At 40.1% G+C, this 144179-nt stretch overlaps 1 long non-coding RNA gene across 1 annotated transcript; it reads right to left on the reverse strand.

Annotated features, from left to right (window-relative positions):
- Positions 1-23308: 23308 nt before the first annotated feature.
- On the reverse strand, positions 23309-87332 carry LOC104005986 (uncharacterized). Its single transcript, XR_008547441.2, has 7 exons — positions 87193-87332; positions 66069-66120; positions 62032-62199; positions 39622-39716; positions 38549-38742; positions 37005-37116; positions 23309-23433 (listed from the first exon to the last, which is right to left on the reverse strand). It is a non-coding gene; the product is annotated as an uncharacterized LOC104005986 (long non-coding RNA).
- Between the last annotated feature and the right edge of the window lie 56847 nt (positions 87333-144179).

Here is a 144179-nt window from a genome sequence, read left to right on the forward strand (position 1 = left end):
GCGAGAGGAAACATATTTTAAAATGACAGATCTAAGAAGCAAGCCCTCGGTACTCTAAATGAATATGTTATTTCAAGGATGGAAATGACTCCTGGAATACCCTGTAATCCAACGTTCTCAATAAATCTCATGTAATAAATTCTCCCCAGGTCCGAAGATCTGGTCTGGGGCAAGCCCGTGCCTCCCGGAGCCATATTGAAGAGAGAACTGAAACACATACTACAAGAGGGAAGCAGACAAGTGTGCCTTTGACAGCGTCTCCAAGATCATATCACCGAAGCAAGCATGATCTTAAAGGAGGGGAGAAGAATGGCCAATTTCATAAGCGGTTCGCCTCAGACCATTGGATGGTAAAGAGGGACTCTGCCATTTTATGCAAATATTCTGGTTCCCTGGGCCTCAGAAAGGTTGGAAGCCGGGTGGGAAGGTTTTCCACTCTGAATGGCTTTCGATGTAATAATACTTAATACTCCTTTTTGAAACAGTTTCCTCTTTTTCTGAATATTTTCATGGGACTGTAACCCATTTGTATATAAAATTGGTTGAAAGTGACATGTTGAAAAGTCCGACAAACACTACAGTACGCTCTGTTTTCAAGGAATATAAAATTGGGCTCTGTCTGACACCTTGAGTGCGCTTGTGAAAACAGAATGTCACATCTCAAAGTGTTATTCCTGATAGTTTTAAAAAAATAAAATAAAATAAACAGACCTCTCCAGGCAAACCGCCTCTTTGTATTCCAATTTCCATGGAAACGCTGGCAATTGTACTTTTTGTGGCATGGTCTTTTTCACTTGGTAAAAGTCTGGTTTAGGCAGCTTGCTTGGGGACACTTAGAATTCAGGAAACACTCTTTATCAAGCCAGCAAGGGATATTTTGATAGATCCTAGAGATAACTCCTATGCTATAGGCCTAGGTAAAGAAAAAAGGCACGTAGTTATTGTACAGGTTGGAGGAAGTGGACTTCAGTTTGTCCTTAGCAACACTGTTATAATTATCCATTTTATTCAATATCCCTACTCTGAAAATTCCTGGATCTAAATGACAAAATATATATTATTTCAAATCCTCCTTACAGAGTAATTCTCAATAATACATGCAAATACTCTCTTCTCCATGAGGTAGAGTTTAGTTCCCCTCCCCTTGAGTGTGGCTGGACTTAGTGACTCAGTTCCAAGGAATGGAATATGGAAAGAGATAAGTTGTAACTTTATAGTGGAGAAAACCAGCAGGCACCTCCTTAATCAAGTGGTGAATGTTACTGTCACCAGCGATAAGTTATTTTGACCTCATGTACTTCTTGACATCATATGACATGATATGACATGATATGATTAGAAGGGCACTTCACCTCTGTAGAATTCTCCCTCCCAATCACAAAAGCCCAATCTAATCATGTAAAAAAAATAGACAAACCCCAATTGAGGAGCATTCTGCAAAACACTTGACCATTTATCTTCAAAACTGTCATGATCATGAAAAAGCAAGGAAGGTGAGAGACTGCCATAGACCAGAGGCGATTAAGGAGACTTAATGACTAAATAAATTTATTTCCTAGATTTGATTCTGTAATATGAAAAAAGACACTATGGAAAAACTAGTTCACTCCAAATGAAATCTATACTTTGGTGAATAGTATAATATAATGTAAATATAATCATATATTATATTCATGTAGATATTATATGTGTATATTTTAGTGAATAGAATAGTATAATATAACTCATGTATATTTTACTATAATATATTCACTAAACTATAGACTTTATTTGGAGCTTATAATTACTATATCTTATAGTAATTATATTACTATATCAGTCTTGAGAAATGGACCACGCTAACATGCTAGAGATAGAGAAAAATGGGTGAGAAGTATATGGGCATACTCTATATTATTTTTGTAACTTTTCTATAAAATATTCTAAGAGTTAAGTTTATTTTAAACCTCTCAAGGTTGAAGAGAAAATGGCCAAACAAGAAATAGAGAAAGTGCCATCCTTTTGTGTAATGAAGTGGATTCTTGTTGAGATGACAACACCGACACGGAGTAAGAAAAGCAGAGATAAAGATAAAGGCAGAGACAGTACAGCCAGATACAAAGGTCTAAATCCTAAAGAAAAATGTGGATTGAAGAATTCAAATCCTTAGACAGATTGTTTCCCATTGCCCAGGACATGAGCCCTTTAACTATGATTGACACAATAATACTCAAGGAAGCTTTGTAAAAATGTAGATTCCTTGGCCTCATCTTCTTGATTCTAAATTAGTAGGTATGAGGTAAGATCCAGCCATCCACACTTTATGCAGATTTCATTGCCTTTCTATGGTGAAGTACACAGACTCTGATGAAATAGAGTCTCTTTCCATTCCCTTTGAATTTGGGCTTCTCATAGGCTATGACTGATAGCCTGTGGCAGAAGTGACCTACATAACCACAATGGTGAACTTTATGTTAACCATTGCCCCACAGGGTGCCCAGACATTTGGTCAAATGTTATTCTGGGTGTGCCACGAAGGAGTTTTTGGATGAGACTGACATTTGAATCAGTAGACTGAGTAAACCAGATTATTCTTCCTAATGTGGGCTGGTCTCATCCAATCCATTGAAGGCCTGAATTAAACAAAAAGACTGATTGATCTTCTCATGCGAGGGAATTTCTCATCCCTGACTCCTTGAGCTGGGACATTGGTTTTATTCTGCCTTGGAACTTTAACTGAAACATTAGCCCTTCCCTGGTGTCCAGCCTGTTGGCCTTCGGACTGGAAAGATACCAGTGGTTCTCTTGGTTCTCCAGCCTACAGGTCTTGGGACTTATCAGCCTCTGTAATCACATGAGCAAATTCTTTCTAATAAATTTCTTTATATGTATACACACACACATACACATGCACACACACACACACACACACACACACACACACACACACACACACTCTATTGGTTCTGCTTCTCTGGAGAGCCAGACTAATACAGTAACATGCAAGTCTAAGCACTAAGAGACTTACAACATTTTTGTTTATGTATTTGGAAGGCTCCTTTTTTTTAATCCCACCACCACTATGTGAGAAAGCCAAAGCAATTTCACAGAGAGGCCCATATGATGAAGACCAGGCACATCAGCTGAACTCACAGCCAACAGCCAGCCCAGCTGCCAGTGACAGAATGAGCCATCCTGCAGGTTCCAGCTCTGGATTAGCTTTTCTGGATGTCTTTGACTCTAAGCAATATCACGTGAAACAGAAGAACTGCCCAGCTGAGCCCAATTAATTCACAGAATCTTCAAAAATATTAGGCTGGTTCATAAGTATTGCAGTTTTTGCAATTGAAAGTCATGGCAAAACCTGCAATTACTTTTGCACCAACCTAATAATACATAATAAATGTGTTATCACAGAGATCAATCTGGATTTACTCCTGGAAGGATTTGATAAGGAGGCATAGATGGAGAAGACAGTCACAGGGTGACAACAAGCACAGACACATGTGGCTGGGTGGCATCAGGTGGCTGGAGAATCTTTCAGAACGACTGTTTAATTTCTTTGGGTTTGTAAAGTATTAGATTTTGTTATAGAGATTATACCAATGATGTAAAAATATAAGGAAAAGAAGAAAACAGAGCTTGTCAGAACTAAATGACCTATGAATGATTTTTTCTAAACACAAGACGGCTTTCTTCTTTAACAGGCATTTCACCACCAACTTTTAATAATTTGCTTTTTCTTCCCACTGCTGTTGGTGATCCTGTTAAATGTATTGGGAGAAGCGTATTGTCTAATTAATTCTTTGTTTAGCCCCTGTTAATGTGAGGAGCTGGGTATATTGGAGAGCAATATCAACTCTTTATTAAGGATATCAAAACTTTGCAATTGTATTGAAAATCTTTTCCCACTCTCATTTGCATTTTAATTTGGCATATGTTTTTGACATGTAGAAATTTTCAGTGTGTTGGTAAATTAGCATATTCTTTTACATTTGCAATTCCTCCCATTCTTTGTTGGGTTTTGTTTTGTTTGCTTAGAAAGGTAGTATGCATCTAGAAGTTTGAGAATTACCTGCATTTCTTTCGAGTGTTTTCATGGTATTATAAATTGATGAATACTTGGTCCATGTGGAATTTACTGTGATGGATGACTGCTTTGGAAGTCCCAATTTTCATCCCAGAAATACTGTCTCTTTGGTCTTTTATTATTATTATTATTATTATTATTATTATTATACTTTAAGTTCCAGGATACATGTGCAGAATGAGCAGGTTTGTTACATAGGTATACACATGCCATGGTGGTTTGCTGCACCCATCAACCCTTCATCTACATTAGTTATTTCTCCTAATGCCATACCTCCCCTACCTGTCCCCCCACCTCAGCAGGCCCCAGTATGTGATGTTGCCCTCCCTTTGTCCATGTGTTCTCGTTGTTCAACTCCCACTTATGAGTGAGAACATGCATTGTTTGGTTTTCTGTTCCTGTATTAGTTGGCTGAGAATGATAGTTTCCAGCTTCATCCATGTCCCTGCAAAGGACATGAACTCATCCTTTTTTATCGCTGCATAGTATTCCATAGTGTATATATACCACATTTTCTTTATCCAGTCTATCATTGATGGGCATGTGGGTTGGTTCCAAGTCTTTGCTATTGTGAACGGTGCTGCAATAAACATATGTGTGCATGTGTCCTTATAGTAGAATGATTTATAACCCTTTGGGTATATACCCAGTAATGGGATTGCTGGGTCAAATGGTATTTCTGGTTCTAGATCCTTGAGGAATCACCAGAGTCTTCCACAGTGGTTGAACTAATTTACACTCCCACCAACAGTGTAAAAGCATTCTAATTTGTCCACATCCTCTCCAACATCTGCTGTTTCCTGACTTTTTAATGATCGCCATTCTAACTGGTGTGAGACGGTATCTCATTGTGGTTTTGATTTGCATTTCTCTAATGACCAGTGATGATGAGCATTTTTTCATATGTTTGTTGGCCACATAAATGTCTTCTTTTGAGAAGTGTCTGTTCATATCCTTTGCCCACCTTTATTGGGGTTGTTTGTTTTTTTCTTGTAAATTTGTTTAAGTTCCTTGTAGATCCTGGATATTAGCCATTTGTCAGATGGATAGATTGCAAAAATTTTCTCCCATTTGGTGATGCAGTGAGCCTGCACCCTCAACCTCCTGCGCTCAAGGATCCTCCCACCTCAGCCTCTCAAGTAGCTGGGACTATGCCATGTTAATTTTTTCTATTTTTGGTAAAGAAAGTTCACCATGTTGCCCAGGCTGGTCTTGGATCCCTGTACTCAAGGGTTACACCAGCCTCAGCTTCTCAAAGTGCTGGGATTACAGGCATGAGCTACCATGCCCGGCATACTTTTTAAAAGTTAGTATCAACTAAAGCAAATGTTTGAAAACTCAAGTACTCAAAAAAGAAAACTATGAAAAGGACCTCATATCTACCACTTACTAACTGTGATCTTGGACAAGGTCTTAACTTTCCTGAGCCTCAGTTTCCTCTTCTGCACGGTAATAACATCTGTCTTGAAAGGTTGTTATGAGCATTGAACATAAGTCATGTAGAGAACTAATTGCAGAGCCTCAAATGCCAGCTTTATGTATTTAAAGGTATAGATGCTTTCCTCCTTCTTGCTAGTTTTGAGGTGTATACAAACTTACACATTTCCACTTACTGTGTTATATGCCACATATTTGTTTCTTGTCTATCTTCTCTTCTACATTGACATCCTTAATGTCTGGGCCTGTGGCTTTATTTCTATATCCCTTGTTCTCATTATGGCACCCACAATACAGCAGGTCCTCAAATAATTTCTGTTGATTTGAATAAATGTCTTTAAAGTATCAAAGAAAGATATCAATGAGTGCAAGACCATATCATCTGAACTAAATGCAACCTTTCAAGCTTTGAAGTAATCAGTGAAGATGCAAAAGGCACGATCTATAGATTTGACTAGGTGAAGGTTAAAAATTTTTATTGTAATATAAAAAAGTATTAATATGGGAATGTTCATGGACTTCCCCACGGCTGCCAAAGAGACTGTGGGCAATTGTGTTTTGATTTCGTCCTCTCCTCTCTACCTCCTCCTAAGAAGTAATGGGCTCAGCTTTGTTTGCTCCAAGGCTTTAAGGTACAAAATGAGTAAGTGGATAGAGAAGAATGAGACCAGAGGGCGAGGAGTAAGGGAGACATGAGGATAATCTGCAGAGTAAAAACTGAGGACAGGTTGGCAGGAGAAAGGGTTATCTTCAAACATATTCAAGAGTAGAGAGAAGAGTATAATGGATCCCCCATGGATCCATCACTAACTACATTTATCTACATTGTATGGATATTATTTTATGTAATTCCCACCACCACTCCTTTCGTGGCTGGAGCATGTAAAAGCAAATTTCAGAAATCATGTCATTCTACCTGCAAATATTTGAGTGTTCATCTCTACTGATAAGGATATAATATAATCTCCATGTTATCATACCTAATAAAATTAACAAGTCTTTATATTGAGTGACTCACAGCCCCTATTCAAAGTTTTCTATCATTTCTAAAATGGGAAGAAAGACACTTTGGTGAGAGAGGGGAATTTTTGGATAATGAAGTCTTTGAGTAGTGTAGGGCATGAGAAAACTTGAAAGATGTAAAAAGAAAATAGGAAACATGTTGTGAACATTAGGAACAGGATCCCCTTTAACTTTTCTAGAGACGTGCATAAGGTTTGGGAGTCTTCTTAATTAATGTTGGGCATTGTAGTGTGCCTCAAGAATAACCTAGTCAGGCATGAATTCTACAGGACCACAAGTCAGTATAATATAAGGGAATTAAAAGACAAACCACTAATTGCCAAAAATGTTTTTAATGAAATACAGCAAAGGGTAATTAAGCATTACAGAGAAAAAAATAAGTCATTTAGATTCATAAGAAAAAAATATCAAAGTCTGTAGTGAGATGAATGGTGCCCCTTCCCCAAAAAAAGCATGCCCTAACCCAAATCCCTGAAACCTATAAATATTACCACATGTGGAAAAGAGGTCTTTGAAGATGTAATTTGAGATCCTGAGATGAGAAGATTATCCTGGATTTCCAGGTGGGCTCTTATCAGACGACAAGTATCCTTGTAAACTAGATCGACAACAGAGAAGGCACACAGAGGAGAAGGCAATGTGAAAATACAGCAGAGGGGTGTAGCCAGGAGCTAAGGAACGCCAACAGCTCCAGAAGCAGGAAAAGCAAGCAACTGATTATTTCCTAGAGTCTCCAGAGGAAATACAGTCCTGTGGAGACCTTGATTTCAGACTTCTGGGTTCCAGAAGAGTGAGAGAATGAAGTTATGTTGTTTTGAGCACCAAGTTTGTGATAATTTTTTAATGTGGCCACAGGAAACTAATGGAAACTGAGAGAAACACAGGCAAGATAGAGGTAGGAGGAAAAGACAGAGTGCAATCACTGCCTTCCATTGGAGAAATGGAAGATATTCAGAAGCTTCTGGAAGGTTGAGTTCCTGGTAGGAAGTAGAGGGAAAGGGAATAATCTAGATGGTAGCAAGAGCTCATGGCATAGGAAGTCTTCAGGGCCACATGCAGCAGTTTGAACTTAGCCTGAGGACAACTACTAGCCTTTGAAGAGTCTATGTCAGAAGATACACAAGGAGTGGTATAGAAAGATGCCTGATGAAGAAAAATAAAGTATTTTTTATTTTTAAATTCATTGCATTATTTATTTTGAAAGAAGTTCTCACACTATCACCCCAGCTGGAGTACAGTGGTGCAGCCTCAGACTCCTAGGCTCAAGCAATCCTCCTGCCTCAGTTTCCCAAGTAGCTGGGATTGCAGGCACATGCCACTACACCTGCCTAATTTTTCATTTATGGATTTATTTGTTTGTTTATTTCTTTCTTTATTGTAGAGATAGGGTCTCATCATGTTGCCCAGGCGGATCTCGAATTCCTGGACTCAAGCCATCCTCCCACCTCAGCCTCTCAAAGTGCTGGGATTACAGGCATAAGAGACCACGCTCAGTCTAAGCAAAGGAAATTATAAATGAAAACTAAGAGAGTTCATCTTCCCTTGGAATTAAAGATGCTTATTGAGCCTTCTACTAAGTAAGAGGCTTACAGACTAATGAGGAAGACAGACATTAATGAAATAATCATATGGATGAATACACAGTTATAGACTGAAATGAATACCCTGAAAGAGAGGAATTCACTGGGCTAGGTGCGGTGGCTCACACCTGTAATCCCAGCACTTTGGGAGGCTGAGGTGGGCAGATCACCTAAGGTCAGGTGTTCAAGACCAACCTGGCCAACATGGAGAAACTCCATATCTACTAAAAATAGAAAAAGTAGATGGACGTGGTGGTGGGTGCCTGTAATCCCAGCTACTCAGGAGGTCGAGGCAGGAGGATCACTTGAACCCAGGAGGCGGAGGTTGCAGTGAGCTGAGATCATGCCACTGTACTCCAGCCTGGGTGACAGAGTGAGACTCTGTCTCAAAAAAAAAGAAAAAAAAAGAGAGAGGAATTCATTGCTGCCAGCATCCTACCTTCCCTGAACCAAGGAGGTGGGAAGGGCTTCCCGGAGGAGTTAGAGTTGAGCTGAGCTACCAGGCCTTTCATAGTGTGTCAAGATGTGAGAACCACACCTCATTTTTTCTTTTTAACCAATAATGAAGGAGGAGGTAGTGGAAGGACCGCTATACATTTAAAGAAAAATGCTTATAAAACTAGATTTTAAATACCACTCTTGGCCACTTCTATTTAGCAAGTTACACTCAGGTGCCATTGTTATTAAATGGTACCATACCTTTCTATAACTTGGGAAATTCAAGGTTTAAGTTCCATGAGAAACTTTATTTTCCAACTATCAACTAGTTAGTGCCAGACCTGCCATCATAGCAACATTGAAAGTCTGGTCACCATTCAATGAATTTGACCCTGAAGACAAGTGAAATAGGAAACACCTCCCATCCTGAAATAATCTGGCCCGGCTACTCTCATGATCTGAAGTATCAGGTAATTTTCCATGTTAATTTGGACTGAAAATACAAAGGAAAAGTTCAAACAGGGACACGGTGTCTCTCTGGCCTAGCCCTTCAGGGATGGTTGCCTTAACCATACATTTTTTATTGTCCAGTTAAGTTTTCAGTAATTCAGTTGATGGGACTTTCAGACCTGCCCATGGACTGTGACTCATTCCACTGTCAAATTAACAGCTCTTTTGGAAAATGTGTTTTCATGACTTGGCCAAAAATTTCCACGGCTTAATTTCATCTTTTTCTTCCCAGAGAAACTCTTTGAACAAGTCCAATTATTGTACACTTCAGAAGAATCTTTATTTCCAGCCTCAGCAAATGCCTGACCAACCCATCACTTTCATTCAACTTTGATCAGCACAATTCCCTGGGGCTTTCACTTTCTCTTCTCGTCTGCTTATCGACTCTTCTTCCAGTGCTAAAAGTCGATTTGCAGCATCTGGAAACACCCAATTCATGAAATTAAAAGTCATTTGGCAAAATGAAAAGACACACAGAAGGGCAGTCCAGAATGCCTGGATCCTCTCTGAGCCTCTAAGAACAGCAAGACTTTACCGAATTGTCTTTTCTCTTGCCTTCTTCATTTATCAAACAATAAAGTTGGACTAAATGACTTTATGATAACTTTTACCTATAAACTGAAGAGCTGATTTTGTTTAGGTTAGTGTGAAATCATATAAAAGTTGGTCCACAAAGTTCAAGCTACAGGCATGGAGCGATGTAGGGTTGTCTGAGAACACGGAGATGCAGAGTCCCAATCACCAGATAAGAAAGATGCAGGTGCAGCACATTAGTCAACTAATGCATTATTTTCTTCAATAATGCAGCATAGCAAGACAGCCAAAATGTAAGTGGTTACCACTAATAAACATGTATTCTCATGCTCAGGGGTCCACAGGTCAGCTGGGGCAACCCTCCTCCAGGCCACAGGTAAGATTCAGGCCCACACCACATGTCTCTCAGTCTCCTGGGGCATGCTCTTTTCAGGGTGATCACTGGAAATGAAAGCCAAGCCAGTTTATACAAGCACACTTAGGTCTCTGCTCATTTTCCATCCTCTGACATTCAGCTGGCCAAAATATGCCACATGACCAAGTTCAGCATCAAAAGGGCTAAGAAGTATATTCTATTCATGATGGGAAGGGAAGAAAAGTGGCTACTGCTGAACAATCAGCTTGTAGCTCTCCTACCATTGCCTCCCATTCTTTTTTGACATGGTTTCACACCCCACAGACACACACACACACAAACACACACACATTTAGTTGACTTAAAGATATATACACATATGTATATACACACACATTTTGTTGACTTAAAGATCAAATAAGACCAATTTATGGAATGCACATTTTTGGAGGGAAAAATTATTTGAGAGGTAATTCACCTAACTCACAATTTTCATTAGAGCAAGAACAAGTGAACTTACTGCTGTGGATAATCATGTAATAAAAGTTAAAATTTGATCATCACTGACTATGTGCCAAGCATTATTCCAGGTTCTTTTCATTTATTATAGAATTTAATAGAATTATTCAAATACCTCAACTTGACATTTTACCACATATAGAATACCCTACGTAGAATTAATCCTTAAAAAAATCTTTCCAATTTACACCATTTAAAAATACTGGCCTAAAAACATTTCATTATTATTTAACCAATTTAATCAGTGCTCATTAAATATCTCCCATGCTCAGTTTCCCCAACAAATCCTAAGATCAAGTATTATCATCCACAGGATAGAATTCAGAGCAGTAAAGACTATAAAGGATTAAGTGACAGCTTACAAGGTAAAGGAGCAGGAATATGAACCCAGATGATAAACCTGGTACACTGACCTCATTGTATCATGTGTCCTTCGATAGCATTGAAACTATGCTTAATAGGTGCTTGATTAAAGTGTATGGAAAAACAAAAGATAGAAGGAAAAAATAGGAGGGAAGGGAAGGAAGTGGGAGGGAGGAGTTGATAACTTTCCACAACAGAAAAACTACACATGCTTGGAACACGTCCATAGAATACAAGGCACTATGAAGCTATAAATCAAGGAAAACAAAATTTTATTTTCACAGAGTTGAATGATCAATTGGTAGATTCATTCATTTCTTAAACAAACAGTGCTACATCTCAACACAAGTCCCCAGGTGGTAGGAGAATAGCCTCTGCCTGCCCCCTACCTGAGGAATTCAACACGGGAGGTGTCAGGGATACTAACACCCACAGCTGTCTTAGAGGCTTATCAGGCTCATCATTTTGTACAGATGGCTCGGACCTCTTTCTCAAGTATGGCACTAAAGTTTCTACGCAATTTGATTCTAATCTACTTTCTATCTACATCCCCTTGCCATCCCCTACAGTCCCTCGGCATTCAGCTTCTCACCACTCCTTTTTTTTTTTTTTTTTTTTTTTTTAGACAGGGTCTGGCTCTATTGTCCAGGCTGGAGTCTGTAGTGCAATGGTGCAGTCTCAGCTCACTGCATCCTCTTCCTCCTGGGCTCAAGCTATCCTCCCATCACAGCCTCCTGGATAGCTGGGATTATAGGTGCATGCCATCACATCTCACTCGTTTTTTGTATTTTTAGTAGAGATGGGGTTTCACCATGTTGCCCAAGCTGGTCTCAAACTCCTGGACTCAAGCAATCCACCCCCCTCAACCTCCCAAAGTGCTGGAATTACAGACATTAGCCACTGTGCCCAGCCCTCACCAGTCCTTGAATGCATGCCTCTCCTAGTTCTGTGTCTTTGCACCTGCTGTTTCCTCTGACTGGAATTCATCCTCTTCTCTCATCTCCATCCTTCAATGTCCAAACTAATTATTTTCTCTTCTTTGGCCACTTCCTCAGATTTCCCCAGGAGATTTAGTTCTTCCTCCCCAGTGCCCCCAGGTGTGATGGTTAGTTTCATGTGTCACCTCAACTGGGTTAACAGGTACCCAGGTAGCTGCTAAAAGATTATTTTGGGGTGTGTCTGTGAGGTTGCTTCTGGAAAAGATCAGCATGAATCATTGGATTTACTAAAGAAGATCTGCCCTGAGCAATGTGTGTGGGCATCGTCTGATCTGTTGAGAGCAGGTTAGAACAGAAAGGCAGCAAGTGGATAAATTTGCTTCCTCTTCTTGAGCTGGGACATCCACTTTCTCCTGTCCTCAGACTTCACAGCTCCTGGTTCTTGGACCTTCAGATGCCAGAACTTACATCAGCACCTCCCTATCCTCTCCTCTGCCCCACTCTTGGTTCTCAGGCCTTCCGACTTAAACTCAGTGACACCACTGGCTTTCCCGGGTCTCCAGCTTGCAAATGGCAGATCATGGAACTTCTCAGCCTTCATAATCATGTCAGCCAATTCCCATAATAAATACACACAGAGAGAGAGAGAGAGAAGAGAGAGAGAGAGAGAGATTGACTGCAACAGGTATCACAGGTCACAGGATCAACAATCTACCTGGCTGTTCCCTCTGCTGAACGTTGAATTCCTCAAAAGCTGGAAATATCCTAAGTACCTTTGTTAACATCTTGTTGTACTTAGCCTAAAACCTAGCAGATTAGACCATGTTGCCTTCTTACTACACAACTTTAATCATTTATTCTCTCTAGTGGCAATTGGCGGAGAGAAGCCATGTACCAAAGGAGAAAGGTGTTGTGCTTTTTTACACCCAGAGGTGGAGCCAGGCAACCATGAGGACTTTGCCTTGTTTGCCTGGCTTATTCCTACGCTTTCTTCAAGACTCACCTTCTTCCGTAAAGCCTTCCCCAAACCCTGCCCATGAGGTCAGGACCACGAGGGTCCACTCGCAGGAACATGTGCTTGAAGACGGGAACCAGAGGTCAGGTTCAGCTGGCTGTTACTCTGAAGTGAATAGGCTGAAACTTAGCCAGGAGGGGAGCAAGAATCTCAATCCAGGAAATATAAGAATGCATATAACCAAAGAATCAATGAGCAGCTGCCAGGTTAAAAGTTAAGCATCAAGAGAATGGAATAAGAATTTTAGTACAAGATGAACAGGCAACCTACAGAATGGGAGAAAATTTTTGCAATCTACTCATCTGACAAAGAGCTAATATCCAGAATCTACAAAGAACTCAAACAAATTTACAAGAAAAAAACAAACAACCCCATCAAAAAGTGGGCGAAGGATATGAACAGACACTTCTCAAAAGAAGACATTTATGCAGCCAAAAGACACATGAAAAAATGCTCATCATCACTGGCCATCAGAGAAATGCAAATCAAAACCACAATGAGATACCATCTCACACCAGTTAGAGTGGCGATCATTAAAAAGTCAGGAAACAACAGGTGCTGGAGAGGATATGGAGAAATAGGAACACTTTTACACTGTTGGTGGGACTGTAAACTAGCTCAACCATTGTGGAAGTCGGTGTGGCGATTCCTCAGGGATTTAGAACTAGAAATACCATTTGACCCAGCCATCCCATTACTGGGTATATACCCAAAGGATTATAAATCATGCTGCTAGAAAGACACATGCACACGTATGTTTATTGTGGCACTATTCACAATAGCAAAGACTTGGAACCAACCCAAATGTCCAACGATAGACTGGATTAAGAAAATGTGGCACATATACACCATGGAATACCATGCAGCCATAAAAAATGATGAATTCATGTCCTTTGTAGGGACATGGATGAAGCTGGAAACCATCATTCTCAGCAAACTATCACAAGGACAAAAAACCAAACACCGCATGTTCTCACTCATAGGTGGGAATTGAACAATGAGAACACATGAACACAGGAAGGGGAACATCACACACCAGGGCCCGTTGTGGGGTGGGGCGAGGAGGAAGGGATAGCATTAGGAGATATACCTAATGTTAAATGACGAGTTAATGGGTGTAGCACACCAACATGGCACATGTATACATATGTAACAAACCTGCACATTGTGCACATGTACCCTAAAACTTAAAGTATAATAAAAAAAATTTAAATGTAAAGAATTTTAGTACAAGATAGGAGAGCTCAGACAACTCAAGAAATGTTATCTTTTTTTATGTGATTCCTTGAAGATACCAGAGCTAACTACTTCCTTCCCTCTCTGATTATGGTAACTGAGTTAACCTTTATTAGAGCACTTATCTCAATACCCCACACTATTTATGCATCTGCCACTCCCATTAGTTTATCAGTTACTTGAAAGCAACAATTCCATTCTGTCACTTTCTCCTCTGGCATCCAAAATAGTGGGTAGGCCTTCAGGGAAGAAATAGAAGAAGAAAAAGAAAAAGGAGGAGATCAGTTTAGGGAGTGAGGGCAGGGAATAGAATGGAAGGTGCTTCTCAAAGTAAACTTGGCTAAAGAATTCTTGATTTCCACCACCCTCCAGCCATAAACTAGTTCTGCTTCTAGTGTTCTCCATATTTGCCAAGGGTAGCACTGACTACCTTGCTCTACTGACCAAAACCTAGGCATGATCTCTTGTTCTTCTCTTTCTCTCACCCCTCACATTCGATTCATCAGCATAGTTATTGACCTCCAAAGTAGAACGCAAGTCTAGGCCCTTCCCACTATCATCAGCACTTCCTCCTACACAAATCCCTTCTTGACTCCAGCAGCAGTCTCCTAATTGGCCTTCCTGCTTTCTCTCTAGGCTTCCTACAGAAGCTGAAGTGGTATTTTTTAAGTCAGAATATATTATCTTCCTGCTCAAAATCCTCCAAAGGTGTCTCATAAGCCTTAGTCAAAATCAAAGTTCTTATAGGATCCTGTGTGATCTAAGCCTGCAACTCCTCTGATCTCTTCCCCTCCCCCGACCTGGAACACTCTGTTCTAGCCCCACTGCCCTTCAGTATATTCCTGTGCATGGCACACTTATTTCCAGCTTGAGGGCTTTGAACTTAATAACCCCTCTGTCTTTGCATGGCTGTCTCCCTCATACAAAGTGTCAGCTTCTCAGAGAGGGCTTCCCTGATGTCTCTAGTGAAAGTAGACACACACACATACACACACACACATATATGCACATACACATTCACACATGCACTAACACGCTCACACACATACACACATATGTAAACACATACATACCCGACAAATACACACATGCACACTCACACACATATGCACATACATACATCAACCATATACACACATATATACACTCTTACAGAGACACACACACACACACACACACACACGCACAGAGATTTAAACCATTATAAACATAAAGTTGATAGTCAGTTACACAATTCCAGGCTGTTTCCTACTAAACATTTGATATTTCATTTGTCTTCCAAAATTACATTATTTACTGTAATTTCTCAAGTTCCATGTCTTGGCAGTAAGCTTTGACTTACTCTAAGAGCTAGGATAACAATAGGAATAAAGGTCATTTTTCACGTTTTCAGAGTAGTCTGGAGAATTGTGTTGTAAGCTCAGTGTTGAGATTGTATTTAGTTCTGTGGTCTCTCGCAGAAATTAGAGCAGGATACTCACTTTGACAGCCTGGATCTTACAACAGCCGAGAAACGAAGGCTTGAATTGAGGCACCAGAGAATTAACTGTGCGATTCTTATAAACATTACAGGTCTTCTGGATCCTATGAATTGCCTCCATTTAAACTCAAAAGCCCCATGACATGGTTCCAGGGGCCTGTAAATCCTGTGATACCAGCCATAATAACTCCCCTGGCAAGAACTAAGCTTCACTTCCCGTGGCCTATAAAGGACCTTGCCCGACCTTTAATATCAATCAGAGCTAACATGTGCCTGTGAGAGAAGCCCAGGCCTGGAGCCCAGAGAACCACAGCTTTGACTGGCAGCCTGGCACATGCCACAGGCTCTCCCTCCCCAGGGTGGAAATCCCTGCACGCCTCCCTTGCCCCAACCCCAGGGAGGAAATATGACTACCTACACCACAGGGTTATGTGAGAAGTAAGGGGTCTCAGCACACATTGATGGAAAATTCTCTCATGCCAAGCACTGTACAGAGCATGATGTGGCCCTGATGTTGAGGGGTGCCGAGACCAGTGGGAAAGGCAAACCTCAAATAGATCATTTTAATATTTGGTGGGTATGTAAATTATATGATAAGTAAGGGACCTGGCATATGGAAGGGGCTTAGTAAATGTTCATCTTCCCTAGAGATTCATGGGCTCATGGAACTTATTCAATGTGAGGGTGACCACAGGAACCAGTACAACCTGGACACAGCCAATTTAGAGCGAATGTCCTGGAATGATCATTAACAATGCCCTCTTTCACCATCATAAGTACACCAGATAAGACAGCAAACTATATGGTCACCTCAGCCAACATGCTCATCTTTGCAGAAGGGGAAATTACAGTCCATAGGGGAGAAGTGACAGGTCACATCTGATCCCCACACCTGGCTCCCTTCATCATTTTTATAATCCTGAAAAAATTATGGAATCCATAGCTTCCTCTGCTGTCAGCTTTCACCCCGGCCTGGGTTTCTTCCTAGGTCCACTGTCTGTGTGGGATTCTGATAATCAGAAACACTTTCCCATATTCCCTGAAATAACCTGAATCACTGATAATGACATATGCATATGCATGTGACAGTCTATGTCAGTAAACTTACAGAACTTTGGTGAAATTCATTACTTACATAGATTTCGAGCAACCTTTGTACCCACACAGACTAAGAATTTGGAATCATTTGGATGTTAGTAAATAGCAAAATGGACATTTTCAGCACAAATGTGAATTCCACTTTCTTTATCATGAGAAGTTCAGCATCACTAAGATGTTACAATTCAGTAGAGATGGGCAGGTTTGTCTTCATAGCAAAGCTTGAAGTAAGGCAAGAAGGGACAGAAGGAGTGGAAAAAGAAGCAAGTTATCTCAATTAATCCTTGGTAACACTGCAGGGTAGGTATTCTCACTTCCACCTTTCTAGATAAGGAACCAGAGGCTTCCCCAAATTTACCCAGCATGACAATCCTTTGATGGGTCAACGTTTCTAGGCTATGGTTCCTGGTTATTCCATAAAACACCTATCTAGGTGTTACTGTGAAATTATTTTGTGGATGCGACTAGTTCCTGTTTCAGTTGCCTTTGAGTAAAGATTGTCCTAAATAGCCAGGGTAGGCCTAATTCCATCAGTTGAAAGGCCTCAAGAGCAGAGCTGAGGCTTCCCAGGCAAAGAAGAAATTCTGCTTGTGGACTGCAGTTTCAGCTCCTGCCTGCAAGGTGCCTCTGCCCTTCATTACAGCCTGCCTTATGGATTTCAGATCTGCCTAGCATCTCCCACAATCAGATAAGTAAATTCCTTACAGTAAATTATCTTAATCTTCTACCAGTTCCACTTCTCCAGTTGAACTGTGAATAGAAAAACAAGCTAGGACTTAGTACAACCAGAATTCATGCTCAGGTCCCTAAAAACCACATTCTAATTCCCTAAAGTGATTCTTTATCCCTTTGAGGCGTTTCTCTCAATGCGGGGAGTGGTTCACAGTTTAATAACAATCTCATACTTGTGTCAACCACTTAAAAACCATGGCTGTTTGCTCATATGGATCAACTGTGTGCAAAAAGACAGAGCTTAGATGGGGAATAGGTAAAAAGAAAACGAAGGGCCGGTCGCGGTCGCTCACCCCTGTAATCATAGCACTTTGGGAGGCCAAGGCGGCTAGATCACAAGATCAGGAGATCGAGACCGTCCTGGCTAACACGGTGAAACCCCGTTTCTACTAAAGTATACAAAAAATTAGCTGGGCATGGTGGCGGGCACCTGTAGTCCCAGCTACTTGGGAGGCTGAGGCAGGAGAATGGGTGAACCTGGGAGGTGGAGCTTGCAGTCAGCCAAGATCGTGCCACTACACTCCAGCCTGGGTGACAGAGGGAGACTCCGTCTCAAAAAAAAAAAAACTGAAAGAAAAAGGAGAACAAGGATGAAGAGGAAAGAAGAAGAATATAGATTAATATTTATTAGGTATTTATCACATATCAGATCTTAAGAATTTTCGCACTCTTTATGTAATTTACTAAGGATGATAGATTACTGTTCAAAGATATTCACTCCTTCCCTGAAGCATAAATGGAAGTATACAATCATTCCTCACCATCTAGGGGAGATTAGTTCTAGCCACTTCCGCTCCCAGGATACCAAAATCTGTAGACGCTCAGGTCCCATAGTCTACCCTGCAGAACCCATGGGTATGAGCAGTCAACCTTCTGTTGTATCTTCACATCCCTCAAATACCATATTTTCTATTCGGATTTGGTTGAAGCTGCTGATACAAAGGGCTGACTGTACTTTCGCACCTTGACTTTGGACTTAGACTTGTGACTTTCTATTGATAAACAGGATGTTAGCAGATGTGACACAAGCAGGGGCTTAAAAATGTGCTTAAGGGCTGGGCGTGGTGGCTCACGCCTGTAATCCCAGCACTTTGGGAGGCCAAGGTGGGTGGATCACGAGATCAGGAGATCGAGACCATCCTGGCTAACACATAAAAAACACTAAAAATTACAGAAAAGTAGCTGGGTGTGGTGGCAGGCACCTGTAGTCCCAGCTACTTGGGAGGCTGAGGCAGGAGTATGGCGTGAACCCAGGAGGCGGAGCTTACAGTGAGCAGAGATCGCGCCACTGCACTCTAGCCTGGGGGACAGAGCGAGACTCTGTCTCAAAAAAAAAAAATGTGCTTAAGCAATATGTGCTTTCACATGCTTTTAACATCACAATGAAAAAAAATACAATGTGGCTGTCCTACTGATCCAAGGAGGTTGAAAGATACATGCAACAGACCTTACCTCAACCTGTAGCTTATCTGCAAGTAGCCAAACCAATCTAGCTCAGCCAACCTTCAGTCGACCTGCAGACATGCAAGTTAAATAAATGCTGATTTTTGTATGAGAGTTTATGTTGCTAGTTATGTAGCAATCGTTGACGATACACTGAAATAATAAGATAATAATTACTTCCCATTAGAGCTACATGAAGAGCTGAAGAGTATGCAAAAGGTGAATTCAGAAACTAACCATAAAACTGGGTAGGCAGATCACAGAGTCTAGTAGGTAGAAGCAATGATTCCAAACCTCCTTTTCAGAAAACTATGGTCTCCTTAGGATCACAGGAGAAATGGAGAGATAAAGTCATCTCAAGTCATATACACAGAGCCTTATTTGCTACAGGGCTCTACCTAGAGAAGGGAAAAGTCTGTTCTGTACACACAGATTCTCAACACTTGCAGTTTGCACAAAAGCTTATTAATTTCCAGTACCCTCCCTTGCTTCTGTACTATTTTAAAACAGTTTATACCATATTGATTTAAAAAGGATGTATGGAGTAGCTAAAACCCCAAGTCAGTATATTTAAATCCAAAACCAATGTGGTTCCAAAGGAACTGCTGCAGAGGTGAAGGGGGCCTCAGCTGGCTTTACCCCACAGATCTCCATCCTAGAGTCAACCAGAACAACTCCAGTCTTTATTGTTTTATACTCTGGGATTCCACATAACATTTCATTAGAACAGGAGTGACTGCCAGGCTTTCCAGCCCTGCCACAAACATGACAGCTGTAGTCTCTAAAACATAGGACTAAAACTAAACTCATCGTTTTGCCCCTCCCAAACACTGCTCAACATTCTTAATTCCCCTTTAGAGATTCTCATCACCTTTCATCCACAGATGAGTAAGCCACCAACCTGGGAGCTACCTTTATCCTCACTTTATCATTCCCATCTCATCTGTCTCCTAAATGAATGACCAATATGTGCCTCTCTCTCTACTCGGACTGTCACCATCCTTGGTCTCACTGCCATTGCTTACCTGGGAGGCTCAACAGTCTTCTAACTTTGGCATCTCTATCTCTCACTTACACTCTCAGTAATGGACAGGCTCTCAGATGGCCCCCAATGATTCCCACCTCCTGGTGACATCGCCTCTCCTTGTGTAAGCTCAACTCCTTGAGTGACTTGCTTCTAACCAATAGAGTATAGCAAATGTGATGGAGTACTGCTTCCATGAATAGGGTACACGAGATTCTGACTTTTGTCTTACTGATATACTCTCCTCCTTGCTGGTTTTGATAAAACAAACTGCAGTGTCTGAGCTGCCCTATGGAGAGGCCCACGTGGCAAGAAACTGAGAGTGGCTTTCAGCTGAAAGCCAAAAGGGAACTAAGGTCTGAAATCCAATAATCTACGAAGAATTGAATCCCAACAACCACTACACAAGCCAGGAAGTGGGTTTTCGGTTCTTCCCCACTTGAGCTTTCCCTTTGATTGCTGCCTCATGAGAAACTCTGAGGACTTAGCTAAGTCATTCCTGGATTCCTGATCCATAGAAACTGTCAGCTAATGCATGTATGTTGTTTTAAACCACTGAAGGGTTTAAATTAATTTGTTACACAGCGACAGGTGACTCATACACCCCTCCAATGCACACGATGGCACAGTCAGAGTGATGGCTCTAAACACAAATCTGACCATCCCCTTCCTCTTACTCTAACCCTTCCTTCAATGTCACAGGAAGCAAAAAAGTGGCATTCACTGAGTGCCTACCTTGTGTTGGCCTCTTCATGTGCTATCTCATTTCATCTACACAGCAACCCAGCAAAGCCAGGATTATTAATTCTCTTCAACAGAATTTTTTTTTAACTAGAGAATTAAGTAACTTGTTCAAAACTACAGAGCTAGGAAATGACTAAGCCATAACTATGGCCAAAATTACCTAGCTTCAAAACTCTTTCTGCCACACCAACCTTTCACAAAACCCAAAACACCCTATTGTAGCGTCAGGGAGATGCTAAAGTCAGGCAAACCGGGGCAGATGAACCTTAAGGCCTAGGAGAAGAGGAAGTTCAGCGAAATGAGGAAAAGAGAGAAATCAGAATGTTTCTGCACAATGTCTGACTTGGGAGAGTTTTATTGATCTCCTTGGAAAAATTGAAGTTCAGCAAAAATAGGTTTGCTCGTTATAAATCCCAGGGCTCTGGACTTCGGTGGGCTTTGTGAGAGATGTTTAAAATTAAAAGATAAAATTCCAGAGTCAAAATTTTATGAGTAACTTAGAATAGGGCTACATTGCCCCAGGACAACTGCCTGAAAGAGCTCCTCTTATTGCAGAAAACACAAGCCCGGGCCCTTATTATAGCCCATCTCAGCTTTAAGAATCTCCTTGCAGCAAAAGTACACACTCCTCTTAAGTCGCCATTCAACACACACTCAGGCAAAAACTTAAACCTCCTAGCAGTATCCCATTAACCTCACAAATCCCCTTCATACCAGAAGCTGTGTCAGTCTTTAAAACCCAAAAGGGCAGAGGGGAAAAGCTCACAGAATCCTTACAAGGATGTTGAGGTGTTACAGGCGTGTTCATGGAAGGAGCCTTTGATAAATTGAGCGTGAGCCTCTAAGAGAGAGAAGAGCCAAGAAGTCAGCCTCTTCCTCCCCTCAGATTTATGAATCTTCCAGCTAGAGGCAAAAGCATCACTCTGTCAAGATCAAAGCTCAGAGGGGTGAGAAGACCAGATATTCTCCTGGGATGGGAGTATGTCTGTTTTATGTAATATACATGGTCTGTGTTCTAGAAAGCACATTGCATAGGAAACCCATTTTAATAGTCCCCATAAAATAAATACTTCCTTTGCATTAAGAATACAAAAAGATGGATATGCTCCTTGCTTGGAATGTATGAAGCAAAGGTTAAAAGTTCCACTGTGTTTTCTGCTCACGGAAAATAACTTTTGATCCATCAGCCCAGAATCCAGATTTTTCTTGGAAGAACCAAACATGAGACTGAGAGCATTTGCAATACTTGGGCTGGCACAAGCTGTTGCCTTAAAGTACCTATTGTGTAAGAGTGTTTATAGTCATTGAAGTCAAAGTGGCTGCAAAGACTGACTTAAAAGATAATAACTACACTAGAGAGCCTTAATAGATTGCAGAACTCTGCACATTCTGGAAGACTGTGTGTTCTGGAAGATTCTCTACATAAACACCACATGATTCACAAACTCATTGATATTCCCTCTTTAATATTTGCTATTTGGTGTGATGGTCATTAAAGAAAAGCTGTTCGGCAGTGCATGATTATGGAAAAAGAACAAAGGCTGAGAGAAACTAAATTCCCCACTTTAAGAAAAGAAATCCAGAAAATAAAATGAAAATATCAAAGAGCTTGTGTCCCATGATACACATTTCAGCCAAACGCAGACATGTGCAACAAACAGCTCAGCCTTGTCTGAGTAACACCTCATTCCTCAACATTTGCAGAATTTGCAAAGGCTGACTGAGGACAAAAAGGATCATGGATTCAGAAGCTAAAGCACTGAACTAGGCATCAGATGGCATTGCTTCTGACCTGGATCCAACCCTTCTTATTCATCTGTAAAATGGGAACAATACTAATTGTATTGTCCAAATTACCTATTTATCCATCTAGTCATTCATTTCTTTCAATCATTTTAACATATAAGACATTGGGTACAAAGATCAATGCACTATGGGCCCTGCCCCCAGGGGGTTCTCAGTCAAGGATGGGGGGTGATATATGTACATGGAAAATAATATTCTTGTTGAGAATGGTAAGTGTCATATTACATAACCAATCTAATGAAATAGTATCACCAGCTGCCAACATTTTAGAATCAAATTTGTAACCCTCTCTCTCACAAAAGCACAGGATATTATGGCATATCTTTTCTGTACCAACACCATTTCTGGTACCATCTCCTTTTCTGACTTTTATTTTCCTTTTGCCTAAATTTTCCAATTCATTTTAAGTTTATTCTCTCTAGAAATATTGTCTAATCTTTGCAAATCCTTTCTTGAACAATGAAGGTTGTAAATAAAGGGATATATGGATGTCTTTAAAAAGCCGTGATAAATATGCACTTGACTGATGGATACCGTAGGCTCGGCTCAGTGGCTCATGTGCCTATAATCCTAGTGCTTTGGGAGGACAAGGCTGGAGGATTTCTTGGAAGCCAGGAGTTTGAGCCCATCATGAGCTATGATAGCACCACTGTACTCCAACCTGAATGACAGAGTGAGACCCTGTCTCTAAATACACACACACACACACACACACACACACACACACACAGAGAGAGAGAGAGTTTTGTGATTGTGATGATGATTATTGGGATGCAAAATATTTTTACTCATATCAACATGAAATGTAAATTTATATAAATATATTCTCATAAAATATATAATAACAGTGGTTCCAAGCTAAAATAAATGATCTATATATGGCCAGAGTTTGGTAAACTGACAGCACTCATTGGCCATCCAGCTCAGCACAGCAGCTGGGCATCAGACTCTCCTTGTAACTGACCTCAATGTTCATAAGGTGAACCTGCTTCTCTGGAAACCTGTGTCTCCTCAGTACAGAATCCCAGACCCAGTCTCCAGGCTCTGACCTCCTCTGTTCTTAGACAAGAACCCGACAGAATCTTCTCCCTGAGCAAGAGGCAAGAGATAAGAGAACAAGTAAACACACACACCCTCAACGACTGAGGGGCAAGCAAACCTCGGGCTGGTCCCTGAACCTCAACTCCCATCCTCCTTGCTCTCCTTCTCTGTTACTTATCTTCAAAGTCCAGTCCAAATGCCACCTCCATGAAGCCCTCCTTCCCCAAGCCTAAGCAAAATAGTCTGCTATCTTCTCCCTGCTCCCAGCCTCTATTACAAAATCACTGCATTTTCTTTGCAGTTAGTTCTCCCTCTGACTAGCGTTGTCCGCCAAGCAGGGACTTCACAGAACCCATTTTAGTAACCCCTGGAAACACTTCCCCCAGCAAAGAGCATGTTGTCCAGAACTTGCCCAGTGAATGTTGATTAAATTACTTCTTTTCAGTTTTCCTTTATTTTCCCCCTAACTATTTGGATAGCAAATTACAACACTAAATCTCTAAGAAAGGAATCCTCAAGTATTATTTGCCAGGCCAATAGGCAGGAACATGGTGGTGGCTTCAGATGAAAGTGAGAACAATGGCTACAAGGGACGACATTTCATTTCTAGCATGGTGAAGAGGAAATAGCACTGGGTGGCATCCAATGGGTCTGAGTTCAAATCCTGAGTCTTTAATTCAGAATCTGTGTCTCCACCCATTCAGGCTGCTATAACAAAATACCATAAACAACAGAAAATTGTTTCTCACGGCTGAGGAGGCTGGGAAGTTCAAGACCCAGGTGGCAGCAGGGGAGATTCAGGGTCCGATAAGGGCCTATTCCTCGTAGAAGATGCCTTCTCACTGTGTCCTCACATGGCAGAAGGGGCAGGGGAGCTCTCTATGGTCTCTCCTCTAAGGGCACTAATTCCGCGCAGGAAATCTCTACTCACATGATTCACCTCCCAAAAGTGCCCCTTCCTTGTGGGTTGGGATTTCAACATATGAATTTTGAAGGGACACAAATATTCAGACCATGGCCCCTTGTAAGTAAGCAAATAAGTCTTTGAACCTTTTTAACTTTGTTTTACCATCTGTAAAACTAGGACTCTTAGGCCCAACTCCAGGATTGTAAAGAGGATTCAATGAGAGGGCATATAAAGGAGCCTGCCCAGGCCTAGAGCACAGTAGTCATTCAATAAATGTGGCTTCCTTCCGACCCTCAAATGAGGAAGCCAAACTAATCCCATCCTCCTATAAAGGAGGGAAAAATATGTATGAAGAAAGAATTGTGCAATGTCAGGAAAGAGAGGGCGCATTTGTACAAAGACCCACTCCTGCTCATGTAGGTATAACTGAATAATTCATGTTTGCACCCAAAGCAATTAAATGGCCAAGTCCCACAGACATCCATCTATGCCTTAGACATGGGAATTTATATTAAATTTTTAGTATGCTTAGGATACATAATTCTAAAACTAAATAAGATTGAGCCAATGATGAAAAGCATACCATTTTTTAAAAGTCAAGTTTTGAATGTTTTTCTTAACAGAGCATTAGTGTGCCTCTCTTATACATGGCACTTAAACCATCTGCTCTATTTTTTCTTAAAGACATAACGAAAAGAAGTCCAATCGTAATTGGCAGTAAGAAAAATTGCATTCCTCCTGCCCTTTGCTCAGGCATACAGCCATCGAAGTGTTATGCCATAAAATTTAATTTTTGAGTTTTGAATGATTTACAGTGGAACAGAACTTATAAATCAGAACAGTAACCATTACTATGAATAGAGATGTATGTTTTTCTAAATGTCTAAATGAAATACTTTGAAACACACTAAAAGACCGGCACAGTTCCCCAAAGGCTGCCATAATTGAAGTTAATCATGCTTATTTGGACAGAAGGACCCTTACTGACACCTACGCACCTCCCCCTTCTTAAAATGAAGTGATCAAATCGTCATCATCTTTTCTTATGAAAGTAGTTAATCATGGCAATATATCAAACTCTTGCAGCTCAGGTTCTAGCCTTGTCTGCTAAGTTTGCAAATCTTTTCTCATATCTTTGAATGTGTCTTTAATCAGATGCAATTCTTAAAATAGTTAGAATACCTAGAGCATCATCACGTGAAAGCCAATAAAGATTTTCTTCTTTTCTTTTACATCCCAATAGCCAATCCAGTAGCAAGTCCTCTACATTTTGCCACTTCCGTCCACCTCTCAATTTCTCATCCCTTCGTCTCTCACTCTGACGACTGTAACTGCCCCTAACTGCCTTCCTGCCTCCGTTGTGGGAAGAGAGTGGGAGTGGGCTGTGCAAAACATGAATTTCATTGTGGTATTCCCTTTCTTTAACTTCTCCAATGGCTCCCCATTGCACTTAGAATCAAAGCCTACCTTCTCACCTGTGGCTTACAGGGTCCTACATGAGCCTGGCCTCACGGCCCTTATCTCTTTCCAGTCTCTCCTTTTGATTCTCCTATTCTGCAAACATACCACTTTGTACACACCTCATGACCCCAAATTTGTGAAAAATTCTAGATGGACAGATAGAGACAGACGGATTTATATAGGAAGGATAAAGACCATTAATATCCTTTATCTCTGGCAGATGGGGGTATAGGTAATTTTATTTTCTTCTTTATACTTGACTGTTTTACAAAATTTTGAAAATGAACATGTATTAGTTCAGAGGTTTCATGCAGAAAGGACTTCAGACATATTCTAGGAGACTACAAAGAGCAGAACTAGGACTTTTAGGTGCAAGCTCACAAAGGACATTAAGATTTGTGTCTTTAAGTTCCATAGAACAGGGATGGTCAAGTTTTAGTTATCTGCAGGTCTTTCACAGTGACTGGCCAATCAAAACATCTGTTGAGTAGCTATGCTCTGATTCCTTTCCCCTGAAATGTGAACAAAGGGCACTTGGAGCCAGCATGAAGCAATGCAGATAAAGCACAGCTGCTGAAAACAGCAGTCAGAATTAGAGAGAGACTCTGAAATGGGTTAGCAAGCATCTGATAATATTAACAAACACCGTACTTGAATGTTTTCCTCTTTCCAACCAGATTGTAAACTCTATAAAGGCAGGGATCATAACTATGCATCTTATTTGTTCAACAAATATTTACTATCTACTACATACAAACATTGTTTTAGGTGTTGAGAATACAGCAGTGAAGACTCAGCCTTTGCCCCATGGAATTGCATTCTAATGGGCAGAAAAAGTAAGTAAACAAATTGCTAATGGTACTAGAGAGTGATAAATGACACCAGAGAATCAAAAATAGAGGAATGCAAAAGATGGAGCAGCTCATTTAGGTAGGATGACGAGAAACACTTCTAGAAAGCGTCTACACTAGACCCGAGGCATAAATGATAAGAAGGAGCCAGTGGCAAGACATTGCAGTAAAGAGGCTTCCAGGCAGGGGGATGGCTGGGGTCAAAGCTGTGACAAATGCAATGCTAGTGTGATGAGCTCAGGAGGCAGAGCATGAGCAGCACTGCTAGGAGATGAGATCAGTGATATATGGGAATGGGGCAGATTATGAAAGGTCTTACTCATTGTGGTAAGGAGTTTGTTTGTTGTTTTTTCCCAAGTGCAAGGAAGAGCCATTGGGTAATTTGAAGCACAGGAGTAAAATGCCCCCATCTAGCTTTTGGAAAACCCACTCTGGCCGCTGTGTGGGGAGTGGATTAGTGGACATAGGAGTTAGGAGGCTATCACTAAAATGATGAGGTATTGGGCTATGACGGTAGCTTTGGAGAAGAAAGAAAGGAATGGCTTCTAGGCTGGAGGTGGCACTGACAGGATCAGAAATGGAGTAGGTGTGGAAATATTGAGAATAAGGAAAAACAAGGAGCAAGCCTGACTTCTAGGTTTGGAGTTTATTGACAGGTAGGTCCCCAGCACCCAGTTCAGGTTCTGACACAATGAGCACTTGGTGATGATTGAGTGAGTGAATTAATCAATGCATGGATACATAATAGAACGATCATGAGAGGCAAAGCATAGAGCAGTTCTATGTGTATGGGGTGGGCAAGGGAAGCAGCAATCATGTTCCTCACTTCCTGAGTCCTTGTCAGGCATTTTGCAGGAGGACAGCACTGGGGAGGACAGGGCTTGAGAGCTGGTAGAGTTCACTGAGCCATGGAGTCAGACAGACCTGTGTTTAAGACCTAGCTCTGACATTCACTCACCATTTTCCCTTGTATTCCTTTTTTAGCATCGCTGTGCCTCAGTCTACTTATCTGTAAAATGGGGATAATTATATCAACCTCATAATCCACCCTTTGCTGCATTTGGCTTGTGTGACCATGGGCAAGCCACCTAAGCACTCTAAGCTTCAATTTCCTGATCTGTAAGATGAAGCACTGCTACTTCTGTCACAAGACAGTTGGAAAATTAAAAAAAAAAAAATTAAAAAACAGATGAGTAAAAAAAATGCTTTGTCATCCTTCAGGACAACATGGACTCCAGCACAGCTCTTCTGCCAAGATCTGAGTCAGCAAAACCAGGTAAGAGGAGAAGTGTCCTTCTGTGACCAAACCAACCTCCATGCTTGCTTGAAGCCACAATCCCTTTTCACAAAGCCCCACGTTGCCATTATTTCTGGCTGTCAGGGTTCCAACAGGGGCAGAGCCATGTTCCACAGATGTCTGTCAGAATGTGAAGAGCAAAGGTTTAAAAATGTCAGAAAGGAGAGGTCTGAGAGCCCCATGGAGTCCTCAGTGCAGCCTGCATGAAGAGCATTGCATTATGGGTACTCCAGGACTAATTGAGGATGACAGGTTGGATAAATGTATTTATAGCTGCAAAACCCAGAGCTTTCTGGCTTGCGCCCTGTCCTGCTCTAATTGCCCCACACCTGAGGCCCACTGGGCAGGCAGGCAGGCGGGTGGGGAAGGGAGGCACCAGAGAGCTTCAAGGGCCAGAGGACCAGATATAAATCCCATCCAGACTTCCTTTCCTAAACCCAGGAAATACCAGTCAATTTATGTCTCATCATCTTAACCCTGCAGGTCTGGTTAATGGTTTGACCCATGTATTCTTTCCTTTTCCAAAATCTTGTCCCATTCCCTCTTAACTTGATTTACTCTACTTACTCCAGCTGCTGACTTTGGCAGGTTCTCCAGCTCTCAACCGACCACTGCATGCAGGCATCATCCTGAATGCCTTCCACTGCAGCAATGGTGCAATTGCTCTCACTACAAGCTCAAGAAAGTGCCCACTCTCATAACTTGAGCTGGAAAAACACCTTCCCCCAGCCCCACCCCTTTTCACTTTCAACACCCAGGCACACTTTGGGGCGCAGCATGAAAGGCCAGGCTAAAAGGGACTTGTATTTTTACACCATATTTGACTTAGCTGTTTTATCTGGACGTGAACCTGAGCAGGGAAAGGAGGGGGGCAGAGAGGGGCTTTATGAACTCAAAACCAAAATAGACCATTTAAGCAGGACTTGAGTGAAGTCACCGAATGTGCTGTGGAAAATACTTTCAAGGCATTTTATAAATTTTGCACCCAAAAAGCTGCCTCGGCCAAATTGGACTAACAGCTTTCAGATACTCAAATCCTCCATTTTTCCGTGATTTTTCTTATGGCTTAGGAACTTAAGAAAACAATGAGAACGTGTCCTGAAATGTTACACGTTACATGAGCACATCATGCAAGCTCACTTTCCTACAAATGAGCCACAAAAATTACAGGCTGTCAAAAGTGACCTTCTCAGAGTTCTCCCTCCTTCTTCACCCTCATCTTCTCTTCCTTCTCACTGTTACCATTGACATTAATTAACCATACCACGAATGGCTTCAGCCTCCTGGGTTCCGGGTCTAAACGTGCTTCTCCAGCGGCCCCACTGATAAACCTAGCTACCAATTTCAGTTCCTTGGTGGTTGCCCTGAGAAATCTACTCAAAAACACAAAAATGTCATGAATTTGATAGATTTCACCAAATTTGCTGTGTCCATGCATCCTGTCTCATCTCTCACATCCCCTTGATGAAGGACAATGCCACTGGGCAATGGCCCCTGCTTCTCACATATATGTCCTCTCTGCAGCTCTTTGGCCTCCTCCTGAGAGAGGCCCCTGCCCCTCCTCGGCCCTTCATTTCAGTTCTAGCCACCCAAGTCCTCCCCCCATCATAAGGCCTGGCTCGCTGCCACCTCCCCCAAGACTGTCCCATCTCTGACTCTCTCCTGAGCATTTCATCTGCTTCCTTGCTGCCAAATGCAGCTCTTTCTATCTTGGCTAAGACAGCTGGTTTGTTCCAGGTGAGTGTCCTCGCTCTGGGACTTGTTAGCTACATGATCTTAAGCAAATATCTTAAATTTCCCAAGCCTCAGTTCCCTCCACTGCAAAATACAAATAGCATGTATCTCATAGAGTGGTATAAAAAATAAACATAAAACCTGCTGGGCGCAGTGGCTTGCATCTGTAATCCCAGTGCTTAGGGAGGCTGAGGCAGGTGGATCATTTGAGCTCAGGAGTGTGAGACCAGCCTGGGCAACATGGTGAAACCCTGTTTCTACAAAAATCCAAAAATTAGCCAGGCATGGTGGCACACATCTGTAGTCCCTGCTACTTAGGGGGCTGAGGCAGAAGGATCACCTGAGCCCAGGAGGTTGAGGCTGCAGTGAGCCAAGACTGTGCCACTGCACTCCAGCCTTGTCAACAGAGTGAAACTCTGTCTCAAAAAAAAAAAAAAAACAAATTTAACAAAAATTTATGTGAGGCTCTTCACACAGTGACTAGTGCATCCTAAGTTTCAGTAAGTATAAGCTGTTGGTTTATTTATAGACTAGTCATGTACATACTTGTGTCTAATCATATCTTCTTTACTATATCATAAGCTTCTTAAAATCAAGGTTAATATACAGTCTGCCTTTGTATCTCTCACTACTCTCACTAGAAATGACTGGCATATATATGCCAAGTACAGTGCTTACCACTTTAGGCAAGTGTCCCTCAATATCCATGGGGGATTGGTCTTAGTACCTCCCATGGATACAAAAATCCACAGATGCTCAAGTCCTCTACATAAAATGATATAGTATTTTCATATAACCTAAGCACATCCTCCTATATACTTTAAATCATCTCTTGAATATTTATAACACATAATACAGTGCAAATGCTATGCAAATAGTTGTTACACAATATTGTTTAGAGAATAATGACAAGAAAAAAAACTCTGCCATTGTTCAGTACAGGCTCAATTTTTAAATATTTTCAATCTGTGGTGGGTTGAATCCATGGACATAAAACCCACAGATACAGAGGGCCAACTGTATATGTTTGTGACAGTCAGTTTTACGTGCCAACTAGGCTAGGCCAAAGCACCCAAATGGTCAATCAAACATTAAGTGAGGTGTTGTTGCTAATGTGTTTTGTACATATGATTAATCTCTATAATCAGTTGCCTTTAAGTAACGATTATCCTAAAAATAAATCTGGGTGGGCCTGATTCAGTTGGTGGGAAGGTCTTAAGAGCAGAGCTGAGATTTCCTGGAAAAACAATTCTACCTTTGGACTGGAGTGTCATCCCTGATAGCCACACTGGATTTCAGACTTGGCTAGCCAGCCCCCACAATGACCGTAAGGCATTTTTTTGCAAGAAATCTTTTTCTCTCAACATATAGATGTGTGTGTTTATACGTATATACATACATATGTAGTGTCTGTGTGTGATATATAATATATATGTCTATATACACATCTCCTACTGGTTATGTTCCTCTAGTGGAACCCTGACTGATATAGCATTAATACACTATTTTTGTGTCAGTATCAGTAGCAGTGTGTGAAGGTTAATTTTATGTGTCAGTTTGGTTGGGTTGCAATATCCAAGTATGTGATCAAACATTATTCTGGATGTTTCTGAGAGGGCATTTTCAGGTTAAATTAACATTTAAATCAGTAGACTTTGAGTAAAGCAGACTGCCTCTATTCTGTTGGTGGGCCTCAATCAATCAGTTGGAGTCCTAAGTAGAAGAGAAGACAGATCTGCCTCTAATAAGAGGACTATTGTCAGCAGATGGCCTTCAGACATGAACTGCATATTAGCTATTCCCTCACTCTCAACTCTGCTGACCTTCCATGAAGAGTTTGGACTTCCCAGTCTCCATAATTGTGTGAGCCAATTTCTTAAATATTTTTCTCTCTATATACACAACTCTCTCTATATATTTTTTTCTCTATATATATGCTGTGGATTCTGCTTCTCTGGAGAACCCTGACTAATACACAGTATTTGAATGGGTCTTGCTATTGGAATTGCTATTGGCAATTCTATTGCTATCGGTATCTGCATCAGTATTAGTACAAGTATTAGCGCTGGTGTCAGTATAAGTATCAGCTTAGTATTAGTATTTGCATTATTAGGATTAGGACTGACATCCTAGTTTATAATCAAAACTAGCTAGTGTCAGAGAGAAATGTCTTTGAAACCTGAATTCTAATCATGATCTGTGAAGTAACCAAAGGCCTTCCCATTTCCCCATCCTGTCTCCCAAGCCCAGGGGTTAACACCTGGAAGGCATTCAATAAATGCTTACCCAGCCAAAGTTGAACAAACTGGATGATGTGCAACATCCAATTTCCTTGTAGTACGGAAAATTTAAGGAGACAGACACTTCAGGGACTCTCCTTTAAACTGAGCATTTTCATGAGTCCAAGAAAAGTCCCTTAAAATAGCTTCCACTGGAGCAAAGAGAAGTCCATGAAGCCAGAACACATTATAGATGAGAGTCATCACACATGTGTGCTATAGGTCAAGTATTAAAAGGATAAATGCTCTATGCAGGAAACATCTGAAATACTTGTGTTATGAATGGGCTTCCCAGTAGGTAGATGATAGTTACCAGCCTCAAGTATGGCTGTTTTCACCCATCAACAATAAATGGCCACAGGAGACCCTGCCTGTGTAACAGGGAGAGAGATACCCCATTCATCTGAAGTCTCCTTTTCCCGGTTTGGGGTCCTTTGAGTCAGAAACTTTCCTCTTGTGTCAACAATGCTTAGGTGAATGTTTAATTTAATATACACCATCTGAGGACCCAAGAGAAAACACTGGGATGTTTTTTTCATGAAATAACCATATCCCAACTATCAAATTAAATTGAAAATGCAATGTACACACAAATAAACCATGTCATGGTTGATGTTAGCACTGGTCATTAACAAATATATGTTTCTCCTAGATGGAGGGAAAGTAAGAAAGGAGAAAACAATGGACCTGAAGTACATTTTACACATAGGCACTTGGTGAAGTGCCTTCATGCAATTACGTGATTTTCTTCTTCTCTCACCTCAAAATGGGCCAGGCTATTCCAAGCCCTGCCATTGTTCAGATATCATTCCTCTACCAAGAATACCATTCTCCTCAGCCCCTTTTCTTTATCTAGAGGACACACATTTTTGGGGAATCAGGCTGTAATCTTCGGCCATGGCTGGTATTCAACATCATGTGAGATTAGAGTTGCAAGATTTAGCAAATAAAAGTGCAAATTTGAATTTCAGAAAACAATAAATATTTTCAGCATACATTCCATGAAACACTTGAAGCAAATTCATTTTAAAAATCATTTGCTCCTTCTCTGAAGTGCAAATTTTACTGGTCCTTCTGCATTTCACCTGACAACACTATCAGAAATACCTTACCTTTGGAACTCTAAGGTACCCGTACCAACTTTGAGCTCCTGTTAACACTCAACATCTGTGGGGCAGAATATTTATTGAGATGATTAGCGTTTTGTTGCTGCTGCTTAAAATATTCAGAAAGAATGAAGTCTTTTTGGGTTTTGGTCTTTGCACTTTTCCCTCTCTCTCCAAGGTCAGCTAAACATCGCATCCCCTAACCTCAGGGGCCACACTTAATTCAGAAGGTTCTTGCAGGTGCTGAGTTCCCTTCTGGTTTTTGCAAAAGTCTTCACTTTAGACAGGGCAGCCAACTCTCCAGGATGGTGGGGGAAAGAGAGCAGGGGTCCTTTGAAGGGGACAGAGGAGGAAGTGGCTCAGTACTAGAAAGAAATTATTGGAAAAGCTTCCTAAGTGGTCTCCCTGCTGCCGCTCTTGCCCTGTATACCATGACCCATATTTTAAAATGGAAATCGAATCACATCACACCTCAGTGCAGAACCCTTCTGTGGCTTCCACCTCCCACCAAATAAAAGGTGGGGTTTGATCTGCCCCGGGGCCCTCATCTCACTCCCAGCCAGGCCCCTCGCTCTTCCCAGGCACACCTGCCGGCCGCTTCAGCCCCTTGGCTTCTGCAGGTCCCTTTCCCTCTGCCTAAAAGTCTCTGCTTCCAGACAGCCCCCAGTTGACTTTATCACCTGCTCTCTGCATTTGAGCAAAATGTGAGGCCCACCCTGACTTCCTCCTAACACCCTCATCCCTCTTCCCTACTTTGCTTCTCTGTATCATCAAACTTTCAAATTTTGATACAATTCACTTATTTGTTTTATTTATTATCTGTCTCTCTGACTTCTTGCCACTGAGCATCATCAGGGTGGGAATTTCTATTTTTCCCCCTTCTCTATCCTCAACCTGAAAGGTGGTGCCTGGCTTACAGTAGGCACTCAACAAAGATTGGGGGAAGGAACAGAGGGAGGAACAGAGTGAAGGAGCAGGGAAGAACACTGAGATCTGAAGAGTAATGGGAATGTAAAGCCCCCTCTTTTGCAGTCCTAAGGGAGGTTTCAGGACCTTTGAGGGATCTAGTCTCTGGACCCAAGGGTATTCAGGACTGAGCTCATTCCTATGCCTAAGTGGGGCACTGAGCCAGTAATGTCTCCAGGAGTTCAGGGACCATGCAACCCATTAGGGATAATCATGACATCAAGTAGGTCTCTCAAAACTATGCCTTCCAGAGATGAAATTCCAGGGAAGAGAAAGCAGAGGCCCAATAATCAGAGTAACATTGAATTTCCTCAGTGAACCTGAATTTCCCACCAGTATGTGAGATGGGAGGTTGAAGTCAGATTAAGACTGATTTAGCGAAGTTAAAAATATGACATTCCTTACAAAACCAATTAGTAAAATTTGTAGCAGCTATATTATGTACTTGTCAAAAATACAGTGACCATGTAAACAGTAAAAAATAGTCTTGTCCTGGTGACCCACTTGCTAGTAGAGTGACTCTGGGCAAGTCACCTCTCTAAACATAAAGTATCTCATCTATAAAATCAGTCAGGGTGTGCTACGTTATGCTGCAGTAACAAATCATCCCCAGATCTCCATGTCCTGAAATATCAATGGGGGTGTTCCTTGATCATACTGATGTCCACCATGGCTCAGCTCAGGAGCTCTGTTCCTCGCATCAACAGGAGCTCAGGCTGGTAGGGCTCGTAAATTTCTGGTGGCTGTGCCAAAGGGAACATGAGTTCTAGAAGGCCTCTAGGTGGCAATCAAGTGCCCCACTGCCACTTTGGCTCATAGTTCATGGCCAGAACTAGTCACAAAGCCCCACCCACCAATACGGGGATCAGGAAGTGCCATGATACCATGTTCCAAAGGAGAAAAAGCCAGGATATATTTGGAAACACATTCCATAGAGTAGGCATGAGGGTAAAATGGGACAATGCATATACTGCATTTTGCAGTGCCTGATACATAAAATGTACACAATAATTGAAAACTGTGAGTAGATATTATCGGATTCTGAGAGTTTTGAGGGTCAGGCTGAGATAAGACTCATCCTGTGCCCAATGCCTTAGCTCCTAATACCTCCTAATAGGCATTCCTTTAATAAATGTCATTAATTGAATTCACTAAACACTTGCTATATTTCAGACAATAGATATTCCTTGCCCTCAAAGTTGTCATGGGGGAAAGGAGCATTAACATACATAATTCCTGCATAGCTACACTCCTGTGCCTAACCAAGCCTACATCACCAGTATTTACTAACATCTTCTATGTTTTAGGAAAGTGCTCTTCTAGACCTTTCACTTCTAGATACAGAAGTGAAAACAATAGAGTCCCTGCCCTCAGTGAACTTACATTCTAAGGAAAGATGAGGAGGCAGACTGTGAAAACTTACACAAACATCTTGGATATTCCAGTACTGAGCCAAGCAGAGGAACCAGAACATGGAGACAACCAGAGACTGCAATGACATGTCTGTGTTTAAGAATCATACACACCACGGAATACTATGCAGCCATAAAAAAGAATGAGTTCATGTCCTTTGCAGGGACATGAATAAGCTGGAACCCATCATTCTCAGCAAACTAACACAGGAACAGAAAAGCAAACACTGCATGTTCTCACTCATAAGTGGGAGTTGAACAATGAGAACATGTGGACACAGGGAGGGGAACATCACACACTGGGACCTATCATGGGGTTGGAGGCAAGGGGAGGGAGAGCATTAGGACAAATACCTAATACATGCAGGTCTTAAATCTTAGATGATGGGTTGATAGGTGGAGCAAACCACCATGGCACATGTATACCTATATAACAAACCTGCATATTCAGCACATGTATCCCAGAACTTAAAGTAAAATTAAAATTAAAATTAAATAAAACACAGGTTTCAAATGAAAAAAAAGAATCAGAAGCAAAGTTGGTTTGACTAAATCCTAGTGTACAAGGAGGAGATTGAGGATGGAGGAATCAGAGACAGGCGTGGTCTTGTAGGCCAAGTAAGGAATTGAAATTTCATTTGAACTTTAGCAGAGAGCAAGTGCAGAGTGGGTGGTGTACAACTTCAGAAACAATTAGCAGTGCATTAGCCAAGGTAAGTTTGAGATGCCTATAAAAATTCAAACAAAGCCATTAATTGGATAAATACCAAATCTACATTCCAAAGGAGAATTAAGATCAGATATACAAAGCAAAGAGACCTTAACATATAAAGTCAGAATAAAATGTCTTTTCAGAGAACCTTGACTGGCCTTCCTGGAGCACATACTGGCCAAAAAACTCAATGTTGCTTACTTCAAATAATTAAAAAGTTTTTGCAGTTGAGAAGAGTTCTCTTGGACATGTCACTGCCAAATCACTCTATTGTTCCAAATAGTACATGCAGAATTTATGAGCAGAAACTTGAAAGATGATGAACATGGTCTACCATAAAGATACATGATTTTCAAAAAAGAGAAATTCAGCAATCTGAAGATGAACTGTATCAGTGAGGATAGGCTAGGTTCTTCTGTGATAACAAGCAACATCCAAATATTAGTGGTTTAAAGCAGCAGACATTTGGCTGGGCGCGGTGGCTCACACCTGTAATTGCAGCACTTCGGAAGGCCAAGGCGGGCAGATCACAAGGTCAGGAGTTCGAGACCAGCATGACCAACATGGTGAAACCGGCCTCTACTAAAAACACAAAAATTAGCCGGGCGTAATGGTGCTTGCCTGTAATCCCAGCTACTCGGGAGGCTGAGGAAGGTGGAGGTTGCAGTGAGCTGAGATTGAGCCACTGCACTCCAGCCTAAGCGATAGAGCGAGACTCTGTCTCAAAAAAAAAAAAAAAGTGGCAGAGATCTATTTTTTTTTATCACACTACATGTCCATCAAGGTCAGCAGAGGGCTCTGCTAATCAGAGTTCACCCTGGGGACCAGGTTAATGAGGCAGCCACAGCCTCAAAGGTAGCCAGCTGCAAGGAAGGGAGCTCAGGAGAGTCTTACCTAGCAATTGAATATTCCAGCCCAGAAGAAATACAATCCCTTCCCATTTCCTTGCATTTCTGTCTCTTGCTTCTCTTGCCACCGTGGTTTTACTGTATGTAACCATCAAAACCTTAAGGATTGGGGGAGAAATTTTTCATTAATATATAATTTATGATATCATTTAATTCTTACAACAAATCTACCAGCTAGTTGTTATCCTTCCCATTTTGCAGAGGTGGAAATGGAGGCATACAGACATTCAGTAGCATGCCAGAGCTTCCCTCAACTAGTAGAAAGAGCAGCCAACATTTCAGGCCAGGCACAAATCCAAAGCCATTCTTATTTTTTCCACAACACCACACTGCCATTTATGACCGCCTACTCTCCCTTTAAAATGAGTTAGCATTTTCACTCTGGCCAAGCCAAAAAAACAAGAGAGAGAGAGAGGGAACATTTTGTTTGAATACTATATTTGAATTAGAGAGAAAGAATAAATGTAGCAAATGTTGAATTGGCTTGATTTTCTTTGGTTGTCTTTGTCTGCTGTGAAGGATGGAGAAAAGAAGGCGCATAAAACACAGGACAGATAAGAGACCTCTGATATCTCTGAGGAAGCCTGTGCTTATTTTCAAAGATTCTGTTGGGATTCAGACATGTGTAGGCCAGCCCAGTCTGAAACTCATGTTTCATGGAGTTGATTCCTTATGAACCATAAAAGTTTTCACTTGTCCCCAGTGTTATTTGTAGAAATATGTATCAGAGAGATTAGAAAATGATTATATATTCTTTTTACAAATGACCCCAATAAGCAGTCTGTTCTTTTTCTCCATTAGGGCAGCGTATTGGGTTATGTTTCAAGTTCCTGCCAGTTGGGACTGCCTTCATGCAAAGCTTTGCACAACTTTAGCTTTCAGCTGAAACACAGAAGGATCCATGTTGGTTCAGGAATCTGACTTAAACTTTTTATAAATTCCGTGTATTGAGTTCAGTTTGTCATATTTATTTATGAACCATTTTCTGACACCTTGTTACAATTAATCTACACCCCTAATTACAACTTGAATCCTGAGAGAGAAGTCTAAACCATTTGGCCTGAGATGCCTGTGGCATACTCTGCTCTTTAATAAAGAAGCTCCATTTCTCAAGGCTCAGAGATGCCAAATTCCAAAACAAATGCCCCCAATTAGGGAAAATCTCCAGCGAAAAAAGGAGAGAATGTGGAAAAGACATCATAAAGCTATAGCTCATAAACAGTTTAAACTACTTCTCTTTTATTTCCCAGCCCTACAAGCAGGCCTTTTTAATTCCCATTTACACATCAATAAAGCCAGGCTAAAAAATGAATGGTCCTGGATTGGAGCCCTCACCAAAGGCAACTATCTCCTGTTCTGAGAAATACCTATCAGGTCTTTGAGCAGAGAGAATTTGTCTGTACAATATGAGGAGCAGCCCATAACTTTCCAAAAGTGGTGCTAAACTGAGATCAAATCTGGACTACAGGTGAGTTATCCCATATTATAGAGGAAAGGAACTTTAGATACTATCACATCTCAGCTTCTTACCTTAACAAAAGGGGAAACTGAGGCCCAGAGAAGTGAAACGATATGCTCCCGCCCTTGCTTGTAACAAAGCTAGGCCTGAATCCAAGCGATCCACTTTTAGGAAAGAGCTTCAGGTGGAGGGTTAGTTCCCAGCCGTGACTGATTAACTTGAGACTTTGACTAGTTCCCAACTCTCCGAGCCTAGGTGTCCTCATCTATAAGATGGAGATAGTAACATTTACTCCATAAAACTCGTAGGGACATGAGAGATTTTTTTCCCTAGTGCACCCTTCATATTTCTGACATTCTAGTTACATGCAAGTGTAATATAGGTGTTACCGATAGTTTCCTTATGAGACTTTCTGCCTCACTAGACTGAGACAGTCTTAGAGAAGGTCTATTTCTTTCCTATTTGGGTCCCTGCCTCCGGCACAGGGCGTGTATTAGGTAGTCAAACAGCTGAATACATCTATCAATTAAATGACATATGCAAATTGCCCAGGACAGTGTCTGATAATTAGAAGTTACTTTATATAACTTCCCAGTTTTTCTTCTATTCTAATTTAAGACGCCCTGCTCTTTGCACTACATTAATCTGTCCCAGGTGCCCAGGTATAAAATTTCATATGTATAATTGACCAAAGGCTCTTAACAGTGTTGAGAATAAATTTACATGTAGGTTACAATTAAATAAGCATTTAAAGTAGATAGATCTAGCATAGTCTTTAATTTAGTCACATTTAATCAAAATAGTTCAATCTAACTTACATGTTTTTTAATTAAGTAACATGTATTTTTATCTTAACAACAATTAATGACCATCGTCAACCTCACACTGATCCCCACTATGGGCTCTTTCCTGCCACAGCTCTCCCTGTCTGGGAGTTCATCTCTGCCTCTCCTTCACTTGCCCTCCAACACCACCTGAATGATTCCAGTGAAGCTGGCCACCTAAGTGACATCCTCCAGCTCAGATGGGCTTTCTCTGAATTTCTATTGGGATCTTAGTTTATGCCCCCACAATCTCCCATGTCTTTGTACATTTGTTAAGCATTTCTTTGACATCCACTTAAATGGTATTACATCGGTCTCACCTATCAAATTAGCTGCTAGGTTTCTCCAGGCCAAGAAAGTTTTCTCCTTCCCCTTTTCAGACGCTCTAGGCTCAGAGTAGCAAAGAAGTTCCGTTCTGTAAAACAAGTCTGATCAATCGGTAGGGGCTGTATAGAGCTCCAGAATGCAAGAATCCAGGCTTAACAAAAAAGTGCAGTGATTGATTAGCAATGTCTGATACAGAAACAGGACTAGAGAGCAGTGAAATTGTCTTGACTCATATTAAATGATAATTAGCCTAGAACTGAATGCATAGCTTGTAAATCAATAATAAACATAGGCTTATGATAGCCTCCAAGTCTAGGAGACATTCCCCAAAGACACACACACACACATACACACGCACACATGTACACATACACACACACAGAGTGGCTTCAGAATTTGTTCATCCTACAAAAGGATAATCCAGAATTTAAGTTATCTATTTTAAAGATCAAGAAACTGAAATAGAGAACCCCTACATTGATAGGCAAAAAACATTCAGATGGAATAGAGGTAAAGAATATAACTCAATCATTGTCATTGTCCCTTAGCAACCAAGTTTGAAGCCAAATGTAAAAGAGGGAAGAGGGTATCTAGCGGAATCAGTAGTAACTGGTCTTTATGTAGTTAACTGTGTAAAATAAAAATGGGAGTTTAAAAAACCATGAGGCTTTATTTTCTTCAGAGCAACATGGCAAGAATATCAATTGGGAGAACCAAGCCCCTCAGAGCTTCTCATCTTACCACGCCAGTATTCTAACAGATTTCCCTCTTCATCCCCACCATGAATGCCTTGGTCAGCTTCCCACCAAAAGCAAAACAAAAGAAAAACTAGGCAGGAAGAAAAAAAGTGCATGGCTGTTCAAGTAGAAATTTAAGCTGCTGTGAGTGTGTGCTAAGTGACTGATCACAGTGATGGGGCACCATCAGTCGGAGCTGGCAATGCATTCTGGCTCCATCCTGGACCAAGGGGAGAGCAGGCGCTTTATGCATCCAGCCTAAGTCACGGGGTGCTTCACTCTGCGGGTGAGACTTTCGGTCTCCCGGCCTCCTGAAAATGAAGTGCTCACTCTCAGGGGAGCCTCCAGACCTGCCTTGCCTGTAACTATATACACACACATTTCATTCCTGGCGTTACTGGTGCAACACTTTATGCTTGAATGTGAGTAGTTGAAATGTGTACCACTAGCTTTTAGATAAATTATTTCCTAAAAAAATAATAACTCAAAAGAAAAAAATATCCTAAAAGAAGGCACTTCTAAATATTCCTCAATTCTGTTTTTCCTCCTTAGGATAAAGGGAATTAACTCTAGCTATCCTAAAAGGGGTTTAGCCAAGATGCCCAGCAATAGATTAATTAAAATCAATCGGGTCGGGCATGGTGGCTCATGCCTGTAATCCCAGCGCTTTGGGAGGACGAGGCGGGCAGATCACCTGAGGTCAGGAGTTCCAGACCAGCCTGGCCAACATGGTGAAATCCCGTCTCTACTAAAAATACAAAAAATTAGCCAGGCATGGTGGCACACACCTGTAGTCCCAGCTATTTGTGAGGCTGAGGCACGAGAATCGCTTGAATACAGAGGTGAAGGTTGCAGTGAGCCTAGATCACGGCACTGTGCTCCAGCCTGGGCAACAGAGCAAGACTCTGTCTCAAAAAAAAAAAAAAAATCAATCATAGCTACCATTTTTTGGTCACAGACCCAGACGATTTGTCAATAAATTTTAAATTTTTTTAATTCAAGCTTCATAGCAATCCCATGAGATGATTCTTATCACACCCATTTTACAGATCAGGAAATAGAAACAGAGACGAGTGACTCGTCCAAGGTCACACACTAGGGCCATACTAGGGTAAGGAAAGCAAGGCAGCCGAGTGCAAAATTAAAGGATACATGCACCCTCAGTGTTGTGCAACGGTGTCACCTGAGTGTGACCACCTTAAAATGTATATCCTACAAGTCCTCCTTGCCTCACCCTAGTGCTGTCCACATAACACAGTAGTGGCAGAGTTGGGATCCAAACTAAGGTCCGTCTGGTTCTAAAGCACTTGCTGACATCACCCCTCCTCTTGTAGGAACAAACAACTCTACCAATGATACTTGAATCCATAAGATAAGTCTCCACACCAGCACCCTTGAGACCTAAGACCACTGAAGGGGCTGCTTTAGTAACATGAACCCACCAGACTAGCAAGGGGGGGTTTGGCAGGTTCACATCTTCACACATGTACACATGTACACATATGCACATCAACTTCACAAAAAGCCCTCCCCTGCTATAAGAGCACCAGGCATCAATGATGTCAGAGATCACAGGGTAACCCAATATTTTAAAAGGAAAAACCATTTTTGTAACTGTTCCCAATATGAACAGGTGACTAAAAGAAATCTGCTCTACTTTTAGCCTAAGTTATTGATCAAATTGTTCCCAGAGAATATAGTACACATTTTATGTCAATGTAGAAATCAAAAACAAAGTTATGATTCAATACTATGCCCAACTCCCTGGCCTCAGCTCTACCCTGCTCCTGGCTTAAGCCATAAAACTTCTAATTGGTCATTAGAATAAAACATGTTTGTTTGGAACAGTAAGGTTGACTGCCATGAATCTCAACATCATTTCTGTGGACCAGAGAAGGAAGAATAGCTTAGGCTTTTGCCTGCTAGAAAGCACTCCTCTCTGACCCGTTAGGAGTAGGGAGTTGGTTGGGGGAGAGGATGTGTGGGAATTCTACAATGTCTGAGTTTGTCAAAATTACTCCAATTATGAGAGATATTACCCAAAATGGTTCTTTTCCCTTGCCAGCCACAATTTCCCATTGTAATTTTCATTTTCCTCTGAAAAGCATTTTTACCAAAAATAAAATGATATATTTATTCTGAAAATGGGTATCAGCCAGATGTTGAATGTGATGCAGGCCTATTGGTCCTAATTGAGTTACCCTAATCCACATCTGTCAGAGCCACTGACCCCTGAAGACGGTAAAGACAGGGGCGAAGAAGGCAAACAGGGATGTGAGGAAAAACAAAGCTTTGATATACCACACGTTGGTGACATGCCAAACTTATAGCCTAGCAAAACTGACAGAAGAGCGGCCCTTAAATTTCTAACGCTGTTTGTTTCTTAGCTCAGCCTAAGAATACAATGAAATCATAATATTTCAGTTAAGGGTTCCATCATAAGTATTGTATTTCCATCCTCTGCAGCAAAAGAACAGAGAACAGTGGAACTTGCACAGTAGAGAGGGTGACATTTTATCATTTTAATTCTTAAAGATTTATTTGAGCCCCAAAGCTCCTGAGCATAACCTGGGCATTGGTTAGAAATGCAGTCTTCTGGTCTCTACTCCAGACCAACTGAATCAGAGACTGAATTTTACCAAGATTCCCAGGTGGGTCATGTACATGTTAAGTCTGGGAAGTGTCATGTTAACTCTAAGATCAGGGATGAAAAGGGAAGACATAATAAAAATAATAATAATCAGCCTACTGAAAATTATTATTTTCATAAATTTATTAAAGAGTTGTATCTGAATTGGTATCATCAGAACTGATAAGCTCTCAATAACAAAAACCCCTTGCCCTTTGCCTCAGACCATGAGCTCCTTACAGGCGGTGAAGGCATCTGTTTCATTTTGTACCCCTAGTTTCTAAGCCAAAGCACCTAGCACCCAGCACACAGCCAGTGCCAGATAAATATTTATTGAATAAAGAAGGAATGAATGAATTAATTGCATACTTTTCAATCACTGAGCACTTATTCAACAAATATTTATGAAGCACCAACAAACTGAAATATTGTGTTAGGTATGAGGAACACAAAAGTGAATCCTAAGCTTAATTTTATACTTTATATAATACACAGAAAGCACAGGCTTTGGGTTATACACAGTAAGAGGTGCATCCTACCCTTGTTACCACATCAACTCCTATAGTTCTGTTTCATTATCTACAGAATGGAAGAAAATACTCCTTAGGGCCTTTGTGAAAAGTAAGATGATGTAGATAAAATGGTAAGTGTGTGCTTATCATGTGATATAAGCCCCCAAAATAGTAGCTATTCTCACTGATACCATGTGTTCCTCAAAAAACATTTTTAATCTTTTATCCCTTTGCAAAAATAGATATGAGTCAAAGCGATCTACAAATTCAATGCAATCACTATCAAAATCCCAATGACACTTTTTACAGAAATAAAAAGAAAAATTCTAAAATTTGTGTGGAAACACAAAGACCCTAAATAGCCAAAGCAATCTTGAGGAGAAAAAAAAAAAAAGCTGGAAGCCTCACACCACCCGATCTCAAAGTCTACTATAAAGCTGTAGTGAACAAAGCAGCATCTTAATGGCATAAAAACAAGACATATAGCTCAACAGAACAGAATTGAGAGCCCAGAAATAAATTTATACCTTTATGGTCAACTTATTTTTGACAAAGATGCGAAGAACAAACAATGGGAAAAGGACAGTCTCTTCAATAAATAATATTGGGAAAACTGGATATTCACATGTAAAAGAATACAAGTGGACCCTTATCTTACCCCATATATAAAAATTAAATCAAAATGAATTAAAGAGTTGAATATAAGACTTGAAACTGTAAAACTACTTATAAAATAGTAAAAAAAACCCCGACATCAGTCATAACAAAGATTTTTTTAGCTATAACCCCAAAAGTACAGGTAACAAAAGCAAAAATAGACAAATGAAATTGCATAAAACTAAAAACTTCTTCACAGCAAAGGAAATAATCAATGAAGTGAAGAGATAGCTTAGAAAATGGAAGAAAATATTTGCAAAGCATACATCGGAACAAGGGGTTAATACTCAATATATTTAAAGAATGCAAACAACTCAATAGCAAGAAAACAACCCAATTAAAAAGTGGGCAAACATTCTAGCCCCACAGGAGACAGCGAATCTGCTCACACACCCCACACATTGCTACTACAAGCAGTATGTATGAAAGCCATTGCACAAAGATTCTCTATAACCAAGACACATATACAGAGTCTTTGCCACTGAAAGTACCTAGAGCTGAAACTAGATGACAATAAACTATAAGTCACATCCTCAGGGGAAAAAAAAATTTTAAACACCCAATAAAATCAAAAATAAATTTAAGAATAATTACAAGAAATAGTCTACCCACATAAGAAGAAACCAGAAAAAGTAATTCTGGCAATATGAAAAAATGCGGTTCTATAGCATCCCCAAAAGATCACATTAACTCTCCAGCAGTGGATCCAAACCAAATGAAATCTTTGAAATACCAGAGAAATAATTCAAAAGGTTGATCATTAAGTTACTCAAGGTAATACAAGAGAAAGGTAAAAGCCAATATAAAGAAATTTTTTAAAATTCAGGATATGAATGAAAACTTTTCTAAACAGATAGACATTTTCAATAAAAACCATCAGGGGAAGGGGCCCAGATGGCCGACTAGAAACAGTTGGAGTCGGAGGCTCCCACCAAGAAGAATGAAAATGGCAAGTGAATTCTGCACTGGCAACTAAGGTATCCAGGTTCTCTCATTGAGATGGACTAGGTGGTTGGTGCGACCCATGGAGAGAGAGGAAAATCAAAGGTGGTGCCATGGCCCACCCAGGAGCCACATGGGGCAAGGGGAGCTCCCACCCCCAGCCAAGGGAGGTGGTGAGTGATTATGCTACCTCACCCAGGAAACCATGCTTTTTCCACGGGTCTGTGCAACATACGGATCAGGAGATCTCCCTCATGGGGCCATGCCACAAGGGCCTTGGGATCCAAGCACAGAGCTGTGCAGATTCTTGGTGGCCACTCAGCTGGAGGCTGCCTAAGACTACTGATTTCCTGAGGGAGGGGCGGCTGCCATCACTGCCGCTGTCTGCTACCTAAGGTAACTGAGCTCCCCAGGGAAGAGTCAGCGGCCATCACCATGGCTCCCTTCAGCCTAAGACAACTGAGCTCCCAGAGGGGAGGGGCAGCAGTCATTAAGGCAGTTCCAGTCTGCTGACTTTCCCCTGCCAGTGCCAGGGAGACTCAACGGTTTGGAGTCAGGAGGAATACCCCAAGCGCACCACAACAGCTGTGGCAGATCATGGCCAGACTGCCTCTTTAGGCTGGACCCTGACCTATCCCTTTTCACCAGGCTGGGCCTCCCTGCAGGATTTTCAGCAACTCCAGCCAGGGGTTTAGGGACAGAATTCTGATCTCCCTGGGACTGAGCCCCTGGGGAGAGGGGCAGCCGTGGTATCCACAGATCAGCAAACTTAGTCTTTCCTCCTGCTGGCTCTGAGGACTCCAGGCAGTCCAGACAAGTGGGATTCCCACCAGCGCAGCACACCCGCTCTGCCAGGAGGTAGCTGGAATGCTTCGTTAAGCAGGTCCCAGATCCCGTGCCTCCTGACTGGGTGAGACCCCTCAACAGGGGTCACCAAACACCTTATACAGTAGAGTTCCTGCTGGCATTAGTTGGTGCCTGTGATGGTTGATACTGAGTGTCAACTTGATTGGATTGAAGGATGCAAAGTATTGATCCTGAGTGTGTTTGTGAGGGCCTTGCCAAAGGAGATAAACATTTGAGTCAGTGGGCTGGGGAAGGCAGACCCACCCTTAATCCTGTGGGCACCATTTAATCAGCTGCCAGCAAATATAAAGCAGGCAGAAAAAATGTGAAAAGGCGAGACTGGCCAAGCCTCCCAGCCTACATCTTTCTCCCATGCTGGATGCTCCCTGACCTCGAACATCAGACTCCAAGTTCTTCAGTTTTGAGACTCAGACTGGCTCCCCTTTCTCCTCAGGCTTGCAGACAGCCTATTGTGGGACTTTGTGATTGTGTAAGTAAATACTTAATAAGCTCCTGTCTATCTATCTATCTATCTATACACACACAATACATATAGATAGATAGATATAGATATATATCCTATTAGTTCTGTCTCTTAGAGAACGCTGACTAATACAGATTTTGCTACCAGGAGTAGGGTGTTTGTTGCTTGATATGATTAGACCCCGAAATGCTAAGGACTCTACTTCTAATAGTATGGAGAACACTGGTAGTCCTTGTTGTGAACTGTTTAGAGAGTTATGCAAAATAAATTAATTTGACATTCTTGATTCACTGCTCATGAGAGGCAGAGTTTAGTGACTCTATACATAACACCTTTGGCCATATGTGGAGAACCAAGGAACATAATGAAGCTGGTTGGTTGCTCCTAAGTTCAGTGGACAAAACAATGAAAGAAAATGAAGAACTCACAGATTCTGTCTCCCGGCTTCAGAAGCAGATACTGAGCCTCAAATCTGCTAAGATTGCCCTGAGTGAGAGTCTTATCTCCTATAGGCAAAGAGCTGAAATTGTGGAAAAACAGACACAAGCTCTTATCATGCAAGTGGCTGACCTGCAATGAAAGATGCATGCACAGCCTCACCAGGTGTATATTGTTAAAGTGAGGGCATTGGTTGCAAAAGAATGGGACCCTGCAACTTGGAATGGGGACATGGGCGAGGACCCTGATGAAGCTGGGGTCACTGAGTTTGTAAACTCTGATGAATCTTTTTTGCCAGAAGGAGCAGCCCAATCCAGGCAGGACTACAAATGGTCCAGACCCCTCAGGAATGGATGTTTGGGTCACTCCACCAGGAAAAAAACCACAACCTGCTGAGGAGCTTGCTGAAGGCAAAGGGAATACAGAATGGGCAGTAGAAGAAGGCAGTCATCAATAGCAACTATGACCATGTGACCAGCTGCAGAAATGAGGACTATATATATCATGAATATTTCCTCCTTCTTTTATTAAAAACATGTTTGTGCATGTACACACTTGTCCTAAGAAAATATCTTCATTTTATTTCCTCTTCCTTTATCATGTGACATAAGTTTATTGACTTCATATAGGTATTTAAGTATTGTTAACGTTCTGTAACAGTATTTGGGTTAGGGATTGCTGCAGTTCCGGTTGCACGAAGGATAGTTGTATCATGTTAGGCATAATTATGACCTTATTATTGTCTTTATTTGAAGATTATGTATGATCACAGGAGATGTGTATGGGTTCAAGTTGACAAGGGGTGGACTTGTGATGGTTAATACCGAGTGTCAACTTGATTGGATTGAAGGATGCAAAGTATTGATCCTGGGTGTGTCTGTGAGGGTGTAGCCAAAGGAGATTAACATTTGAGTCAGTGGGCTGGGGAAGGCAGACCCACCCTTAATCAGTCACCAGCAAATATAACACAGGTAGAAAAAATGTGGTAAGGTGAGATTGGCCTAGCCTCCTAGCCTACATCTTTCTCCTGTGCTGGATGCTTCCTGCCCTCAAACGTAAGATTCTAAGTACTTCAGTTTTGAGATTTGGAGTGGTCCTCCTTGCTCCTCAAGCTTGCAGACAGCCTATTGTGGGAACTTATGATCGTCTAAGTTAATTACATATATATATATATATACACACACATACATATATATATATACACACACACACATACATATATATATATATCTCCTATTGGTTCAGTCCTGTTAGAGAACCCTGACGAATACAGTGCCCCTCTGGGATGGAGATCCTAGAGGAAAGAGCAGGCAGCCATCTTTGCTGTTCTGCAGCCTCCACTGGTGACACCTCCAGGTGCAGGAGGGACCCAGGTGAGGGTGAATAGGATCTGAAGTGCACCCCCAGCAAACCACAGCAGCCCTGCGGGAAAGGGGCCTGACTGTTAAAAGAAAAGCAAGCAAATGGAAAGCAACAACAACAGCATCAACAAATAAGTCCCCACAAAAAAACCATCCCAAGGTCAGCAGCCTTAAACATTGAAGCTAGATAAACTCATGAAGATGAAAGAGAATCAATGAAAAAAACACCAAAAACTAAAAAAGCCAGAGTGCCTCTTCTCCTCCAAATGATTGCAACACCTCTCCAGCAAGGGCACAAAACTGCACAGAGGCTGAGATAGATGAATTGACAAAAGTAGCCTGCAGAAAGTGAGTAATAATGAAATCTGCAGAGCTAAAGGAGCATGTTCTCACCCAATGCAAAGAAGCTAAGAACAACGGTGAAACATTACAAGAGCTGTTATCCAGAATAGCCAGTTTAGAAAGGAACATAAATGACCTGATGGAGCTGAAAAACATAACACAAGAACTTTACAATGCAACCACAAGTATCAATAGCTGAATAGACCAAGCACAGGAAAGAATTTCAGAGCTTGGAGATTATCTGGCTAAAATAAGACAGGTACACAAGATTAGAGAAAAATAAATAAAAAGGAATGAACAAAATTTCTGATAAGTATGGGATTATGTAAAAAGACTGAACCTATGACTGATTGGGGTACCTGAAAGAGACTTGAAGAATGGAACCAAGTTGGAAAACATAATTCAGGATATCAACCAGGAGAGCTTTCCCAACCTAGCAAGACAGGCCAGCATTCAAATTGAAAAAGGTAAGATACTCCCTGAGAAGATCAACCCCAAGACACATAATCATCAGATTTCCCAAGGTCAAAATGAAGGAAAAAATGTTAAGCGCTACCAGAGAGAAAGGCAAGGTAACCTCAAAAGGAAGTCCATCAGGCTAACAGTGGACCTATCAGTGGAAAACCTACAAGCCAGAGGAGATTGAGGACCAATATTCAACATTGTTATAGAAAGTAATTTCCAACCCAGAATTTTATATCCAACCAAACTAAGCTTCAAGAGTGAAAGAGAAATAAAATCCTTTTCAGACAAGCAAATGCTGAAGGAATTCATCACCACCAGGTCTGCCTTACAAGAGCTTTTGAAGGAAGTACAAAAAATAGAAAGGAAAAACTGGTACCAGCCACGGCAAAAACACACTGAAGTACAAAGAGCAATGACACTATAAAGAAACTGCATCAACTAATGCACAAAATAACCAGCTGGCATCATGATGACAGGATCAAATTCACACATAACAATATTAATCTTAAATGTAAAGGGGCTAAATGCTCCAATTAAAAGACACAGAATCACAAGCTGGATCAAGTCAGGACCCATCCATGTGCTATATTCAAGAGACCCATCTCTCGTCCAAAGATCACAGGCTCAAAATAAAGGGACAGAGGAAAATTTACCAAACAAATGGAAAGCATAAAAAAGCAGGGGTTGCAATCCTAGTTTCTGACAAAACAGTCTTTAAACCAACAAAGATAAAAAAAGACAAAGAAAGGCATTACATAATGGTAAAGGGATCAATTCAACAAGAAGAGCTAACTATCTTAAATATATATGCACCCATCACAGGAGCACCCAGATTCATAAAACAAGTTCTTAGAGACCTACAAAGAAAGGTAGACTCCCACACAATAACAGTGGGAGACTTTAACATTCTACTGTCACTATTAGACAGATCATTGAGACAGAAAATTAACACGGATATTCAAAACTTGGACTCAGCTCTGGATCAAGTGGACATGATAGATATCTACAGAACTCTCCACCCCAAATCAACAGAATATACATTATTCTTGTCATCACATGGCACTTACTCTAAAACTGATCACATAATTGGAAGTAAAACACTCCTCAGCAAATGCAAAAGAACTGAAATCATAACAAACAGCCTTTCAGACCACAGTGCAATCATATTAGAACTCAAGATTAAGAAACCCACTCAAAACCATACAACTACATGGAAATTGAACAACCTGCTCCTGAATGACTCCTGGGTAAATAGTGAAATTAAGGCAGAAATCAAGAAGTTCTTTGAAACCAGTGAGAACAAAGACACAACGGACCAGAATCTCTGGGACACAGCTAAAGCAGTGTTAAGAGGGAAATTTATAGCACTAAATGTCCACATCAAAAGTGAGAAAGATTTTAAATCAACACCCTAACATCACAACTAAAAGAACTAGAGAATGAGAAGCAAACAAACCCCAAAGCTAGCAGAAGTCAAGAAATTACTAAGATCAGAGTGGAACTGAAGGAGAGAGTGACACACACACACAAAAAGAACTTCAAAAATCAGTGAATCCAGGAACTGTTTTTTTGAAAAAAAATAATAAAATTAAATAAAATAGACTAGCTAGACCAATAAGTGAGAAAAAATAGAAGAATCAAACAGACACAATTAAAAATGATAAAGAAGATATCACCATCATCTCCACAGAAATACAAACAGCCATCAGACAATAGTATAAACACATCTATGCAAATAAACTAGAAAATATAGAAGAAATATATAAATTCCTGGACACATACACCCTGCCAAGACCAAATCAGCAAGAAATTAAATCTCTTAATAGACCAATAAAATGTTCTGAAATTGAGGCAGTAATGAGTAGCCTACCAGACAAAAAACAAAAATAAAAACAGAAAAAAACACCAGGAACAGACAGATTTACATCTGAATTATACTAGAAATACAAAAAGGAGCTGGTATCATTTCTTCTGAAACAATTCCAAACAATTGAAATGGAGGGACTCCTCCATAACTTATTTTATGAGGTCAGCATCATGCATCATCCTGATACCAAAACCTGGCAGAAATACAACAATAGAGGAAAACTTCAGGCCAATATCCCTGATGAACATCGATGTAAAAATCCTCAATAAAATACTGGCAAACCGAATGCAGCAGCACATCAAAAAGCTTGTCCGCCATGACCAAGTTGGCTTCATCCCCAGGATGCAAGCCTGGTTCAACATACACTAATCAATAAATGTATCTTATCACATAAACAGAAATAAAGACAGAAACCATATTACTATCTCAATAGATTCAGAAAAGCTTTTGATAAAATTCAACATCCCTTCATGTTAAAAACTCTCTATAAACAAGGTATTGATGGAACATACTTTAAAATAATAAGAGCCATTTATGACAAATCCACAGCCAATATTATACTGAATGGGCAAATACTGGAAGTGTTCCCCTTGAAAACTGGGCAAAACAAGGATGGCCTCTCTCAGCATTCCTATTAAACATAGTGTTGGAAATTCTCACCAGGGCAATCAGGCAAGAAAAAGAAATAAAGGTATTCAAATAGGAAGAGAGGAAGTCAAACTGTCTCTGTTTGCAGATCACATAATCCTATATCTAGAAAACCCCATTGCCTCAGCCCCAAAGTTTCTTAAGCTGATAAGCAACTTCAGCAAAGTCTCAGGATACAAAATCAATGTGCAAAAATCACAAGCTTTCCTATATACCAACAATAGACAAGTAGAGATCCAAATCATGAATGAACTCCCATTCACAATTGTTACAAAGAGAATAAAATACCTAAGAATACAGATTAAAAGGGAAATGAAGACCTCTTCAAGGAGAATCTAAACCACTGCTCAAGGAACTCAGAGAGGACATAAACAAATGGAAAAACATTGCATGCTCATGGATAGAAAGAATCAATATCATGATAATTGGTGGTAAGGGCCATTTTCTGTAAAGTAACTTATAGATTCAATGCTATTCCCACTAAAAAACCATTGACATTCCTCACAGAGGAAAAAAACTACTTTAAAATTCATAAGGAAACAAAAAAGAGCTTGTATAGTCAAGACAATCCTAAGCAAAAAGAACAAAACTAAAGACATCACATTACCCGACTTCAAACTCTACTACAAGGCTACAGTGACAAAAACGGTATGGTAATGATACAAAAACAGACACATAGACCAATGGAACAGAGCAGAGATCTCAGAAATAAGACCACATCTATGAGTTTGTTCTCATGCTGCTATAAAGAAATGCCTGAGAGTGGGTAGTTTATAAAGGAAATAGATTTAATTGACTTACAGTTCCTTAGGGCTGGGGAGGCCTCAGGAAATTTACAATCATGACAGAAGGAGAAGCAAACATGTTCTTCTTCATGTGGTGGCATGAAGAAGAAGAATCACAGCCAAGTGGAGGGGGAAGCCCCTAATAAAACCATCAGATCTTGTGAGAACTTACTCATTGTCACAAGAATAGCATGGTAGAAACTGCCCTCATGATTCAATTACCCCCCAAAGGGGCCTCCCATGACACGTGGGCATTAGGGGAACTACAATTCAAGATGCAATTTGGGTGGGGACACAGCCCAACTATTTCATTCTGCCCCTGCCCCCTACCAAAACTCAGGTCCTCACATTTTAAAACACAATCGTGCCCTTTCAAAAGTACCCCAAAGTCTTAACTCTATCTAGCATTAACTCAAAAGTCCAAGTCCAAAGTCTCATCTGAGACAAGGCAAGTCCCTTTCCTCTACTAGTCTGTAAAATCAAAAGCAAGTTAGTTACTTCCTAGACACAATGGGAGTACAGGCATTGGGTAAATACACCCATTTCAAATGGAAGAAATTGGCCAATACAAAAGGACTACAGGCCCCATGCAAGTCGTAAGAGGAAGGAGTGCTAAGAAGAAGGTTTATAGCACTAAATATCTATATCAAAAACCATAGAAGTTCAGAAAGTGGCAACCTCATGTCACACCTCAGGGAACTAGGGAAACAAGAACACACTAAACCCAAAGCTAGCAGAAGAAAAGAAATAACAAAGATGAAAGAAGAACCTCATTTGGTCGAAACCAAAAAAATTGAAACAAAAAAATACAAAAGTTCAATGAAACAAAACGTTGGTTCTTTGAAAAGATAAGCAAATCTATAGAACACTAGCTAGATTAACCAAGAAGATAGTTTAACTCAAGCTCAATTAGAAATGAAAACAGGAGGCCAGGCATGGTAGCTCACGCCTGTAGTCCCAGCATTTTGGGAGGCTGAGGCAGGCAGATCACTTAAGCTCAGGAGTTCAAGACCAGCCTGGGAAACATGGCGAAACCCCATCTAAAAATTAGCCAGGCATGGTGGCATGTGCCTGTATTCCCAGCTACTGAAGCAGGAGGAGCGCTTGAGTCCAGGAGGCAGAGGTGGCAGTGAGGCAAGATCATGCCACTATACTCCAGCCTGGGTGGCAGAGTGAGACAAAGAAAGAGAGAGAGAGAGAGAAAGGTAGGGAGGGAGGGAAGAAAGAAAGAAAAAGAAAGAAAGAAAGAAAGAAAGAAAGAAAGAAAGAAAGAAAGAAAGAAAGAAAGAGAGAGAAAGAAGAAAATGGAGCTATTACAACTGACATCACAAATACAAAAGATCACTTGAGACTCTTATGATCACCTCTATGCACACAAACTAGGAAACCTAGAGTAAATGGATAAATTCTTGGATACACACAACACGTCCCCCCCGACCCACCAGCTTGAATTAGGAAGAAATAGAAATTCTGAACAGATTAATAACAAGCAGTGAGATTGAATTAGTAATTTAAAAAAACTGCCAACACAACAATAACAACAAAAAAACCAGGACCAGACTGATTCACAGCTGAATTCTACCAGACAGTCAAAGAAAAATTGATACCAATACTACGGAAATAATTCTGTAAGACTGAGAAGAAGAGAATCCTTTTTAACTCATTCTGTGAAGCCAGTATCACCCAAATACAAAAGCCAGGAAAGGACATTAAAAAAACAAAACTACAGACCGATATACCTAATGAATACAGATGCAAAAAATCCTCAACAAAATACTAGGAAACCAAATCCAATAGCACATCAAGAAGATAATTCACTATGATCAAATGGGTTTTACCTCAGGGATGCAGGGACAGTTCAACATATGCAAATCAACAAATGTGATTCATTACATAAACAGAATTAAAAACAAAAACCATATGATTACCTCAATAGATGCAAAAAAAGCATTCAATAAAATCCAGCATCCCTTTATAATAAAAATAAACTTAGCATAGATGACATACCTCAAAATAATACCTCAATAAACTAAGCATAGATGACATACCTCAAAATAATAAAAGCCATATATGACAAACCCACAGCCCACATCATACTCAATAGGCAAAAGTTGAAACTATTTACCCTAAAAACTGGAACAAGACATGGATGCCCACTTTCAACATTTCTATTCAACATATTAGTTTGGTGCAAAAGTAATTGCGGTTTCTGCCATTACTTTTAATGGCAACCTAAAATAGTACTGAAAGTCCTAGTCAGAGCAGTCAGGCCAGAGAAAGTAAGGACATCTGAATTGGAAAAGAGGACGTCAAACCATCTCTGTTTGCTGATGATATTATCTTATATCTAAAAAATCCTAAAGATTCCTCCAAAAGACTCCCTAATCTGATAAATGAATTCAGTAAAGTCTCAGATTACAAAATTAATGTACAGAAATCAATACCATTGCTATACATCAACAATGACCAAGCTAAGAGTCAAATCAAGAGCTCAATCCCTTTTACAATTGCACCAAAAAATTAAATACACTTAACCAAGGAGGAGAAAGATATCTACAAGGAGAACTACGACACACTGCTGAAAGAAATCATAGATGACACAGACAAATGAAAATACTTTCCATGCTCATGGATTGGAAGAATCAATATCATGACAATGACCATACTTCCCATAGCAATCTACAGATTTGATGCAATTTCTATCAAAATGTTAACATCATTTTTTACAGAATTAGAAAAACACTGCTGAAATTCATATAGAACAAAAAAAGAGCCTGAATAGCCAAAGCAATCCTAAGCTGAAAGAACAAATCTGGAAGCATCACATTACCTGACTTCAAATTATACTACAAGGCTATAGTTACCAAAACAGCATGATACTGGTATAAAAGTAGATATATACACCAATGGAACAGAATCGAAAACCCAGAAATAAAGCCAAATACTTACAACCAACTGATCTTCAACAAAGCATACAAAATAAATGCAGAAATGGACACCGTATTCAATAAATGGTCCTGGGAAAAGTGGATGGCCACATGTAAAAGAATGAAACTGAATCTCTGTCTATCACCATACTCAAAAATTAAGTTAGATTAAAGACTTAAATCTAAGACCTGAAACTATAAAAATTCTACAAGAAATCCTAAGAAAAACTCTTTTAGACATTGGCCTAGGCAAATAATTTATGCCTAAGGCCCCAAATGCAAATATAACAAAAACAAAAATAAATAAATGGGATCTAATTAAATTAAAAAGCTCTGCTCAGCAAAAGAAATAAGCATCAAAGTAAACAGACAAGCTACAGAATGGAAGAAAATATTTGCAAATTATGCATCTGACGAAGGACTAATATCTAGAATCTAAAAAGGAACTCAAACAAATCAGCAAAAAAAAAAAAATAACAATCCCATTAAAAGGTGGACAAATGACATGAATAGACATTTCTCAAATGAAGATACCCAAATGGCTAACAAATAAGAAAACAAAAGCTCAACATCACTAATCACCAGGGAAATGCAAATTAAAACCACAATAATATACCACCTTACCCCAGCCAGAATGGCTATTTCTAAAAAGTCAAAAAGAAAACAATAGATGTTGGTGGGAACATGGTGAAAAGGGAATGCGTAATACACAGTTAGTGGGAACGTAAATTAGTACAACCTGTATGAAAAACAGTATGGAGATATCTCAAAGAACTGAAAGTAGATCTACCATTTGATGCAGCGATCCCACTACTGGGTATCTACCCAAAGAAAAAGAAGTTACTATACCAAAAAGATAACTGCATGCATATGTTTATCACAGCATAATTCACAGTTGCAAAGATATGGAATCAAGTTAAGCGCCCATCAATCAGTAAGTGGATAAAGAAAATGTAGTATATATACATCATAGAATACTATTCAGCCATAAAAAAGAAAGGAATCATGTCTTTTGCATCACCTTGGATGGAACTGGAGACCCTTATTCTAAGTGAAGTATCTCAGGAATGAAAAACCAAATACCACATATTGTTACTTATAAGTGGGAACTGAGCTGTGGGTACACAAAGGCATACAGAGTTGTATAATGAACACTGGAGACTCAGAAAAGGGGAGGCCAGGAGGAGGGTGAGGTATGAAAAACTACCTATTGGGTACAAGGTACACCACTTGGATGATGAGTATGCTAAAATCCCATGGCGCACCACTATACAAGTCATCCATGTAACCAAAAACCACTTGTACTCTAACATCTATTAAGTTGAAAACTTAAAATAATTTTAAAATAAAACAAAATGAAAAAGTAAATAAAAAGTGTGTGAAGCACTGGAATGTCTGTTTAAGTATAGAAATGTCTATTTCTCAAGAGAAGACATATAAATGTTCAACAAGTATATGAAAAAATGTTCAACATCATTAATCATTAGGGAAACGCAAATTAAAAGTGCAACGAGATGTCACTTCATGCCCCTTAGAATGGCTTTTATCACAAAGGAAAAAGGTGTTGGTAAGAATGTGATGATAAAAGATCCCTTGTTCATTGTTAATGGGTGTAAGTACAGCCATTATGGAAACAGTATAGAGGTTTCTCAAAAAAATGAAAAACAGAACTACCATATGATTCACCAGTCCTACTTCTGAAGGAAATAAAATCAGTATGTCAAAAAGATAGCTATACACACTCCTATGTTCATTGCAACACTATTCACAATACATAAGATGTGAACAAAACTTAAGTGTCCATCAGTGGATAAATGGATAAAGCATATGTGGTATATAAACACAATGGAATACTATTCAGCCTAAGAAAAGAAGGAAGTCTTGTCATTTGCCACAAAATGAATGAACCTGCAGGACATTACATTAAGTGAAATAAGACAGGCACAGAAAGGCAAATATTGTATGACCTCACTTACACGTGAACTCTAAAAAAGGTCAACTTACAGAAGCAGAGCATAGACTGATTGTCACCAGAAGCTGGGAAAGAGGGCAAATAGATGCCGGTCACAGGGTACAAAGTTTCAGTTAGACAGGATGAGTAAGTTCTGGAGATCTATTGTACAGGATGGTGACTACAGATAATAAATAACGTAGAGTGTATTTGGAAATTGCCGAGAGTGTAGACTATAAATATTCTCACCACGCACAAAAAAAGATAAGTATGGGAGGTGATGGATATTTTAATTAATTTCACTTAATCGTCCCACAATGTGTGTGTGTGTGTAAACATCACATTGTACCCCAAAATATATATGATTTTTAATTGTTCATTATTAATAAATAAAAGTCCATATACTTCACAAATCAATTCTCTTTTTAAGATAAAGTCAGTTTCATAGTGTTCCACCTTTAAGAGAATAACCTTTGGAATTTTAAGGGAAATGGACAGAGTTATCAAATGTCACCCAAAGATCATGGCTTGAAAGTAGCACAGAAGCATGGGGAAACCCAAAGTTAGACTAAGTGTGGAGAGCAGAGCATCTCTCATCTGCTGGTGGTGGAGTTTCCTGACACATGGCTAGAGCAACAGATCAAGTCACCCTTCCATAGATCTGCCACCTCCCAGAGAAATACAACTTCCATCAATTTACGTAATCACGATGGGAGGAGGGAAATCTTTTCCAACAAGTTTTGGGTGTAACTCTGCAAATGGATGTCACAACACATGAAATGGGAAACTGTTAAATTACTGCTGTTAGCTCTGATACCTTCTCTCTACAGCTTCCTCACCAAGACCAAGCCAAAATAACTTAGCCCTAGCAGATCAAGAAAAACAGCCAGCACGAAATAGCCTCAGCCCTTCCCTAGCACAACCTTCAAATATTCATGTGCTAGACCCTGGATGCTTCTAACTACCCCACACAGCCAGGCATTTCTCTGCCTTATGAACATTCGCTGTTTCCAGGGCTCCCTTGAAACACATTCCAGGAAGTATACCCCATAGATGCCCTGATGTTGTGTTTTTCAATCAATGTTCAAACAAACCAAGACATTTTTGTGCACTAGTTACGAGTGTGCTCTCTGGAGTCATACTGGCTGTACCTCATCAGCTATGTTACCTTAGAAAAACGATTTAGCAGGCCGGGCACGGTGGCTCACGCCTGTAATCCCAAAGCACTTTGGGAGGCCAAGGCGGGCAGATCACGAGGTCAGGAGATTGAGACCATCCTGGCCAACACGGTGAAATTCCGTCTCTACTAAAAATACAAAAAAAATTAGCCGGGCATGGTGGCGGGCGCCTGTAGTCCCTGCTACTCGGGAGGCTGAGGCAGGAGAATGGCGTGAACCCGGGAGGTGGAGCTTGCAGTGAGCCGAGATCACGCCGCTGCACTCCAGCCTGGGCGACAGAGCAAGACTCCATCTCAAAAAAAAAAAAAAGAAAGAAAAATGATTTAACATCTCTGTGTCTCAGTTTGACCATGAGTAAAATAAGGATAATAGGAGCATCTAATAATAGCATAATTTTCACAGAAAATTTAAAAATGTGACACATACAAATATAGATTGCACAGATGTCAAAGCTCTAACTCATTAAGTAGGAAACCAACAGGGTAAAAGTAGTTCAAAGAGCATTTGAAGAACTGACATTTTATAGACACTAGAATATCAGAATAAGATTGTTAGATTAGATACAAAACTGGTTAATATCATATAGGAAACATGTTCCTAAGCTTTGGAGTTATCTTTTCCACTAGACAGAAAACATTTACATCTCTATCAGACAAAAACTTACACATTGATGAATAATTTAAAGAGTCTGGGCCCTATTTAGTCAATAGTAAGTGACATACAGGTACACACCCTACAGTTGCACTGTCAAATACGGTAACCACTAACCTCATGTAGCTGTTTAAATTAAAATGTAAGTTAAATAGAAATAGATAAAACTGAAAATTCAGTTTCTCAGTCACTGTAGCCACATTTTATGTGCTCAGTAGCCAGCTGTGACTAGTGGCTTCTGTATTGGAGAGGATAGAATGGAGCATTTCGGCCATAGCTTAATGTTCTAGTGGACAGCACTGGCCCTAGAGAGTTCTCAAGTGAATGTACTAGCTTTCTGTTGGTGCTGAAACAAGTTACTGTAAACAGCAGCTTTAGAAACAAACAAACAAACAAAAAATCGCAAATTCATTATCTCACAGCTCTGTAGGCCAGAAATCCAGGTCCGCTCAATTAGTTTCTCTGCTTCAGATTTTCTAAGGCCAAAACCAAGGTGTCAGCCAGTTGAGCTCTATCTAATCAGGAGGTTCTAGGAAGAAAGCACTTGTAGGCTCCATGATATTTAGTTGTAGGACTGTGTTTCCGGTTTCTCTACTGGCTTTCAGCCAGGTGGCCTTACTCTTAGAGGCTGTTTGCATTTTTTTCTCCTGCTTTCTATGTGCCCCTCTCCAACAACACAGCTCAGGTCCCTCCCACACTTCGAATCTCTGACTTCCCCTTCTGCTCTTGATGCACACCAGCTGAAGAAAGTTCTTTGCCTTTAAAGGGTCAATTGATCAGATTGTGTCCACATTGATAGCCCAAGATATTCTCCCTATCTTAAATTCTATCAGCTTTATTACATATGCAAAGTCCTTTTTACCTGTAACACAACAATTCACAGGAACCAGGAATTAGAGTGTGGACATATTTGGAGAGCTATTATTCTGCTTGTCACAGCAGTCTCATCTGACAATGTTGAGTGTGACTTTAAAAGAACGTGCAACCCTCTTTTCGCCTTATTTCTAAGGGTTGGCTAATTTTTTTTTTCATAACTTCCTAGGGGTATTGTGAAGACTAAATGCATTAACCCATATAACACGATTAGAATAAGTCTTGGTGTTGTATGATCATTAACCTTTCTGTATCTACAAGCTGTTAGGTTGGAATAGTAATGGTTTATTCAGTATGAGGTTGTTGTGAGATTTAAAATGTTAATATATTAAGAACATATTACAGTGTTCTACCCATAAAAATGGCTCAGAATTCCTTTGGTCTTGGTAAAGAACCAAAAGTGGCATGCTGGCAAACAGTGTTCCTGCCTGCTAGAGGGTAGAAGAAAGAATTTCCAATACTTCTCTCCGCCCACCCTCTGGTGTCCTATATTCTAGTCACACTACAGGGATGATACTACAGTCTGAACGTTTGTGGCATCAAAATTCATGCGTTGAAGCCCTAACCCCCAATGACTACATTTGGAGACAGGGCCTAACTTAAAGTAGTTAAGGTTAAACAGGATCATAAGAGTAAGGCCCTGATCCAATAGGATTAATGTCTTTATAAGAAAGGAATGAGACACCAGAGTTCACGGTTTCCTTCTCCTCAAGCACTGAGGAAAGGTCATGTGAGGACACAGTGAGAAGGTGGCTGTCTGCAAGTCAGGAAAAGAGCTCTCACCAGCAACCAAATTGGCCAGCACCAAGATCAAGATCTTGGACTTCCCAACCTCCAGAAAGGTGACAAATAAATTTCTGTTGTTTAGTCTACCCACTCTATGGTACTTTGTCATGGCAACACAGGCTGAATAAAACCAAACCCACAAAGCCTCAACGAGGATGACTCAGAGTGAACGCTACCCTCCCTCAATGAGCTGTTGCTCTCCAGTGAAATGTCTTATGCTCCCTCCCATAGAACACGAGGAAAATGGGAATCTGCTCCACTGCAGGCCAGAGAGGACAGAGGGAATAAAGACGAGCAGAATAATGCCTTGTGTATTTCTTCCCATGGAAGCCAAAATCCGCCATTACAGGTTTACAGTCATCTTCTTTGTATATAGCCTTTTGAGGTTAACATAAGGGGCAAAGGGCAGATTTTTATTGGCATAGTGTTAAAACCTAAGCTGAAGCCATCTTTTAATCTTGATTTTGGCCTTGTCTGTGAAGCCTTTCCATCTTTAGTGTGCCTGAAACACCCCACTGGGACTTCCAGCCACTGCAACTCTCTCACTTCATTGTACTCATTTTTGTTGCAGATGCAAATCAAAAGACATGAATCCATGTATGCAATAAATGTGCCTTTCTCTTGTAGAATTCTATGTAGTTTTTATTCAAAGCCCCTATTCACACCATGAGGCTCATATCAGTCAATATAGGATTCCTTACCTCTCTGTGCCTGGTATCTTAAGCACAACTTGAGTTTCACATTGAACCAAGGCTATACAGACTACGTAAGGCTGGGAGGGTAGCAGGATAGGTGGCCTTTGACTGCCACCTAACCACACCTCCTCAGCTGGCATGTTCAGCAACCAGGTTCATTCTCAGTAGTTTTTCCTGCAGGACCCCCCTTAGCCATCAGTAGTTCCTCCTAAGAGTGACTTTCGTGTAAGTCTGTGCTATCCTGAGCACATAGAATCAGTTTACAATTCCTCAGCCACACTGGCTCTAGGTCTCTTCAGAGTTATCTGAGACCCATCTTCCGGGGAACCCCTTGTAGCTGGTTTTACTTGACTCATGAACCGTTTTCTGGAAACAGTCTCCAAGCACAAGTATATCCATGCACACAGCCCTCAACACCCCTTGCTTCTTCTCCTTAGAATGTAGTCAGCCAAGCCCTGCTTTCCTGGCCCAGAAAGGTGAGTGCTCCAAGACTGGTCACATGGATAATCACTTAAAACTAATTCCTCAATTGTGTCAGAGAGATAGCCCCCAAACATCTGGTTCAGATAATCCTCCCCTCACCCCAGCCTGAAACGTTCCACCGAATGTTGCAAAGAAAAAAATACAACCTGTGCAGCATTGCAACTGGTTGGTGACCCAACTCTGCAGGCTGACACCTGGGAACAAATCCACACCGGGAAGGAAGATCTGATTTCAGTGTGTTCATTTCCATGATTCAGGAATAAACTCTTCTCTCACCTCCTGTATCCCCATAACCTTGAGAGAAGAATGTCACCCTGAAAACAGACATAAACCTTAAGGGATGCTGCCACCAGGGAGGCTGCCCCAGGGCTTTGTAATATGAGCACTTAACATCTTTCAAGTGATCTCTCCAAGGCACCTGGCTCCATTTATTTATTCTTGTGTTTCAAACCTTTATTGGGACTCCCAGTGCATGCCAGGCTAGACCCAGAGTGACAAAGAGTAAGCATTTCAGAGAAAATCTAAAAGAGCACTTACTACAACCTCCTGTTGTTACAGATTCATCCTGAGGGGGGAGGTTACGCACCCACAGCCATAAATTACTTAAGTAGCATAGCTAGGACTAGAAGAACCTAGTGTTGCTGACCATTCACATCCATGGGGAAACTAAGGCCTGAGGTTTGCAAGTACAGCTGACTGAGAGGTCAGCTTAGATGTACAGACTTTCTCTCTATCCTCTTCAAAAGCACCATTAGCTTCCAGGACAAAGCAAAAAAAAATGTCAATTTTATTTTGTTCTGGGTGTTTTTGTAAGAAGGGCTTCTGAAAGCCATAAAAACTCCCTTAGTGCCAGAAAAGAGATCTTTGTTATTAATCTGTTTGCTAGTCAACTGATCTTAAGATTTTCCAGAAGCTCCAGGGTATCTACTATGTTGAGATTTATCCAAGACTTATTGGCAGTTGTCACTTGACTTCTTTCATCAAGAAGGCTTCTGCCCATGAAGAGTTGCTTAGAAAGAACCTCAACATTAGGGGTGTTGTGCCCCTTGCATTCATTTTAATTCTCTGGGTTTACTCCAAACTCTATTACAGTTAATCATACACATGTCTATTTCCTCTTGTGGATAGAGAGTGCTGTCCCTTCATCATTGTCCTGCTTCACTCCCACACCCCTCTTTTCACATACCACTGCAACTACTTTCTATCTGATCTCTTGGTTTCCAACCACCACCAGTTATCAAAATGATCTTTGTAAAATGCAAAGCAACTCAAGTCTTCACCCCACTCCATCCCTACTTAAGTGCTCCTCATGATTTCCTACGGCCAGAATTAATTCTGAAGAATTTAATTGGGAAGACCCTCCATTATCTTGCACCAAGCAGATCTAACCAGCTTTATCTTCTAATAATTCCTACCTCCTCCTCCTAACCCTGTGGATCAGTAAGACTAAACACCACACCATTCTCCAAAACCACCACCCTTTTTTGTATTATCATACCATGCCACATGGCCAGAAAGTCTTCCTTCCACACCATCACATAAAAATCTCCAAATCAACCTTCACTCAGTTTGACTGTCATCATGTTAGTTAACTATTTCTCACTGCCCTTGGAAAGTGACTTACTTCCTCTATTCCTGTGATACTGTACCCATTTATCCACCATATTGCACATTGTTGGCTAAAGCAAACTGAGGGTTCTCAAAGAGTAGGAACTAGGTGTTGTTCATTAGTCATTACTTAGGTTCTTGATAAAATTCTTTTAATAAGTCAATGGCAAGACTTGCACCATTAATCTTTCTATTCCTAATTCTTAACATAGTACCATGGCATACAGTAAACACTCAAATTACATCTAAAACACAAAAGAAAGAGAGAGGAAGGAAGGAAGACAGAAAAGAAAATGGGAAGGGAGGGGAGGGGAGGGGAGGGAAGGGAAGGGAATTGAAGGGAAGGGAAGGGAAGGGAAGGGAAGGGAAGGGAAGGGAAGGGAAGGGAAGGGAAAAGAAAGGAAAGGAAAGGAGAGAAGCCTGTTACCCAAGCTCACCTCTGAGTTCTTCCCTTCATTTCCACTCTCTGCCTGGGTCAGTAACACTACTTGTTCTTTGTGCAATTCCTTAACTTTGGGGTTCTCTGGATGAAGATGCTGAAGGCATATTTGTAGTACATGGCAAAAAATTTTCCTATATTCTCCCATTAAGAGCATCAGTAAATTAGATTAGTGGTTTTGACATTTTTCTGCCTGCTTGTTGACCTAATCCTCTAAATAGAGCCTCTATATTCCTTTCTCATGGCCCATCTCAGTGTTTATAAGGTGGTAGAAGTTGTGGGACTTACCTGTCGCTGGGCCAAGGTCAGAAAGAGCAAAGCACAGCTTTATTAGACCTTGGAAAAGTTCCCAATAGGAGGCTCCTTCTCACATACATAGGTTGTAACTGGTAAAATATCCTGTAGCAGCTTCTAACTCCACTGAAAAGGCAGACCACGGCCAGTAACCCTCACCTAATATATCAATGTAAATCTTATTTCTATCACCTTTTATTCCTTACTCCTTTCTGTGCCCAAGCTGTATGAGGTCACTAGGAAATTGTTTGAGTTTCCTTCCCCCAGGATGGAAGAACTCACTTCACATTGCTTTTTTTTTTTTTTTTTTTTTTTTTTTTTTGCTACTTAGATTCACTACCAGGTGGGGATTAAAAGTTTTATGTCAATGTTATGGCAGTATCGGAGGCTTCTAGAACCTGAGGTACCTTAAGAAGTTATTTGTCTGGGTTTCTCATTACAGTGGAGGACACAGAGGGTGTACAAGAGAATAAGTCCTCTGTTGTCATTAAGCAGAAGTAAACTGGCTAAAGAAGTACTCTGAAAACTGCTCCCCACATGGTTTTCCTCACTCTGGCACCAGAATCTTAACTGAAATAGACAGTTCTGTTCAAGCAGCTCAGGTGTCTCTAAAGAGCAATGCCTGGAGGGGTCTTAAACTCAGGATTTTATAATAACAGTTAATTTTAAAAGATTGACTTCCATGCTTTACGTTGAAAACTAGCTACAATTCTCTCCATTGACAATCTAAGCTTGTATCCATTAAAAAAACAATCAATTTTAGTTCTTCCTTGCTAAGAAATGTTAGAAAGTTTCTAGCTGGACAGAGTAAAAAAGACTCCCAGCTCTGGTCCACTCTGGATTTTTTGTCTTCCTCCAGGCTATGTTAATCCTCTTAGGGCCTCACATTGTTCTCTTCTCTCGCGATCTGCCACTTCCTTTCCTGAGTCAAGGTCATATTTTCAGCTTCAGCTTGTGCTTTTCTCTAAGCTTTTTTGCTGTGGTAATAAAAGGCTAGTTTTATATTTGACAACTTTTTGTAAAATGGTCAACTGAGGGAGGTCTAACATACAAATGGATTTGCTCCATTGGCTGGAAGCAGGGTGACTTGATATTTCCTGTATAATGTTAATAAGCATTTGCCTTGTGTGGAGCAAGTCAGAATTTTTCCTATTTAACTATTTCATGCCTCTGCTCCCTGGGCTACATTAGCAGGGAGGAATGAGTCCTTGGGGAGCGGTTAGTACAATAGGTCTTCATTTCTAATATAGCTTGACCAGTTGCAATAAGGCTCCAGAAAAAAATTTGCCTAAATTAAAAGAATGATTTCTCCTGGACAGAGATCTAAATCCCAGTCTAATGAGGCTGAGTTCCTTTGAAGAACATTTAATCTGGGTAAGGATATTAACTCCTTACACAAAAGACACTCAGCTAAATAGTTTACAATATTATTTCATTTAATTCTCACAACATCACAATGAGATAGACATTATTATTATTACAAATAAAGATTCTAAGGCTTAAAGAGATTAAGCTGTGCAATACTACACATATGTTAAGTGGCAGAATTAATTCCCTATACACATGTGGTTCTACAGGGAAAACTTAGCATTTAACCATTGTACAAAAATTGTGAGGCACCCATAGGCATGGATAGTGCTGAATCTCTATATTGCAATGGAAAACAAACCTATGCTTTAAATGCAAGTCAGGGTATTTAGAACACACTGGCAGTTTCTGGACTGCCAGTTTAGGTGCCGTCCTCTTAGAACTGGCTAGTAATCTCTTAAATACTTCCAAATTTGATATCTCTGAGCTATTTATCTTCAGTCTTTCAAAGTCTCAACACTTTTGCAAGCTTACCTCTTGATGAGGGTAGAGATGAAAGTAGAATGTGTTAGACACCAGGGTTTATCTGTAAAGGGGAAGGAGAGGTTACGACTTGGGTGATTAAGTGGGGGTAGGGGGTGTATCCTGATGAAAGAAAATCGTGTCAGAAAACTCAGCTGGATGTCTTCAAGATCTGAAGACACAAACATGTGAACCACTTTGCCTTTTACAAATTCCTTTTGCTTAAACCCATCTTGGCTTCCTATTTTCTACTCTCTAATTATTCTCAGTCCCAACTCATTACACTTTTCATACGGGATTCCATACTTCAGACTTATTTTATTCTGATTTTTTCTGGGCAGTGTTCCGTGTATGCCTATTAAATCTAGTTGAATTTTAGCATTGATGAAGTAGTTTAGTCCCATACTGATCTTCTTCCCAATTGTCCTATTCAAATTGAGGCATTGAAGTCTCCAACTATTATTATTGATTTGCCTGTATCTTCCTTCAATTTTGTCAGTTTTTGTTTCATGTGTTGTGGGACACTGTTTTCAGGTTGATTTTAGTTATATGTTTATAAGCATTATATCTTATGGTAAATTAACATTTTTATTAATATATAATGCCATTATTTGTATTTTGTAACAGGTTTTTACTTAAAGCCTTTTTGTCTGTTATTAATGTAGTCACTCAGCACTCTTGGTTACTGTTTGGATGGTATAAATTTTTAAATTATTTTACTTTCAACCTATATGCTTCTTTGAATTTAAACGTGTCTTTTGTAGACACCATATATTTAGATAATTTTTATCCATTCTGAGGATCCCTGCCTTTTAAATGAAGTATTTAATACATTTACATTTAATGTATTTACTGATAAGGTGTGATTTATGTATGCCATTTTGCTATTTGTTTTCCATTTCCTATGTCTTTTTTGTTTCTCTATCCTTAAATCATTGCATTCTTTTGTGTTAAGTAGGTATTTTTTTAGTCTGCTATTTTAATCCCCTTGTTTCTTTCACTTTTTTTTTTTTTAAGTCCTGTATTAGTGTTGCTCTGGTCATTACAGTATTGTATTTTAACTTATAACAGTCTAGCTCAGATTAATATCAACCTAATTTCAATAGTATATAAAACTTTGTTCCCTCATCCCTCCTTTGTGCAGTTATTGTCACACAAATTGCCTTTATGTGTTGTACCACCATCAACATAGATTTATAATTATTGCTTTATACAATTGTCTTATAAATTATACAGAAGAAAAAATTTGCAAACAAAAAAATACATTTATACTGTCTTTTATATTTACCTATTTAGTTACCTTTACTGATGTTATTTCTTTATGCAGATTTGAGTTACTCTCTAGTGTCATTTATTTTGGCCTACAGCATTCCTTTAGTATTTGTTGTACAACAGGTCTGCTAGTGACACATTTTTTCAGTTTCTGTTTATCTTGTAATGTCTTAATTTCACCTTCAATTTTGGAGGATAGTTGTACTGGACACAGAATTCTTGGCTCACAGTATTATCTCTCATCACTTTGAATAAACATTCAATTAACTTCCAGAATCAGTTTCTGATGAGAATTTAGCCATTAATCCTACTGAGGGCCCCTTGTACGTGGCCATTCACTTTTCTCTTGCTGCTTTTAAGAGTCTTTGTCTTTGATTGTGATGTGCCTAAGCGTGAATCTCTTCAAGTTTACACTACTTGGAGTTCATTGAGCTTCTTGGGTGTCTACATTAATATATTTTTATCATATTTGGAAACTTTTCAACCATTATTTCTTCAAATATCCAATCCACCCATTCTCCTTTCCCTTTTTCTCTCTCCTCCCCTTTCCTCTCCTCTACTCCCCTTTTTCTGCTGACACTTCTCATCCTTTTTCCTTTCTTTCTTTTTCTTTCTTCTTTTCCTCCTTCTCCTCCTCCTGTTTCTTCTTTTTCTTCTTTTTTCTTCTTCTTCTTTCTTCTTCTTCTCCCTCTTTCTCCATCTTCTTTCTCCTTCTACTTCTCATTCTTCTTCTTCTTCTCCTCCTCCCTCTCCTCCTCCTTCTCCTCCCTCTCCTCCTTCTCCTCCTTCTTCTTCTTCCTCTCTCTCTCCCCCTCTCTCCCCATCCTCCTCTTTGAAGACTCCTATTATGTGTATATTGGTATGCTTGATGGTATGCCACAGGTCTATCCAGCTCCTTTCATTTTTTGTTGCTGTGTTCCCTTTCTGTTTCTCAGACCAGATAATTTCAATTACTTGCATTCAACTTGGTATATTCTTTCTCCCACCTGTTCAAGTGCCCCCATGGTGACTTTTTATTTCAGTTATTGCACTTTTCAACTCCATGTTTTTGGTTTGGCTGCTTTTTATCATTTTTATCTTTACTGATATTTTCAATTTGTTGAAAACTCATTCTTCAGCTCTCCTTTATTTCTTTAGACATGTTTTCCTTTAGCTCTTTGAATATACTTTAAATAGCTGATTTAAAGTCTTCATCTAGCAAGTCCAACATTTGAGCTTCCTCAAAGACAGTTTCTAGTGACTGCTTTTTCCTGTGTAAGAGTCATACTTTCTCGTTTCTGTGCATATCTCATAATTTCTGTCAAAACTGAACATTTTAGGTAATATGGCAATTCTGGATTCTACCCCCTGCCCCCCAACCAGGGTTTGTTGCTTTTACTGTTTGTTGTTATTGCTGTTGTTTATTTAGTAATTTTTTGAACTAGTGCTGTAAAATCTGCATTCTTTTACATGTATCAACACAGAAGTCTCTGCTTTGTTAACATAGTTGTCAATTGGACAGAGATGTCCTTAAGTGCCTGGAATCAATAAGCCCCCAAGTCTTTGACAAATGGCTCTACGTGCATATTGAACATGCCTTCAACATTTAGCTAGACAGTTAACTACTCTGCTTTAATTTTCAGTTTCCCCTAAGTGAAGCCTCAAAGTGAGACACTGGTGAGAGCTTAGAGCCTTCTCAAGCATTCCCTGAACGTTCATACATACCACAGCATGCACATGGCCTTCTAGATTCTCAGGAATGTGTCAAAGTTCTTCAGAGCCCTTTATGGACATCAATTTCAAGCATTTCCTGTTAAGCTATTATTTGCCCCAACTATTATTCACTACCACAGGCAGCCATAATCTAAACAAATGCTCTTAATTGTTTTCAATAAATGACCCCAAGAAAAAAGCTATTCATACTAGATGATCTCTGAATCAGTTAAATAAGACTACTTTGAGAATGGGGTCTTCCAGGGAACCACCAGGCAGGTAAAAAAAAAATAACAAATTCTCCAGAAATAGGATTTTGAAAGAGTTCCAACCCTCTTTTGCCCCCTCTAGTGGCAACCAAGTCTCGAGTTTTTACTGTGGTCATAGTCTGTTGGTTTTCAAGGTTACCATGGAGCTGGAAATGAAGGGATGAGAATAGGAAAAATTAATACTGCACTGTTCATATCAGGTTTTTATACCAAAATTCAGCTGCTTTTCTTAAATGTTCCCTGAATTTTCCCCAAATCTTTTATTAATGTCTACAGTTTTTTAAAAAAGTTAATTCTGAAAATTGTTGCCCTTGTTCTTATTGCTTTTATGGAGGAGAGGACTTTCAGAGGCCTTTATTCTACCACTTTCACTGACACCCAAACCAGACTTATTTTATGTCAGTGTTTCTTTGCTCTGTCTGACCCACTTAACCTTCTGGCTGCTCTTTATACTCTTTTTTATTCCAATTTCTTCATTGCCCACTTTCGATCAAGACTTGTTTTTCCTATCTCAAATTTTTCAAATATTTTTTGCTTCTACTGCTGTTGGCCTTAAGTAGGGGTTTTATCATCTGTTACCCAGATAACTTCAACAGTGTCCAAACAGGTCCCTTTGCAGCATGTCTTATTCTGTTCTAATCCATTCACCAACCCAGACACATTGATCATTTTGAAACATAAAACTGACTTCATCTTTTCTTATGTAAGTCCTTCCATAGATTCACATTATCTCCAGAATAAAGCCCAATCCTGGTCATGGCAGAGTATACAAGGCCTGCTTGATTTGGCCCTAAATCTCCTCTCCGCCCTTGCAAATCTTAGCCCAGCCATACAAATACGTGCAATTCCATATCAATTCTGCATAGTCTCATTAGTATTCTTGTCCCTTCTTCTCTTAGTGAATCAATCAATTAATTAATTTGGTACATATTTTCTAAGCATTTACTATGTGTCAGGCCCTATGCAAGGCACAAGATAAAAGAAAGTGAATAAGACCAACAAGGTTCTTCTTCCTGTGGATTTTATATACAGAGATGGAGACAAGTAAATAGATAAACAAACTGAATAATTACAGAATGCTGTAACTGCAATGCAGAGTAAATGGAATGATAGAAACAGGAGAAACTTGTTTATTAATCAGTGGGAAAAGAAAATTTCTCTCTAAAGAAGAAACATCTGAACTGAGACCTAAAGGATGAAAAGGAACCAATAAAGCAAAGACTCCCATGACAAAAGCCTGAGACCAAAATTAAAATCAAAGTGGGACAAAGGCAGAGACTAAACGAAAGGCAGATAAAAATAAAAGTAGAGAAAAGTTGTCCCAGAAACCCCCACACATTCCAATGAACACATACACACACACACATGCACACACACGCACACGCACACACACACATGCACACACTCCCACACATGCCACACTTAACTTAGATTCCTCAAGTGAGTAACTGCTGGATGCACCAGCTGACAGATGGGAAATCCTTGCACAGAGCTATGACAAGGGGAAGTCTGTGGGGAAAGGTGCTGTTATTTAGCTAGCCCACCCCTGCTGAGTGAGTCCAAAGTTTCCCTTGGATTCATTCCCACCTGAACTTCCACCCTCATGAGCTAAAAAGGCCTTTTACATGCATGTTTTACACAAAGAAAGAGATGAGGATTAAGTAGCAGCTGCTTAGGTTTGGGTGTAGAGAAGAAACACAGACACATATATGCTTGGTTGTAAAATGATTATATTTTGAAACGAAACTTAAAACCTTCCAGCTATGCTTCTCAGAGTTGTGATCCAGCTAAGGAGTGTTGGGTAAGCAAAGCCCTTTATGGGAGATGGCAAGAGGAGTGAGAACGTGTTCCACAAAGAGAAGTGTTGATGGAGGAGGTGATAGACTCTTGCCACTGACTGAGTATCCAGCCCTTAGAAGCAGATCCTGCTGACGTTGGGGATTTCTTGTAGAAGTAGAACCATGGCCTAATGGTCCTGAGTAAATTCTTCCTGGTTCCAGTACATTCTTCCTCCATTCATTTAACAAATAACTACTGAGTGCCTACAATGTGCCAACCCTTGATCTAGGTCCAAAGATACATCTGTGAACAAGTACAGATCCCTTGTTGAATTACATTCTAGTGAGGGGAAAGACAGATGGCAGGTAAATAAATGGGTAACATAGAGAATGTGTTGGATGTTAATAAGCACTATGGAGAAAAGCTAAAGCAGGATAGCGAATTAAGAAGTGCTGAGGGGTTCTGCTTTTAGGCCATATGGTATAACAGGAACCAGATTTACCCTTCCATTTAAAATAACTAAAAATCTGGGTGGGGGGAAGTATATGAAACAATGGTTTTCAAGTCACTGGTGACAAATGGCAGTGATCCCTGAGTGACAGAAAACAAATTAAGTGAGGTTACTGCTTGGAGAGTCTCTAGACTGGGGTGCAGAGAGAAAGAACACAGACAGAGCTGATTTGAGAATGTGATGCTGAGAGTTTGGAGAGACCAAGGCCACTAAAGTTTTTAGGAAAGAGTATCAGAAAGAACAGAACTGTCCAGAGAGAAAATTCTGAAGATCTTCAAAGGATGTATGTTGAGAATTTAGCAGAGTACTGATCACCACATGCATGTGAGGAAACTATCCAAGGCAGGAGGAAGAATGACCTTGAAGTAAAATGTGCCTGGTGTACTCCAGAAGCCTAATACAGCTGTAGTGATCAAGGAGAGAATAGGAAACACAAAATCAGAGAGGTATTGGGGAGCAACTCAGGTGGGGACTTATAAGCCATTGGAAAAACCTTGGCTTTTGCAAGTGAGACAGGGATGATGGGAGGATATTAAGCACGGGAGTGGCATAATCTGACTTATGTTTTAATTTAAAATAGTCGCTCTGGATACTGAGTGGAAAATAGATTTTCAGGGTAAGGGCAAAAGCAATGGAGCACTGTGGAGGCTACTGTTACAATACAGGCAGGAGGTGATGGTTCCCAGGACCATGATGGAATAGTGGAGGTGTTGAGAATATATCGGATCCTGGACGTATTTTTGAAGAACCAACAGGATTCATTAACAAATTTATTCCAGAAAGCGAGACTGCCTTAATATTAGGAAATATTTCCAATAGACTTGCCTTCCATTTTATTCCTTTCTGTCTACACAATAGAACTCACAAGCTAACTTATGCCTTTCTTCAAAGAACACTATCTATTCTCTTCTATGTTTTCTTTTCATGGGACCAGAGTGTAAAGATCTGACACATGGGCTGGGTGTTGAGTACAATAAAAATAGAAAGAACAGTTGCCTGCTTTAGCAGGCAAAATCAACTTAGGAAAAGTTGGTGTTTACTATGGCCCACCCTTACCCTCCAGGGTTCTTTAAATTATAATATGATCTTCTTTGTAATTATCCCTTGTGCATATTTTCTTCTTAGAAACTTCATTAGGAAGAGTGGAAATAACTTGAGATAAGACTCTGGTATTCCCAGTTCCTCAAACCAATTTCCAGCTAATGTTGCTCCAGATTCATACGTTATCTGTAACAACATGTTGTTTATATATAATTGATCACCTCAATAAATTAATAGAAAAAAACATTTATTTCAACAAATGTTTAAACATTATGTGATAAAATTTTAAATTCATTGTTTATCTTAAATCTTAATTAAAGAGAATAGAATATTCCTTAACAAGATAAATGGTATTGATCTTAAAATTAATTAACAGAATCATCCCCAATTGTGGTACCTCAGATAAATTCCTATTAAAGTCAAGGATAAGACAAGAACAATGAGTACTTCTACTTTTATTTATCATTCTTATGGAACTTTTAAACAATACCATACACTGCGATAAAGAAATAACTCTTACAAATGTTAAAAATAGAGGACAGAGATATATTTATTTGCAAAATATATTATAGCATACCTGTAAAGCACAAAAGTAATTGAATGAAAAAGTGTTGAACTAATAGGATAGTTCAATAATATGACCAATTTTGAAAAACATATTTTTAAATAATTTTTCTATATAACAAAAATAATATATTATAAAATATAATATAAAAATCCCTTTGGCAATAACAAAAAGATTTTAAATTCCTATGAATAGACCTAAAAATAAATGTGCTGGGGTCATATTATGAGCACTTATATGCTGCTTATAAAATTTATCCTATAGTTGATAAAACACAATGTGTAAAGTTAACACTTTGATCATGGAGGAATCAGAGGAAAAGTGACAGTATTAGAGGATGGCAGGCCAGCTGAGGGTCCACTGGTATATTTTAGGCAAGACATGCTAAGGCTCTGAACAGAGTGACAATAGGTAAGGTGAAGAGGAGAAAAATTGACCAACATTTAGTAGCTAGAACTGACAGCAGGTGGTAAGCAATTAAATGAGAAGTGAAGGGAGTAGTTCAGGGCAGTTTCTAGCCTTCTAGAAGTCATTGACTGAGACAGGAAACACAGGGAGAGGAGTAGGACCTAGGGAGGAAGAAAAGATGACTCTTTATTGAGATGTGCTGGATTCTAGGTGCTATGAGATATCAAAATGAAAGTCCAAGTACCTTTGATGTTTGATTCTAGATGTAGAATAGAATTTGTTTTCATTCATTCCATTTATTAAATGATTATTTATTGGGATTTTAGCCAGAAATGTAAACTTAATAGTCATCAGCCTAAAGAGTTTCAAGAATAGAGGTGATTATGGAGGAAGAATGGATACAATGAGAAGAGAAAATGGGGCAAAGGACAGATCTCTAAGACTCACTAACGTTTAACATCAAGCAGAAAAGAAGGAGCCATACAGGAATATAAGAAGGAGTGACCCAAGAGATAAAATGGAAACTCAGGTTAACATAGTGCCACTGAAACTAGAGATGAGAAGGAAGGGGTGATTAATTGTACCTAACTGTAGGGAGTGGTTAAGAAATATGGGATTTTAAAAGAGCTCACTGTATTTCAAAATCAGGAAAATATTGGTGACTTTTATTTAAATACTTGTAAGGATAAATAAGAAAAAAATAAAAGAGATAAAAAGATGAAGAAAGCAAAAGAAAAAAATTGAGGTATGTCTATGAAAATGAAACGAAGTTATAAGACTGAAACCAAGTGCAGTAACAGTCAAGGGAGTTTTTAGTATGAGAATCATTGTCTCATGGTAGTTTTATGGGAATCCTTGTTCAAAGATCAAGGGTGATTCCATTCTATTTACCATGCTTCCAATCAATTAATAAATATTTCTAAACTAAGGTAGCAAATAAATAATTTAGAACTCATAAAGGGAGACATAAGTGATATAGAATTAATTAAAAGAAAGTTCCCTTTATTTTCCATTTAAGATAATGTTATGTAATATCCCATAGTTGCCCACAATGGTTTCTCAGCCCTAGGTTAACATGCCCTGTTTTTATGATTTGAACTGTAAGTAACAGAAAATCCCAATTCTACTTGCTAAAATAAGGAATATTTTTATGATCTTACATATAAAGAAAATCCAAAGGTGGAAGAATTGTAGGGTTGGTTAATCCAAACAATTAAAAATATCATAAAGTTCTAGTGAAGCAAGAAACCTGGTTTTGGGGATGAGTGAGGCTGTGGCTCCCTAGTGCTCCTTATGCCTGCAAGAGTAATTTCATTCACAGTGGGCATTTAAGCAAGCTCACTGGGTTCTAGCACCCAAGCCATGTATTCCAACAGCTTGGCCAAGAATAAAGATGATATTTGACCCCTTTCCACCTGATTCCTGCCTCTGCATCTCAAATTGGTGTAACTCGGTCAGGGAAGAAAAATGCTATTTGTTGAGCCTTTTCAAATTCCACCACCAGCAATGAATATGTGACAAAAAGAAACTCTGACAAAATAACTGAGGCTTTGCTTTCCTGGATCAGTGGCATCCATTGCCCCAGGAGATAATCAAAGTCATGAATGGAATTTCTAAATAAGTTGTTATTAACTCATAATATAGAAAATGGCCTATAAAGCCAAGACTTTCAAATGCAAGACCAAATCTTGAGAGAAAACTTCTATTTTAACTCCAATAGCTTAGGTTTGAATATCAAGAGCCAGGCCTTTAAATAATTCTATTCATAAAGTTAATACTGTCAATTAGTGTTTTTTAAACCACAGGTTGCAATCCATTGGTGAGTTGTAAAATCAATGTAGTAGGTTGCAAATAGATTTTTCAAATGAGGGACAAGAATAGAATAAAACACCAGGGTCTGTTATACATAATGATCATTATGCTTCTTGATTTTTTTTTTTTACTTTAAGTGTGGTGTGTGTGTGTGTGTGTGTGTGTGTGTGTGTGTGTACTGAGCCTTAATGTAAAATATATTACTTACTGTGAGCTGTGTCAAGGACTTGAAAAGCACTGCCACTAAAATTAATTTGGGAAAACTTTGAAGAAAAGCCTGATTGTCCAGGCTCTCAATAGATAAATGAAAGAATGCATCAAACAAGAGGTGACCAAAGTCATGAAATAATTGAAAAAATGGAAGAATAGCAGGAAAGATGCAGCCTCAGGCTAAGCCTGAGATAGACATTTGGGAGAAAGGAGAGTATTCCCAGGAAGAGGAGCAGCAGATATAAAGATTTGAGCTTCTATAACAAAATGTCCTAGATAGGATGGCTTATAAAGAGCAGAAATGTATTGCTTACATTTCAGGAGGCTGGGAAGTCCAAGAACAAGGCACAGTAAGATTCAATGTCTGCAAGGGCCTCCTTTCTGCTTTACAGATGACACCATTTAGCCATGTCCTCACGTGGTAGAAGAGGTGAGGCAGCTCTCTGGAGTACATTTTAAAAGAGCACTTATCCCATTTATGATGGCTCTTTCATCATGACCTAATCATCTTCCAAAGTTCCCACCTTCTAATACCGTAAGCTCAGGAGTTAGGATTCACATATGAATTTGAAGGAACACAAATATTCAGGCTAGAGCAATGGAAAAATATAATGTATACACAGAAGTTAAAGAATAAGTCCATCTAGCTGGAGCCAAGTTGGACTGAATGATGGAGAACTGAGGTGATCAAATTGGAAGTTCATATAGTAAGTAGGCTTTTGATGGCCAATAGGGAATCATGGAATATGTTTGAGCTGGCAGATAACATGGAGATAACAGGATGGCCTGGAGGGAAAAAAAAGCTGGAGGCAAGAATTTTTAGAAGTCTGGCAAATAGCCATGCCCAAGGAAATAGATAAGATTTGCGGCAGGGACCAAATAACAAATATGATGTGTCCTAGGATGAAAGCCTTGAAAGTTCTTGGAAATTGAAATAATTTCTAAGAATAAAAGCCTCCATCTCTTGGGCATTGCAAATAAATCCACTTATTAGTATTGCTAAAATAATTAGCTAGTTCTGTTAATATCATAAATAAGTATTTTATGCCTCTCAATGTGCTTTTGCATCCATTAGTCATTTGATTTTCATAATCACCTTAAGAGGCAGCAAGGTGATATACTAATATCTCCATTTTAAAGACGGAGAAACTGTAGTCTAAAGGGGTTATCCAGCTTCCCAAGGTCACACAGTTAATGACAGGATTAGATTCACCAGATCTTCTCACTCTGAGGCCAGGATTCTCCCACTCGACAATAGGTGACACCTCCCACGTTGTCATTCTCTAATAATGACCCATCAACTTGTTGACTAAAATTATTCCAAAAATTGAATTGGCTCAATATTTCAGGAAGAAAGCCTATTCAAAAGGTCACTGTGGCTTGGTGTAAGTTTATTTAATAAATATTTTTCTTGTTTGGAGGTTTTAATTTTAAGTATGTGGTCTACTCTTTTTGTATGATTATTTGCTCAAAAAAATTTTTAGTCAGCAACACACCTCATAAAAATTTAATATGTTTCAGAGCTCTTTTTACTGTTTAAAAAAGCACAAATCAGGCATTCTTGCATTTTGAATGTGGCGCCCCTGTAATTGGGCCCTCTCTAAGGAAGGCCCTTCCAAACGCTGTAGGGGAATTGCTCTTTTAAAATAGAAACAACACTCAAATGAAGGGTTGTCCGAGATGATTCCTCTGCTCACACTACAGGTCTCAATACCAACCACTCCGATGTGTCCTGGCTTTCCTGGTCACCTGTATATTTTTTTCTTCAACTTGAAAAGACCTGCTGTCAAGTGTGTTTTTGGCTTTCAGGGCAGTAGAGCAAGATGATGACTCAAGTAGGATGGCCCTGGGTTCGAATCCCAGCTCTGGCTCTCACTAGACATGTAACTGTGAGCAGGTTAACTCATGTCCCTGAGTATCACTTTCTCAGCTCTACCACAAAGTGGTTACATTTCATGTCAGAGTTATTACCTGAGTTTAAGATAGCAAACTTGCAACCACTGAACCTGAAGTGGCTCCTCATTGAATATTTATTACCTAAGAGCCAGTGACAAGATTTACCAATAGAACACTCACTAGGTTCATAACGGAGAATTAGTGCTTTCACCTCTCAGACTGCTCCTTTACCAGTCCCAAAGAGTTATGCACATGGGCTCTGACCTGGTCAGATTCTACAACCAAATGCTTTAAGCAATGAGCTGGTAAAGTTTATTTGAAGTTGGAGAGCAACAGTCCTGACTTCTTTATTTCATTCCATCAAAAAATATTTTTTGGGCACTTACTATTGTTCTGGGCATTGAGGATACAGAGATTAAAGAACATGGGCAATGTTCTCACTCTCCTGAAGCTTATGTTCCATTAGGGAATACAGGCAATAGGTATGCAAGCCAGTAGACAAGACGGAATATGAGATAGCGATAGGTACACTGCAGAACATTAAAATAGAGTGGCATGATAAAGTACTGGAGTCTACTTTAGATAGGGTGGTCAAAGAAGGCCGTTCTAAGGAAGTGACATTAAATCTGGAAATCAGGTGATAAGAGGGTTCTGGCCCAGGTAAAAATCAAGGGAAAGAGCAACCCAGGCAGAGGGAACAGCTCATTCAAAGGGCCTAAAATGGAAATCAGCTTGGAGTTCTCATGGGTCAGAAAGAGCACCAGTGTGGGTGCATGAAAGTGTAGCTGGAATCTCAGGGAGAGAAGGGGATAATAGAGGATGCATGTAAGGAAGGAAGAAATCAGCTTATGCAGTACCTTGTAAGGCATAGGAAAGACGTGGGATTTTGTTCTAAGAGGAATTGAGTTATTTATACGATATTAAACGGAGAAGCACAATGACTTGTTTTCTCAACGTTCACTAAGTATGCATTTTGGAAGGCAAGGACAGTACCAGCACATCTCTTGGAGGGTAGTACAGAGGTCCAAATGGGAGAAAATGGTGATTAGACTATGAAGGTCACAGTGGCAATGGAGAGAACTGGATACATTCAGAAATTATTTAGGAAGCTGAGTTGACAAGATCTGGGAGGTAAATGTGATAAAAGAGAAACTAAGGCTAACCCTAGAATGTGGGTTTGACCAAGTGGTTGAATTGTGGTGCTGAAGAGGAAAATAGGGAAGGAATGAATAGAGGAAAGGAGAGAGGAAGAGACTTAAATGTTCTCTGTTGGCTTTATTATGAGACTGAATCTCAGAATAGTTGGGACTAAATTTATATATTCAGGATCGGTCCTCTTTGTATCCCCAGGACAGAGCCTAGGGCAACACATGGCCCAGGTATTTCAGTATGTGTATTCATGTGATGGAGAAAAAAAGAGCATTACTTGAAATTCTGAGTCTGTTGCTTTATCCACAGCCTTTTAATTTCTTGGAACTTCAATTTCCTCTCTTGTAAAATTGGGACAGGAAGACTTACCTTGCCTAGCCCATGGAATACTGTATGAAAATTAGATAAGTATGTAAGCATTGTGAAACTATAAGCCACTTAGCAAACACAGTTTTGTGAAAGGGATTCATATGATTCCATGTCAGAACGTAAGCATCACAAGGATAGGGACTCAGTCTACTTTGCTCATTATCTCCAGCACGTATAATGGAGGTTCTCAATAAATAAATGTTAAGTGAATGAATTAATGAATTATAGTAGATCCTATGAAACACAAGACTGGAGGTTGTGAGCACCAAACAGCCCTATAACATTATGGTATAATTAGTTTGCTACACATCTGCCTTCTCCAGAGCCCAGGAACCAACTTCATTCATCTCAAAGTCTCACTATTAAGTCCAATACACAGTAGCTGTGTGAATAACTAATGAATTGAATTCTCTGCCAACTAGATGAAGAGCCACCAGCAGTTAACTAACAAGTACAGTGCCTCACCAGACAGGTGCATTGGTCAATGCCCTTGGACACCTCCTGCTTCTTGAGATCGGCAGCCTCAAAACAAAAATACCCCATCACTTAAGTCTGACTTGTTCACGAATATGTATCTGTGCTTGGGCATAGTTTGTCCTCAAAAAAATATTCTTTGGCCGGGCACAGTGGCTCATGCCTGTAATCCCAGCACTTTGGGAGGCCGAGACCAGATCACCTGAGGTCTGGATTTTGAGACCAGCATGGCTAACATGGTGAAAACCCGTTTCTACTAAAAATACAAATATATATATATATTTGTTGCACAAATGAGCAAATAAATTCGTGAGTGCATATTAAAAACACACATGGAGAGATTATGAAGCAGGAATTATACATTTTTAAAGATAAACAGTATTCTTAAGGAAAGATTTTTAAGTTTGAAGTAGGCCACATCTAGCTATGCTGCCCAGATTCTCATTGGAGCAGAGGGCCTAAAAATTATCTGCACTTTGAGTGGCATAATGTGTGTGAAAGGGGATTGATATGGTTTGGCTGTGTCTCCACACAAATCTCAACTTGCATTGTAGCTACCATAATTCCCACGTGTTGTAGGAGTGACCTGGTGGGAGATAATTGAATCATGGGTGTGATTTCCCCCATACTGTTCTCATGGTAGTGAAATAAGTCTCACGAGATCAGATGGTTTTATAAGGGGAAACCCTTTTCACTTGGATCTCATTCTCTCTCTTGTCTGCTGCCATGTAAGATGTGCTTTTCACATTCTGCCATGATTGTGAGGCCTCCCCAGTCATGTGGAACTGTGAGTTCATTAAATCTCTTTTTCTTTATAAATTACCCAGTCTCAGGTATGTCTTTATCAGCAGCATGAGAACAGACTAATGCAGGGATGAAAAATGCAAAGCATCAAATACAGGTGTAACCTAGAGGTTGAAGTCAGGTCATACTCTCTCTAACCACTATCCCCAGTCCCTCCTAACTTGGCACTTCAGGAATTCACCCTCCAAAACTGAAGTTCTTTAACTCAGCACATAGCATGATGAGGAAATAATGGGCCATGCTCCAGGGCCCCAAGATAGTCTACTTGGCTGGAGCTCAATGCATTTCTAAACATTTTCTCATCTTAATATGGGGAACTTTCTCTTAAGAGTCATAATAGTCCTAAAATTATATTGGAAAATCCCTTACCCCTTAGAAATACATATTGGAATATTTAGGAATGAAATCTCACAACAACTATACTTCAAAATAATTTAGCAGGGGAAAAAAATGAATGTAGAAAATTGAGCATTACTGCTAATCTAGATGAGGAAAACATAGGTGCTTATTATGCTATTTCGAGTTTTCCATATGTTTGAAAATTGTCATGCTAAAATTGAAAATATCATAAAATGGCATACTGATCTGGGAAGATTATTGAGAGGATTAAATGAGATACTTATCACAGGCTCATAGTAGGCGTTCATTAATATTATTATTTTTAAAATTTTAATTAATATTTATTTCTGGTAATTATGTATTATTTTATATTAATATTAATGCCACAACTCATGAGCTTACACATGGGCACACACTCAGCACCTTCTCCTTTCAAAATGTACAGAAACTCTTCCTTTTGGACAACATGATAAATCATGTAACTTAATCCTGTTTCAAAAGATTGTATGTAGATCCCCTTGGGCACAAGGCCTGATGGCATCGATGATACTAGTTCATACATGTAGTCTATTATTCATTTCTTTCTGGAAAGATGGATAAGGCAGAGATGACAGTTGTACCTTTGAGGTTAAGGAGATGTGGGTGCATCCCTTACTTCCACACATACTCATAGCATGAGCTTCAAAAACATACTGGTTTCATGGAGCATTAGTGTTTTCAGCAACACAACAGGATAATTATGCTATCCAAGGAACTGCCCTGGAGGTTATGTAAGAGCTCATGCACAAACAGGCTAATATGTTCCACACATAGTAGGTGTGAATGATGTTAACTGCCTCTCATTCCCCCTTAGAGACTCAAAGAATGAGCAAAGACCTTTTGGGGGTAGCTTCTTAGAAAGTTTGGCACCGAGTAATTACTGTATCCATCAATCCTTGGTTAGCTTCAACGATTTGCGCCTTAATCCTTTAAGGAGAAAATGGGAAATGACAAGAAAAGTTTATTGAAACAAGCCACTTTTAGACATGTCCTGGAAGCAAAAGTAATTCAAAAGAAAACCAATATTTAGCATGATGGGCAGGACAAGTCTTGGGGTCCTCATTTTATGGTCAAAGAAACTGAGTCATCAACTGGCCAGAAAGTGGGAAAGTAAGGCTGAACCCTAGGCAGTGGGAGTAGATCCAAAAGCACTCTGCGTTTTCCAGACACAGGAAGAACAGGCAGGACAAAAGAAGAGTGTATCTTTTTCTCATTCCTTCAGCATAGAAGTGGCAAAGCCACATCAAGGAAAAGCATTCCAACCATGCAGTTGCAAACAGGGATGACATTGTGAATGCATGGAGCAGCTGATTAATTGGGACAGGAGATCAAATATCAACAGTCCTTTGAAGATTTGGAGCAGAGCAGTGAGGCCTCCCTGGGATTTGGAAGCTCTGAAGCAGGCTGGCAATAAATAAGACCCAGGCCTCAGGACTGGAGCTCCCAGAGATGCCCCTTCTCTAAGAGGGAAAGTTGATTTTTTTATTGCTGGCCTATGGGGTAGAAGATTCCCACATATAGCCCCAGGAGATGGAGGTGGGGAGAATGTATTTCTGGGAGGCTCAAGTCACATTCCAGCTCTGCTTTCTGCAGAGGAAAGATGTTTCTGACAGGTGTGTGTTCCTGCTGCCCCACTGTGTGTGCTGAGCCCAGCGAGGCTCCCAGGCACCACAGGTGAGCCTTCTACTAGACTATCAGAAAGAGTCAACAATGAGCCAAAGACATATCCTTAGCTGCAAAACCTAGAGGTGAGTGCAGAGAAGCAAGCACAGAACTTCCAGCCCCCATGTCAGACCCTCAGAGAGGCACCCACACATTTCTTTATTCACCCATCCTTGCAGCAAATACCCACTGAGCATTACTGCCTGACAGATACCAGGCTAGGTGCCGAGGGATTTGAACACTGCAGCTGATCCTCACTCAGTCATTCGTTCATTCCCTCATTCATTCATTCTGCAGGCATTACTGAGCACTGCTCCACACTACATTCTGAAGTTGCAACAATCAGCAAGACAGATCTTATTCCTGACCTCATAGCTTGACAGTCTAATGACTCTCTGGGGCATGCTGGAGGTCAATGGACCTCAACTTAAAGCCCTTGAACAAGTAGCTTGGCCTCTTACAACCTGTGTTTCTTAACCTATAAAATGGGCATTATCCTACCTCCTTACTTATAAAATAGGCATTATCCTACCACAAGGATTCTGTGAGGTTCAGAAATAAAAGACATGAATGCATGGGATAAGCCCCAATCCAAGACTCACAGGTTGGTGATGACTGTTCTTGGGGCATGGGGAAAGGCTTGTAAATTCCCCCTGAGCTATTTACTTACAGACAAAGAAGGCACCAAAAAGCTGTATCAAGTTACATACTCATAAATGCCGGATGGGGAATTTCATAAAGAGACCACTGTGCATGCAGTGACTGATTGAGTGTAGAAGACGGTTGGGGCCAGGCAGAAATAATTTCCAATTACATTTGAACAGCATTTGGGGGTTTACAAAGATGTTTTTGTAAACTGTAGAGCACCTCAACAAGAGTTGGCCTTGCTCAGCTGTGATTCTCTCAGGGGCAGAAGCTGCTTACCTGGTTTGCCCACTCTGGACACAACAAACAACTCCAGCAGTCAGTGAAGATCTTTCTACCTGATAGGAGTTGCTAAGAGTAAATAAATCCAGGCCAGGCGCGGTGGCTCACGCTTGTAATCCCAGCACTTTGGGAGGCCGAGGCAGGTGGATCACGAGGTCAGGAGATCGAGACCAGCCTGGCTAACATGGTGAAACCCCGTCTCTACTGAAAATACAAAAAAATTAGCCGGGCGTGGTGACGGGTGCCTGTAGTCCCAGCTACTTGGGAGGCTGAGGCAGGAGAATGATGTGAATCCAGGAGGCAGAGTTGCAGTGAGCCGAGATGACGCCACTGCACTCTAGCCTGGCTGACAGAGCGAGACTCCGTCTCAAAAAAAAAAAAGAGTAAATAAATCCATGGAAAACAGAACTCTATACAGGTCTCTACACATGTGATATAAAACAATGTCTACACTACAAAAATGCATGAGTTCTTGGACTTTTTCATGCCACCATGCTGTTAAAAACAAAACACATGCCCATGAGTAATAATCCTTTGCATGTAGTAATTTTCAGCTAGTTGAGATAAGGGAAAAGAAGGTAGGGAGAGGGATGACACAGGGGGGAAATTCACTAGAATCTCTCAGGATTGGGGAAGCAGAAGTCACTTGATAAAGTCTTCCTGGAAGTTACAACACTTACCCCCCACCACTACAGCAATTTGGGAATCATTGCAGGACAGAGGAGGTTTGACATTAGCCCTGCCTCTCTGATCAGAGCCTGTTCAGTGCCTGCACCTTTTTGCTGCCCTAATACTACAGTCTCAAGTCCTCTCAATGTCCCATGATAATCTGTTTTTAACCCAGTCTGCATAGGAACAGACATTTGATGTAGAAACAGACCCTGGGACTCAAGTGCCTAATTGATGAGAATTTTATCTCTTTGTCTGAAATTGCATAGTTTTTTTGTTTGTTTGTTTGTTTTGGGTTTTTTAAGATGTGTTTTTATGGTACTTACTGTTGCTTTCCTAATATAATAGCTATAGCATAGCTCCTTACAAGGATAAAACTCAGGGACACCCTCCATCCTCCAGTAGACACTCTGCAAAGATGCCTGCTGTGGTTATCTGTAACTTGAGGGCGACGTCTCACTATTCATCTCTGTGGTGCAGTAGTAGGAGGCATAATATGGATTGCCTGGTTTTCAGCACTAGCAGAAAATTCCACCCAACTGTACGTACATCAACAATTCTGTATTATTTCCAGTACCGAAAAAAAGAGAGATAAAGACATGTTTGTTCCCTGCCTGAGGCAGGCTGTGGCTTTCTTGTTGACCTTTTGCCCACTCATGTGTGAATCATTTTTACCCCACTCATGTACCCATCCATAGCTGATACCACAACAGAATCTCAAGAAAACACTGTCATGACCAAGAGAGATAGAGCCATACCAGTTAAAAAGAAACAAAATTGAACTAATCCTTCCATGTCATCTAGTTCCAAGCATACTAAGCGCCTGTAGTCAATACTTAGCTTCTGTCAGAAAGCCTCCCTGACCCTCAGTGTCTTCATCTTTATATAACCCAGATGCTCACTGTCTCTTCATCCATACATGCTGTTTCTGCTTTGACTTTGGCAAAAACTTGATGAAGACATCGACTTCTGTGCCAGACTCCACAAGAAATTCAGTCACAGCTGGAAGTTCATGGCTTTGCAAAGATCTTATCCAAAGACTGGTAGAGCCCTGGGAAGGAGGTCAGATCATGCAAACATTCCACTAAAGAACCCGTACTCTCCAAGGGTTACTTTAAGGGTTATCTCTCTCAGCTTTTCCCCTCCTCCATGCAGCCTCAGTGGCCTCTCTCCACACCTAGGCACCTGCCTCCCACAACACTTTTCACCTGGAGAAGACAGTAACCTGTTCCATTTGTCCTCAGAGCATGTCTTCCTCAGCCAACCTTCCCAGGACTTACTTCAATGTTTCCAAACAAAGACAGTCCATCCTAGAAGGGGGAGTTGTGGATACAAGTCTTTCCTCTACCACAAGAAGAATGGAAAGAGTAATAACATATTCCTCCCCATCCTAGGTTGTAACGGAGGACTATATGAGGGGGGGTATAAACAGATAAACAGTACTTGTAAAATGTAAAGTAGCAATCAAATATAAAATATTATAGGCTGGATGCAGTGGCTCACGCCTGTAATCCCAGCACTTTGGGAGGCCGAGGCGGGTGGATCCCGAGGTCAGGAAATCAAGACCATCCTGGCTAACATGGTGAAACCCTGTCTCTACTAAAAATACAAAAATTAGCAGGGCGTGGTGGTGGATGCCTGTAGTCCCACCTACTCGGGAGGCTGAGGCAGGAGAATGGTGTGAACCCAGGAGGCTGAGCTTGCAGTGAGTTGAGATTGTGCCACTGCACTCCAGCCTGGGCGACAGAGCGAGAATCCGTCTCAAAAATAAATAAATAAATAAATAAATAAAATAAAATATTATGATGGTGGTAGTAGCTGTAATGTAACATTAGGGATAGAAGGACCAGTCCACTGTTTTTCACACATTTTTGGCCGCAATGAACAGTAAGAAATCTATTCTGCCACTTGTATACACTACACGCAAACATACACGCATACACACACAGCTGAAACAGGTTTCACAAAGCAATCCCTACCTTGCTATGTGTAGTCGACTTTAATTTTTTACTCTAGCACCTTCACAACCGGCCGATGAGTCACACGCCTTGCTTAGAAGAAAACTGATAGAGTCCCACTCTCTTTCCTTTTTTTTTTTTTTTTTTTTTAAACTGAGTCTCGCTCTGTTGCCAGGCTGGAGTGCAGTGGCGTGATCTCAGCTCGCGGCAATCTCTGCCTCCTGGGTTCAAGCGATTCTCCTGCCTCAGTCTCCCAAGTAGATGGGACTACAGGCGCACACCACCACTCCCAGCTAATTTTTGTATTTTTTAGTAGAGACAGGGTTTCACCACGTTGGCCAGGCTGGTCTTGAACTCCTGACCTCATGATCCACCCGCCTCAGCCTCCCAAAGTGCTAGGATTACAGGTGTGAGCCACTGCGCCCAGCCCCCACTCTCATTCTTTAAAGATGGAGAAGTTGCAGTTTGTACATTTTTTTTAATGAACATTTACTGACAATCCACTCATAGACACACTGTGCTGAACTTGGGGAATGAAAAGATAATTGCTGCCCTTGAGGACATCATAGTCTAGTAAGAGTGAAGAGGCAAATCTGGATAACAACCTGCTCAAGTTTATACTATTCCAGGGAAAGAACTAAAATTAACACTAATACTACCCATCTTTTTAAATTACATGTATACAGTTTTTAAAAATAGCAAAACTCTTCTTTTAATTGTATTCTTACTATTTTTTATTTTTAATTAACAAATAAAAACTTGGATATATTTATGGTATACAACTTGATGTTTTGATGTATGTATACAATGTGGAATGATTTATCAATTGAATTAACATCTCCATCACCTCATGTACTTAACCGTTTTTATGATGAAAACATTTTAAATCCACTCTCCTAGCAATTTTCAATTGTACAATACATGATTATTAACTATAGTCACTATGCTGTAAAATAGATCTGCAGTCTAACTGAAACTTCCTACACTTTGGCCAACATCTCCCCACAGTTGAGGGAAAAAAAAAAACAAAAAACATTTTCATAAATGTTCACGACTTTTGCTCTGTGAACATAAATCTGCTAGAGGTGGAAGATAAACCTCAGTAGCATAAGACAGAATGTTTGGACTTCAGGAGCCAAAGAACACAAATTCCTAGTTTTTTATAGCATTTTATAGCTTAAAACACTCTTCCATATAACACTGTTTGTTTTATTTCAATCTTCACAACAATCCCATTGCATTGCTATTCCCATTTTATGGATAGGAAGCTGAAGCTCAGACAGTGACTCACCCGACGTCACTCAGTAAGTAGCAGGAATAATAAATCCTTCATGGATTGTAATGGGAAATAGGAGGCAGTGGAGTTAGATCCATTTTACAGGAGGCCTGGGTTTCTCTTGATGCAACAGATATAAAATGCTTCAATCCTTCCTAAAAATCAATAAGCTTAAAATCGTTATAAAGATCACCTCAACATGTCAATATATCATAAATGGTCCCCATAAACTCCGGTTTATCACCCCTTTCCTGGCACAGACTTCAGTCTGGGGGTAGATGTCAGGAAGCAGGACTCCAAGACCACTCCCAGCGTCAAGTCTCAAAGTAAGAGACCCACAACATAAGCTAAAAGTTCATTTCTCCCCCCACCAACCATGGCACTGACTCATATTCTCCACTCCCAGAGTGGCTCTCCTTCTCCAAGCTGTTTATTTATTTTCAGGAATTCTCACAAGGCTAATGGCAAAAAAACTGACATTTGTCTAAAAGAGCTCAGACTGAGAAAAAACGCAAAGCCCCTGAAGGGACAGTTGTGTGAACTTGAGAGAGGGGTTTTAAACCCCAGTGGCAAACCAGAGCAAGGGGTCATTGTTAGCATCAGACAGGAGACAAGTTCGACTACAGTTGATCTATGCAAGGCCTAGAATACTTGTAGAAAAAATATAAATAAATAGAGAATATATAGTACTTCTATTTGTTGGTCTTACAGAGTAATTTTCTTTCTAAATTCCTTTGTCATTAACACACACAGCAAAACATATATTTACACACAAACAGTACAAATAGAATTTGAAGTGGACTTTACTAAGAATAGCTTATACGTTTATAAAGGCCATCTCAAGTCCAATAACTTGTAAATTGCTTTCTTTGTAGAAGTAGCGCCAAAAGTTATTTATAATATTAAATGCAAGATTATAATCATGTTTTAAATGCCAAATATTTTCAGTACAGGATGGAAAAGAAGACTGAAAAGGTAGGCAAATGTCAAATCAAAAAATGTTTTATGTGGCACATTACGGAAATTATCTTGTAGAAAATAAGCAGTCATTGAATAATTGTAAGCAATGCTACTTGCATGACACTACTTGCATTATGAAAGATTACCCTTGCAGCAGAGGGAGGATGCGTTGGAAGAGGGTAAGACGTGGAACAACTTGGGCATTTGGGCAGATATTTTAATATTCCGACAATAAGTGTCAATTGTCCTGAGGAGGTGAGGAGAGAGAATCCTTCATGGGTCTCTTTATGTTTCTACAAGTCTTGTAAATGAGGCCTTGATTGCTCTCTGTTCCAGACCATCTCTTCAAGGGTTTTTGTATATTGAACAGCATTGGGAGATAATAGATAGTGTCTCCTCCAGAAAAAAAAAAAGGTGTGCTTACAGCTGTGGAAGATAGCGGTAGTATCTAACTCTCCCCTGCTCTGCAGCAAAGAGTAGGCATGCTTACGACCCATCATAAAAGGCTTTTCCTCCCTAAACTCAGGATATCTCTCCTGCTCTGCACCTCACTGTGTATGCAGGTGTCTTCTGGCTCTCTGTGCATTATCCTGTGGGAATCGGTGCTCGGGAAAATGACACAATAATGCTGACACTGGCGACTGCTTATATTGTGAACAATAAATTGTCCTTTGTGTTTGACTCCTGGGTCTTGAGTCTTCTACCAGCATCCATGAAACTGTGATAGTTTGTCTTGTTCACTTACAATTAGGAGGAAATTTCAGTCCCTTCACAGTCCTTGACACTGGGCTATAATTGTTACAGCCAGGAATGGAGAGAAGGGAATGAACGGGAAAGAAATTTGACTGGGTTTGGACAGTAAATAAAGAAAAATATTAAATTTGAAATAAAGGCATTTTTCCTCTTTAATACATCCCTCCTTTCCAAGAACACGTCTGTGAATCTACTCAATTCTTAGTCTTTTGTGATGCTAAAAGCAGTAGGAATGAGAGAGAAGTCTGAGAGGTACAGAAGGTTATGGAATTGATTTACATCAGAAAGAGTCCAGAGTAAACCATGAAACAACAAAAGAGAAGGGGTAGTAAAAGATCTTGGGTTTGGGGATAGTCACAAGCTGGGGTTGAAGAGAGGAAGTTTTTCAGGGAAAGGGAAAAAAGGAGCTCTTCAGGTATACGATAGAGGGAGAAAGACATGTAGCTATAGATAAAGATAAAAACAGAGAAAGGCAAAAATGAGAAAAGCATATTTCAAAGTTCGCTGTGCATTATGCGTGGGATATTTTGGGGGGATTCTTTAGAAGATTAAGTAATAGTTTAAAGTGTTTTCATTTTTATTTGTCCTGCTTTTTTTGTTTCCAGACTGCTGTTTATTTGTCTATGTTTACAATTCAAGGCTCACATTGAGACAAGAGCCAACAGTACAAGATATAAGTGGGTTACAGGTGCAAAACTGATGAGACAGTGATTGAGTAGCTGAGTCAGATTTTTTTTTAAGGAGGAATCTGTTATAGCACTCAGGTTTCTATCTTAAATATATGATTTTATAGGGTGCCACTTACCACACTAGATTATACAGGTGGAGGAGCAGGTTTGAGGGGAATGTTATAGGGAATGATCTTGAACTTGTTGAGGTAGGAGTGCCTAAGGAACATGCAAGTAGAGTAGCCTGAGCTGGAGTCAGTAGCAATGATAAAGCACCTGCAGCAGTGGGATTGGGTGAAAGACTGCCAAGGGTGGATCTCTGGAGCATTTAACAGAGACTGAGAAAGGCCAGGGAGGTAAAAGAAAACTGGAAGAAATGGTATAATGAAAGCTAGAAGAAGACTGCATGTCAAGAAAGAGGATCAAACACTGCAGTAAGATCCAGGAAGACAAACACTGAGATTGTTCCATTACTTGCCAATCAAGATGAGAGTGAAGTAATATTTAAACACTCATTCTTGTCTAAATAAAAATAGCAACAGGAGATATAAAAGATATTTTTTAAAATTTATTTTAGACTCAGGGCGTACCTCTATGGGTTTGTTATATGGATATATTGCATAATACTGGGGTTAAAGCTGCTATTGAACCTATCGCCCAAATAGTGAACATAGTAACCAATAGGTAATTTTTCAACCCTTGCCTCCTTTTCTCCTCCCCCACTGTTGGAGTCCTCAGTGTCTATTGTTTCCATCTTTATATCCATGTGGACCCATTGTTTAGCTCCCACTTACAAGTGAGAACACACAATATTTGATCTTCTGTTTCTGCATTAGTTCACTTAGGCTAATGGCCTCCAGCTGCACCCATGTTGCGCAAAGAACACAATTTCATTCTTCTTATGACTATATAGTATTCCAGGGAGTATATGTACCACATTTTCTTTATCCAATCCACCATTTTGGGGCACCTAGGTTGAATACATGACTTTGCTATCATGCTGCAATAAATATATGAGGGCAGGTGCCTTTCTGTTGAATGGCTTATTTTCCTTTCAGTAGATAACCAGTAATGAGATTGCTGGGTCAAATGGTAGTTCTATTTTTAGTTCTTTGAAAAATCTACAAATTGTTTTCCACAGGTTTGAACTAATTTACGTTTCCATCAAAAGTGTAAAAGCATTCCCTTTTCTCCATATTCTCACAAACATTTATTATTTTTTGACATTTTAGTGATAGCCATTCTGACTAGTGTGAGATGATATCTCATTATGATTTTAATTTACATTTCTCTCATCATTAGCAATGCTGAGCATTTATTCATATGTTTGTGGGCCATTTGTATGTCTTGTTTTGAGAAGTGTCTATTCACGCTCTTTGCCCGTTTTTTAATGGGACTATTTGTTTTTTCTTGTTGAGTCGTTTATATTCCTTATAGAGTCTAAATATTAGTTATTTGTTGGATGCATAGTTTGCAAATAATTTCTCCCATTATGTAGGATGTCTGTTTACTCTCTTGATGGCTTCTTTTGCTGTGGAGAAGCTCTTTAACTCAATTAGGCTCCAATCGTCTTTTTGTTTTTGTTTTTGTTTTTGTTGAATTCGTTTTTGAGGTCTTAGTTATAAATTATTTGCCTAGCCCAATGTTCTGAAGAGTTATTCCTAGGTTTTCTTTTAGGATGTTTATAGTTTGAGGACTTACCTTTGAGTCTTTAATCCATCTTGAGTTAATTTTTGTATATCATGAGAGGTAGTGGTCTAGTTTTATTCTTCTGCATATGACTCACTAGTTATTCCAGCACCATTCATTGAATAGAGTTTCCTTGCCTCATTGTTTATTTTTGTCAACTTTGCCAAAGATCAGTTGGTTGTAGGTGTGTGACTTTGTTTCTGGGTTCTCGAACCTATTCCATTGGTCTATATATCTATTTTTGTGGCAGTACTATGCTGTTTTGGTTACGATAGCCTTGAAGTATAGTTTGAAGTTGGGTAATGTGATACTTGTGGCTTTGGGGGTTTTTTTAATTTTGTTTTTTTGTTTTTATTTTGTTTTTGTTTTGCTTAGGATTCCTTTAGCTATTCAGGCTCTTTGGTTTTGTATAAATTTTAGAATTACTTTTTCTAATTTTATTAAAATTACATTGGTAATTGGATAGGAATTGCACTAAAACTCAAGATTGCTCAGCAAAGTCTCAGGATACAAAATCAATGTGCAAAAATCACAAGCATTCCTATACACCAATAAGAGATAAACAGAGAGCCAAATCATGAGTGAACTCCCATTCACAATTGCTACAAAGAGAATAAAATACCTAGGAATCCAACTTACAAGGGATGTGAAGGACCTCTTCAAGGAGAACTACAAACCACTGCTCAAGGAAATAAGAGAGGACACAAACAAATGGAAAAACATTCCATGCTCATTCATATGAAGAATCAGTATTGTGAAAATGGCCATACTGCCCAAAGTAATTTATAGATTCAATGCTATCCCCATCAAGCTACCATTGACTTTCTTCACAGAATTAGAAAAAGCTACTTTAAAGCTCATATGGAACCAAAAAAGGGCCCATATAGCCAAGACAATCATAAGCCAAAAGAACAAAGCTCGAGGCATCATGCTACCTGACTTCAAACTATACTACAAGGTTACAGTAACCAAAACAGCATGGTACTGGTACCAAAACAGATAATAGACCAATGGAACAGAACAGAGGCCTCAGAAGTAACGCCACACATCTACAACCATCTGATCTTTGACAAACCTGACAAAAACAAGAAATGGGGAAAGGATTCCCTATTTAATAAATGGTGTTGGGAGAACTGGCTAACCATATGCAGAAAACTGAAACTGTGTCCCCTCCTTACACCTTATACAAAAATTAACTCAAGATGGATTAAAGACTTAAACATAAGACCTAAAACCATAAAAACCCTAGAAGAAAGCCTATGCAATATCATTCAGCAAATAGGCATGGGCAAAGACTTCATGAATAAAACACCAAAAGCAATGGCAACAAAAGCCAAAATTGACAAATTCAATTTAATTAAACTAAAGAGTTTCTGCACAGCAAAAGAAACTATCATGAGAGTAAATGGGCAACCTTCAGAATGGGAGAAAATTTTTGCAATCTATCCATCTGACAAAGGGCGAATATCCAGAATCTACAAAGAACTTAAACAAATTTACAAGAAAAAAACAAACAACCCCATCAAAAAGTGGGTGAAGGATATGAACATACACTTCTCAAAAGAAGACATTTATGTGGCCAATAAACATATGAAAAAAAGCTCATCATCACTGGTCATTAGAGAAATGCACATCAAAACCACAATGAGATACCATCTCATGCCAGTTAGAATGGTGATCATTAAAAAGTCAGGAAACAACAGATGCTGGAGAGAATGTGGACAAATTAGAATGCTTTTACACTGTTGGTGGGAGTGTACATTAGTTCAATCATTGTGGAAGGCAGTGTGGCAATTCCTCGGGGATCTAGAACCAGAAATACCATTTGACCCAGCAATCCCATTACCGGGTATATACCCAAAGGATTATAAATCATTTTACTATAAAGACACATGCACACATATGTTTATTGCAGCACTGTTCACAATAGCAAAGACTTGGAACCAACCCAAATGCCTATCCATGATAGACTGGATAAAGAAAATGTGGCACATATACACTATGGAATACTATGCAGCCATAAAAAAGAATGAGTTCATGTCCTTTGCAGGGACTTGGATGAAGCTGGAAACCATCATTCTCAGCAAACTAACACAAGAACAGAAAACCAAACACTGCATGTTCTCACTCATAAGTGGGAGTTGAACAATGAGAACACATGGACACAGGGCAGGGAACATCACACACTGGGCCTGTTGGGGGGTGGGGTGCTAGGGGAGGGATAGCATTAGGGATACCTAACGTAGATGACCAGTTGATGGGTGCAGCAAACCACCATGGCACATGTATACCAGTGTAACAAACCTGCATGTTCTGCACATGTATCCCAGAACTTAAAGTATAAATTAAAAAAAAAAAAAAAACCTGAAGATTGCTTTGGGTTGTAAGGGCATGTTAAAAATATTGATTCTTCCAATACACAATCATGAAATGTACTTCTATTTCTTTGTGTCATCATTGAGTTATTTCATCAGTATTGTCAACAAAATACTAGCACACTGAATTCAGCAATACCTCAAAAAGATAATTCATCAATATCAAGTGGGCTTTATTCCTGGAATGCAAGGATGGTTCAACATATGAAAATCAATAAATGTAATTCACTACATAAACTGAATTTAAAACAAAAACCATATGATTATCTCAATATATGCAGAAAAAGCATTTGATGAAATCTAATGTTCCTTCTTGATAAAAATTATCACAAACTAGGCATCAAAGGAACATATTTTAAATTAATAAGAGCCATCTATGACAAACCCATGGCCAACATTATACTAAATGGGCAAAAGCTGAAAGCATTTTCCCTAAAAACTGGAACAGGAAAAGAATGTCCACTCTCACCACTCCCATTCAACATAATACTGGAAGTCCTTGACAGAACAATTAGGCAAGAAAAAGAAATAAAAGGCATCCAAAGAGGAAAAGAGGAATTCAAATTATCTCTGTTCACTGACCATATGATTATACCTAGAAAACACTAAAGATTTCTCCAAAAGACTCCTAGATCTGATAAATGACTTTAGTAAAGTTTCAGAATAAAATATCAACATACAAAAATTGGAAGCATTTCTATAAACCAACAGTGTTCAAGCTGAGAACCAAATTAAGTACACAATCTCATTTACAGTAATTACAAAAAAAAATACCCAGGAATGCATCTAACAAAGGAGGTGAAAGACTTGAAAAAATAATCATATTTTTCAACAAGGTATGCACCCCTGTAGGCCACACGTGGAAGAGAAGCACCTAGCAATAAGTGGTAAGAGAAGTGAGATCTATAGAGCACTGGGCCAAAAGCCGGCAGGGGCAGCCAAGACTTCATAACTGAGATGGGCAGAGGCCCACGGAGTGTGATGGGATCCAGCATCAGACTCAATGCATGAAACCTGGGACTTCATGCATAAAAGGTGACTAAGAAAGCTACGTAGCAGATATCAAACTGGTATCTGGGTCAGCCAGAAGCAGAGGCAGCCCTGAGGCCAGCTGGGTCCACTGTAAATCACCAGCACATTCTCTCTATGCAGTTCTCCCTTCTCCAACACAAGCGTCCATTCGCCTTGGCCTTCCAGAACTCCCAGCTCCGTCGTCTCAACTAGGGAAACCATAGACTGCTCAGCTCACCCGTCCCTGCGCCACATCCTGGAAACTATCTCCAGGGAGTAAGCAGGGAAAATCATAGCTCACCTCACGTGCCTCCCTACTCTCAGGGATCACTGCCCTGCATTGCCTAATGTCTAGCATGTGAAAAGCATTTTCTTATATTCTCTACAGTTTTCCATTTTCTTATGTTGAAGGTAAATCTGGTCCCTGTTATTCCACCTTGGCCAGAAGCAGAAATTGCTCCTAAATGTAATCTGTTTTTACGTGGTTCACTCCCAAATTTATACTTCCAGCCCTTGCCTCTTCCTCACACTCTAGTTATCTATCTGACAGCTTCATTCAGATGCCTAATCATTACGTCAAACATAGAATGCCTAGAAGAGTCTTGTCGATTTATTGCCCCAAGTCTGAACCTGTTCCTCCCCTCCCTTGCCCCACTTCTCCTCTCCTCAGTCTGTGGCATCCCCATCTTCTCACTTAGGCAAGGAGTTAATGATCCTTTCCATTCCCTCCCCAAACCCTCCCCACTATACACACATACATACTCACATTCAAATAATCAACAATGTCTGAACAATGAAATCAATTATGTATTTTTATTTCATCAAAATACATATTGCAATTGTCCTCTTCTTCCTGCTTTCACCCAGGTTCAGACTACCAGCATCTCTCAACTTGAATATCACTGTGGCCTCTCACTGGTCTTCTTTGGTCAGCTCATGCCCCTGCCACACTATGTTCCACAGAGCAGATGGAACAATATTTTTAAAATATTTATCTAACCATGTTTTTCCTCTGCAAAAGCTTCCTCAATATCTTTTCACTGTGCTTTGAGTAAAATCTGAAGCCCTTTCTGTGGTCTCCAAGGCACTGCATAATCTGGACTTTGTTCCCATCTCCCATCTTTCCCACAACACATCAAATGTACTAGCCCCTGTTCCATTCCTTGAGCATGCAAGGCCACTTCTGCCCCAGGGTCTTTATGTGTACTGTTCCCTCTACCTTAGAGTGAGTGCTTACTTAAATGTGATGCCCCAGCTGCCTACCTTGCCTCACCCTGGTCCTGGCCCTGGGCAGCAAGGATACTTTTGGGGAAATTAGGAAAACAGATCAGATAAGAGTAGACAGTGGCCAAGGTAGTAGAGAGAAGTAGGCCCATCTGGAGAAATGGAGAGACCTGGAACTACCAGTGCTCACTCTGCAGTTCACATTACACCTGTCTCCTCACTCACTCTACCTACAAGCACCTTGGCCTGTCTTTCTGTTTTCTTAACTAGCTTGTTTATCATTTTTTGTAAGTCTTCGGAGTCAATTATTTTAGTCATCTATCACCTCACTAGCCACAAGTGGCATTTTTCGCTAAAAGGGAGCTCCAAAAACACGTTAGGAAAGGTTTGGGATTCACAGACTCAGAATTCTGGGGCATGATAGCAGAAAAGAAATAGGGAATTACTCATATAGTCTGGAAATTCTTGAATCGCAGTCCCACAAAATGCTTCTGTCTTGGTGCTAGGCAAGATGTTCTAGTAGGAAATCCAAAAATTCATAAAATCTTCCTAGTTTGTAGGTAGTGTGGTTTGAGTGAGGGGGAATTAAATAAGTATATTAATAATTATTGAATTTAAGTTTTCCTAAAAAGCGGTTTTCTACCATATTTAATGTTTGTCTCCTGTCTTTATTTCATTTTAGATGAATGAGACTTAGCAGAATGTAATGAACAGTTATTTTTCATTTAACACAATAATTCCTGAATTCTGCTAGGAATACTAGGACCTTCAAGAGCTCTGTCTCCAGAGCATGACTGAGAAATAGGGATCTATTCCTCCTTGATTTCCAGTATAATAAACTGAGATGCCCAAGTTCACCACATAAGTTGACAAATCTGGGACTCCCACTCCAACCAGTACTATTCCTATTACAATCCACTCTTTTCCCGGTTACTGCTTGTCCAAGCAGGTTTGTGTCTCATATCAGTCAGGATGGCCTCAGTTATGCTGCAGTAACAAACAGCCACAAAATCTCTGAGGTACACACACATTAATATTTTGCCCTTATGCACACCTCCAGTGCAGGTAGATATGGGAGGGAATGGAAAGAGGGCTCTGTCATCCTAATCACTCAGCCATCTAAGTTGAGGGATGCTTCACCAAATCTATGCTTGCAAATGGGAAAAGGGAATGTGCAAAATCTGCACTGGATTTTTAAATTTCTGCCCAGAAGGGACACAGGCCACTTCTGTTCAAATTGTATTGGCTAAAGCAAGTCATGGCCATAGCTGATTTCAAAAAGGACCGGGAAGTACACATTTACCATGAGGAGAAGCATTTGGTGAACAGCTCTAAAGATTATCACACTTCCCTATACAATTTTTTGAGATGGAGTCTTGCACTTGTCACCCAGGCTGGAGTGCAATGGCATGATCTCAGCTCACTGCAACCTCCACCTCCTGGGTTCAAGCAATTCTTCTGCCTCAACCTCCCAAGTAGCTGGGATTACAGGTGCTCGCCACCACACCTGGCTAATTTTTGTATTTTTAGTAGAGACGAGCTTTCACCATGTTGGCCAGGCTGGTCTCGAACTCCTGACCTTGTTAACCACCTGCTTTGGCCTCCCAAAGGGCTGGGATTACAGGCGTGAGCCACCACACCTGGCCCCCTATACACTTTATAAAGGAGGGAGGAGCAAGTAAAATGGAGGAAGAAGAAAAAGAAGGAGGAGTAGAGGGAGGAGAGGGACACAGACGAGGAAGGAAGGCAGCAGCAGAGGAAGAAGAAAAAGGAGTAGATGGTGGTGGAAGAGAAAAAGAACAAGACAAAAAAAAGGAGAAAGAGGAACAGAATAAGAAAAACAAGAGGAAAAAGAGGAAGAAAGATAAAAACTGATGCGTTAAAGGATTAAAAGGCTTATATTAATATTTTCTTAGTAAAATGTATGATCCTGGATAATTTGCTGAATCTCCCAAAGTCTCAGTTTCCTCACCTGTATACAACTAATAGTACCTACCACATATGGTTATTGTGGAATTCAATTAAATAGTTTCTGCAAGATGCTTCCCACATTTCCTGGCAAAGAGTGCTTAACAAGTATTATTTGTCTCATATATTAAAGTTTTCAAAGCACTTCCAAGTACATCAGCAACTAGCCTGTAAATGCAGTAAGAGGAGATTATTGTTATCCACAGTTCACAGATGTGGATATGGAGGTCAGCAAAATCGAGGTGCCCAAGTTGTTACATGCAGGATGAGGCTGCGGAGGAGCCCAGGGCCCAGGTCTTTGGACTCTAACCCAGCACTCTTGCCTGCATGTTTTTCTCCTCCCTCTGTTTTCTAAGGTCTTATTTTTAAAACTCACTTATGACTGATGAATATTAAGCATATATCAAAATGAATGATGGAAAAATTAAAATGTAAACTTGTGGATTTGGCCCGGGCCAGAAGACAAAACACCTGTGTTAGCAGAAGTCAGTGGAAAGCCTCCGGACATATTTCAGGAACATTTTTTACACATGTTAACAAAAAACTCACTTGGCTGCACACAGAAGACAGACATGCCCAAGGACTTCAAGGGTCCCCGAGTGAGATCATACCCTCCCAGGAAGGAGGCCCTGGAGACAGGAATCAGGCTGTTGTGTTTTCCATTCAGGGCTGCATGCATTGTTGCATTTGGTAAATATCAAGCCATCCAATGTGTAAAAGGATGAGCTATGCTAAAAGGCAGCTGGAAACAGATGTGACATGAACACCTTTGCCTTTCTGTCTTAGTCTGGGGAGAGACTGATTTCTTAGTTCTGAAAGTTAAAGTAAATACATAAGGGAGAGCTCAGCTGGGCACGGTGGCTCACGCCTGTAATCCCAGCACTTTGGGAGGCCGAGGTGGGTGGATTATCTGAGGTCAAGAGTTCGAGACCAGCCTGGCCAACCCGGCAAAACCCAGTCTCTACTAAAAATACAAAAATTAGATGGGCGTCATGGCAGGTGCCTGTAATCCCAGCTACTCGGGAGGCTGAGGCAGGAGAATCGCTTGAACCCGGGCGGTGGAGGTTGCAGTGAGCTGAGATCACGCCACTGCACTGCAGCCTGGGCGACATAGTGAGACTTCGTCTCAAAACAAAACAAAACAAAACAAAACAAAAACAGAGAGAGCTCAGACCCTCCAGATAGATAAGCGCAAGCTTCCTTGCCACCTCCTACCATTCCCAGCCAACTGCTCAGGGAGAGAAAAGTCTCCAGGCCAGGACTGAGTACAAATTGCATCTCTTACCCTCCAGCCAGGATCTAATGATGCAGAGAAAGAAGAGCATGGGTTGGGTATTGTCCCAGTAGCCTGCACATCCTAAGGAGCACATTCTGCCTCCCTTCTGAGACCTCTGGAAGCTGTCGAGAAACCCATCTCTGGTGCCATCTCCTCCAGTGCTCCTGCCCCACTGGCTCCCATCATCCTCATTTCCTTTTGCCTCACAGTGACTTCATCATTGATACCTTGGTGGGTCTCTGACTGTTTCATGTGTAATGAAATATGGGAAAATGCATTTCCCTCAATATGAGGAGATCTGGGGAAGTTTAAGCGAGCCAGGTGAGGTTGAGGTTCAAATGAAGTGAGCTTGAACCTTTTACACTAGGGGAGTCATGTACAATGGGGTATAGACCTGTCTGTGGTGGGGGATTTAGAAAACATCAAACCTAATATGGGAAGCCTACAAGGTGGGAAAAGCTGGGTGCTAAAAACCAGAATTCTTATCCTTTACTCTCAAATCTTTCTTAAAGTTACTAAACCCACAAAATGTACCCATACGAGTAGATTTTTATAAAACAAATAAAATGACAAAGGAGCCAAGGTCTGTTTCCCAGTTGGCCCAGATCCAATCCCAGATGGTACTCAGAGTTGCAGGAGCAGAAACAGAGGAGGCCATGAGAAGGATGATCAAGAATTTGCAGAAATTTCAAGAAAAGGCTCTGGATTCTCACCACCAAAAAGATTGGATGTTCAAACTAAGTCTACCTGAAGTCCCAAGGGAGAGCTGAGTTAATTTTGTGTATTTTCATTAATTTAGTTTTCCCATAAGCTTTTTGAGGATAGAAATCAAATCTTGATTAGCTGAATTACTACCTCTCCAATACCTTTGCACACAGTTGGTGTTTAATGACTACTGATACATTCAATTGTTTTCAGAAGCCCCTATGCACCTAGCTCACTAAAGTCTTGACAATAGACAGGAAAATGAAATAGGCACCAATGCCCTAAATTAGGAGAACAGACAGCTGGAGTTTTCATTGCTGCTCAGCTCTTTGCTAGTTATGCCACCTGGACAAGGTGCTTAGCCTCTCTGAGCCTCAGTTTCCATAAGTAAAATGAGCATTAAAAATCTAATTAAAAGACTACTGATTGGGTAAAACAATGATGAAATTAAAGAGATGCATAAATCATAAACAGCTATACAAATAGTTTTCTCATCTTATTATAATATTGCTAACATTTTGAGAGTGCGACTAGGAAAGAAATGAGTTTCAGTACAAGCCGTTTGCACATCTGCATGTCTTTGAAACATTCTTGCTCAGAACTACCATGCAGACACAGAAAACAAAGGTCCTCTAATGCAGGATTCCCCAACCCCTGGGCTGTGGACTGGTACCAGTCTGTGGCCTGTTAGGAACTGGGCTACACAGCAGGAGGCGAGCAGCAGGTGAGCAAGCATTACTGCATTACTGCCTGAGCTCCACCTCTCCTCAGATCACGGAAGGCATTAGATTCTCATGGGAGCACGAACCCCTCTGTGAACTGCACATGTGAGGGATCTAGGTTGCGTGCTCCTTATGAGAATCTAACTAATGCCTGTTAATTTGAGATGGAACAGTTTCATCCCAAAACCGTCCCCACCTGCACCATCCATGAATAAATTGTCTTCCATGAAACAGGTCCTGGGTGCCAAAAAGGTTGAGGACCACTGCTCTAATGTGTCTTGCAAAAACTTTCTTTGCTCACCATCATCCCATCCTTGCCTTTCTTGCCAGCCCTATCTCTATCTCCATCTCTCTGTGTCTCCAGATCATCTCTGGGTCTGAGCATCTACCCTCCTTCTCTTCAGCTCCTCCGTCCTCTGCTGTTGGTTACAGTGTCTCTGTGTCCATAGCTCTTGCCTTTCTAATCCTGTTGTTACCAGTCAGTGCCTGCCTTGCTGCCTCTTTTGCTTCCATCTTTGCCTCTCTTTCTCCATGGCCTTATAACTCCCTCCTCTGTTCATCTCTGTCTCTCTTATGTTTCTATCCTTTCACTGTCTTTCTTTCTTGCCCTCCCACCCTCCAGCACCACCTCTTTTAGAGCAGAAGTTTTTATTTTTTGTAACATTCAACTTATTTTTTTCTTTTATCGACTTCGCTTTTGGTATTGTATTTAAAAACAAATCACAAACCCAAGGTTATAAAAGTTTTCTCCTGTGTTTTCGTTAAAAGTTTCACAGTGTCGCATGTTACGTTTTCATCTATGATCCTTTTTTTAGCTTTATGGAGGTAGAGTCCATACACCAAAAAAAAAAAAAAAATGCACACATTTACTGCACACACCTTGATGTGTTACCTCTCTATTTAGTTCTGCCTCTTTCTCTCCTTGTCCCTCTCCTTCCTCTGTTCCTCTCTGTGTCCTTATCTTGTTTCTGTATTGTTCCTGCCCATTACTGTGTCAGGGCCCACCTCTCTTTCTTTCTTCTTTATTCAGTGGCGCCCACAGAGACTGAGCTCTCCTCAGCAGTGCTTAACTGTTCATGCCAGCCTCTCCCTGAATTCCCCACACTCCATAACCGTTCCTCACTAGATCTCCCTGGTCTGTCTAAACCTCTCGTTTTCTTTAGGCAGAAGTGAGGCTTGTGTTCAGACATACAGCACAGCCCTGGTCAAGACACAAATGGAGGGGAGGCACATGCCAGCCCCCACTCTGTCTGGGGGAAAAGCCCCAAGAGAAAGTCAGTTCAGGATGGGTCCAAAACCAGGACACCTGGAGGCTCCACAAATGTGTGGATAGCATTTATCTTTCATCAACCTCAAGATCTTTTTTCTGTATTTTTCTGACACCCCAAATCACACGTGCATACAGTAGAAAATTTAGACAGTATAAGAGGCTAGGCATGATGGCTCATGCCCATAATCCCAGCACTTTGGGAGGCCAAGATAGACAGATCACTTGAGGTGAGGAATTCAAGACCAGTCTGGCCAACATGGTGAAACCCTGTCTCTACTAAAAATACAGAAGTTAGCCAGGCATGGGGGTGGGTGCCTGTAGTCCCAACTACTTGGGAGGCTGAGGCAGGAGAATCACTTGAACCTGGGAGGCAGAGGTTGCAGTGAGCCAAGATCACACCATTGCACTCCAGCTTGGGTAAGAAGAGTGAAACTACGTCTAAAAAAAAAGAAAAAGAGAAAGAAAATTTAGACAGTATAAGAAATAGTAAAAGCACAGAAAGTAAAGTGACCCATTTTCCCACCACCCAAAGGAGACCAATGCTGTCATCCGCCATTATTTTCTTCAGGCTTTTTCTCATGCATACTGTTTATCCTTACATAAAACAGATCACAGCAGATACAGAATTATGTAATATTTTTGTTGTTTTAATATCCTATCATATTTATTTTCCTTTATCCTTGAAAGTTTTTCACAAATATGGTTTTCTCTTCTCATGGGAGGAGAAAAAATAAGAAACTTTCAGTGCTTCCCCATTTCTTACAGGAGGAATCAAAATATTTTAACATGGTTACCATTATAGCACCATCCCTTATGATTCCAAAACACCATATTCTGCACTACAGCCACATGAGGATCTTTCTGTTTCCAAAATGCATTAGTTCACCTTTCCCAGGCGGCCTTTGCAGAAGCTCTTGTCTCTGTCTGAAACACAAGTGCCTGCATTTCCTCTGGAAATCTTCCCTGATCCCACAAGTTTTGCTTCTCCCACCTGACGTCTGGGAAGGATGCCCCATAATATTGCATACTTCCCCACTTGGGAAACTTGTCTCTGTTCACTTGACGTTGCTCTCACCAAACCATGAGACCCTGGAAGGGTTATCTGTACTAAATGATACCAAGGACATGGCCAGCACTGAGCAGATGCTCAGTTTTAGTTAATTCATATATTATAAACTTACCCAACCATTCTTAAAGTTGGACTTCTAGGGTGCTTTCGGTTTTTCCAGATGATAAATAACACTATCAAGTGGCTTCTACAAAAATCTTTGTCTGTGTTTCCACTCATTTACATAAGCTAAATATTTCCTGATTCTGTAAAATATCATAGTTAATGTATCATCATTATTTAATGTTATAAAACATTCTCTTTGACAACCTAGGATCCCTGCTACAGATCTTTTCCTAAAAGCTCCTGATGAATTGACAGGAGGTGAGAAACATTAAGTCCGTGGAATCTAAGATTAGAAAGATTTCACTAAATTTAAAACAGTTATAAATCAGAATGCTTGAACTGAGAAAGATCCCACAGATCCTATGCCTCAATCTGAGAAAAATGAAGCACTGAGTTATGGGACTTACTCAAGTTCACACAAAAGCAGCTCTTTTTTTGCTGATGATACCTTTAAAATTCCCCCAGGTAGCCCTATTACATTTGCTAAGCTCAACAACATGAGTTCATCAACAGAATGTGGCCAATAGAATACATTAAACTATCCTGACTCAAAAGCAAGGAAACTGCCCCAGTTCCCTAACTCAGCTGTAGTCCAACATTAAATCCTAGATTTTGAGACTATTAATTCAAGAAGTATTTAGTGAACATCTACCAGGTATTGGGTGCTATGCTGTTTTGCTGGGATTGAGGAAATAGTAACAAGAAACAGTGGGTGCCTACCTGCAGGAGCTCCCTATCAATGGAGATGGCTCACAGTGTGATAAAATCCATGACCACAGTAAGGAGGGGGATTACAAGAGCATAAGGCAGGACACCTAAAACAGGAGGTATGTGGGATGACGGAGAGGCCAGAGAAGGTGCCTGGGGTGAGTTGTCATCCTTAACATTGAATTATGACAGGGTGGGAATCTTTCTAGAATTCCTTAACATCTGATAGGCCAGCTGCTGTGACAGGTGTTTGACATGCAGCAGTACAATTTAATCTTCACAGTGACCCTAAGAGGAGGCAAATATTACCCTGATTTACAGGTTAGAAAACTGAAGCTTAAAGAGGTATCCAAATAAACTCTTGCTGCTGAGTTTAGAAACTGGAATTCAAATCCAGAAATGTCTTTACCCAGAGCCCATGCTACTTTCTAATACACCCATGACTCCTATTCACTTCCTAGGAGGATGGACAAGCCATTCAATGTATTTTTTAAAATATAATAGGTTCAACTATAGGTTATATAACATTCTAGAACACATAAACTGCCATAGGGCACAGAGTAGGGATACTAATGCTGCCTGGAAGGAAAAAGAATGTGTCAAGGGGACTTCAGAGAACAGGTGACATTTGTCTTGATGCATAGAAAATTTCTCTGTAGAGAAGGGAGGATAGGACATTCTGGGCCAAGAGAGGAACAAGTGAAAAGGCCCAGTGGCTGATTTGATTACTGACAAGTCACTCAAATTGACTAAAGCACAGGATGGGAAGAAGGGGAGAGATGGGTTGACAGCACTAGGGAAGGTCATTTGGCTCTATTTTATTTTTCTATTGCAAGGAACAAACCACTGCAAAACTGAGTGGCTTCCAGTAATAACATATTACCTCCTGTAAGTTACACGTTGACTGGGCGGTTCTTCTGTTCCATGTAGTGTTGGCCAAGCCCCTGAGGTGGCTACAGTCATCTGGAGGCTTCAGTGGAAGCTCAGTTAGGGATGGGAGCTGGGGCCTCAGTTCTGCTCCCCATGGTCATTTCCACATGGCTGCTTGGGCTGCTCCACTGATGGAAGATGAATTCCAAAATAAAGCATTCCAAGAGCAAGCATCCCAAGAATGAGGATATGGAAGCTGCCAGGTCAATTACTAGCTACACTTGAAACCAATATGGCAGCATCACTTCTGCCATGTTGAAGCAGCCACAGACCCAGCTTAGAGCAAGGTGGTTACCAAAGCAAGTGCAAATACTGGTAAATTGGGAGTCACCAAAGTCAAAGTTGTAACTGTAGCAGTTACCAAATAATGAAGGGCATCTTTGGCCAACCCAGGGAGTTTGGATTCTGTGCTGATGTAGGTAGTTCTCCACCACAAGGCTGCAACACACTGGTTAGTCAGGAGGTTGTATCACAAGAAAATAAAGAAAAAAAGCTTTTTTATTTTATTTTTTCTTCCAACTTCTACTTTAGGTTCAGGTGATACATGCACAGGTTTGTTACATGGGTAAATTGCATACCATGAGGGTTTGGTGTACAGATTATTTCCTCATCCAGGTAATGAGCATAAAACTCAATAGGTAGTTTTTCAGTCCTCCCACCCTTCACCCTCAAGTAAACCCTGATGCCTATTGTTCTCTTGTGTCCATATGTACCCAATATTTAGTTCCCACTTATAAATGAGAACATGAGGTATTTGGTTTTCTGTTTCTACATTAATTTGCCTAGCATAATGGCCTCCTGCTGTATCCATGTTGCTGAAAAGGACATGGTTTGTTCTTTTTTATGGCTGTATAGTATTCCATGGTATCTATGTACCACATTTTTCTTATCCAATGCACTATTGATAGGCATCTGGGTTGATTCCATATCTTTGCTATTGTGAATACTGCTGTGATGAATATAAATTTGCATGTGTCTTTATAGCAGAACAATTTATATTTCCTTGGATATATACTCAGTAATGGGATTGTTGGATCAAATGGTAGTTCTGTTTTAAATTCTTTGAGAAATCTCCAAACTGCTTTCCACAGTAGTTAAATTAACTTACATTCTCACCAGCAGTAGGTAAGTGTTCCCTTTTCTTCGCAACTTTGCCACTGTTATTTTTTGTCTTTTTAATAACAGCCATTCTGACTGTTGTGAGATGGTATCTCATTGTGGTTTCAATTTGCATTTCCCAGTGATTAGTAATGCTGAAGCATTTTTTCATATGTTTGTTGGCCACATGTATGTCTTCTTTTGAGAAATGTCTGTTTATGTCCCATGTTTGCTTTTTAATGAGGTTGCTTGTTTTTTACTTGTTAATTTGTTTGAGTTCCTCATGAATTCTGCATATTAGACCTGTCAGATACATAGTTTGCAAATATTTTCTTCTATTCTCTAAACTGTTTCTTTAAAGTGTTGATAATTTATTTTGCTGTACAGAAGCTCTTTAGTTTAAATAGGTCTGTCTCACTTGTCAATTTTTGTTTTGTAATTGCTTTGGGAGTCTTTGTCATGAAATATTTGTTAAAGCCTATGACCAGAATGGCATTTTCTAGGTTTTCTAGGGTTTTTAGTTTTAGGTTTTACATTTAAGTTATTAATTAATCTTAGTTAATTTTTGTATATGGTGAAAGGAAGGGGTCTAGTTTCAGTCTTCTGCATATGACTAGCCAATTATCTTGGCATCATTTATTGAATAGGGAGTTCTTTCCCCATTGCTTATTACTGTCAACTTTGTCAAAGATCAATAGCTGAAGGTGTGTGATTTTATTTATGGGTTCTCTAACCTGTTCCACTGGTCTATGTGTCTGTTTTTGTACCATGCTGTTTTGCTTACCATAGCCTTGTAGTATAGTTTTAAGTTGGGTAATGTGATGCTTTAAGCTTTGTTCTTTTTGCTTAGGATTGCCTTGGCTATTCAGACTCCTTTTTCATTCCATATGAATTTTTAAACAGTTTTTTTTCTAATTCTGTGAAGAATGTCATCGGTAGTTTAAAAGGAGTAACACTGAATCTGTAAATTGCTTTGGATACTATGGCCATTTAAAAAATATCGACTCTTCCTATACATGAGCATGGAATATTTTTTCATTTATTTGTGTCATCTCTGATTCCTTTGAGCAGTGTTTTGTAATTCCTGCTATAGAGATGTTTCACTTCCCTGGTCAGCGGTATTCCTGGGTATTTTATTCTTTTTGGAGCTATCATAAATGGGATTGCATTCTTGATTTGGCTCTTAACTTGGATATTACTGTTGTATAGAAATGCTACTGATATTTGTACATTGACTTTGTATTCTGAAACTTTGCCAAAGTTGCTTCTCAGATCTAGGAGTCTTTGGGCAGAGACTATGGGATTCTCTAGGTATAGAATCATATCATCTGGGAAGAGAGATAGTTTGAATTTCTCTCTTCCTATTTGGCTGCCTTTTATTTCTTTCTCTTACCTGATTGCTCTGGCTAGAGCTTCCAGTACTATGTTGAATATGAGTAGTGAGAATTGGCATTCTTGTCTTGTTCCTGTACTCAAGGGGAATGTTTCCATTTTTGCCTATTCTATATGATGTTGGCTGTAGGTTTTTCATATATGTTTCTTATTACTTTGAGGTATGTTCCTTCAATGCCTAGTTTGTTGAAGGTTTTTAACATGAAAGGATATTGAATTTTATCAAAAGCCTTTTCATCTTTTAAGATGATTGTATGGTTTTTGGTTTTGGTTCTGTTTATGTGATGAATTATATATTTTTTGATTTGTGTGTGTTGAAACAACCTTGCATCCTAGGAATAAAACCAACTTGATTGTGGGGGATTAGCTTTTTGATGTGCTGCTAGATTTGATTTGCTAGTAATTTGTTGAAGTTTTGCATCTATGTTCATTTGGGATATTGGCCTGAGATTTTCTTTTTTCACTGTGTCTCTGCCAGGTTTGGGTATCAGAATGATTGTGGCCTCATAAAATGAGTTAGGGAGGAGTTTCCTCCTCCTCAACTTTTGGGAATAGTTTCAATAGAAATGCTACCAGCTCTTCTTTATACATGTGGTAGAATTTGGCTGTGAATCTATCTGGTTCAGGAATTTTTCTGGTTGGTAGTTGTTTTATTACTGATTCAATTTTGGAACTCATTATTGATCTAATCAAGGTTTCAATTTCTTCCTGGTTCAATCTTAGGAGGTTGCATGTTTCCAGGAGTTTAGTCATTTCTTTTAGGTTTTCTAGTTCATAATAGTCTCTGGGGGTGTTTTGTATTTCTGTGGAATCAGTGGAAATGTTTCCTTTGTCATTTCTGATTGTGATTATTTGGATCTTCTCTCTTTTTTACTTTATTAGTCTAGCTAGTGGTCTATCAATTTTATTTATTCCTTCAGAAAACCAACTTTGGTTTTCATTGACCTTTTGTATGGTTTTTGTTTTTGTTTTGTTTTGTTTTTGAGATGGAGTCTCGCTCTGTCTCCCAGGCTGGAGTGCCGTGGTGCGATCTCAGCTCACTGCAAGCTCCGCCTCCAGGGTTCACACCATTCTCCTGCCTCAGCCTCCTGAGTAGCTGGGACTACAGGTGCCTGCCACCACGCCCAGCTAATTTTTTGTATTTTTAGTAGATACGGGGTTTCACCATGTTAGCCAGTATGGTCTCGATCTCCTGACCTCATGATCCACCCGTCTCAGCCTCCCAAAGTGCTAGGATTACAGGCATGAGCCACCGTGCCTGGCCAATCTTTTTATGTTTTATCACATCTCAATTTCATTCAATTCAGCTCTGGTTTTCGTTATTTCTTGTCTTCTGCTTGTTTTGGGGTTGTTTTACTCTTGTTTCTCTAATTCCTCTAGGTGTGATGTTAGGTTATTAATTTGAGATCTTGATGTTAGCATTTACCACTAGAAACTTTCCTCTTCACATTACTTTAGCTGTGTCCCAGAGATTCTGGCAATGTTGTATTTTTTTTATTAGTTTGAAAGAATTTCTTGATTTCTGCCTTAATTTTATTATTTACCTAAAAGTCATTTAGAAGCAGATTGTTTAATTTCCATGTAATTGTATGGTTTTGAGAGATCTTCTTAGTATTGATTTCTATTTTTATTGCACTGTGGTCTGATATTGTGGTTGGTATGAATTTGTTGAGAACTGTTTTATGGCCAAATGTGTGGTTGATTTTAGAGTATATGTCATGTGTAAATGAGAAGAATGTATATTTTGTTGTTGTTGTTGTTGTTGTTGTTGTTGGATGGAAAGTTCTATAGATGTCTCTTAGGTCCATTTGGTCAAGTGCTGAGCTTAGGTCCATAATGTCTTTATTAGTTTTCTGCCTCAAGGATCTGTCTAATAATGTCAATGTGGTATTGACATCTCCCACTATTATTGTGTGGTTATCTAAGTCTCTTCACAGATCTCTAAAAACTTGTTTTATTAATCTGAGTGCTCAAATGTTGGGTGCATATATACTTAGAATAGCTAAGTTTTCTTGTTGAATTGGACCCTTTATCATTATGCAATGCTATTCTTTGTCCTTTTTTGTTATTGTTGGTTTAAAGTCTGTTTTGTCTGAAATAAGAATAGCAACTCCTGCTCTTTTCTGTTTTCCGTTTGCTTGATAGATTTTTCTTCATCCCTTTATTTTGAGCCTATGAGTGTCATCACATGTAAAATGGGTCTCTTGAAGACAGCATACAGTTAGGTCTTGCTTCTTTATCCAATTTGCCAGCCTGTGTCTTTTAAGTGTGGGGGCAGGCAGGGTAGCCAATGTATGTTAAAGGTTAATATTTACATGTGTGAATTTGATCCTGTCATCATGTTAGCTGGTTGTTATGTAGACTTGATTGTGTAGTAGCTTTATAGTGTCAATGGTCTATGTACTTATGTGTGTTTCTGTGGTGGCTGGTAATAGTCTTTCATTTCCATGTTTAGCACTCCCTCAAGGATCTTTTGTAAGAAAGGTCTGGTGGCAACCAATTCCCTTAGTATTTGCTTGTCTGTAAAGGATTTTATTTCTCCCTAGCTTAGGAAGCTAAGGAGAAAGACACTCAGGCTTCTCATGAAGCGTTCTTGGCTGGTTGTGAAAGTCTTGGTTAGAGTTTCTTTTCTTTAAGAATGCTGAATATAGGCCTTTCTAGCTGCCTTCAGTAGTTTTTCTGTTGCATTGACCTTGAAGAATCTGATGACTATGTGTCTTGGGGATGTCATCTTGTCTAGTACCTTGCAGGGTTTCTCTGAATTTCCTGAATTAGAATGTTGACCTCTCTAGCAAGGTTGGGGAAATTGTTATGAGCAATATCCTCAAATATGTTTTCCAAGTTTCTTGCTCTATCGCCCTCTCTTTCAGGGACACCAGTGAGTCATAGGTTTGGTCTCTTAATGTAATCTCATATTTTTTTGATGTTTTGTTCATTCTCTTTTTTTTCCTTTTTTTCTGACTGAGTTGATTTGCAGAACTGGTCTTTGAGCTCTGAGATTCTTTCTTAAGCTTGGCCTATTCTGCTATTAACACTTAGGGTTATAGTATGAAATTCTTACAGTGAGTTATTCAACTCTATCAGATCAGTTTGTTTTTTTTTTCTTAAAATGCTACTGCATCTTTCACCTCTTCTATAATTTTACTGGAATCCTTAGATTCCTTGGATTGGGTATCAACTTTCTCCTGAATCTCAATGATTTTCATTGTCATCTAAATTCTGAAGTATACATCTGTCATTCCAGCCACTTCAGTCTGTTTAAGAACCATTGCTGGGGAGCTAGTACACTCATTTGGAGAAAAGAAGGCACTCAGGCTTTTTGAGTTGCCAGAGTTCTTGCACTGATTCTTTCTCCTCTGTGTGGGCTGTTCCTTTAATCTTTGAAGTTGCTTTCCTTTGGATGGGGCTTTTTGCTTTTATATTTTTTTTAAGCCCTTGAGGGTGTGACTGTGGTATAATTTAAGTTCAGTCAACTGCCATTGTTTCTGGATGATTTCAGGAGGCCAGGGCTCAGCTCAGTACTCCTGGGCTGCATGCTCTAACTCTGGAGAACTTGGACCAGGCCCATGGCTTTGTTCTCTAGCCCCTTGTAGTTGAGCAAGGAGGGGCCAAGGTATTCCCAGTTCACTGGCAACAACACTCTGATGGGGAGTGCCAGCAAAAGTGCTTTGTTGGGGTTAGCAAAAGCAAGATCCATGCTTGGGTGCACACACCAGCAGCAGCAGGGCAACAGCACTGTGGGGTCTCTGCATTCATGTTTGTAAAGGCAGGGGCAGGGTAGTGGTGGCAAGATCTACACACACTGGCAAAGCAGTAGGGGAAGCTGTCAGTGAGCACATGCCGGCAGGGAGGTCTCTGTCAAAGCTCTCTGATGGTTCGGCAGGGTTTGCTGGTGAAGATGCTACGGAGAGGACCACTGGGAAGCACCCCATTTGGGCAGCTGAGGCTGTAGTGCATGCAGGTGTGGCCAGTCACAGGGACCCTGGGAGGGGCCAGCAGATAGAGGGTGCTCAGATCAAACTGGTCTCATCCCACAGGCAAGATAGCCCTGTTTCATCCATGTCTGACAGTCAACAAAGGCCAAAGCCACCTAGAAGAGCATGGCAAACCTTGAGGAATGGGCGTCCCTGGCTATGCTCCACTGCAGCCATGCCCACTCCAAACACTGGGCTCCACACAGGCTTGGAGTCTGGTTCTTGCTTATTCTCCAAGAAGTTCTCCCTGTCAACTCAAATGTCCATGAGGGTTATGAAGTCTTCTGCAGCTGGAATTCCAGAGATCCGTGGTGAGAATGGGCCACTCCATGCCTACTTAACTTACCTCTTTCCCAGGAGCCACTTGGGGCCAGGAACAAGTTCTGGTACTCAGCAACTTTGTGCAGAGTTTCCAGCTTCCTCTTCCTTCAGCCCAGGGTCTGTGTCCTCCCTCCATCTACTCTCAATGCCTTCCTTCCAAAGATCTGCTCAGAGTGTACTGTTCTTCTCCATGGTCTTGTCTCTTGGTGGGAGGGGCACTTCCTGGTTACATCTTGTCAGCCATCTTGGATTTTCTCTTGCTTTTATTTTATTTTATAATAGAGCATATTTAAGGCCATCCTTCATAAAATGTTAATGTTTTCACTTCCATTCTGATGTGCTTTCTTTCTTAACTCTTAGGGAAGTACAGTTAATCCCCAGCCTGGCATATCTGAGCAGTAGCCCATATGACTGTCATCCCTGTGGTTGCCCCACTCCTACAGACAACTGGACACCAAAAGAGCAGGGACCAGTGTGGTGGACTCTGTTTTAGACAAAAAATCACTCAACCTGCTGAGTGGGATATGAATCCTAGAGATAGAGACACCAGCTGGAAGGGACCAAGAGATACAAGATGAATGCAATACCAAAGCAGCAGAAGTAGGAATGAAGGAAAAAGATGAACTAAAGATAGACCTCTCCAAGTGATACCTCTGTTGCCTGCATTTGCTCCCATCACCACAATTACAACCATACCTGTGGCAAACAGCTACAACTCACACCTTCCCACCTCACCAGCAGGGTCTGCCTTTCTTCATAAATTTCTGTTGGTTAAGCCATTCAATTTGTGGTACTTTGTTATGACAGCCCCCAAAAAACTGATACAAGGACTATTTGAAACATAGAGTTAGATCCTCTATCATTAATGAGGAACCTCACTCATGGATAATGCACTTTGAGATATTAGCTAATGATAATAGCTACATTTGTACATTATAATAGTACATAATTTATAAGTAAGTGTACACATACACACACAGAGCTGTATATTAGCACGCAGTCTCAAGTATTTTTACTGATGGACTGTGCGATCAAGAACATCTTGCTTATTTGGCTAAACTAGCATTCCTGTGAAAGTCTGTCCACTGTGAGTTCCTTAAAATAAACCTCCCATTACCAGAGTAACCTGGAGAGGTCTCCCCCTAAAACCATGAAAACCGAGTTCAAACTCTCATTCACCCATAGCCCTTTATTCCTCAGAGACTAAGCATGCATGTTTAAGACTTAGGTTGAACTTTTCTATCCTCCAAAGGGTGGCCCAGCTTAGTAACTATTTTAGAACAAACACATCTCATCCAACAACTAAACTAAAGCTGCCACCTCAACTGATCCATTCGACAGGATCTGGCCAATGTGGGAGTAACCCATTAAGGTGTTGTTAGGGTGGCTCCTTCTGATAGCTGTCAGAAAGAATCTCCATGCCTCTCTCCTAGCTTCTGGCTCCTCAATTAAAAAGTATACAGATGATGTGCTTTACAAGTTGCCCAGTTTTCTTTTTCCATAATGTCTGCCAAGTTGCATCAAGGTCTGTAAAACTTGCAAAAGGTCATGTAATATCAACTCAGTCTAAAGTGAAACTGTCAGTGAATTTCAGATGATGGCTCTTCCAACTGGATTAGTGAAGTAGAGGGAAAAATGTGAGCAGATATCATAAATCATTGATTTCATTGACAGCAGCTACTATGCATTAAGTCCTTACTATATGCCACATCCTGTGTTAAGTGTTTTACTTACAGACATTATTTCCAATAATCCTGATTTCAACCCTATAAAGTAAATGGTGCAATTATTTCCAATTTACAGGTGAGGAAACTGAGTCTCAACGTCACATAATTACTATATGGAGGAGGTATAATTTTAACAAGATCCTAACTCAAAATCATGTGCTCTTCTATTCACAATAGCAAAGACATGAAATCAATCTAGATGCCCATCAACAGTGGACTGGATAAAAAAAACTGTGGTACATATACACCACGAAATACCATGCAGCCATAAAAAAAGAACAAAATTATGTCCTTTGCAACAACATGGATGCAGCAGGATTATCCTAAACAAATTAACACAGGAACAGAAAACCAAATACCACATGCTCACTTATAAGTGGCAGCTAAATATTGAGTACACGTGGACACAAAGAAAGGAACAATAGACATTGGAGCCTCTTTGAAAGTAAAGAGTAAAAGGGGGGAGAGGATCAAAAACCTACCTATAGGGTACTCTGCTCATGTACCTGTATGATGAATTAGTCTGTACACCAAACCCCCATGATATGCAGTTTACCCATGTAACAAACTTGCACATGTACCCACTGAACATAAAATAAAAGTTGGAAGGAAAAAATAAAAATTAAAAAAAAAAACTGAAAGTATAAATGGTTAAAAAAATAACGTGCTCTTAAAAATTTTGCTGTATATTGACCTTTTGGCTGCTTTTATAACACAATCACAAGATGCATGTTGACGAGTGAGTTTTACACACCTCATCTCATACAAAATCTCAGGGTCAAGTTGAGTGGTTCTCAAACTTGTTTCGATGTTGCTGAAGCACCTGAAAGTCAGGCAAGATATGAAGAAGTGGTTTTACAGTTAATGAGACTTTACAAGCAGTTCTAGGAGCAGATAAATATACACGTTCATGAAATTGAGTCTCACCCAGAATGAGGATCCACAGAGGAAGTAGCCATCACAGTGGGTATGGGGGAGCGGAACCTTCATCCTTAATCACTCACTTGCTACTCTCTCATTTATTTTGCTGTCTGTAAAGACTTGCAAGCAGACATTCAGGTAGGTCAAGAGTTTTAGGAAAGATTATAGGAGAAAGACTTAAAACTAAGAAAAGCTCATCCAGCAGAGCACAGGGCTGAGAGTGAGACCTCCTGAACTCCAATCCTGGTTCTAAGACTTCCAAGCTGACTGCATAGCTCAGTTTCCTCATCTGTGAAGTGGGAAGAATATTTCTAAATACCTTTAATGGCTATTATGAGGATTAAATAACACGTAATGCACTAGAATAGAGTACCTTTAATGTAAGTAACCAATAAATATTATCATCTAAATAACACATATAATGCACTAGAACAGAATACCTTTAATGTAAATAATCAATAAATAGTAATTATCATCTAAATAACACACGTAATACACTGGAACAGAGTACTCTAAAGAATACTGTTAATGTAAGAGTATCTTTAATATAAATAGTTAATAAATATTACCTATCATCTCCTTATCATCATAAATTTGCTTTTCCCACAAAATTGTAAAGGCCTGCCATTATTCCTGGTTTGCAGCTGAACATCCATGTTCTATAGGATCATGTATGAGGACATCACTCTGGATTAATATGTATACAGTACTACAAAGGATTGCCTTGATTTGACATTGATGATCTCAGGGGTTTTGGACTAAAGAAGGGTATAGGGAAAGATTAGAAATTTTTCTTCCAGTAACTCTGTATTTTTGGTTTGTTAAAACTGCATATATCACTGTTGCAATTTTTTAAATCTAGTAACATAAAAGTCAAGTTACCATGACTTTAAAAATCAAAAAAGTAAAATCATCATTACCTTTTCCAACACATCCCACATTCAATAACATCAAGGTTTGTGTCCATGGGGATGGAGAGGTGATAATAATAATAATAATGGCTGAAAGCGCAAGGCACTGTGCAAAAAGCCTAACACAAAAAAGCTTACTGGAGTTGTGACACATTACACAGATTTGAAGATATAAAGCCTCCAATGCTGTGTTTGCCAAAAAAAAAGAAAAAGTAAAACAATAACAATAAGACATTTCTGCATTTCTGACAGAGTGCTCTTATTCCTGCATTTTCCTTATGATTGGTGGGCTTTGCCTTCAAGCATCCCCTGCTCCCACCTATTCCTTCCCCTCCCCTCCTCCCTCTCACCCTCCCCTTTCTCCTGCAAACAAGTCAGGGGAGGCAGGGAGTGCGAACACAGTACATGGGAGGGGGAGGACAGAGTTCACCCTGTTAAAAATCATTAATCATCTTGAGGTCACCAGCCCTGAACACATTTCCTTCTCAAAGGCTGTCCTGTGGGCGATCTGTCTCCTAACAGGTTTTGTAATGCTGAGTTGTAAAGCGTTCCTGATGAATTATTGTTGGCACTCAGTCCAAAGGCTTGAAGTCTCAAGTCCATGAAAAGAAAAAGCAGACCCTCTCTCCTGCGCCTGTTGTCCATGGGGCCAGCACAGGGCTTGCATTGTGCATGCGGGTGGATGGCCTGGAGGCCCCTCATCCCTGCAGCCCAGACTCCTGGAGGGGCCTAAGACAGATTGGCTTTTATCACTACACATGGACATATGGGAGCTGGGTGTTTGAGGGCAGGTCACGCCTACTCCATGCCCCCTCATAGCGTACCTCTAGGAAAGGGCAGGATTTGTGTTCCCATTTGACAGATAAGGAAACTGAGGCCAGGGCTATACTATGGTGCGTCCAAGGCAACCCAGCTACTTTGTGGCAAAGCTAGGATTAGAACTTAGGTCTCCAAACTGCTACCCATTTCCCTTTCTCCGTGCCACTTGCCCTGGGCTACAGGGCCTTCAGCGATGTGGGGTCCTTTTCCCTATAGGATCTCGGCTGACATGACTGCTGCCTCACCTAAGGCCTCTGCTCCAGCCCCCCATCTGCCTGAACTGCTGTGCTCCTAGACCCTCCCATGTGCTTCCAAGACCAATGTAAGGTCCCACTCAGAGAGGCCGTCCTGACCACCTGGTCTGAAATCACCACATCTCTCTTGATTGCAACACCCTACTTAACTTCTTCAGTGCATTCAGCACTTTCCAATGTTCTCTTGTTTATCTGTTGTATATTTGTCCTCTTTGTCTCTCCCTCTGCCATCCAGCTCCACCTCGTTCAGATTATCAGCCCAGGAAGGCAGCCACCATGTCTCTCTTGTTCTCCACTTATGGCCAGCACTGAAATGGTAACTGACAGGTGCTCAATAAATCTGTGGTTAATTAATTAACAAATCAAAATCAAATCATTAACAAATCAACAAATCAAAATCAAAATTAACAAATCAAAATCAAATCATTAACAAAGCCGTACTTTTGCATAAAGTCTTTTTAAATGTGCTTGTGTGTGTGTGTATGTCTCTTCTCTCTCCCCCCATATATTTATATATTCTAAAGCACTTTCACAATAACATTTTATTGTCACTTATCCCACATGTGGTAGGAAGAACAGGCATTATTATAACCATCTTACAGATAGGAAAGTTAAGGCTCAGAGAAATTTGGTCACTTTTCCTCTTGACCTTAATTTTTTTTTTGAGACAGGATCTTGCTCTGTTGCCCAGGCTGCAGGATAGTGGCATGTTCAGAGCTCACTGCAGCCTCAAACTCCTGGGCTTAAGAGATCCTCCCAACCTCAGCCTACTGAGTAGCTGGGACTACAGATACACATTACCATGCCTGGCTAATTATTTGATTTTTATTTTCTAGAGACAAGGTCTCACTATGTTGTCCAGGCTGGTCTCAAACTCCTGGCCCCAAGTGATTCTCCTACCTCAGCCTCCCAAAGTGCTGGGATTACAGGAGTGAGCCACTGCACCTGAACTTTGACTCAAAAATTAGAAGACCAGGATGCTCCTGCAAGTTGCTTGCTAGGTAACCTCACACAGGTCTTTTTCTCTTTTGGGGCCTCAGTCTCCCTATAATAAGGGATTGTAAATTAAAAGATCTCTAAGGTTCTCTCTGGGAATAATATTCTTGGATAGTGTTTCCCAAACTGTGTGCTTGGAACCCTAGTATCTGAGGAGATGGTAATATGTTTTCTGTGGAACAGTTTGGGAAACACTGTTCCAGTATTGGCTTTAAGTTTACTTCAGGCAGGGACTGGATCCCTGGGTACGGTTTGTCAAGGCTTGGAGCAAAGAGTGAAAAAGGAACTAAATCTCTCAGCTCCTATACTGTCAACCACATGTGACTACTTCCCTGGCATCATCTCATTTGACTTTCAAAACCCCTAGAAGTGGATATTCTTCTTACTTCCACTTTATGGCTTGGTAACTAAGTGAAACTCAGGAAAGTCAATGAGATCATGTGTATGGCAGAGGATGGTTGTTCAAGGAGTTGACCTCAAAGGGTCCGTACAAACACTTTAAAGGGGAAGTAGAAAGCTTTCTTGACTTGTGTTTGATTTGCCACCAATTACAGGGAGCTGCTGCTTCACTTCCACCTTCCAAATGTCAAGCAAGTGTATCTACTAACTGAAACATAGCTCACACTCTAGCTGCAAGGGAGTCTGGGAATTGTAATTCTTTATGTCCCTGTGGTGCTGGATGGCACATGTCAGAAGGATGGTATTGGTGTTAAGTGCCAATGACCACATTCATCATTTATCCTATAGTGAATTTGCTTTCAAAGCTGCTCTCCTCCTGGTCTCTGAAAGTCTGAGATGTGAACTGGAGAACTGAGGACAGGGAATTGGTGTAGGAATACATTCGGGGTAGAGGTGGCAATCCAGGTCAAGATGAAAACACAAAGCTCCTGCCCAGCATTGCAGCAAAACAAAAGAAAGATGAAGAGAAAGAAAGGAATCCAAGCAGCAGTGAGGGAAGGGTTCATTGTCTCAGACAGAAGCCACCTGAGGGGTTTCATCTGGGCTCCTCCCTTTCTCACTGTGTGATCTTGGACATCTTCTCTCTCTCTCTCTCTCTCTCTCTCTGAAACACATTTCCTTTATCTTTCTCTTCCCTTTGGTTTTAAGAATCAACTGGGTCACAGTACACAGACATAATTTGTTTACTGTTAAGGAATGCACAGATGAAAGAAAATATGATCATCTCCCAAACAGCAAAGCCAAGTGGCCTCAGCCATTTGTCTTTTAAGCTGCGCTCATTTAACCTGGAACGTCCTGTAAGTGGCAGAGACATCTTTCAACATAATTTCAATTCAGAAGAGCAAGATTTCATGTGATTTTTATTTTATAGTAATCTGATTTCTAAGAATCATATGCCTTACCTTTATAATCAAGAAAAAATAAGTTAAAAATACAATGTCTTGATCAAAATAAAATGCCCAATTATAATCTGTAATCTGTAATCTCTCTCTCCCTCACACACACACACACACACACATATTTTTACAATCACAACGGTGACTTAGCATTTATAGCATTTTTATGAGATCAGAGAATGTTTGAGCCAGAAGGATCTGAAAGCTCATCTATCCAACCATGTTCTGAGGACCCAAGAAATCCACAGAGAGAATGTGAAGAGCCCCCAGAGTAGAAGGGATGGTAACCCAGACGTCTCCTGTGCCTTCACCAGAACGTTTGGCTTTCATTAATTTTATATTTTAAATTTGCCTGCATGACTCCATTTCAAAAAGAAATCTCACTGCAACACACACAAATATGAAAACCAGTGGATGAGCTCAAAGCTTCATAGCTCTGCCATTTCTCCAGTGGGGAAGCTGAGGCCAAGAAAACTAAAAAGCCCATGTGTAAGCCCCACAGAAGCACAAAACGGGGTCTGGAACTGGAATTCTGATTCCTAATCTGCTTTCCCCACCGGAAGAATCCCAGGCTGGGTGACCCAGACAGCCATGGCTCTGATCCAAGGGGCAGATCATTATTGGTGCTGTTTGTTTGCACAACATATAGTATTGTTTAAGTCCTGAAGCTCAGCGACATCCCCTGGCAAGAATCTCTGAAATGGAGCCCAAAGGAGAGCGCTGTGGTCGTGGAAGGAGAGAGCCACGGCGAGGAGAGGGTGGCTCCTTCCAGGGGGCGGTGTGCTCTGCCGTTCCGCGTCATATCCCTTGGCAGTATTGTAAACACAAGTCCACTGTATGTTTTTAAAACGTGAGAAGAAGCAGGATCCTGCCCTCGTGTTTTGACATCGCCTGCAGGGAGGGAGAATGGGACGAGCAGATCTGGCCTGTGCAAAATGTAATTGCTTTTCCCACCTGATGGTTAATCTCAGGCGGGACGGGCTGTCCCACAGGCTCTCAACCTGAGCCGCCCACACCCGGGGGCAGGGCGAGGGCCATGGACTCAGATCCTCGGCCACTGCAAAGTTGCCAATCGTGTGCTCTGGGGCTTTAGGGGTCATTATTCTCACCTGAAAAATGAGAGTTGGCCTAGATCAGGGATTTCAAGCTGTCAGAGAGACTCTGGTTGGATCCATGTTACAAAATGGGTGTCCTGGTAAGATTTAGGTTGAAGTTTCCGCTACGAAAAGGAAGATGGAAATCCAGGGGACTCAATGTTTCTCACAGCTCTTTCTCTCTAAAGTATTCTAATTAGAGATTTTACTTGTCTTTAAGGTGAAAGATGAAACTAAAAGAAGTTTCATCTCCACCCAAGAGAGACGGAGAAAGGCATCCTCAGCGCTCAGAAAGTCATCTGAGGAACTCAGGGTCTGTGGAGCTGAACCTTGGCAGCCCACTAACCTCCCCTCAAACCCACAGAGTTAGTTGCCCCCTCCTCTCCCCTGTGTCAGCACTTCATATCTTGCACCAATAACACTGCCATACAGCTCTTGTGTTGCACTGTCCCATCTCTCCTGCCACTTCCTACCTTCATCTTCTATGAGCTGCCTGAAACCCCTGGCTGTGTCTTAATCCTAGATGAAACCCCCATATCCAGCACAGTGTCTGGGACAGTGTAATTGCTCAATAAATGGATGTGGAATTGAATTGCATCTCAAAAATTGGCCTGACTCTCAAACTCAGCATTCTAAGGCTCACTTTTAAATATATGCACTTTCAAAGAAATATTATGGCTTGGTATAGAGACAGAATTCATTCAACCACTAAGCAGATGTTGAGTATCAACTATAAGCCAAGTGCTACTCCAAACCAGGGGATACATTGGAGACTAAAACAGATTCAGTATCTGCTGGAAAGCTATTATAAAAGAATAACAGAACTGTATGTCTAGTTAGGGTTGAAAGGGCCTCTATGCCCAGAGAATACATCTTTCTGCTGTCATGGTTCACATGCGGAAGCTGTCCAAAGCCTCAGGGAAGGAGACGTCACCAGCGTTGGTTTCTTACTGACACAAGAGGATCCCAGAAAGGGGCACTGAAATATTGAATGGAGTTTGGTTGAAGAGGGCACCACAGAGAAAATACACAAAACAAGAGGGAAAGACTGGGTATCTCCCATCTCGTTTCCTATCCCAAAGTCTGTGGCAAGTGGCAGAAAAAGTGAGGATTTTGACAGTCCAAGTTGCCTTAACCTCTCTGAGAATGTTTTGGGGAAAAGGACGTGAATTTTGTTGGTGATGTGTTGAGCTGGAAGTGGCTCTGGGATCACCAATGGTGGGATCCAGAAGGCACATAAACAACCAGATCTGGAGTTCAGCAGAGGTGTCTGAACCAGAGAGAGGGAGTTTGGAGTTGATTTGCATGTATGGGCTCCTTGAAGCCATTGGTTTTTGTGATGACTTCCAGGGACAAGAGGATGTAAAGAAAAGAATGGAGGCACTTTAAGGAAGGAGCCAGGGGGAGCACTTTCATTAGAGAGGCCCAGAAGATAATATTCCTAGGAGAAGGATGTTCTCCTCTGTGCTCCTGCAGGGCCTCGCCTGAGCAGCCATTGTGTCACTCCTATCAAACTGCCCAGGGAATCTTTGTTTTGATGTCTCTCTCCCTCTAACTATTGTAAACTCTTTGATGGCAGGTCAAGGTTTAAAACATCTTTGCATTCCCAGAATCTAACCCAGTGTTTGTTTGTTGAATGCATAAAGGGATGAATGAAGTCTAGAAAGCACATCCTGTGAGAAACAATAAAAGGATCTGTAAATGTTGCCTTGGAGAAGACTTGCTTCAGGGAACCCAGAAAGAGCTGACATATGGGAAAAGGCAGAGCACCATCATGTTATTGTTGAAAGATAATTATTTTAGCTCAGGACTGGAACTGTCCAGTGATGGAATAGGCCATCTGGTGAAATAGTGAGGTCTTCAATACTGAGAGCGTGTAAGCTGTATTAGTCCATTCTCACACTGCTAGTAAAGACATACCTGAGGCTGGGTAATTTATAAAGGAAAGAGGTTTAATTGATTCACAGTTTAGCATGGCTGGGGAGGCTTCAGGAAACTTACACTCATGGCAGAAGGGGAAGCAAACACGTCCTTCTTCACATGGAGGCAGGAAGGAGAAGTGTGGAGCAAAGTGGGGAAAAGCCCCGTATAAAACTACCAGATCTCATGAGAACTCACTCACTATCACAAGAACAGTATGGGGGAACTGCCCCCACGATCTAATCACCTCCCATGAGGTCCCTCCCCCAACACGTGGGGATTACAATTCAGATTACAATTCAAGATGAGATTTTGGGTGGGTACACAGCCAAACCATATTATAAGCAAAGATAGGTGTTATTCTCCCAAGAGGAGTACATTGAATGGGAGCCCAACCACACCTTCTAAGGAATGCAGCTCTCAGAGTCTGTGATTCCAACATGACATCCAGGCAACTCCTCAACTTTGCCAGTTGACTTCACAAGGGAAAAATGAAGCCCATCATTAGCAAACAAAGAAGAGATCTCTGAAGGTTATGGAATTCATTCTATGGAATTTCCAGGCCAGCTGACCCAACTTTTCCCTGAGCATTCGAGGCCCTGAGAATATGGTCCCTGCCAGTCTCTTCAGCCTTCCATCCCACTAAACATCATGATACCGGCATATGTCTACTTACATATCTCTTCCACTCCCAGCCCTCACTCATATTTGATGGGAAGCCCTTTGAGAGGCAGTACCAGACCTCAGGTACTCATCAAACAGCTGTGTTGCAATGGTTAAGAGCACTGTGCTATAGTCATATTATCTTCATTGCTTAGTCTGTGAGTCAGACACTTGTAAGACTATTGTGAGGATTAAAGGGTTAACACCCATAAAGTTCTAGCATGGAGTAAGTTCTCAAAGCTCATATTATTATATGAGTTTCTTCTGTACCTGGCAAAATGCCTGTCAATAAAGGTTTACTGAACTTAAAATAAATATACGTATATAAACAATTAAATATGGTTGTTGCCATCACTGACCAATCAAGAAACATTTATTAATCTCTACTATGCACCCAATACCTTATTGGATACTGGAAAAAAAAAAAAAGAAGTGAAAAAAATACACAGTTTTTTATTTCCAAGGATTTTGCAATCTGGTGATAAAGACAAATATCATTATTTTAAATTAATAAGTCAAAAAATAAAATCTAACAAAGCCGTTTAAAGTAACACATACCAAGCACATACCACGGATCAAGCCCTACTAGCCTTCGTAGGTTATCTTATTTGATTAAGTTTTGAATTTTGAGGGACCTTCAATTAATGCTTTGAGAGGGAAAGGGAAAGTCATGTGGGCTTCCTCAATAGGGTAAGTTTGGACTTTCTTGAAAAGTGCCCTTAATTTACTTAATATTCTTCCAGTTGCCGTGAACTATCCCAACAATTTAAACAAGGTAAGATGGGGACGTGAGGAAAGGGAAAATCATGTGGGCTTCCTCAATAGGGTAAGTTTGGACTTTCTTGAAAAGTGCCCTTAATTTACTTAATATTCTTCCAGTTGCCGTGAACTATCCCAACAATTTAAACAAGGTAAGATGGGGACGTGAGGAAAGGGGAACTAAGCCCTGGCAATATGATTCATATTTAGGGCTTAAACCCTTTATCAATGTTAATTCATTTCATTCCAATCTTAAAGCTACTAAGTAGGTATGGTTTTCCCCTGGGGGAACCCTGAAGTCAATCTTCTCACTCCTCACCAATGTGAATGAAGATCTATAGAATTGGAAATGAGAGGGAAATGTCAGGGGTCCTGTCCTCTGACCTACCAAGAGTCATAGAGCACAGTGGGCTTTGGCCAGTCACGCAGAAAAGATTCCCTGCAGACCCAGCTGCTGATGGGATTATGTGGGAATTCCCCATCAATGTCCTCACAAAAGAAAACATAAGCACCATTGATTACCTTCTAATAACTATTTTATTACATATTTTATATTTATGAAAGGGCACTGGGAGAGGGTTGTTACTGTTTTTCTAATGCAAAGCAGATGGGCCTGACAGAGGTAAATGGGGCTTTCTGGGTGTGTCCCTGAAAGTTTGTGTTTTCCCGGAAGGTTTTGAGCCAGAGCCAAGCCAGATCCAGAAGTTCCCATCCAACCCTGTCTCAACACATGACTTTCATTAACAAAATTGCATTGCTTATTTTTGCAGAAAGTGGTACTATTACTAAAATAAAAACATGTCTATTACGGATCAATTGCCACCTACGTGGTGCTGAGGAGCACTTAGCAAGAAGAGGGCAGGAACTGAGGAGAAAAAAGAAAAGCTGATCTTGCAAGAAGGCCTAGCCACTAGGGCTGGGCAAGAATGAGATGGATCTGATTGCACCTCTAGCATGATCACCCTGGGCTAATCTACTGCAGAGAGAACTTGGCCCTCAAAGAGCTTTCATTCTAATCATGAAACCAGCCCATCCCACTTGTGTGCATCTTGTCAATGGAAGCCAGTGCAAGCACCACCAGCTGCCTTCCTTCTAGGCCCACCCTCTGGCCCCTCTTGGACTCTCTTCCTTTGTTCCCGACTTTGCTTTCTTGCCGTAACCTAATAACAGCCCATTCAGCTTCTAGCTTCATGCTCACTTTTAAAACTTTAATTTGCATTTCCTGACTTGGTCATGGTCATGCTTTGTACCACTAACAGGTTCTACCACCCCTGATTTGCTCAGGTTGACCCCTGCCTGACTAATACTCACTCCTGTGCCCCCACCCAGAGGTCAGCCTGCCCATGTCTTCCAGCCACTCCTAACTTAACCTGTTACCTTTGCATGGTAGAAGACACTGATTATCCTCTAAGCATATTCACTTCTTAAAGAAATTTTCTTTAGACTCTGAAGCAACTTGAACTTTTTATAATCTAAGATGTCCTCATCTTGGTGGAAGTGTTTTTCTCTATATACCTATAATTCTTAAGCTTTTGGGTGCATGAAAATTAGCCAGGGGAGAAGCAGGAAAATGAATTCCTGAGTACTATCTTCAGAAATTCTGATTCTGTAAGTCAAAATGGGCCAAGAATCTGCATTTCTTGTGAAGAAACAAAAAAAAAGTCTACATTTCTAATGTAGGCAGAACCTGGGGTGTACTTTGAAAAGCACAGCCTTGGCTGTACGTGGTGGCTCACGCCTGTAATCCCAGCACTTTGGGATGCCAACGCAGGTAGATCACTTGAGGCCAGGAGTTCGAGACTAGCCTAGTCAACATGGTGAAACCCTAACTCTACTAAAAATACAAAAATTAGCCAGGAGTGGTGGCATACACTTTTAATCCAAGCTACTCAAGAGGCTGAGGCACGAGAATCACTTGAACCCAGGAGGCAGAGGTTGCAGTGAGCCAAGATTGAGCCACTGCACTCTAGCCTGGATGACAGCAAGACCCTGAAGAAAGAAGGAAAGAAAGAGGAGAGAAAGAAAGAGAGAGAGGAGAGGAGAGGGGAAAAGAGGAGACGAGAGGAGAGGAGAGGAGAGGAGAGGAGAGGAGAGGAGAGGAGAGGAGAGGAGAGGAAAAGAGTAAGCCTTAAATTGACCTCACTTGCCTGCACTGGTAAGTGGGCAGATGGGGAAATGACGACAATCTTTTGCATTTGTACAAAGCAAAACCTTTTTAACCATCACAGCCATCTGTCCTTTCTATCCTCCCTCTTTCTCTCTACTATTAAGGGTATTATTATGTTTATTTTATAGATGAGGAAAATAAGGCTGAGAGTATGTGAATCTCCCAAATGCTGGTGCTAGAATCCTAGCATAGGTTCTGTCTCCAGTCTGGAGCCTCTCCTCTGAACTCCACACAAATATACCCCCAACCTGCTAAACATCTCTGCTTAAAATAGCTAATAGTTGTCCAATATTAACATACCCACAAATAAGCCTTTGTTCTTTTCCCCCAGATGTGTTCATCCTGGTATCTTCATCTCATTAATGGCAACTCCATCCTTCCATGGTATCAGTCCAAATCCTCAAAGTTATCCTTAATCTGCTGTTTTACAACCCATTTCACTCCCTTCCAATATATCCAGAATCAAACTTCTCACCACCTCCCCTGCTACACCCTATTCCACCATCATTTATCTCCCCATGGGTTTCCCTGCTTTCAGCTCTGCGGCACTGTCTTAGTCAGCTCTGGCTGCCATAACAAAATGCCATGGAATGGGTGGCTTCAACAACAGACATATGTTTCTCACCATTCTGGAGGTTGGGAAGTCAAAACTCAAGGTGCCAGCAGCCTCGGTTCCTGGTGTGGGCTTTCTTCTTGGGCTGCAGACAGACGTTTTCTGTCTGTGTCCTCACCGGGCAGAGACACAGAGCTCTGGTTTTCTTCCCTTTTTTATAAGGATAGTAATCCCATCATCAGCACCCCATCTCCATTATTTCATCTAAATCTAATTCCCTCCCAAAGTCCCCACTTCCAATTACTATCACATTGGGAGTTAGGGCTTCAACACATGAATTTTGAGTGGACATAATTCATTGCATAGCACCACTTAGGTCCATTCTCAACCCGGCGGACATAGGTAGCGAGTTATGTCATGTTCCTCCTCCACTCAAAGCCTCCAGTGACTCTCACTCTCTGAGTGAAAACCAAACTCCTTACAGGGGACTACCAGGTGCGGAGCCATCCAGCCCTCATCCCTGCCCTCATCTCCCACTGCTCTCTCTTTATGCACTTCAGTCCAGGCAAACTTGCCTGCCTGTTCCTCCAACATGCCAGCCACACTCTTGACACAGGCCTGTCCCACCATCACTCCCCTCTGCCTGGATTGCTTTTCCTCCAGAGATCCCTGTGGCTCGCTTTCTCACCTCCTTCAGTTCTTTACTCAAACGCCATCTGAGTGAGGCCTTCCTGAACTGAAAATTGCTGCTCCCCACCCCTTACACACATACACATTCATGCACATACATATGCCCTTTTCCTCTTTATTTTCCTACACTACATATCAACCCCTCATGTAGAATATGGTCTATTTAATTGTTTTGTTCCTGATCTTTCTATCCATTCCAGACCATCAGCTCCATGAGGATGTGGACATGGGTTGTTCCTCACCGTCTCCCCAGTGCAAGGAACAACCTGGCTGACATCAGGCACTCACTCAGTAAATATGTCTTGAATGAATAAACTGAAGAATAACCCAGGTCTTGACCAGTGGTTCTCGACCTGCCCTGACTCTCTGTCACTTTAACAAGGGCAGCACCCTCTCACTGCCCCTAAAACAAATGCTCAGGAAAGAACCTACTCTGAGCCCTTGACTATGGGCTCCTTGAGGGCAGAGACCATGTGTTATTCACCTCTGTATCCTTCCAAGCATCTGAGATGGGACCCAGTTCCCATTAGGTGTCTGAAAACTCTATGTTGAAGTGTTGAATGTGACTTTTTTGTAGGGTTATTTGCATTAGAATATAATTTCTTGCCCTAAATGAAAATCTACTCTCTGTTGGAAGAACCTCAAGCCACAGAAAGAAGGTGGGAGATGGCCCCATGGTGACATGAGAGGCAGCTTTTGTTGGGAGCCCACGGTAAGTTCAGAAATGTGAAGAATGCTGTGGTCCCAGGGATATGGGCTTTGGAGCCAGGCAGGGTGTGACTCCCAGCTCTACCCACTTGTACTCTGGTCACATTTACAGTCAACTTCCAAATTTCAGTTTTCTTGTCTATAAATAGAAACGATCCCTCCCTCATAGACTGAGAGCATTAGGAAGCAAATTTTTATAAAGACTAGCACTGAATAGGCACTCAGTAAATGGGAGTTTTATTACATTCTGGTCCCTGACTTTAAAAATATAATCTAATTAGAGAGAGAAGACTAACATACAAGAAACAATTTAAGAAAAATGCAAGTCAGAGCTTGGCCCAGGACTAAGCAGCATGGTGCTCATCAGAGGAGCTGCAGGAGTTTGGAGGGCAGCAGCAATTCAGAGGGGCTCTTGGAGGACATGGGACCTCCTTGGCCCTCAAAGTGGGAATTTAGGAAGCCAGAGAATGGAAAGGATTCTGGCCCGGGCCACAGCAGGACAGCATTATTCATTAAGAGGACCATTTGGGAAAGTGAGCTTTAAAAAAAAAGAAAGAAAGAAAGAAATGTATGCCTGCTTCAATACAGAAAGAGTTTGAAAAAAAAAATCAGGACTGGAGGAATTTTTTTTTCCCCAAACTGAAGCCAAGACTAAAATAGGAAAATCCGAATATGCAGATCATGAAGGCTACATTACAGCTGTTTGGGGGGCAGGGGTTGTAGATTTTACCCTGAGCATCCAGGCAACCAAAGGAGAAAGGAAACTAAAGGCAGTTCTATAGTGTTTTTATGTCAAAGAGAAGTAAAAACACATAATGTTTTTCAGAAGATGGAATACTTTTTCCTAGTATTGGACTCTAAAGGAAATTTCTCATTGGACTTATTTCAAACAAAGCTTTAAATCTTCAAAAAGATTCATTAAATAGAATGAGATCTACAAGGCTAATATTGGAGAGTTTATCTATATAAGATGCAAATATTACTCAAAATCCAGCAGGACAGAGAGGACAAGATGACACAGCCTCAAGTTCACCTTTCTGATGTTTGGGACTAAGTCAGCCCCAGCAGAGCTGCACTGCCCACTTCCTCCTCCATAAGCACTGTTACAGATTTTTCTGGAGGCTTCCTGCTGCTCTTCTCACAAAAGTCCGGTCTCCCTACCATGGCCTGCAAAGATCAGCACAGTCTAATTCCTGCTCACCTCTCCAGGGTCTTCTTCCCACCGCACTCTAGCCACACTGGCCTTTGGAAAAGATGCCAAACTCTCCCCCACCTCCCACCCCTTGTACTTGCTCACTCTCTGAGAGGGTTCCATCCTGATCTTTTCATGTGGCTGCTGCCCCCTTATTCTGCAGGTCACAATTCACAGTCACTTCCTCCAAAGAGTCTGCCCACCCCTCTAAAACAGGCCTCTCCATCATTTCCCAGCTCACCTGTCATGGTCAATGACAATCTGAACACTATTTATGCATTTATCCATGTATTGGTGTCTCCCCACCAGAATAGAAGAGGATAAGGATCTTACCTGCTTTTTCTCCATCATATCCCTATGGCCCAGGATAGCACCTGACTTACAAGTACTTAATACAAATTTATTGAACAAATGAAAAATGCAGTGCTCTCCAGTGAGAGCCTGGAGGGCAGGTATTTTGGCATTAAATCTTGGATTAAAAGATCTAACCATTCAAGAAGAGACCCTTCCAAGGAAATCAAGGAACCCAAAAACAACATTCACTCCAAGGAGAGCTAGCCAACTCCAGCACAAAGATAGCTCACAGATCCCCACATATGAGGTCAGATGCCTCTCAAAAATTAGTTCTGGGTAGAGCCAAGTTTGCTCTTCACTGCAGTCTTTGGCAGGGGTGGGGTGGGGTGCAGCACACAGAAGGACAGTGGGATTCTTTTCTTCTATCCCTTGCAATCCAATCCCCAAAGAAAAGTTTCCCCAGCAGGATGAAAACATACCTCTATTCCAAAGACACCAAAAAGTACTACATGGTGTAACAAAATTAAAAAGAGACACTGTCTGGATATGAATGAAAAAAAAATCTCTCACTTGGCCTCTTTCTGGTACCAGGGTCTACTGACATTAATATGCAGGTAAGGGCAGCAGCCTTTCTTGAAGCAAAGCTTCTACCCCGGCCCCGCAGAGAGGAGCATTAACCAGGGGTGAGGCCACCCACTGGTGTCGGCTATCCAGCTGAAACTGAAGGCTTATTATCACACCCCAGTCCTCTCTGTTCCCTTTGGTTTCCTCTTTCTTTCCCACACTCTTCCACAGCTCCAAATGGGACAGCTGGTGCCTACACCCAAATTCCTACACTCCAGTCTGTCCTTCTCTCTGCAGCCACCTGGAGCTAGGACCGCGGCCCAGAAAGTTCTCCAACTGGAAACCAGGGTGATGTGGTCAGAGACTTAATTCCTGCTTGGCCACTCTCAAGCCCTGGGACCCTGAGTAAAATTCTTTCTTGCCTTAGTTTAGGCATCTATAAAATAAGTAAACTGTTCTCATTCATGTACTGCCTTCATGATTTCTACCATTCCTTCCTATAACCCATTCTATTTTTAAAAACATAATTATGTAATGTTTGTCTTTATGCTTAGACACTTGTTAAAAACTGTGAAATCATAAGAATGCCATGTATATTTTTCTAATGTACATTCAAAATAAATATTAAAAAAATTAATCCATCTACTACCAAAAGTTATCTTGTATTCCATCAGTCCAACATAAAAGCATATTTTTAGAAATATTGGATTAATTAACTGATCTCTCAAAGAAGTTCCTATAGTGCATGACTCTTTAAGTATAATTCCAGAATATAGAGGAATTAGTTCTAATTTGTGGGGGTATAAATGTGGTCCTCAAATCCACCACTGATGGTAACAAGTCTTAAGAGTGAAGGTGTTATTCTCAGCATAACTTGATTCATCTTGTGTGTAAGCCCCTATTTTGTGTCATGTCTGATGCTAGGTGCTCAGAAGAAAAATATTAGAAGGCAGAAGTCTGTCCCCATTAGGTGTAGCAGGAAGCAGTTTAGCAAGAGATAGCCATATATGCTAAAAATTCCATTATGGCATAGTAAGAAGACCAAGCCACAAACTTCTTGAGAGCGGAAACCAAATATTATTCACCTGTGAGTCCTAGCCCCTGGCACAGTGCCCAGCACATAGTGGCGATTCCCTTGGCTTATCTGCTGAAGTTTTATAATGGGATATTTACAAAGTCCTCCCAGAAAATAGTGACAAGATTCATTCTTTATAGGGAGCATCGTAGAAGGCTCTACTAAGCAGGCTTTTGAAAGATGAGGTGTTCTCTCATGAGAAAGTCACTCCAGGAAGATAAAAAGCCTATGCAAAGACCTAGAGGAGAGAGAAACACAGGCATGTAGAGACCTATGAGGTATTTAAAAGAGAAGGACAGTGGTCTCTGTGCAGGGGAGGTAGGGTGGGGATGATGAGGGCTAAAGATATCCGGGTAACCTGGTCACATAGCAACCTGGAGGTGAGCTAAGGGGACTTGAACTTCATCTATTGACCGGGCATAGGGAGTATTAAGCAATGGGGCACTAAGTAGAGATAGCTTCCTGGCAACTGAGGGGTAATGCATTAAAGAGACCTGAAACCCCCTCAACCACCATGAAAACTGCTTCAAACTCAATGTATCCCAATTCTCCTGGGTAAACAACCAACATGTCATCATCCGTATGCTCTGGGTTTAAATTTGAATGTTTCATTTGTTGAACAACACTGTTAACTGACTTGACCTAACTGGCATTTACCACATCCAGTAACATCAGAATGTACTTGCTTTTCAGGAACACATGGAACATTAACTAAAATAGATCATATGCTGGACCATAAAACAAGTCTCGATGAATTCAAAAGAAATAATGAATTTAGAGTGCATTATCAAACCACACTGGAATTAAATTAGAAATAAGTAACAAAAGACATCTAGAAAATCCCTAAATATTTGTAAATTATTGCTGGGTAATCCAGAGGTTTAACAAGAAATTTTTTAAAAAAGGGAAAAATATTTTCATTTAAATGATAATAAGAAAACATAATATGTTAAAATTTATAGGATTCCACTAGAACATTCCTTAGAGGGAAATTTATGACATTAAATGAATATGTGTTCTTGATGAGTATCGATGCAAAAATCCTCCATAAAATATTGGTGAACCAAATCCAGCAGCACATAATAAAGCTGATATACCACAACCAACTCAGCTTTATCCCTAGGATGCAAGGTTGGTTCAACATACCCAAATCAATAAATGTGATTCATCACATGGACATAACTAAAGACTGAAACCACATTTTAATCTCAATAGATGCAGAAAAGGCTTTCAGTAAAATTCAACACCTCTTCATGTTAAAAAAAAAAAACTCAATAAACTAGGTATTGAAGGAACATACCTCAAAATAATAACAGCCATCTATGACAAACCCACAGCCAACATCATACTGAATGGGCAAAAGCTGGAAGCACTCCCCTTGAAAACTGTCACAAAACAATGATGCTCTCTTTCAGCTCTCCTATTCAAAATAGAATTGGAAGTCCTAGCCAGGGCAATCAGGCAAGAGAAAGAAATAAAGGATATCCAAATAAGAAGAGAGGAAGTCAAACTATCCCTGTTTTCAGATGACATGATCCTATATCTAGAAAACCCCATAGTCTCAGCCCAAAAGCTTCTTAAGCAGATAAACAACTTTTTAAAAGTCTCAGGATGCAAAAATCAATGTGAAAAAATCGCTAGCATTCCTACACACCAACAGTCAAGCCGAGAGCCAAATCAAGAACACAACCCTATTCACAATTGCCACAAAAAATAAAATAAAATAAAATACCTAGAAATACAGCTAACTAGGGAGGTGAAAGACCTCTACAAGGAGAACTGCAAATACTGCTCAAAGAAATCAGAGATGACACAAACAAATAGAAAAACATCCCATGTCCATGTATGAGAAGAATCAATATAATAAAAATGCCCATATTACCCAAAGTAATTTATAGATTCAATTCTATTCCTATTAAACTGCCATTGAAAGTCTTCACAGAACTAGAAAAAAACTATTTTAAAATTAATATGGATCCAAAAAAGAGCCCAAATAGCCAAGGCAATCCTAAGCAAAAAGAACAAAGCTGAAGGCATCATGCTAACTGACTTCAAACTATACTACAGGGCTATAGTAACCAAAAACAGCATGGTACTGGTACAAAAATGGACACATAGACCAATGGAAAAAAATAGAGAACTCAGAAATAAGGCCACACACCTACAGCTATCTGAACTTCAACAAATCTGTCAAAAATAAGTAATGAGGAAAGAATTTCCTATTCAATAAATGATGCCGGGATAATGGACTAGCCATATGCAGAAGATTGAAACTGGACCCCTTCCTTACACCATATACAAAAATTAACTCAAGATGGATTAAAGACCTAAGTGTAAAATCCAAAAGTATAAAACTCCTGGAAGCCAATCTAGGCAATACCATTCAGGGCATAGGAATGGGCAAAGATTTCATGACAAAGATGCCAAAAGCAATTGCAACAAAAGCAAAAATTGACAAAGGGGATCTAATTAAAGAGCTTCTGCATAGCAAAGGAAACTATCAACAGAGTGAGCAGGCCACCTACAGAATGGGAGAGAGAATGTTTGCAAACTATGCATCTGACAAAGGTCTATCTATAAGGAACTTAAATTTACAAGAAAAAAAAACAACTCCATTAAAAAGGGGCAAAGGACATGAACAGACATTTTTCAAAAGAAGACACATGTGGCTAACAAGCATATGAAGAAAAGCTCGTATCACTGATCATTAGAAATGCAAATCAAAACCGCAATGAAATACCATCTCACACCAGTCAGAATGGCTATTATTAAAAAGTAAAAAAAAAAAAAAATGATGCTAGTGAAGTTGCAGAGAAAAAGAAACACTTATACACTGTTGGTGAGAGTGTAAATTAGTTCAACCATTGTGGAAGACAGTGTGGGAATTCCTCAAAGACCTAAAAACAGAAATGCTATTCCACCCAGCAATCCCATTACTGGGTATATACCCAAAGGAATATAAATTGTTCTATTATAACGATACACACACGTATGTTTATTGCAGCACTATTCACAATAGCAAAGGCATGGAATCAACCTAAATGTCCATCAGTGACAGATTGGATAAAGAAAATGTGGTACACATATACCATGGAGTACTATGCAGCTATAAAAGAGAATGAAATCATGTCCTTTGCAGGGACATGGATGGAGCTAGAGGCCATTATCCTCAGCAAACTAATGGAGGAAGAGAAAAACCAAATACTACATGTTCTTACTTTTAAGTGGGAGTAAAATGATGAGAACACATGGACACAGAAGGGAGCAACACACACTGGGGCCTTTCAGAGTGTGGAAGGTGGGAGGAGGGAGAGGATCAGGAAAAATAACTAATGGGTACTAGGCATAATAGCTGGGTGACGAAGTGATCTGTACAACAAACCCCCGTGACACAAGTTTGCCTGTATAACAAACCTGCACTTATACCCCTGAACTTAAAAAAGATTTAAAAATTTAATTCAAAATAAATAAACAAATGGATATGTTAAATGCATTCTCTTAAGATGCAGCATGTGTCCTCTTCCCTATTTCTCCCACAAAATACAGCCAAACCCCTGGGTATTCTATACAAAAAAAAAAAAAAGTGAGAAAACTCTGAATTGTGGAGAGAAGAAGGTAGACTGCCTCCTCTCCCACCACAGTGGTGTTTAACAGAGAAGAGTTTAACTATAATCGATTTAATTAAGATCCAGACTCTCATGACATAACACTTAAGATGCCCAGCTTTCAATAGGAAATCACTGTTTCAAGAACCAGGAACATCTCAACTTGAATGAGCAAAGACAAACGACAGATACCCACATCAAAATGACCACCGATGATAAAATTATGTGACCAAGATTTTAAATCAGCCATTATGAGCGTGCTTCATTGAACAATTATAAACTTTCCTGAAACAAATGAGAATCTCAGCAGATAAATAAGAAAAACTACATGGAAATTTAAAACTAAAAAACTGCAATGGCAAAAATAAAAAAGAAGGAAGATTCAAAAACCAATGATCTAATCCAGAGGTCAGCAAACTATGGCCTCCAGATCAAATTCAGTCTGCTGCCTATTTTTGTTAATGGTTTTATTGGAACACTGCCATACTCAGTTGATTACACAGTGTCTATGACAGCTTTGCACTACAATGGCAGAGTTGAGCAGTTGCAACAGAGTGTATGACCCCAAAAGCCTAAAATATTTATCATCTAGACCTTTATAAAAAACTTTTGTCAACCCTAATCTAAACCACTACTTCTAGAAGCTAGAAAAGAAGAGCAAATTAAATACAAAGAAAATAGAAGGAAATAATACACATAATGAAATAATAAAAACAATAAAGGATTGTCTTAGTCCATTTGTGCTGGTATAACAAAATATCTTAGACTGAGTATTTATAAATAAGAAAAATGTATTGTTTACAGTTCTAGAGACTGGGGAGATTAAGGTACCAGCAGATTGAGTGTCTGGTGAGGGTCCATTCCTCATAAATGGCACTTCCTATGTCCTCAAAAGGCAGAAAGGGTGAATAAGCTCCCTCTAGCCTCTTCTTTAAAGTACCAATCCTTTACAACAGAACTCCGCCCCCATGACCTGATCACCTCCTAAAGGCCCAACCTATTATTTCTGTCTAATTGGGTGATTAGGCCTCCACATATGAATTTTAAGGTGACACAAATATTCAGACCATAGGAAGGGTAATGAGAGAAATTTAGAGGGAAATGCTCTATATCTTGACTTAGGTAATGGTCTCATAGATTTCACATTTTTCAAAATATATCAAATGATACTCTGAAACCTGTGCATTTTACTATAGGTAAAATATACCTCTAAAATTTCATAGGTCAGATCACATCGCTCTTCTGCTCATGACTCTTCAATGGCTCTTCATTTCACTTCAAGTAAAAAAGACCTTCTAGTGGCCTCAAAATCCCTAAATGATCTGCCCCACTTCAGTGCTGTCCACCCATCCTTTCAGTTATCTGACTACATCTTATATACTCCCTCTTGTTCACCGCACTCCAACGACATCAGTCTCCTTGATGTTGCTTGAAGATTCCAGCCACTCTCCCTCTTCCGGGCATTGCACTGGCTTTTCCCTCTGCCTGGAATGGTCTTTACTCAGGTGCTCAAATCATTTCCTCCTTTATCTCTTATAAATCGTTGTTCAAAAGTCATCTTCTCTATAAATTCTACCTTGATGACCATGCTTATTTTTATTTATTTATTTATTTTTTATTTTTTATTTTTTATTTTTTTTGAGACGGAGTCTCACTCTGTCACTCAGGCTGGAGTGCAATGGCATGATCTCAGCTCACTGCAACCTCCATCCGCCTCCCAGGTTTAAGCGATTCTCCTGCCTCAGCCTCCTGAGTAGCTGGGATTACAGGCACCTGCCACCACGCCCAGCTAATTTTTTAAATTTTAGTAGAGATGGGGTTTCACCATGTTGGTCAGGCTGGTCTCAAACTCCTGACCTCAGGTGACCCACCCACGTCGGCCTCCCAAAGTGCTGGGATTACAGGTGTGGGCCACAACGTCTGGCCTGATGACCATGTTTAAAATGCAACCCACTCATCCTTCTACCAAAAGGACTCCTGATCCCCTTAACCCACCCTACTTTTTTCCCCACAGCATTACCTTGAAATATGACATAATTTACTTATTCTTTATGCTTACTGTTTATTGTATGTATTCCCCCATGGTGTCAACACACACTAGAATGAAAGCATATAGGAGGTAAGAATGTTTTCTGTTTTACTCACTGATATTTCTCACCTGCTTAGAATAGCACCTGACACATAGTAGATGCTCAAGAAATATTTGCTGAATAAGTAAATGAACCATAGATAAAGGCTGTGAAGGTCATTAAATTGGAGCAAAGTATATGTAACCTTCATATAAATATGGCAGAGTTAAAAATGCTGGTCCTTTAACCTTGGCATTCACTCCTTGTTTCTGTTCCTTCTCATCTTTTAAAAATTATTTTTAATTTACATATAGTTATATATATTTATGGGGTAGAGTGTGATATTTTGACACATGTATACAATGGGTAATGATCAAATCAGAATAATTGGTATATCCATCACCTCAAACATTTATCATTTCTCTGCATTGGGAATATTAAAAATACAGTCTTCTACCTATATAAAAATACACAATAAATTATTGTTAACTATAGTCACTCCAAGGTGCTTAGAATACTAGAACTATCCCTCCTATTTAGCTGTAATTTTGTATTCATTAATGAAACTCTTGCCATCCTGCTCTCTCCTCTACCCTTCCCAGGATCTAGTAACTACTATTCTACTCTCTATAAGATCAATTTGTTTTAACTTCCACATGTAAGTGAGATTGTGTGGTACTTGCTGTTCTGTGCCTTGCTTATTTCACTTAATCTAATGTCCTCCAGACTTATTTATATTGCTGTGAATGAGAGTATTTCATTAATTTTATGGCTGAAAAGTATTTCATTGGGTGGGTGTGTGTGTGTGTGTGTGTGTGTGTGTGTGTGTGTGTGTGTGTGTATGTGTCACATTTTCTTTACCTACTTATCTGTTGATGGATACTTACGCTCAATCTGTATCTTGCTATGGTGCTACAGTCCACATGCACAATCCACATGCTACAATGCACATGTACAAACTTTGCATAGTTTGCAAATATCTTCTCCCATACTGCAGGTTATTTATTCACTCTGTTGATTGTATCTTTTGCCATGCAGAAGGTGTTTGTTTGATATAATATAATTTGTCTATGTTTTGCTTTTGTTATCTGTACTTTCGAGGTCTTATTTATAAAAATTTTTGCCCATACCAATGTCCTGAAGTATTTCTCCTGTGTTTTCTTCATAGTGCTACAAGAGTGCTACAATAAATATGGGATTGCAGATATTTTGTTGCCACACTGATTTCCTTTTCTTTAGACATATACCCCCTAATGACATTGCTGGATCATATGGTAATGTATTTGTAGGTTTTTGAGGAATCTCCATACTGTTTTTCATAGTGGCTTTATGAAATTCCATTCCCACCAACAATGTATTTGAGTTTCCTTTTTGCCACATCTTTGTCAGCATTTGATATTTTTTGTCTTTTTAATAATAGCTATTCTAACTGGGGTAAGATGATATCTCATTGTGGTTTTGATTAACATTTTCTTGATAATTAGTGATGTAGACCATTTTTATAAACCCATTGGCCATTTGTATATCTTCTTTTGATAAATATCTATTCAGTTCATTTGCCTTTTTAATCAGATTATTTGATTTTTTGTTGTGGAGTTGAGTTCCTTGTGTATTCTTGGTATTAATATTTTGTCATAGTTTGTGAATATTTTCTCCCTTTCTGCAGGTTATTTCTTCACTCTGTTGATTGTTTCTTTTGCTGTGCAGGTTTTCGTTTGATACAATTCCATTTGTCTATTTTTTACTTTTGTTGTCTGCCCTTTTGAGGTCTTATCCATAAAAACCTTTGCCCAGACCAATGTCTTGAAGCATTTCTCCTATGTTTTCTTCTAGTAGTTTCACAGTTTCAGGTCTTCAATTTAAGCCTTTAACCCATTTTGAGTTGATTTTTGCTTATGGTGAAAGATGAGTCTAGTTTTATTTTTCTGTGATATCCAATTCTCCCAGCATCATTTATTGAAGAGACTGGCCTATCCCTAATGCATGTTCTTGGTGAATTTGTCAAAAACCAAGTGGCTGTAAATACATGGACTTATTTCTGTGTTCTCTATTCTGTTCCGTTGGTCTATGTATCTTTTTGAATGCCAGTACTATGCTGTTTTGGTTACTATAGCTTTGTAGAATAGCATATTTTTAAATCAGGTAGTGTGATTTAAAGTTTTGTAGAACAGCATATTTTTAAATCAGGTAGTGTGATGCCTCCAGCCTTGTTCTTTTTGCTCAGGATTACTTTGGCTATATAAAGCCTTTTGTGTTTCCATATAAATTCTAAGATTTTTTTCTATATCTGTGAAGAATGTTATCGATATTTTAATAGGATTACGTTGAATCTGTACAGTGCTCATTTTTACACTATTAATTCTTCCAATTCATAAGCATGGGACATCTTTCCATTTGTGTGTGTGTGTGTCCTCTTCAATTTCTTTCACCAGTGTTTTATAGTTTTCATTATAGAAATATTTCACCTCCTTGGTTAAATTTATTACTAGACTTTTTTGTAATATTGTAAATGGGATTGCTTTCTTAATTGCTTTTTCAGCTAGATCATTATTGGTGTGTAGATATGCTACTGATTATTTTATGTTGATTTCATATCCTGCAACCTTATTGAATTTTTTATCAGTTCAAGAAGTTTTTTTAAGTCTTTAGGTTTTTCTAAATATAAGATAATGTCATCTGCAAACAAGAACAATTTAACTTCTTCCTTTTCAATCTGGATGCCCTTTATTTCTTCCCCTGTCATATTGCTCTGGCTAACACTTCCAATATTATCTTGAATAAGAGTGTGGATGTGGGCATCCTTGCCTTGTTCCAGTTGTTAGAAAGCTTCCAACTTTTACCTGTTCAGCATGATGTTGGCTGTAGGTTTGTCATATATGGCCTTTATTGTGTTGTGCTACACTTCCCCTATACCTAATTTTTGGAGGATTTTTATCATGAATAAATGTTAAATTTTATCAAATGTTTCTTCTGTGTCTATTGAGATGATAATATGGTTTTTGGTTTTTATTCTATTGATGTGATGTATCATGTTTATTGATTTGCATGGTTGAAATCTCCTTGCATCCCTGGGAAAAATCCCATTTGATCATGGCATATAATCTTTCTGACGTGCTGTTAGATTTGGTTTGCTAGCATTTTCTTGAGGATTTTTGCATCTATCTTTATCATACATATCAGACTGTAGTTTTATTTTTACATTGTGTCCTTGCCTGGTTTTGGTATCAAGGTAATGCTGGCCTGGCCTCATAGAACAAATTAGGAATAATTTCCTTGATTCATTTTTTTTAAGTTTGAGAAAAAAAAATTTTTTTTAAAGTTTGATAGAATTCAGCCATGAAGCCCTCCTGTCCTGGGCTTTTCTTTTTTAGGAGACTTTTTTTTCAGATTCAATCTTGTTACTCATTATTGGTCTGTTCAAATTTTTTATTTCTTCCGGGTTCAATGCTGGTAGTTTGTATGTGTCCAGGAATTTATCAGTTTTCTCTAGTTTCACAAGTTGTTGGTATATAATTGTTCATAACAGTCTCTAATTATTCTTTGTATTTATGTGATATCAGTTGTAATGTCTTTATTTATTTGTTTCTGATTTTATTTATTTGGAATGTCTCTCTTTTTTTTAGTTAATCTAGAAAATGTATTGTCAGTTTTTTAATCTTTTCAGAAAACAAACATTTATTTTGTTGATCTTCTGGAGTTTTAGTCTCTATTTTCTTTACTTTTGCTCTGATCATTGCTGTTTCTTTACTAATTCAGCGACTGGTTTATTCTTCCATTTCTCGTTCCTTGAGATCCATTATTAGGTTTTTTATTTGAATTCTTTCTTAAAGAATATAGGCATGTATTGCTATATACTTCCCTCTTAATACTATTTTTGCTCTATCCCATAAGTTCTGATGTTGTGTTTCTATTTTCATTTATTTCAGGAAATTTTTTAATTTCTTTCTGTGAATTTCTTTCTTCACCCATTGGCCATTAATTTCCATGTTTTGGTACAATTTCCATGTTTTGGTACAATTTCCAAAGTTCTGCTTGTTATTGATTTCTAGCTTTATTTCATATTTGTCAGAAAAAACACTTGATATGATTTTAATTTTTAAACAATTTGTTGAGACTTGTTTTGTAGCCTGACTTATGGTCTATTCTGGAGAAACTCCCGTGTGCTGATAAGAATATGTATTCTGCAACCAGTGGATGAAATGTTCTGTAGACATCTGTTAGGTTTATTTGGTCTACTGTGCAATTTAAACTTGATGTTTCTTTGTTGGATTTCTGTTTAAATAATTTGCTCAATTCTGAGAGTGGGTTGTTGAAATTCCCAACTATTATCGTATTAGAGTCTATCTCTCCCTTTAGATCTGATAACATTTGCTTTACCTATCAAGGTGCTCCTATGTTGGGTGCACATACATTTACAATTATTATATCTTCTTATTTAATTGACCCCTTTAGCATTATATAATGACCTTTTAGTATGTTTTTACAATTTTTGTCTTAAAGTATATTTCATCTAACTACTTCTGCTCATTTTTGGTATTCATTTTCATGAAATATCTTTTATTATCCCTTCTCTTTCAGTATCTTCTTTCAGTGTCTTTACAGGTGAAGTGAGTTTCTTCTAGGCAGTATATAGTTGGGTATTTTTAATCGGTTCATCTAGTCTGTAACTTTTAATTTAGGAATTTAATCCATTTATTTTCAAGGTTATTATTAATTGGTGAGGACTTACTCATGTCAGTTAGTTAGTTGTCTTCTGGTTGTTTTGTATATCTCTTGTTTCTTTCTTAGTCTTTTATTTTTTATCTTTGTGGTTAGGTGGGTTTCTATGGTGATAAGATTTTATTCCTTCTTCTTTCTCATTTATATATTTTCCCTACTAGTAAGTTTTATACTTGTGTGTATTTTCACGATGGTAGTTATCACCCTTTCATGTCTGAATGTAGGGTTCCCTTAAGCATTTTTTGCAAGGCTAGTCTAGTGGTGATGAATTTCCTCAGTTTTCGCTTCTCTAAAAAATTTTAATTCTCCTTCATATATGAATGATAGCTTTGCTGATCATAGTATTCTTGGCTGAGTTGTTTTTCTTTCAGCACTTTAAATATATTATCCCATTTTCTACTGACCTGTAAGTTTCGTGCTGAGAAAGCTGTTGTTAGTCTAATGGATATTTCCTTGCATGTGACTTGATGCTTTTCTTTGTTGTTTTTATAATTCTGTCTTTGACTTTTTGGAATTTGACTATGACTTGCCTCAGAGAGGGCCTTTTTGAGTTGAATCACAGATTCCCTTTTTGAATCTGGATGACCATATTTCTCCCAAGGCTTGGAATTTTTTGGTTATTTCATTAAATACGTTTTCTATGTCATTTCCCATTTCCTTTTCTTCTTTAACTACATAACATTTGTTCACTTGATGGTGTCCCATAAACCCCATAGGCTTTCAATATTTGTGTGTGTTTGTTTTTGTCTCACTGGGTTATTTCAAAAGACCTCTCTCTATATATATATGTGTGTGTGTGTATATATATATATATGTGTGTATATATATGTGTGTGTGTGTGTGTATATATATCTATATATAGATAGATAGATAGATATAGATATATATAGATAGATAGATAGATATAGATATATATATACTTCAAGTTCTGGGATATATGTGCAGAACATGCAGGTTTGTTACATAGGTATACATGTGCCATAGTGGTTTGCTGCACCCATCAACCCATCATCTATATTAGGTATTTCTCCTAATGCTATCCCTCCCCTAGACTCCCACCCACCGACAGGCCCCAGTGTGTGATTTTCCCCTCTCTGTGTCCATGTGTTCTCATTGTCCAACTCCCACTTGTGAGTGAGAACATGCAATGTTTGGTTTTCTGTTCTTGTATTAGTTTGCTGAGAATGATGGTTTCCAGCTTCATCCTTGTCACATGCACACGTATGTTTATTGCAGCACTGTTCACAATAGCAAAGACTTGGAATAAACCCAAATGCCCAACAATGATAGCCTGAAAAAAGAAAATGTGGCACATATACACCTTGGAATACTATGCAGCTATAAAAAAGACCTGTCTTAAAGTTCAGAAATTCTTTCTTCTGTGTGATCTAGTCATTGTTTAAGCTCTTAATTGTATTTCTATTTTATTCATTGAATTATTTAGCCACAAATAATTTGGTTTGGTTTTTTAAATGATATCTACCTCTTTGTTGAATTTTTCATTCAGATCATAAATTGCTTTCCTGATTTCATTGAATTGTCTATTTGTTTTCTCTGTATGTCTCTGAGTTTCCTTAAGATCACTATTTGAATTCCTTTTCAGGCATTTTATCGATTTTCTTTTCTTTGGGGTCTGGTACTAGAAAATTATTGTGTTCCTTTGGATGTATTATATTTCCTTGATTTTTCATAGTTTTTTATATCTCTCAATATCTGCACATCTGGTGGAAGTTGCCTCTTCCAATTTTATGGAGTAGTTTTCATGGGGAAAGACTTTTTCGTATAGATGTGTCCTACGCTGTTGATTGGGTAAGGCCCTTTGGCTTTGGTTCTGGGTGGGTGCAGTAGCGTAGTCTCCCTGTGATTTCTTGGCTGTTATCAATGTCAGCAGTATCTGCAAATGCCTCAGTGGCTTAGACTGTGGGTGTTTGTGGAAGCAACGGTGTGGCTTTGCTGGGGCTGAGGGCTCCCAATCAGGCTACTTCTCAAGCCCTGGTGGAGTTGGGGTGTGCCAGGCACAGTGGATACACTGGTTGTGGGGGCAAGGTTATTGGTGGTAGCATGCATCCGGTGGGCTGTTTCCAAGTCACTGAAGAGTGCAAACAATGCACTGTGGCTCAGGCAGTTCAGAGAGTGAGAATGCTGGCAGTTGCAGGCATTGGACAAGTTCTTGTGCCAGTTCTCAGACCCTGTGGAAAGTATGTGTCAGCTGTCTCAGTCTTAGGGGCATCCTCTTCACTGCGTTGAGCTGCCCATTACTTGGAGCATAGGGTGCTGTGTGTATTCAGGTACCAATGTTGCAGCTGTACTGCTGGGTCTAGCTGGGTTCATGGCATTTCAGCTTTTTGTGAGGGTGTGGTGAAATGATAGCACAACCCCAAGAATGTGGAGATGAAGATGGTATTTGGCTCCAGAACAGAATGGATTCCAGCAGTGGTTCTGTTTTTAAAATGGCACCAAACCATAAAAACTTGCATTCCAGGGAGTGTGTTGTGGTGGAGTGTGGGGAGGACCTAGCATGAGTTCCTTCTCTGGAGTAATGCACGCACGTGAACTCCAGGCAGCTTCCTGCAATGGGCTCAAAGCCTGCCAAGATTATGAGGCTCTGCTGTAGCTGGAATTGCAAGTATTCACATTGGTAATGGGTAATTCTGGAGATCTTTTCCCCAGCTTACCTTTTTCCCCACAATGGAAAGTCTTTCTTGGTTCCAAGCCAATTTCAGTTGGGTGTTTTTGCTTCTTTGTCTATGTTGTCATCTTGAGTTTCTGTGCTTCAGAGGGTTTTCATCTCTTCCTTGCTGAGTTCCAGTGTTCTCCCTTAGACACTCTATTCAAGGTACGGTTATTTATGTGTTGTTTTGGTTCTTCTTTATGGAGTAGGTGAGTGTTGGCACCTTTAGTCAGCCATCTTGATGACCCTGTTCCTTCCAATCTTGACCTCATGCTTACAGAGCCCACACCCTAAAAATCTACATTGTTTTATATTTTAAAAAATACCTTTTTACTCTACAAGTGGTAAAGGATTAAGGCATGCCTAATATGGCAGAGTCATTGTCCCTCTCAAAATAACATGAGGTTTTGATATCTTATGACACCACCATGGTCTCTACCTTCTCCAAACTTCTATTTAAATAGTTCTACTTGCATTTACTACTATTACTATATAATTAATTTTCAGCACCTTTTTAAAAAGGTGTTTGAAATATGAGAGGTGATTTTCAACATGTGGCAGTCATTTCTGTACTTCTTCCATTATGTTGCAAAATAAGGACCAATCTCTCAGATCTTATTTCTTGTACTATTAAGTGCTCAGAAACTTTCTGTGTAACTTGTGAAATATCAGGAGCAGTCTTTATCCTAACCATGGGAAAATGCTTTTCTAAGACTGGAGCATATGTTACAAAAATTAGACCAAAGATAAGCTAATGGGCTCAGCAGGAAAGAAAAATTAGCAATGCTGATCAGTCAGGGTTCTGTTTAAATTCTGACTGCCAATTCTCATTGTGGCTTGAACTCCTGTCTGTATTTATTGTAGGCCCAAATGCCTATTAGTTCTGTGTTTCTCAATAGGGACCCAAGCTCAGTCAACATTTTCATAGCAATAGTGAACTGTAATAAGCACCATTTATGCTACTGCCCAAGTCACAAAGACCTTCTATTCCTGAGAATTCACCTCCTCTCCTGCTGCCCTGGCAAACATGTTTGTGTTTCTGACTCTACATCTCTGTC

The sequence above is a fragment of the Pan troglodytes genome, chromosome 3 (assembly GCF_028858775.2).
Source record: "Pan troglodytes isolate AG18354 chromosome 3, NHGRI_mPanTro3-v2.0_pri, whole genome shotgun sequence".
NCBI lineage: Eukaryota > Metazoa > Chordata > Mammalia > Primates > Hominidae > Pan > Pan troglodytes.